Genomic DNA, 124570 nt, shown 5'->3' on the forward strand with positions numbered 1-124570 from the left:
CCGGATTGAATGAAGTGGTTTTAACTAAAATTAAATAGAAAGGACTTCGGGGATGGATTTAAAAATTACTCGTTCAGTTTCGGCTACATTAATGATTTTGATGATTCTCGACCTGAAATTGAAAGCAAAACCAAATATATCATATATCTAATACCTTTAATAGCTTTTATTTTTTGTGTAAATCCAAAATATTATATTATGAATTTGATTAGATTATGGATTATATGATGAAAATTATGGATAATATATTTAATTTTCTTATTTATGTGTCTGAAAATTTTAAAATAAAAAAAAGATTAATGGTTTTCGATTTTAATAAGATATAATATTATAATATAATATAATATAATAGTTGCCCAGATAGACAACCCAAGAGGGGGGGTGAATTGGGTTTTAAAATAATTTTACAATTAAAACTTTTGTAGATGACTAATTAATACTTTTGCAAGGTGATTAATTAGTTGCTATGTGCTGTGAGTGAAATGAGAATGAGAGAAAGAGAGACAAGCAATCACAAACACGATGTTTATAGTGGTTCGGAGCTAACTCTTGCTCCTACGTCCACTCCCCAAGTCTCACTTGGGAATTCACTATAACCCCTTGGATTACAGCCGGTTGTTTTCCAAGCTCACAACCAAACTTGTTGTTTTACGAGCTCACAACGAACTCGGTCGGTTTTCCCAGGCTCACCGACTAGAACCAACCCCGATTGTTTTCCCGGGATCACAATCGAACCTTTACACGTTGGTTTTACACTCGGCTCACCAACCAACCTCTACACCCTTGATTCAATCCCCCGATTGAATTAAGCAAAGACAATATGGAAAGAATAAGAAACAAACAGAAAAACTGAGCTTCTTAAAAAGCAGATTTGCTACAATATAAACTAGAGAGAAGTTAAGAGCCCTCAAACACTTTTGCGTTGGAGTAGAATAAGGCTTCTTGAACTTTGAGTCTCCTCTGGAACGTCTGATCGACTTGAATGCAGGAGGAGACTTCTTTCAATGCTGGGAAGAGGTTGTTGGATTGAGTTAATGGCGCTCTTCCTTCTTTTTCGTTGAAAGCAAGTTTGCAGAGAATAAATGCTTGATCTCTTTGAATGGAATGGTAGTTCTCTGCCTTGCTACAGTCCTCTGTGGCTATTTAAGCCATCCCCCACGGAAACTAGCCGTTAGACACCTTTTTCTGCCCGTTCTGCACACTCTGCACAACCTGACAATGTGTCTGTTGGGGTCGGAGTCGACTCGCGCGATCAGGAGTCGACTCGGCTGTAGCGGGAGTCGACTCATGCTTTTCTGGAGTCGACTCGGCAACTGTTCCGGATTTGAATTAAAGTAGCTTCTTCGACTGGGAGTCGACTCGTCTTGACCCGGAGTCGACTCGCCAACTTCTGGAGCTGACTTGGCATTTTCGGAGTCGGCTCCTCCCATGAAATCCGTAGATCAACTTTTCAATTTGGTCCGCTCGAGTCGACTCGACAGTCCTGGGAGTCGACTCGGCGCTCAGAACCCGAACTTCCGATCTTCTGTCTTTTGGCTCGTCCAGTCTTGGAGTCGACTCGAACTTTCTCGGAGTCGACTCGGCTCTCAGTTTCCGAAACTTAGTCTTCTGCCTTTTTGGTGTACCGCTGCCTTGGAGTCGACTCGAGCTGTCTGGGAGTCGACTCGGCTCTCAGAGACAACAAATTGATCTTCTGTCTTTTTGGGTCGCGCTGTCTTGGAGTCGACTCGCGTATTGCGGGAGTCGACTCGAATCTCAGAGTCCGAAAACGGTTCTCTGACTTTTGCCTTGTGTTCCACTGAGAGTCGACTCTCACTTTCTTTGGAGTCGACCTGCCAACCATCGGAGTCGACTCGCGTTCCATAGGAGTCGACTCGAATCTCAGGGTCGAAAAAACGCTCTCTGACTTTTCTGTCTGTAGCTTCTTGGAGTCGACTCATATTACTCCGGAGTCGACTCGGTAAGCATCGGAGTCGACTCGCGCACTTCAGGAGTCGACTCGCTGACAGGTTTTGAGTTGATGCTTTCTGTTCGTCTGTCTGTTCTCAGTCGGAGTCGACTCGTACTGGTCTGGAGTCGACTCGAGCCCGTGCCAGTGATTCTGATACGCTTGGAGTCGACTCGTAATATCCTGGAGTCGACTCAAGTCTCAGACTTTGGTTCAAACTGACTTCATACCTTATCCAAAATATCTTGAACCAAGTCTAGAAACACTTAGACACGATTTTCACTGAAACACTTAATTGAATTCATTAGTAAACATAAGATATACTCAAACGCTTTGAGCTCATCAAAATCAAATAGGGGTTTTAATCAATCACTCCACAATCTCCCCCTTTTTGATGATGACAAAACTTTGAGTATATGTAAAGTGAATTGCTTAATAAACAAGGAAATAAAATCCATAAATGAATTCAAATGTCTGGTTATTTGATTTATCCAATCTTGAAAGGTGTGAAACAATAAATTTTGGAGTTAAAGCTCCCCCTTTCATTTGGAATTATATAAGCCTTCATATCATGCAATCAATTGTTTGGCTTATATATATTTAATGATTTAGCTTTCTTAAAAATTCAGATTCTCCCCCTCAACATACGCATTTTACTTTGTTTTGATTCTCTGAATTTCCTTTTAATGCATTGAAGTTTTTGAACTGAAATTTTTGGTTTTTAGAGGGAAAATCTGTCAATTTGTTCTTGAGTAGGATTCGGCTAATCTCCGAATATCCCTTGAATAGATTCTGGAGATTACTCCATTAGGAGCCCCAACAGAGAGATAATGAGCCTCGAGGTACCAAATCCACTAAGAACAAATTATGTTTTAATTTTCATTTTGATTCCTTTTATGTTGATTCCATTTACATATCTATTAAGTATTTCTCCCCCTTTTTGTCATCGTATCAAAAAGGAGGTAAGCAGAACACACAATCAAACAGAGATGAATTGGCACAGAATTGCAGAAAATATGGCTACTCATTGTATTGATTTGTATGTAAATACATTTGAGAATACAATAAGTAAAGGAAAACAATACATATCCAAATACAAAACGATATCTAGGGCTTCCTCGAAGAGGATGTGGCTCCCCGAGGCATGCGCTCAGCGAGTGCTTGGACCGCATTGGTGACGTGCTCTAGCTGTCGGATGATGGCCGAGGTGGCCCTGCTATGCATCGTGTCGAGCTCGGTCACCGACTTCTGAAGTGTGTCCAGCTTGTCGATGAGCACATTCGCCAAGCGCTCGGCCCCCTGAGTAGTGGTGCTCATGTCCTTCCGGATGTCATCGCGCATCTTCCGAGTGATACCCGTGACCTCACTCATGCTGGAGAACTGAGCCTGGATCAAGCTCCGGATATTGTAGATCTCTTCCCGTACATGGGCCGTCATGTCAGTCACGGCAGTCAAGGAAGGGACCAACTCAGAAGATGTGGGTGCAGGAGTGGGAGCAGGCACTGAACCTCGGAGCTCCCGAAGTAGATCATCCCGCAGGTCTCTGACAATCTCCTGCCGCAACTCCAGGAGCTGCTCAGGAGCGATCCGGACCTCCATGGGTGGTGGAGCTGAGGAGGAGGGTCCGGCTGAGGTGGAGGGTACTGGAGTGGAAGGCTGAGTGGGATAATCAGAGTCTGGGTCAGGACTAGGAGAGTGTCTGGTGGTACGTGTGGAGGTAGAAGACTTCCTAACCCATGTCCCCTCAGGAATAGGGATCTCGGCCTCCCTAAAGATAAGGGTGAACAACATGCCGTAGGGTAAGGTGAGCCTAGGTCTATCTAGTGGCTCACATAGATACCTATACATCATCTTGGGAAAGTTGATTGGGGTGTCCTGGAGGATGTAGAACATGAGAGCTAGGTCTCTCTCAGATACAAAATCAAATCTCCCGGTCTTAGGGAACAAGGACCTAGACAGGATGCTCAGGAGGATCCGCACCTCAATTGAAAGTGAGCTAGCAGATACCTCGTCTAAGGGGGACTGAGGAGGATATCCTAGTATGGCCGTAAGGGCCTCAGTCCTATCCTCGGGGTGTGTGGGAGCCACCCCTACTTGTGGAAGGTGGAGGATGTGGGCAATGATATCCTCCGAAATGAACAAAGGGACACCGGCTACCGTGCCCTCTATACCCCCATCTCCCCGATGGACGGTACCGTAAAACTCTCTAACTAATCCAGGATAAGTGGGGAGATCTAATGTAAGAAAATACTCTAAGCCCTGGACACGCAATCTCTCACCTATGGTGAAGCCCTCCCGGGAGAGATAGTCGAAATCGACGTATCTCCCGGTGGAGACCGCCTTCCCAGCGCACGGCCTCGCGGGAACTGCCCTCGGCGGGGAACGAGCCGGAGGTTGTGACCTCGCGGGATCGTGCCGAGCCTTGGAGCGCCTCTCGGGACCGGCCTCGGGTTGGGACCTCTTCCGGACAACGGCTTTACGAGGCATAGTGACCTAGAATGGGAGGAAAAGCCCTAATGGACGGTGAAAAGGTCGACGGAAAAAGCTTGGGGACGACCGGAGACGACCTAGGAGTCGGCTCTAGGGCTTGTGAACAGTGGCGGCGGAGAATAGAAATGTTTTGAAAACGATGGAGCTAGGGTTAAAGAGTCGGATCCCGACTGCGAGTCGACTCCTCTGAGTCGCGAGTCGACTCGACCTCGAGTCGACTCCAAAGTATGCGCGAGTCAACTCTCCTTATGCGCCTATTGACCTTGAGTCGACTCCCGACTGTATGCGAGTCGACTCACCCTCTGCGGCCATTGATCTCGAGTCGACTCCCGTAAATGTCCGAGTCGACTCCCCCTTACGAGCCGACTCTGAAACTTACTCGAGTCGTCTCGAACTTTGGCACGCACCTAAAAATCATGCTATGTTCGTGCCGAATGAGGGAAAATCACTAAATTATGATCTGATTTGATGATCATTGAAAAGAAACTCTATTTTAACCACAATCTAATCATCAAAATCAATGAATCTAGTGGAAACTACCACTAGGATGGATCAATCACTCCTAATCCCCTCCTAAGCACACTAAATCTCTCTTCACTTAAGGGTTTTGTAAAAATGTCAGCTAATTGATCATCAGTACAAACAAATTGAAGTGTCACATCACCATTCAGTACATGATCTCTTATGAAGTGATGTCTTATCTCAATATGTTTAGTTCTTGAATGCTGAATTGGATTTTTAGTTAGATTAATGGCACTTGTATTATCACAATTAATGGGAATTTTGTCTTGTTTAATGCCATAATCTTCTAATTGTTGTTTGATCCACAAGATTTGAGCACAACAACTCCCGGCTGCAACATATTCAGCTTCAGCAGTAGATAAAGCAACCGAGTTTTGTTTCTTGCTAAACCATGAGATTAGGTTTTCTCCTAGAAATTGACAAGACCCGCTGGTACTTTTTCTATCAAGTTTACATCCAGCAAAGTCTGAATCTGTGTATCCTATTAATTTTAGGCTAGATTCTTTAGAATACCATAAACCTATATTCTTGGTTCCTATTAGGTATTTAAAGATTCTTTTGACTGCAATTAGATGAGATTCTTTAGGATTAGACTGATATCTTGCACACATGCAAACACTAAACATGATATCAGGTCTACTTGCAGTTAAATACAACAAAGATCCTATCATACCTCTATATAGCTTCTGATCTACAGATTTACCTGATTCATCTTGGTCTAATTTGCATGATGAGCTCATGGGGGTGCTGATTGATTTGTTTCCCTCCATATCAAACTTCTTGAGCATCTCCTTGATGTATTTGGCTTGACTGATGAAGATGTCTTCTTCAGATTGTTTGATTTGAAGTCCAAGGAAGTAATTCAGCTCTCCCATCATGCTCATTTCAAATTCACTCTGCATCAAATCAGCAAATTCTTCGCAGAGGCGATTGTTAGTAGCACCGAAAATAATATCATCAACATAAATCTGTACTAATAACATATCTTTGTTTTGCCTTTTCAGAAACAGTGTTGTATCTACATTACCCCTAGAGAACTCATGTTCTAATAGGAATTTGCTAAGTCTCTCATACCATGCTCTAGGTGCTTGTTTCAAACCATAAAGTGCTTTGTTCAATTTATAAACATGATTAGGGTATTGTTGATTTTCAAAACCAGGAGGTTGTTCTACATATACCTCCTCATTAATATACTCATTTAAAAATACACTTTTTACATCCATTTGAAATAATTTAAAGTCCTTAGAGCATGCAAAAGCTAGTAAAAGTCTAATTGCTTCAAGTCTAGCTACCGGAGCAAAGGTTTCATCAAAATCTATACCTTCTTCTTGATTATAACCCTTTGCTACTAGTCTAGCCTTATTCCTTATTACAATACCATTTTCATCAAGTTTATTTTTATAAATCCATTTGGTACCTATAATTGAATATTCAGTAGGTCTTTCAACTAGATTCCATACTTTGTTTCTAGTAAATTGGTTTAATTCTTCTTGCATTGCATTTATCCAATTTACATCTTTTTCAGCTTCTTCTATGTGTTTGGGCTCAAAATGTGAAACGAAAGCTAGATGATTGTTTAAGTTCCTAAGGGATGCTCTAGTCCTAATAGGTTGAGATGGATCATCTAGAATTAATTCCTTAGGATGCCCGTGAGCATACCTCCAAGCTTTAGTTAGCCCATGATCCACAATAGCCTCTTGGCTTGATGATGCACCTTCAATTAATTTTTGATTATCATCTTGTAATGTCATCTCATCTATCTTTTCTTCAAGAATTTCAGCATCATCATCAAAATTAACTCTCTTGCTAGAAGAGATGTCACTAGAATCATCAAATACAACATGTATAGATTCTTCTATAACTAAGGTTCTTTTATTAAAGACTCTATAGGCTTTGCTAGTTGTAGAGTACCCCAAGAATATAGCCTCATCAGATTTTGAGTCAAATTTTTCTAGATTATCTTTCCCATTATTATGAACAAAACACCTACATCCAAAGACATGAAAATAGTTTACCTTTGGTTTTCTGTTTTTCCAAAGTTCATAAGGTGTTTTCTTTATAATAGGTCTCAATAAAACTCTATTTAGTATATGACAGGAAGTATTAATGGCTTCTCCCCATAAGTACTTAGGGAGGTTACTTTCACATAATATAGTTCTAGCCATTTCCTCTAGAGTTCTATTTTTCCTCTCCACAACTCCATTTTGTTGTGGTGTCCTAGGTGCAGAAAAGTTGTGTGTTATCCCCTTTTTACTACAAAATTCTTCAAATAAATAATTTTCAAATTCGGTACCATGGTCACTTCTAATAGCTATTACTGAAGTATCCCTAGCATTGGTTACTTCTTTATGAAATTTCTTGAAAAACTGAAAAAGCTTGATCCTTATGAGTTAAGAACATGACCCAAGTGTATCTAGAATAATCATCTACAATAACTAGACCATATTTATTTCCACCTAGGCTTGTGGTTCTAGTTGGTCCGAATAGGTCCATGTGTAGTAGTTCTAGAGGTCTAGAAGTTGAGACACAATTTATAGATTTAAAGGAGTTCCTTGATTGTTTGCCAAATTGACATGCTTCACAAATTTTATTCTTTTCAAACTTTAATTTTGGCAAACCTATCACAGAATCTCTTTTAACTAGTTTGGATATTGTGTCCATGCTTGCATGACCTAACTTACGGTGCCATAACCAACTAGCATCATTGTCCTTAGTTTCATTAACAACTAAGCATGGGTTGTGTTTGGCAAGATCCTCAAGGTCTACAACATACACATTCCCACGTCTTATTCCTTTAAAAACTAAACTATTATCATTTGGGTTTGTTACGATGCATAGTGATGGTTTAAACATAACATCATAGCCTCTATCACATAATTGACTAATGCTTAATAAATTATGCTTAAGACCATTAACATATCGAACATTATCAATAAAAGTAGAAGGGATAATTTGTACTTTACCTATACCAATGATGTGACCTTGGTTGTTGTCTCCAAAAGTCACAGCACCTCCCTTCTTAGCTTCAAGGGTGAAGAATTGATCCTTGTCACCCGTCATGTGTCTTGAGCAGCCACTGTCCAAATACCAGCAATTTTTGTTGACCTTGGCTGCAAGACACTCCTACACAAGCAGATCATATAATCTTAGGTACCCAAGTTTTCTTGGGTCCTTCATGGTTAGTCATATTGGTTCCTTTTGGAACCCATACCCTTTTAATTTTTCTTTTAGTTTTTCCTTTCCTATAGTCACATATGTTTGCTTTATGTCCTACAGTTCCACAACAAAAGCAGGTTACTTTCTTAGTTTTGCTTTCTCCAGCTTTAACAAAGAAGTTACTAAGAAGTTTTTGCTTATTTTTAGGTTTATATCCTAAACCCGCTCTATTAAATACGGCTCGTTGACTATTAAGTATCATATTCAGTTTTTCTGAACTATATGTAAATTTTTCAACCAAAGGTTTGTACTTTTCAAGTTCTTTAGTTAGAGTTTGTTTTTCGGTTTTTAGAATGTTTAAATCTTTTATGACATTCTCGTTTAAGATTTGTTTATTGTTTTTAAGTTCTGAAATTTCCTTAGTTAGTTTTTCAATATCTTTACTCAAGGTATTAGTCTTTTGAGTTAAGAGTTGATTGCTTGTCTTAAGTTCTAAATTTTCTTTGGTGATAGAGTCCTTATCCTTAACTAATTTATCGTATTTATGTAAGTAAGATTGATTAGCTAGCTTTAGCTCTTTGTTCTTAAGGTTTATAGCCTTATATTCTATCATTAATTCATTAAATGCATCATACAATTCATCAAATGTAAAATCTAGATGCGTTTCGGACGTTACCTCATTTTCATTGGCCATGAAGCAGAAATTGGCCTTTTCTTCTTGTTCTTCATCCGATGATGAAGATGATGCGTCGGAGTCCGATAAGGTGGTGACAAGGGCTTTCTTCTTCTTGTACTTGCTGCTCTTCTTTAGTAAGGGACACTCAGCTCTGATGTGTCCCGGCTTTTTGCACTCATAGCAACCAATCCCCTCATTTTCCCTTTCCTTACCTTTATCCTTGCGATAGGAATTTGAGGGGCCTCTCCTTTGATGATAGGACTTCTTGTGGTTGATGAATTTTCTGAATTTGCGCACAAGAAGAGCCTCATCATCATCTCCCTCATGATCCTCTTCTTCACTGCTGCTACTGCAAGATAAGTCCTTGTTAGATGATGTAGACTTAAGAGCTATTACCTTTTTCTTATGGGAGGACTCTTCTTCGCTGTGCTGCTTCATTGTTAGCTCGTGAGTCATTAGGGATCCAAGGAGCTCTTCAAGTGAAAGTTTGTTCAAGTCCTTAGCTTCTTGGATTGCCGTCACCTTGGCTTCCCATGACCTTGGTAGACAGCGAAGAATTTTCCTGACAAGATCACTGTTAGTATAGTTTTTGCCAAGGCTTTTTAGGCCATTGACAATGTCAGTAAACCTAGTGAACATGCTAGTGATTGTCTCATTAGAATCCATCTTAAATAGTTCATACTTATGAACTAATATATTTATTTTGGATTCTTTGACTTGATTCGTGCCCTCATGGGTCACTTCAAGTCTGTCCCAAATCTCTTTTGCAGAATTGCAAGTAGAGACTCTATTGAATTCATTCCTATCTAATGCACAGTAAAGCACATTCATTGCTTTAGAATTGAGTTGTGCCTTTCTCATGTCATGTTCATCCCAATCCTTTTCTAGTTTGGGTACAGTGACCCCCTCTACATAGATGGATGGGATGTATGGTCCATTTGATACAATGGTCCACATCTCATAGTCTTGGGCTTGGATGAATATTCTCATCCTAGCCTTTCAATATGAGTAATCGGATCCATTAAAGAATGGGGGTCTTTGGGTGGACTGACCCTCAATGTGGGAAGATCCAAATGGGGTTGTCATTTCGATCTTTTACTCTTAGGGTAGAAGAGTTTAGGCTCTGATACCACTTGTTGCCCAGATAGACAACCCAAAAGGGGGGGTGAATTGGGTTTTTAAAATAATTTTACAATTAAAACTTTTGTAGATGACTAATTAATACTTTTGCAAGGTGATTAATTAGTTGCTATGTGCTGTGAGTGAAATGAGAATGAGAGAAAGAGAGACAAGCAATCACAAACACGATGTTTATAGTGGTTCGGAGCTAACCCTTGCTCCTACGTCCACTCCCCAAGTCTCACTTGGGAATTCACTATAACCCCTTGGATTACAGCCGGTTGTTTTCCAAGCTCACAACCAAACTTGTTGTTTTACGAGCTCACAACGAACTCGGTCGGTTTTCCCAGGCTCACCGACTAGAACCAACCCCGATTGTTTTTCCGGGATCACAATCAAACCCTTACACGTTGGTTTTACACTCGGCTCACCAACCAACCTCTACACCCTTGATTCAATCCCCCGATTGAATCAAGCAAAGACAATATGGAAAGAATAAGAAACAAACAGAAAAACTGAGCTTCTTAAAAAGCAGATTTGCTACAATATAAACTAGAGAGAAGTTAAGAGCCCTCAAACACTTTTGCGTTGGAGTAGAATAAGGCTTCTTGAACTTTGAGTCTCCTCTGGAACGTCTGATCGACTTGAATGCAGGAGGAGACTTCTTTCAATGCTGGGAAGAGGTTGTTGGATTGAGTTAATGGCGCTCTTCCTTCTTTTTCGTTGAAAGCAAGTTTGCAGAGAATAAATGCTTGATCTCTTTGAATGGAATGGTAGTTCTCTGCCTTGCTACAGTCCTCTGTGGCTATTTAAGCCATCCCCCACGAAAACTAGCCGTTAGACACCTTTTTCTGCCCGTTCTGCACACTCTGCACAACCTGACAATGTGTCCGTTGGGGTCGGAGTCGACTCGCGCGATCAGGAGTCGACTCGGCTGTAGCGGGAGTCGACTCATGCTTTTCTGGAGTCGACTCGGCAACTGTTCCGAATTTGAATTAAAGTAGCTTCTTCGACTGGGAGTCGACTCGTCTTGACCCGGAGTTGACTCGCCAACTTCTGGAGCTGACTTGGCATTTTCGGAGTCGGCTCCTCCCATGAAATCCGTAGATCAACTTTTCAATTTGGTCCGCTCGAGTCGACTCGACAGTCCTGGGAGTCGACTCGGCGCTCAGAGCCCGAACTCCCGATCTTCTGTCTTTTGGCTCGTCCAGTCTTGGAGTCGACTCGAACTTTCCCGGAGTCGACTCGGCTCTCAGTTTTCGAAACTTAGTCTTCTGCCTTTTTGGTGTACCGCTGCCTTGGAGTCGACTCGAGCTGTCTGGGAGTCGACTCGACTCTCAGAGACAACAAATTGATCTTCTGTCTTTTTGGGTCGCGCTGTCTTGGAGTCGACTCGCGTATTGCGGGAGTCGACTCGAATCTCAGAGTCCGAAAACGGTTCTCTGACTTTTGCCTTGTGTTCCACTAAGAGTCGACTCTCACTTTCTTTGGAGTCGACCTGCCAACCATCGGAGTCGACTCGCGTTCCACAGGAGTCGACTCGAATCTCAGGGTCGAAAAAACGCTCTCTGACTTTTCTGTCTGTAGCTTCTTGGAGTCGACTCATCTTACTCCGGAGTCGACTCGGTAAGCATCGGAGTCGACTCGCGCACTTCAGGAGTCGACTCGCTGACAGGTTTTGAGTTGATGCTTTCTGTTCGTCTGTCTGTTCTCAGTCGGAGTCGACTCGTACTGGTCTGAAGTCGACTCGAGCCCGTGCCAGTGATTCTGATACGCTTAGAGTCGACTCGTAATATCCTGGAGTCGACTCAAGTCTCAGACTTTGGTTCAAACTGACTTCATACCTTATCCAAAATATCTTGAACCAAATCTAGAAACACTTAGACACGATTTTCACTGAAACACTTAATTGAATTCATTAGTAAACATAAGATATACTCAAACGCTTTGAGCTCATCAAAATCAAATAGGGGTTTTAATCAATCACTCCACAATTATTATAATATAGTGCAATATAATATTGTATATGACACATTTAAATATTATTGTGATATTAAAATATTAAAATAATATTTTAAGGAAGTATTTTTGGTATAATAAAATAACAATAAAGAAATTACATAGTATTATATAGTAGAGTTTGATATAGTAGAATATTACATATTATTACATATTAAAATATTATTACATAGTATAATATTATAATAATGTAATATAAGGTGATATAATATTGTAATATAGTGTAATACAATATTGTATACTATAGCATAGCAATATAATATAATGTGATACAATATAATATAATATAGTAATGTACTATTATATAGTATAATATTATTATAACATACTATAATGTAATATAATATTATCTAGTATAGTTAATATATAATATGATAAAAATATGAAAAGTAAACTTCGCTCATTTGGTGGTAGACTCACTCTTATCAATTCAGTTCTCTTTACAATTCTGTTTCACTTCATGTCCTTGTTTAAATTACTAAGTTGGATGATTAAGAGGATTGACAAGTGTCGAAGAGCATTCCTTTGGAAAAATTAAGCATCTTCAAATGGTATCTTCCCCAAGGAAAATTGGAAAATAGTTTGTATAGAAAAAGAGGAAGGAGGTCTTGGGGTCACAGATTTGTCCCTTATGAATCAGTTCGTTCTGGCCACATAGGGCTGGAGCTATTACAAAAGAGTTAAGCCATCGAAGCTATTACAAAAGAGTTAAGCCATCGAAGCCTAAAAGAAGATGCTCAAGACTTCAGTGTGATGTGGTTAGTTCTCTATCCTGGAAATTGGGAATGGATATGGGCATCTATCCTGGAAAGATAGATGGCTTTGCGAAGCGCTCTGAAATTGCTCTTTCCTTCACCATACAGCTTGAATCTTAAAAAATCAGGAAGAGTTGTTCAATTTTTCAACTTGAGGATGAATAGATGGAAAATTTACTTGCCCCCTTCAGCCTCACAAAGTGCTCATGAAGATATCTTCCTCTTCCCTCTATTCCCAGTTATTCTTCCTATTCTTTCTATTCTCTATTCCCTTCTACTAAGATTCTGTTTTCCTTCCAATAATAACCTCCATTATATTGGAGGTCATTAAATAAATATCCTACTGCCAACCCATTATACTTCTCCATATCCTAAAGAATTTTCAAATGATATGTGGGGTAGTTGTTGGCCAGAGGCAGTAGATATCATATTGTTTAGGTTGTATTTGGACATAAGATATACACATAAATGAGTTTCGTATGGTCTTTTACCTGTTACTTTTTGTAGAAGTGGGAAGATGAATCCTAACCATTCACTTATTTAATTTATACTACTTTTGAACTTCAGATATACTATTGTCAAAAGATCAAATAAATGACATATATATATATATATATATATATATATATATAACAATTAATTATTTTATTCCGAATGCACAGTTGTGCTTGCCACTGATGGGGAGGTAAACTAATTCTTAATTTCTTTAATTTGGCATGTTTTCCCTGGCAAAACATTACTGTAATATAATGATGCATGATTATAATTTTTGGCCATGCAAATTCTTATTGAGCTTGGAGGCTAAGGTTTCTAAATGCACTAATTAATTTATCAATGAAGAATCAAAAAAAGGCTTTTGATGTCTTATGCTGCCATTTCTTACACCCAAACCAGCTAGGGTTCCATATTTTTGAACTTCACCGAAAAAGATTGGCTAGAAGGTATTATTTAGAAACTAAACATATGCTTGCACGATCCTCACATACTCCCCTCATTTAAGTCCTGACATCCTCGTCAAGCTAAGAGTTCAAATTCATTTAAATCTAATCACAAATACCATGATCGGCTGTGGCCAGCCCAATAAATCCGTGTTGCGGTGTCTTCGAGTCTACATATGTAATGAGCCAGATCTGTTCTGATATCTTTTATCGCAACTGAGGACCTTATCCAAAAACCTAGCCAAAAGATATTATTTGGTCTTCTTCATCCCAAAATCTATGCAGCGAATAACCGATATGGAACTAAACACATACCTCACAAGTATTTTTAAAATTTGATAAATAAAAGCAGAATAATTGAATAAAGAAATTTTTATATTTCTCCCGTAACAAATTCATGCAGCCTTAAGAAAAAAAAAGGTTGAGTTCGAGAGTCCGCTCAAGCGGATTCTTCCGCACCTGATTCAAACCGTGCCGGGAGCTCTTAACGCCCTGTAAGCAGGGGAAGTAGGAAGGCGGCGTAAATGCAAGCATGCGATCCATCTTGGATCCCTTGTCCGCCCTCTCCCTGTTCTGGAAGCCGGACTACTCTTCCCCGAAGGTAGGTTCTGCGTTTCAAACGCCTTCCCCGTTCTCCATATGCCCAACCACGTCTCCTTCCCTGTTTTTAATTTCAGCCTCCATGGCTGCCGATGGCTTGAGTTCTCCAAACTCGCGATTTTTAAAACCCTAGAAACCCTCAAACCCTTCTCCATCTCCAATGGCTCTTCCCACTTTCTCCCTCCTCTCATTATCCAAACCATCCTCCCCTCTTCTCTCCCTCGGGCGTCGAGCCTTCTTTTTCCCGTCAGCGCTTGGCGCCAATGGCGAAATCCACCAGGAATCCCATAAAGAGTCCTCCCGGGGTGGCGTTCTCCAGCTCCAAAATCCGATTTTGACCTCAGAGGTAGGATCTTTTCGAGATAATCCTGTGAAATTGCCTCCTGAAGAGGTGGTTGAAAAGGAGTCGATGTCATCCAGTGATAGTGGGCTTGTTAGTTTACCAAAATCCCGGGTTCAAATTCTAGAGCCCAAGTTCCGAATGACGTTTGCTGAGCTTATAGATGAGAGCGGAGTAGCACCAGTGTCGGTGTATGGAGATATGGAGGTTTTGGTCACTGGAATTCAGAATGACTCAAGGAAGGTGATACCAGGAAATGTCTTTGTTTGCTGTGCCGGCTACAAAACCGATGGGCACTGTTATGTTGCCGAGGCCATCGAAAGGGGAGCTGTTGCAGTGGTGGCTAGTAGAGAGCTTGGTATAAATGAAACATTAGCCTGCAAGGCTCTTTTAGTGATGGAGGATACTAATTCGGTGCTCCCTGTTCTTGCTGCAACCTTTTATGGGCATCCATCAAAGAGCTTGCTTGTGACTGGGATCACAGGAACGAATGGTAAGACCACAACGGCACACTTGATTCGGGCAGTCAGCGAGGCATTGGGGAAGAAGACGGGAATGCTGGGATCAGTGGGGTATTATGTTCATGGAAATTATCAGCTGGAAGCTCCCAACACAACTCCTAATGCAGTCATGGTCCAGGAACTGATGGCAGAGATGGCACGCAATCGGACTGAGGCAGTGGTCATGGAGGTTTCTTCTGTGGGGTTGTCAGTGGGGAGATGTGACGAGATAGATTTTGATATTGCGGTCTTCATGAATCTGACAAGAGACCACCTGGATTTCCATGGGACGGAGGAGGAGTATAGAAGTAGCAAGGCTAAGATGTTTGCAAGGATGGTCGACCCGAGATTTCACAGGAAAATTGTGAATATTGACGACCCAAATGCATCATTTTTTATTGCGCAGGGGAATCCAGATGTTCCTGTTGTGACATTTGCGATGGAGAATAAGGATGCTGATGTGTACCCTATGAAGATTACACTCTCATTGTTTAAGACACGGGTTGTGATCAACACACCAAAAGGAATGTTGGAAATTTCTTCAAGTTTGGTTGGGAGATATAACATATATAACATACTAGCTGCAGTGGCTGTTGGGATTGCAATGGATGCCCCATCAGGGAATATTGTTAGGGGCATTGAAGCAATGGATGGTGTCCCTGGTAGATTCGAGCTCATAAATGAAGGGCAAAACTTTGCACTAGTTGTAGATTATGCACATTCACCAGATTCTTTTTCTAGACTGTTGGATGCCGCAAGGGAACTAGGAGCACGGAGAATCATCACAGGTACACTATTTTCTGTGGTCTCTCTATTCCTTTCCTTTTCAGTTTTGTGCTTTTCTTGTCCTTTCTGTTGTGTGTGTGTGTGTGTTTTTTGTGCTACAATAGATGACTCATACACTATGGATGCATTCAAAAAAAATCAAACAATAATAAGTTTTGGAGTGCTCTAGGCAGCTCCCTCTCCCCAACCTAGAGAACTCTCCTAGAGTGATCGGCTACATACGAGGCCACCCAGTTTGTAGCTCCATTGGCCTCCCTGTAGATATGTCTGGCCTGGAAGGCAACGTCTCCACCCACCATGGCTCGAATATTCCGAAGTAACGGGTGGCAGTCACTCATGCCATCGGTGCTCCCTAGATCCAGTTGATCATCGTAGCCGAGTCACCCTCGAGCAAGATTGCACTGGCCTGTAGAACACGTCGGGCTTGACACAGACCAACCCAAGATGCTTTCAGTTCCACCTTAGGAACAGAAATGTCAAAAATCTAGCACCTACCAGCAACAACCATCCTAAAGTCCGGGTCTTTGGTCATGTCCTTTCTATCTTTGTAGTTTTCCCATATTGAATGAATTTTATGAGTAATTATCGCGGTTTTCTATGGCTAATACTGAAATAACAAATTTTTTTATGCTTTTGCTAGAAATTCTTTTGAACGAAGTATTCACTGGAAACAACAGATTTTGTTTCTATTTGTTTGATATGTGCATTTTTTTTTGTTAATAGTATATTTTTGATGTTGTATGTGTAAATGATATTAATTTTCTATTGCTAATTCAGGCTGTTAGTGGCAAAGATTTGTACATTATGTTGGTGACATCTTATATTATCTTTGTTCTCAAGTGTATCGACATAACTTATTGGAAGTTTGGACTTAAAAAGAAACTAGTGACAAACTATACTCCATGTGGCCAACCTGAACTAATAAGATATGGCTTGTTGTACATTCTTTTGATATGCTTTCGTTTTCATTATCCAATCCCAGAATTTTTTCAGTTATTAATGTGGGCTCACCATGTTTTTTGATGCACTCTATCCAGTATTTGGATGTGCTGGAGAAACTGACAAAGGGAAGAGACCAATTCTGACAAAACTTGCTTCAGAAAAAAGTGATGTAATTATTTTGACATCTGGCAATCCAAAGTCAGAAAACCAATGTATGTTTTTGAGGTGCCCTTTATATTACTTAAGAACTTCTTATGCTGTCCATTAATCTTATGTTATAGGAATAAAGAATTAGTTGATATTTTACTATTGAGTTATTGAATTCAATGCTGATATGAAATTAATGTGTTAATACATCACACAGTTAACATCTTTGATGACATGCTGGCTGGCATTGGGTTGACCTTGCAAGATTATTTGCAATATGATGAAAATTTTCTCTACCCTGTTCTTCCAAATGGATGTAGGCTTTTCCTTCATGATATTAGACGAGTAGCTATACGAGCTGCTGTAGCCATGGGAAAGGAAGGTGATATGATTGTACGTTCTTTTCGACCAACATTATTCTATCCTTAGATTCTATGTTCAAACATGATTAAGAACCATCTCTCTTTTGTTTCTATATTCAGGCAAGGATTTAACATGGGTGTTGACTTGAGTCAGTCACATGTATTAATTAACACACAAACATGTATACTGATATGAATTGAAAACCACATTTACAACTTGACAAACAAAATACATATGAGCAGTACTTTCATCAAGTCATGGCTTTGGATTTGACAGGAAATTCTCGTTTCCGTGCTTTTTATAAGCATGAGCATTTTTCAAAACACTAGGCACCTTTTACTTCCCTTTGATCATCTTTTAAGCAAATCTTTTTCCCTAAAATGTTATAGCATTTTTTTCTCTTCAATCTCTTGTGTGAACATTTAATTGTTTCGAGCATATTGCAATTTGCCCTAGACTAACATTTTTAATGTTTCAAAAAATTTGCTTTTGACATGAGAACTCTATTGCAGTTTGTCCTAGGCAGAGGTCATGAATCATATCAAATTGAAGGTGTGAAGAAAAGATACATTGATGATAGGGAAGAGTGTAGAGAAGCCTTGCAACATGTTGACGAGCTGCACAGGGCAAAATTAGATAAGCGAATTCCTATGGTGGTATGTGCCAAAATTACTGTTGAATGTTTGAGTTTTAGATGCAATTCCAATTGTGTATTTTCATTTTATATTTTTTTTGTGATTCCTTTAGTGTGATCTTGGAATCACTTTAAACTTGTTTACTTTATTTTAGAAGTGCAATATACTTGGACAAAATGCTGAACGTAGCTTGATAGGAGAGAAAAATTAGAATTGTAATATTGGTTCTCTGACCATAAGTAATTTAACATTCATTAAGACTACCCATGATTTGCTATACCGCCCCGAACTGCCTGTTTCCAGGTGTACCGAGCCATTCTAGGGGCTAACCAGCACGGTTCCGCCCCACGGTTTGAGACAGCAGCAAGGGAGGGAGAGAGGGAGAAGGAAAGAGAGAAAAAGAGGGAGAGAGAGGGAGAGGAAGGAAGGGAGGGAGGGAGAGGGAGAGGGAGAGGGCTTTCAAGCCTCCTCTCCTTTGGCATGGCATAATAGAGGCAAAGCCCCTGTTTCGAAGTGAAACAGGGGCTCCATCCTCTTTATTTAAGTGAAGTTGGGGAACAACTTTAAAAAATTTCAAAAAAAAGGGTGATGGAGCCCTGCTTCATTTTGAAATAGGGGTTACGCCCCTGTTACGCCATGTTGGAGTAGAGGGGGTTCGAAAGCCCTCTCTGTCTCCCTCTCTCGGCCTTTCTCTCTCCCTCACTTCTTCCCTCTTTCTCTCTCTCTCTCTCTCCCTCATTTCCTCTCTTTCTCTTTCTTTTCCTCTCTTTCATTGCGCCGCGGCTAGAGAGAGGGGGGCTCGAAAGCCCTTTCCCACTCTCTCTCTCTCAACCCTCCCTCCCTCCCTCCCTCCCTATTTCTCTCTTTTTTTCTCTTTTCTTCTCCCTGTCCCCTTCACTTTCTGGCTCTACTTTGTTGGTACACCGCGAGCCGGCATCTCACAGTGTACCAACCGTACCGTACCATACCGTTGGACAACCGGTACCTTACCATACCATACCGTACCATACCATACCATTGGACAATTGGTACCGGTTCTAGTACTAGTTCCGCTGACCTTGAGACTACCAATGTTATATTCTTATAGCATAATGCCCAAATTTATATTTATATTTTTCATTATTATTAAACAATAATCTAATGATAAATATTTAAAAATCTTGTAATGCAACTTTACATATGTACTTAGCTTGTTACTTGCAGTATTTGGAACATATTAACTAATCATTATAAATATAATAGTTGTTTTGAAATTATAGTTTAATAGTTGTGTATCATGCAAAAATTAAACAAACTTTTGGGATTCGTATAGATCATGGTCTGCAATACCAAACCATAACAATCCATACCAGGCACACCAACTTGTATCGATAAGGAACCAATACTCCCCCTTACCGAGTGTCGATACCAAGGGGCACTGATTGAGTATTGGTACAAGTATTGAAACCAGAATTATAAACCTTGATATAGATCACTTTTACCTGAATACATATCACGTTTGAATTTGTTTGGGTGGGTCATTTTGGTTTGCTTCAAATTTATGAAATATTGGAGGAAGAAATTGGGAAAATCCCAATTTGTTTTCTGAGTTTTCTCACATAGAAATCATTGAATCTTTTGTTTAACTGACGATCCATGGATTTAATGCAGAAAATATATATTTATGTTTATACAGCATATCATACTGTTTCAAGCAGAGTAAGAATACTATAAGTTCGTCCATTTTCAACTCTATGAATTTTGAATTACCCCTTATTCATTTTTATGTCTCGAATTATGCCAACCCAACTCCTCTTGGCTTCCAACATTCTTTGTAGAGTTTTCATGAGAATCAAGGGGTCTGGGGACCTACTCAAACAAAATACTGAACAGGCTTGAGTTTCTTTATTCAAATATCATATCAATCCATGCTGACCAAAAACAGTGGATTATTACAAACATGGTAATACATATTGCTGCCTCATGACATGGATTTTGTACCCTGTATAGTTTGTCAGCAACCACATTTTAGAATATGGGAGACTGTATGATACTGTTCCTTATTTGGAGCCTCTCTCATTTTATTAAGCAATTAATCTCTTGAGTTCCCCTATCCCATTACAAATCATCTTTTGTAATTGTTTGTTCTTCTGCCACCAAATGAAGCAATGTATAGAACTTATGCCATATTTTGTTTTGATCTTTGGTGCGATGTTCACTATAGTCTATCAATTTCATGATTTGCCTGATGAGGCTCTCATGTATTTTGTTTCACCAAGTCAACCCCTATTCGTAGTCAATTTGTTAAGAGCCTACAAGGCTGACAAATATGGCGTACCTGTATGGCATTAGAGGCTTTGAAGCCTGACCAAATGAAATTCCAGTTTTCTGAACTTTGAGAACTCATGCAAGTTACAGTGGCATTGGCATGGTTTTTTATCATTTATGTTTTGAGATTAAATGTCCTTTCAAATTTATTCATTGAAGGCCAGCCAAGTAAGTTTTTCGGCTGGTGTAGTATCAAACTTTCAATTTCTAATTTTCCATGTCTTAAAGCTCAAATTTACTATTTGATGATTCCAGCTTCAGAAAGAATAAATTTTGTAGCTATATCCAAGTGACATTTTGATATTATTAGCTTCATTGATGCATGGTCTTTAATCCACCAAGTAACTTGAGCAATGTATCTTAATTGTTGACCAGCCATTAACCATGTCAATTGCCAATAATTTCTGTCAGAAAGGTGCTGGAAATCCATCAAATGGTATTGAGATAATTAGTAGATACCACAAGGAGACCTTTCCTTGTGGTTGATTTATAGAACTACTTTTTAGAATAGAAAACAGAGAATTGATTTTTTGGGAGAAGATTCAATACCATTTCTATCGATCTGACTTTGAAGAGAGCAACTTTTGCATACTGTCACGAAGTCAGATCGAGTTGGAAGGAAGAGGATGAAGCGCTTCTGTCCGGAAGACCATTTTTTGGCTCTTGGCTTTGTTTGATTATGACCTAATGCTCAGGAAGAGGGCCCCAACTTTTTGAGTGGATGTTTGGTCTGGTAAACCAGAGTTAATTTTTGTAGCCCAAGTTAAGAGGGAACTTCATTATTGACAGCCACATTTCTGGTACCCTAACCATGCGTTTTTCTAGTTAGAGAGATGATGATAATAGTAGCTTGTTTATCAGAGTTAATTTGCAGAAATGCCATTTAAGGTAGAGGTGAACATAGTGGGTATTTGAGCATGCAGAGCTTTTTGTTTAGGAAAAGTTTTCTCTGGAGTTGACATCTATATAATCTGCTCATGTCTATTAATTTCTTAATATGACTACCTAAATGGATGCTTCCAAATCTATAATTATCTGTGTCAGGAAGGAGATGGAAAACTTTTGGTTTTAAATTTTGAGAAAAGTCTTGATTCCTTACCACTTTTGGTGTGTGACAAACTTTTCTGGGTTTGCAGTACAAGTTTTTAGACTATGGTAAACATGGCCACTTTTGGAGCATATGATGATGACGCATATAAAACTTTTGTTACAATCTGATGGACCATTTATGTGAGGATCCGTGCGGGCGTGTGTTTAGTCCAATATCGGTTATTCGCTGGGTAGATCTTGGGTACTTATACAGGATCAAGGAACCCAAATAATACCTTCCGGCTAGCCATTTTGGGTGAGGTCCTGGGTTGTTACAAATGGTATCAGAGCGGACCCGGCTTATAACCTATGTGGACTAGGGGACACTGCAGCACGGATCCATTGGGGCTGACCACGGGTCAATCGTGGTATTTGTAATTTGATTTGAATAGATATGAACCCTTAGCCTGACGAGGACGTCAGGACTTGAACGGGGGGAGTATGTGAGGATCCGTGCGGGCGTGTGTTTAGTCCCACATCGGTTATTCGCTGGGTAGATCTTGGGTACTTATACAGGATCAAGGAACCCAAATAATACCTTCCAGCTAGTCATTTTGGGTGAGGTCCTGGGTTGTTACAATTTAGGGGTAACCAAATCTTTGTCTAAAGGTAGAGAAGTTGTGATAATGTTGGCTTTATGGCTTTCCATGAGATGGCACTAGTGATATTGTATGCTTGGACATAATGAGAGGTTGTGCCATACCTTCATCTTCATTCCTATGAATCGTTCTCTCTCATATGCCTTCATCTTCATACCTTCTCTTATTTATTTTGAATCTGAATGGCACTTGTTTATTTTTTAGGAAGTAGAATTGTTACGTGACATATAGGATGCAGAAACAATAAACATCCTAACAATTAACCTTATCTCATAGCTGTGTTCTGAAACAGCAATAGAACAACACTAAGATTAAGTCATTTTAACTATGAACATCTTGTGTCCTAATAATTTTCTACTGAATATCTATTCTACTATGTCATGTGAACTCTGCTAATGTGTCCATGTGTGATGCATGTCTCATTGTCTGGATTTCCCATCTGCATTTTCCCGTTCCACATTTCCCTTCCTTAAATTTCTCCTATCTGGTCAAATCTGGAGCATTTGGTTATTAACCACAAGGTTGATGGTTCAAATCCTTCCTCCAGCATTATGATTTATTTAAATATATTTTATGTTTATTTTAAAAAAGCATGTGCATTTCATGTGTGACATTCACTGATAACTGATGTTTTTTGTAGAGCTACTTAGAATAACCATCTCTTTTGTTCTGCTAACCTGGAACAGGTTAATAGAGATTTACCAGTATCCTCTGGTGAGGTTGAATCTTGGCGCACGTTAGCAGGCCGAGTGAATGCTTGTTCTACATGATAATAGCAAGCTTTATGGACTGGAATACATTTGGCAAGTAGCTAAGTTCTTACCCTTGCAACTTTCCCCATGATTTAGAAGCAAGTATTGATATAATCAGATATACTTATCAAGATATGCATGAAGATATATTTTTCTCTTATGGAAAGACATTTTTGTGTATGAACCATGAGGCTGCATGACAAAGGATTTCCTTATCCTATGCTGACTGCCAGTGTTATGGCTTGACCAATTTTCTGGAAAATAAAGATTACGATGGAGCACTTTTCTGACAGTAGTCACAAACGCTTGCTAGATCTCTAATCATGCCATGATATAGACCCCTTGCTGACCATTGAAAAGATTGATGTCTTCATCAAACCTTGCAGTCATGAGCAAGCTTTTGTGATATTTGGAATTCTGATATATTTATCTTTTAATCTGGGCTCCTGGCTGCACCTCAAGCTAATTGCCTTTTTATAACTTTCATTTATTTTGCCATCTATATTACAACTCTCTGAAGTGGATCAAACACTTGTTTGGATCATAGTGCCATTGCAATATGGATAAGAGTAAGGGATTGAAACTATGATGACATGTGTCGAGACTTTATATTTACATCTATATTTGGACATGTATGCTGCGTTCCTGAAATTCTGGTGTTCCTGAAATACAATGTACTGCAACTTACAGATTATAATAAAACTTTCTTAAATTATTGCTACCATTCTGGTGTTCCTCATCTCTTAGAAATTCCAGCAGGAAATGGAGAAATTATATCCTGCACTGCATATATTATGTGGCCGTGCATGTAGATAATTACAGCCGCTCATTTATACAGGGGTGCATCAAGATGAATGCTTTATGAATGGGTTCTATAGGAATAAGAGGTTGTGATTAGCTGCATGGATAGCCACGTGGTGGATGCAGATGGGGTATAATTTCTCCAAGAAATGCTAGACTTGCACGGCTTGTATAGTTTCAATAGTTTTAAATGTCATCGGCTTAGCATCGGCAAATGCCCTGTGTCGTCACCCCTGCTCCCACCATCATCACGTACTGAGCCGCATAATTCTCTTTTCTAGGTTGCCTCCAACATCACCTTCATCTATGTTCAGTCCTGCAAAAAACACATTAGAACCTTTTCCCTCCAAGATTTACGTCTCTCTGCGAGAGCCTTAATTTTTTTCGGCAAGTGTAAACTACAGTACATTCTATGAGGAAATTTTTGAAGATCTTTGTACAATAATCAAGGTTGTCAGTCTCGAAGGTTTTCGAGTTGGTGTGTCTATTCTTGTCTATTTCTTCCAACAGATTTGGTAAATATATCTGCCAATTGGTGTTCGCTAGCAAATATAAAGTAGAAATTATCTTGGTTTGCACATTCTCAGGGTCATGGAGTACAGAATTCGAAGAAATGTGTAGCAGTATGGTTGTCCCACCTCATTTTAAAGGAACATCATGATCAAAGCGCATATCCTTAAGCTTTTAACCATACCAATGTACATGTTATGGATACTATTGCTTTATACTCTGCTTCGATAATTGAATGAGATACTACACTATTTTTTTACTCTTCCATGTAACTAAGTGGCCTCTAATCATAGTTCCATACCCGTTAGTAGAGTAATCTCTCTCTGGCAACTTTCTAATCAGCATCAGAATGCCTAACAACTAGCGGTGGCAATGTTTAACCTATTAAATTTGTTTCAACCTGTTGTAGATCAGGCTTGATTTACCTATTTAATAAAACAGTCGGATTCGGATATGAAATTTTGACTCGTTTAATAAACTGGTCAAATTTGGATCGGTAGATTTTTGACCTATCCTATATCCAGCCTAACTCATATCTTGTCCGAACCAATCTGATAGCCACCCCCACCAACAATCTTCAATTGATTATTCTGGTATAATAGAATACCTCTTCCAGGGATAAATTTAAATATCGTAATGTCATATTCACAACATTCATGTGAGATGTTCATAGAGCGTGCGTGAATTGGCTAGCAAGTCCAATTGTATAAGAGATGTTGGTCCTTGTTATTGTGAGATAACAACATGTCTTTCATGCATCCGATAACTTCAATGGGCTCTGCTCCCTTTAGATCTGGAGAAACTCAATAAGGGTCCAAATAAGCTTTGAAGCAAGGTCAGCAAGTACAAAACATATCGTCGAGGTCCTTAATGTCAAAAATGGCCTTCAACTATTTTATTACATTATTTACAGTATCTTGATCATCGCTTATAAGAATTATGTCATCTACGTATGCAAACATGATGGTAGTTCTGGTATCTTTCCTTGAGCCGGGCTTCTTAGAAAGCGAATACTGGATACTGCAAAAGTTAGTTTGTCAAACCAAGCTCTTAAGCATTGGATTTCAAGCCGGCAAACCGGGCCATACTCCCCTTTCTTTGCATGTCCAAGGGGTCTTCTTGAAGTTCCCCGTATAGGAAGGCATTCTTCACATACCCTTGCTTTGCAGCTGTGAGACCCTGAAACTGGGCTCGGTCCATTTGACCGGCCCTGTTTTAGGGCTTCTTCTCCTTCGCCTTTGAGGCCACCCGAAGAGGAGCCGCCACACCCAAGTCCCCTCCTGGTTGGGGGTTCTTCTTCCTTGGGCTGTCGGCCGAGAGAGAGGGAGAGAGAGAGAGTCGAGAAGCCATGGCACGGGTCTTCCTCTTTCTCCATTTCCGCCGAAAAGAAGCCGTTGGATCTTCGCCGGGGCTGAGGTAAGGGTTTCTACCCTTCATTTCTTTGATTATACCATTTGAAAAAAGAAGAAGAAGAAGAAGAAGAAGAAGAGAGAAGGAAAAGGAGGGGGAGGCACCCGTGGCAGTCGGCATTCCTTCGGCCACAGGCACCGCCGGCCCTCAGTGGCGGCCACCTTGAGGACCGAAGAGCACCCCCATCCCTTGTTCATCTTCTCTGTTCAGTGAAAACAGAGAAGGAATAGTGGAAGGAGAAAGAAAGAAGAAGAGAGGGAAGAAGGAGAAAGTGCAGGCTTTTTCTCTTCTCCCGTGCGCATACCTCCTCCGCAGGAAGAAGGAGAGAGCCGGCAGCATGACTTGACCTCTCCCGAGCTCGCCGACCTCCATTCGCAGGAGAAAGAAAAAGAAAGAAGAAAGAAAGGAGGGAAGGAAGAAAGAAGTCGGGAGAAGATTCTAGAGAAGAAGAGAAGAAAAGAAAAGAAAAGAAAAAGGAAAGAAAAGAAAAGAAAAAGAAAAGAAAAGAAAAGAAAGAAAAAGAAAAGAAAAAGGAAAGAAAAGAAAAGAAAAAGAAAAGAAAAGAAAAGAAATAAAAAGAAAAGAAATAAAGAAAGAATAAATAAATAAATAAATAAATAGAGGGAGAGGGTGGTTTACGGGTATGAACCCGAATCCGAACCCCAACCCGGGATGCTAGACACTTCTGCAGGGTCGGCTATGGAAGGATGTTAAGATTTAAGTTATATATATATATATATATATATATATATATATATATATATATATATATATATATATATATATATATATATATACATACATACATACATACATACATACATACATACATATATATACATACATATATATATACATACATACATACATACATATATATATATACATACATATATATATATATTGTGATGAATTTTAAAAAGAAAATATGATTTTTGTATATTAGGTTCTGCAAGGAATTTGTAAGATTAATTGGATTTGTTGTGGATCGCGTTCGATGTAAGTAATGAACTGCCTTCTCTAGACTCCTCATTTATATAATATTATTTTTGTATCGAATAAATTGTTAATGAATTTATATGTGAATTATGAATTTTACGAGATGATGATTTGAAGAAAAAAATAGATATGTGAATTAGAATAATATGTTTTGGACTATTGTTATATTTACTGTTCTTGCATCGTATATGCATAGTTAAATCGGATTATGATATATCTATTATGTTACAAAAGAATTTTGATGTGCATCAGATTTGGAGCTCTCAGCCTGACTATGTTCTGGACCCTGCCAATTGGGAATTATGCATTGGCAATTCTAGCCTCACCATAGGGTATAAGTGTGGTATTCTGGCTCGCTCCGCAGGGTATAAGTGTGGTATTCTGGCCCACTCCGCAGGGTATAAGTGTGGTTCTGTTTCTGGCCTAGCCACAGGGTATAAGTATGGTCATAGTTAAAGGCTGTCGAGATGAATGTGATTTATTTTGAATCAGATTTACGATTATGCATATGAATATTTGAAAGATACGGATTTCAATGAATTTGTGTTTGAAAAAAAATTGATTATGTCTTTATGCTGATTCATCATAATTTGTATTTTATATTTTATGTTATTATATGAATTATCTAGTTAAAGTATTTATTACTTACTGGGTTGTCTAGCTCATTATACGATTTCTTACTGTTTTTACAGATCCGAAGAATTAGCTCGATCCGGGGTTTTACAATATGGAAGAGCGAATAAAAGAATTATGGCACAAGTTATCTTAGATTAGGTTTTTTTTTAAATTGATGTTTTATCTTTATTGTTCCGCTGCATATTTAGAACTATGAGACTTTATAATTTGTGTCAGTCAATGGAATAAAATTGCATTTATTTCAGTTGAATTATTATAGTTACATTTTTTAGATTTGGTTAAGATGCCTTGCATGCTCGTGGGGAGAGTTTCCTACGGGTGTGCGGCGGTTGGCGCGGACCCCCGGCTCGTGATCTCGAGCCCACGTGACAGCAGCAATCGAAAGAAATACTCTGACGAAGTTCATCTTGGTTCACATAAGCAAAAGTCTCATCTTAGTCAATACCATATGCTTGTGTGAAACCCCTAACGGTGAGGTGTCCTTTCTAATGCTCTATTTTGTCCATTCAGATGATATTTTTTTTATAAACCTATCACTAATCAATGGGTTTTGGGCCTTCAGGTAGCAACTTAAATCCCAGGCGTGATCCTTCTCAAGGGCTTCTTACTTCTCTTACCTTTAGGGGTGGCAATTAGGTCTGGTCGGATCGGATATGGGTCGAGTTAGATACGAGTTAGGTCAAAAATTCGTTAACATGAATCCGACCTGTTAATTAAACAAGTACCTGACCCAACCTTATAACCTATTTATTAAATAGGTCAAGTCAAGTTAAATAGATTAAACAAGTTAAGTAGATTTTTAACAGATTAAATAGATTTAAATAAGTTAAAAAGTTTAGCGGATCGGGTTAAATAGGATAGAAATGGATTAAGTAGATTTTAAACAAGTTAAACATGTCTTAATTAGGTTAAATGGGTTGGATCATGACCTAATTTATTTATGAAATAGGTCAAAATGAGTTAAACGGGTCAAAGATCTAAACCTGAACCCGACCTATTAATAAACAGATTTAGAAAAGTCGATTTGTTTATGACTCAAATCTATTTATGTGAAATCTGACTTTGCTTAAAGTGGGTTGTCTACAGGTTGGGTGACAAATCAGGTCATAAATTGCCACCCTTACATTGCCTTTTGCCACTTGAATGGGTAACTATGTTTGCATAATAAGAAGGTTTGTTGTTGACATTAATTGATGCAACGAAATATTTGAACTTGTTAGCAAAAACATGATAGGAAACATAGTCTTTGATGGGATGAGAATTTTTTGGTGCAACTCGTTTCCCTTTTTGTGGACAATGAGTGGGGACCAAGTAATGGAGTTTTGGTATTGGGACTACCTAATGTTGAGATCATGTATGGAACTAGACTCCAAGGACATCCTTTGATGGGGAGGCAATTTTATGAGCTTTGACTTGGTTGATTCATTTCCATGCTCTCATGATCGAAGTTAAGGAATAGTGATCGAGGCATATGACCCTGTGGGTATGGCTCATCAATTTGGACAATAAAGATGAGTTGGATTTGGTAGGAAATACCTTGGTGTAAACCGGACACATCTTGGAACAATCAATTGGTTCCTCTTGAGGTTTATAGGATGAAGGGCACTATTTTGTTTCTCATCATAATATAGAGTATACTCTAGAAGTTTTATACTATGCAAAACATGAGTCTTCCTTTTCCTTAGTAGATAATATTTAATCCTAATAACATAGTAGAATAACCAAAAAAATATGCATTTAACAGATTTATGATCAAGCTTATCCCCATATTGTTCAAAAATATGAATATAACAATGTTCTTCTCCCAACCGGAAATTATGAATTAGGGTCGCGGCAACCGTCACATTCTCATAGAAAACTCTTTCCACAAGCATGGAAAGCCTCACAATATGATATCATAAAGCAAGCAACAGAATTTAACCAACATTCAAACTTTTATTTAAATAACTAGAACCAAAATATAATCTCACAAAAACCAACAATTTTAAAGGCTTACATTAAACTTTAATAAATCCTAATTTAAGATAAAGATATCAAAATTCTACCTCTACCACTCTCCTATAGAAAAATCTTGAGCCAGACTAGTTGTCTAAATCTGTAATAACACAAAGATAAGGAATAATGAGCTATACAACCCAATAAATAATGAACTAGGGCCAAACATATAAAGTTTCTCTCTCTTGACATGGGCCAGACATGCTGATTGATCTAAGTTAACCCATTCTATTGACAACCAAACCCAGACTCCTGATTACACTTGAACTGAGATTCTCTCTCTTCTCCATCCTTTCTCTCTCTTATTTCTCTCCCTAATGAACTTTCTCTTTAGAGATGTAGCATCTAAACATGGCACCTCTCTTTGTGATTCAGGATCAACCCTGGCGAAGAGCCCTAATCCACATTCGGTGGGTGGCATGCCAGCCCCACCTTGGTCTTTGTTAAACACTCTTAGATTTGATCATTCTCGATCTTTGTTGAACCATCTGTATCCTAGTTCGAGTATGATTCGATGAAATCACTTTGATTGGGCCAATCGGAATGCCAAGCACTTCTACTTGGTCAGCCCTATGAGGATGTTGAAATTTAAGATTTTTATTTTTTTAATAATTATGATGAAATTTTAATGAAAAATATATTTTGGAATATTAGGTTTGAGAAGGATTTTTGGGATTAATTAGATCTATTAGTTGAATTGCATTTGTAGGATAAGCAATGTAACACTTTTTTCTAGATCTATCAGCAAATTATAGATATTTTTTTAATTGAATTGTTCTTGATTTATGAAGTGAGGCATAGTGTTTTATTATTATATGCACCTCTTTCTAGAATATTGTATGATTCTTAATTGAACGTATTGATTTCGATATTTAATGTCGTATGAATTTATGCATCTTTAGATTAAGAAATTGAATATGAGAAAACTTTAAAATGGATTTGGACTCACAGCTAGACTCTGTATCGATACCCAGCCAGTGGAGGGTTTGTGAGGCCCAATAGTCCCACATCGGAAAGACTCGTTCTAGAGCCTGGGCATATGAGGCGGGTGTCGCCTAATCCTGCAGACGTGTTTTGGGTGGAAAACAAAACCGGGGAGGGGTGAAGGACGCTTGCGTGAAGCCCCAGAACCGGACAATATATGGCAGGGGAGCCCCGTGTCCCCCCCTCATGTGGCCCCCACGTGGGCACTAGGTGCCTCACGTGCCTCGCAGAGGCGGGGGCGTGACATTTGGTATCAGAGCCGAGGACGACTCTTTTCCGATGGTGGGAAGGGTGTGAGGCCCAATAGTCCCACATCGGAAAGACTCGTTCTAGAGCCTGGGCATATGAGGCGGGTGTCTCCTAATCCTGCAGACGCGTTTTGGGTGGAAAACAAAATCGGGGAGGGATGAAGGACGCTTGCGTGAAGCCCCAGAACCGAATAATATCTGGCAGGGGAGCTCCGTGTTCCCCCCTCATGTGGCCCCCACGTGGGCACTAGGTGCTTCACGTGCCTCGCAGAGGCGGGGGCGTGACATTTGCGGTGTGAGGCCCAATAGTCCCACATCGGAAAGACTCGTTCTAGAGCCTGGGCATATGAGGCGGGTGTCTTCTAATCCTACAGACGCGTTTTGGGTGGAAAACAAAATCGAGGAGGGGTGAAGGACGCTTGCGTGAAGCCCCAGAACCGGACAATATCTGGCAGGGGAGCCCCGTGTTCCCCCCTCATGTGGCCCCCACGTGGGTACTAGGTGCCTCACGTGCCTCGCAGAGGCGGGGGCGTGACATTTGGTATCAGAGCCGAGGACGACTCTTGTCCGATGGTGGGAAGGGTGTGAGGCCCAATAGTCCCACATCAGAAAGACTCGTTCTAGAGCCTGGGCATATGAGGCGGGTGTCTCCTAATCCTGCAGACGCGTTTTGGGTGGAAAACAAAACCGGGGAGGGGTGAAGGACGCTTGCGTGAAGCCCCAGAACCGGACAATATCTGGCAGGGGAGCCCCGTGTTCCTCCCTCATGTGGCCCCCATGTGGGCACTAGGTGCCTCACGTGCCTCGCAGAGGCGGGGGCATGACAGGGTTATTCGCTGGTATATCGACACTCTACCAAAAGGGTCTATTCGCTGGTGTATCAATACTCTACCAGTGGGGGTTATTTACTATATATCGACACCTTGCTGGTGGGAGTTATTCGTTGGTATGTTGACAACCTACTAGTGGAGGTTATTCGCTGATATATTGACACCCTGCTAGTTGGAGTGATTCGCAGGTACATCTATAACCTGCCAGTGGGGGTTATACGTTGGCAACACTCTACTAGTAGGGGTTATTTGTTGGTATATCAATATCCTGCTAGTGGAAGTTATACGTTGGCACATCGACACCATACTAATGGAGATTATATATTGTCATATCGATACCCTACCAGTAGAGATTATACGTTGGTACTTTCATGATCTCATATTCTGGCTCAACAACAGGGTATAAATGTGGTCATAGTTTATGGCTGTCGAGATGAACCTAATGATTTGAAAAATAATTGATTTATGAAACAAGATTTGAAATTGAAATGACAGGATAGCGTATCGATTTGGTTTTGAATCGACGTATTTTGCCGGCTTAATTTTAGTATATTACTATTATTTTATTGTTTGATTTATCTAACTAAAGTGTTCATTACTTATTAGATTGTCTAGCTCATTATATGATTTCTTACTGTTTTTACAGATCTGAAGAATTAACTTGACTCGGAGATTTATTATGTGAGAGTGATTTAAGACAAGATTTTAACATCCTTATTTAGACTTGATTTTGTTTTAGATTTGATGTAAGTTTTTAGAATATTATTGGTTTTGTAAGACTTTTAATTTTATGATTTAATTAGAATTTAAACATTATTATTTAAGTTATTTTCGTGGCCTATTTAGGATATTATGAAGAGATACCATGCAAGCTCATAGGAGGAGTTTTCTATGAGTACGTGGTGGTTGCCACAACCCCTGACTCGTGATCTTGGGGTAGAGGCATGACATATTCATTGATCGAGTTGCTTAGACGTGACCTAACCAGACCAACATCATCCGGCCAACCATTTTTCTTATCTTGTTATGTTAATACTATTAAAGTTATTGCAAAGGAATTAATCTTACTATTAATATCTTTAAATAGGTTTAGTAGGTTCACCTAGTAAAGTTTAAAAGTCTAAGATGGAAGAGGTAAGTAACTTTAATACTCCTTATTAGTTTTCAAATTTTCACTTATTTTTTAGTATTATAAAAATATGAAAATAGTATTAAATATTGATCATATAATATTTTTCTAAAATCAAGGATCAAGCATATGATATTATGAAACTCATGATTTATTACAAAATAATAGTTCTAAGATTATTTTACCGTTAAGTACTATTTATGAACTATGAACTTCATATTTATGAAATTTATATTTTATTATGAAAAGAATAATTTCATGATTATTCTACTGTTAAAGGTTTAATTATGGACTACAAACTCTTTATAGTCTTTTAGTGATTTATTTATGTATGATTTAAGACAATATGATATAAGAAAATTTGACTTAAGAAAATTTGACTTAAGAAAATTGTTTTAAGAAAGATATGAATATGGACTTCAGATAGCTATGTATGGCCCTCGCCAATGGGTTATAGTAGTTGGCATACGACCCTTGTTAGTAGGTTACAATAGCTTGGCATGCGATTCTTGCCAGCGGGTTGCAGTAGCTTGGCATACCATCCTTACTAGTGGGTTATAGTAGCTTGGCATACGGCCCCACCAGCGGGTTATAGTAGTAGGCATAATATTGATTACAACCCTATCACGGGTATATAGTGATCTTAGCACTTAGTCTGAGAGAATTATTATAAATTATGAAATGGTCAAATGATAAATAATTTATGATTTTATAAAATTAGCATGATTTATGATTTTGTTTATGCACTAAAAATCATATTTATATAAATTGCATGATTTATGCATATGCAATAGCATGATTGATTTATGATTATACTATTATTATGAAATATTTATTTTTCTAATAATAGTTATCTTATCTAAATTATTTATTGATGCATGTAAAAACTTATTCTTGATCCGGTAAGATAGTAAAATATTTACTTATTGAGCTGTATCACTCATATATCTCTATTTTTATTTTTTTTTCTCCAAACGAATAGGATCGATAGGAGAAAAGGGTAGTCCAGGCTTGGAATTTTCGCTAGCAAGCTTGACAATTTTGCAAAAAAATTTAGTATTTTAAATCGACTATGAATTTATAGTTAATGATTTTCTAAATATTGAGCTTTATGGGTTTGGTATTTATGTTTGGATTTAGATGCTCTGAACCAGTATTAATTGTATTTAATGGATAACAAAATTGGATTTTTATTTATTATATTTTGTTTGAGATAAATTTGAAAATTAAATGAAATGCTTGGCTTTGTGTTATCGTGGGTTCCTCTCAGTAGCATAGTTGTGTTATGTTCCAGATTTGGGGTGTGACATTTTATGTTATTGAAGCAATAAGTTTGATCATGGGTAGAAAATTAAGCTTAGGGTTATGATTCATAGGGTTAGGAATAAGATGTCTATTAGAGTTGGTTTAAATTGGAGTTGTGTGGCAGAAGCATGGTGAAATGTTAGATGGAAGACTAAGTACTTCCATTTGTTCAAGAATTAAGGTACATTAAGTTTTGAGGATGAAACTCTTTTAAGGGAGGAAGAACGTGAAGGCCTGGTCTGGGCTCGATCGACCTGACCTAAGGCTTGGCCCATGGAGTGGTCAAGCACGTGTTACGCGCGTGACAAGAATGGAAGACTCTTAGAGGAAGTCTTCTTCTCTTTAGGTGATTCCGACTAGGAGTCAAAGTTCTAGAGCCTCCAGGACCCTAGGACTTCACTATAAAAGGAGAGCCTCTCCTTGCAGAGCTCTCCATCTTGAGCAATCCTCCTCTTTCCCTCTCTTTCCTCCTTTTTTTGTTGAGTTTGTGGCTACTCGTCATTGTGCTTGCTAGAAATTGGGGCCACCAAACACCACCGAAGTGAAGGTAACACTTTGATCTTCTTCCCCTTTCCTTCTTCTTCTTCCTATGACCCAGAATCACGGCAGCTGGTCGAGAAATCAGCTAGAAATTGACCGAAAATTAGACCCTCTATTTTTTCTATATTATTGGCCAAAGTTTTTCTTCTATGCCAACTACTAGCATCACCATTTCTTGATGTCGAGGCCTTGGTTGAGTCGCCTGGCCTCCCTACCTTCATCTCTAGTCGAAGCCGAACCTCCGGCCTCCGACGAGTGGGTTGGGACCCGAGAATCACTGAGCCAAAAAACTCTCCTGTTCGACCCATTTTGGTTGATTTTTGTTGGCCGGCCATCGTCGCCGACTACCCTCCTCTGCCTCCGATTGCCATCTCACTGGACGACTATGGCAACCGCTGAAGTCCACCCCTGCTTGTTTCCTTTGTTCTACCAAAGAAAGAAAGAAGAAAAAAAAGAGAAAAAGGAGGAGGAGGAGGAGAGACAAAGCTCATCCCTCTCTTTCTCTCTCTTATTTTCTCTCTCTGCTTTCCCTCTCATCTCCTTATTTCTCTCTTTAAGAATACCCATGGATCCATAAATCGAGTCCTATCTCCCTATCCTATGGACCCGAGTTGACCCCTACAAAAGGTATTCATCTACCCTGGTGCCCGAGCAGGCTGTCAGACCGATCATCCCACCTTCTTAAGTGCGTATAAAATCCAGTATTGATGAACCCTATCAAATGGCCTCTGTTCTAGTCTAGTCCATGCTGTATGATTCATTGATCGAGTTGCTTAGACCTGACCTGACGGAGCCACTGTTATCCAACCAACTATTCTCTTTGTCTTGTTATTTCAATACTATTAAAGTTATCGAAAGGAAATTAATCTTACTCTTAATATCTTTAAATAGGTTTAGCGAGTTTGCTTAGTAAAGTTTGAAAATCTAAGACAGAAGTGGTAAGTAACCTTAACACTTCTTATTAGTTTATAAATTTCTACTTATTTTTTGGTATTATAAAAATACGAAAATAGTATTAAATGCTGATTTATAGTAGCTTGACATACGGCCCCGGCAGCAGGTTATAGTAGTTGGTATGATATTGATTACAACCTTATCACGAGTATAAGGTGACCTTAGCATTTAGTCTGAAAGAATTATTATAAATTATGAAATGGCAAAATGATAAATAATTTATGATTTTATAAAATTAGCACGATTTATGATTTTGTTTATGCACGAGGAATCATATTTATTCAAATTGCATGATTTATGCATATGTAAGAGCATGATTGATTTATAATTATACTGTTATTGAAAAAAAAATTTAATGGTAGTTATATTCTCTAAATGATTTATTGATGCATGTAAAAACTTATGTTTTATTCGGTAAGATAGTAAAAGGTTTACTTATTGAGCTATGTTGCTCATATCTCTCTATTTTTATTTTTTTCTCTTCAGGTTTGGAGTTTTCGCTAGCAAGTTTAATAATTTTGTAAAAGAATTTTAGTATTTTAAATTGACTATGAATTTATAGTTAATGAAATTCTGAATATTGAAGATTATGTATTTGGTATTTATGTTTGGATTTAGACGTTCAGTATTGGTTGCATTTAATGGATAATAAAATTAAATATTTATTTATTATATTTTGTTTGAAATGAATTTAGAAGTTAAATGAAATATTTGGTTTTGTGTTTTCGTAGGTTATACCTCTCGATAGCATGGTTATATTATATTCCAGATTTGTAGCGTGACACAAATAGCACAAAATTACTGTGCTAAGTGGAAAATTCATCACCATAGTAGAGCCAAGTCCATCATAAATGTTCGGAACTGTAAGAGAGTAGGTGCAGTTATATCTGCAGATGGTGTGTTTGTTGCCAGAAAAGCAGCAGTAAGTGGAAATTTGGGGAAATGTAGTAAAGATGATATCTTTTCAACTAATCCAAGTTAAATATAGTTCCTACTTCGACTACTTACCTTTCCTATTGTAGTACAAAAGAAAAATTCTGATGATAGATGAAGTTATATGTCTCGCAACTCTTCTGGAACAGAATTGTTGATGTTTGAAGTTATTTATAGATGATCCCTGCAGCAGTGATATTTTCTCTCTTTGTACAGGGTACCCTCCAAGCTCTTGGCGAAGACCATGCCGATGACTATTTATAGCCTAGCTTTCCTTCCAAATATCAACCAGCTGACTTCTAAATGCTTCCTCAGTGTGAAGAAAATTGTTCTCTTTGTTTTGAAAGATAAGAGTACGACACTCCGAATCACATTCTCCATTCTCCAAGTAGTCCTGTCTTGACCCCTCTCGGTCGGTGGGTGTGGAAGGGGATATTGTCGGAGTGAAATACCCACAGTACCTGCAGATAAAGAAGATTCTCAAATGCCCAGGAGTCCTTGGCACTAGGCTTAACAAACCACATAACCAATCCAACAAAAAATCCATCTGCAATCTATGAGTTATTCTCAACTTCCCCTGCAAAATTGTTGCTTTGTGTTGATCGTCGTGAAAATAAATTCATAACCGAATAATCACTTTGAAATCTTGGAGCACGACAATAGGATCTAAAATCAAGTCCAAAATAGAAATCTTACCATCCCTTCAGCTAAGATATTGCCACTGTGATTTCTGCAAGTCAGTCCCGTCCATATACCTCTATGTATATACAGTACATTTATCAAATTGCTAGCAGGGTATTCAAATCGTTTTATGTTAGCTCTCCACCCACTTTAGGATGATCTACTGCAACCTAAAACCCTGGAGGAATGACTGAAGGAAAGTTATCTTGAACAGTGGTAACCAAGATGCTCAAGATATGAGCCTTCAAAATAAAGCTGGAGCCGGACATGAGAATTTGCTTACAGCCCAAAGCATGGACTGCAGAAGAGGCTATAAGATCCTCCAGGGACAGTCAAACGTAACACGTCTCAGGAACCAGCAGGGATTCAAACCATTTACAATATTTGATGATCCACAAATATTTGGGATATCTAACTGTTTCCAAGAAAAAAAAATCACAAAGAAACTCATAGACCAATAGGAGCTTTGTATTTTCAGGGGAGGAAAGACTCGCTATCGTTTCAAGTTCCCACCAAAGATTCAAGGAAATCTCTGGAATTATTTTGATCAAAGATAATCCCTAGATGGTTGAATAACTGGAGTAAATTACACATTTTATCAACACTGCTTTAAATTAAAAAAAAAAAAGAATGTTGTCACAGAAGTCTCCTCATTCATTTAAACTAAAGGCGACACATGCAGAACCTAACTACCTTGAGTAACTTGAGTAAATCATTTGTCAATAATATGTTTTTTATCTGTTAATGATCATGCTATCACATGTTTTAACTAGAGAAGTAACAACTTTAAGTTTCCATGTTTAAACAAGCTAAACTTAAAAACGCAAAGGCAGACTTTTCATAGCAAATAAGCAGCAAGCCATAGGAAACAAACTTAAAACTTCAGGGCACAGATGCAACAATCACTTATTTCCAAACGTAAGCAAAAAGCACGATATTGAATTTTCTAGCTTTTATTACCATCTGATAATGTTAATTACCCATAAAAATTGCCCATGAAGGAGCGCAAAATAAAGTTTAAAAAAAAACACAAATTCTACAAATAGAGAGCCAGCCATTCTGCAGCGGTTGGAGGCAAGGACTCATCCAGCTCAGAGCTCGCACATGAACACTGGCACACCACTATGGTACATGATCCTTGACTCTAGATGGCATTTCAGCAAGCAACCAAAAAATTGTGCCAATGGCATTCTCTAGACTTCACAAACCAGATCCATCCATGTAAGAAATCATGTGAAGTCCATGGTGCCAAATTCATCCTGAAAATTTATCTCCTGTCCCACCCTGCATCACATGAATGAAATCTGCTGAGGCTTCAATAAATGCTGGGCTTATCATCCAGGAAAGCATAAATTGGTTGTTTGGCAAAAGAAAGGACTATAGATTGAGGTAGCAGCAAATTTTATGTATATGTCAAACTTTATATATCCATTTATGTCAAATTTTGCATTTTTTTTATATTTGAAGCTTCTAAAGAGGTTTGAATGCCTCCATGGCACACAAAAGCTGCATCATTGACTAAGGGAAGATTGATGTTAACAGGAAAATAAAAGATATGATATAAGTAGTACAATGTGATTAGTACATGAAGAGATAGAATGGCTTTCCACTGAGCAAGGATTTAAGACTAGAAAAGAATGTCTAAGACAATCCCAAATATAGCCTAATTCAATAGGTCATGTTACAAAATGAGATGTTGAGCATTAAATAATGCTAATTACAACTTTCCTCTGTAACCAACAGAATACATCACTCTTGCAGAAACAGGTCTCTTTATACAAACCAGAAAGATGGATGGTTGTGATGCCATCAATCAGGATCATGTGCAGTAGATTTGATAAATACACTCATTATGTATTCATTTATAGCCATTTATTGATGAATGGATGTGGGGAAGTGAATTTAGAAAAAGAAGCCTCATGTAATGGGATTTGCAGCTCAAGAAATGGGACTCACAAGCCCCATGGATGGAAGCTCAGATGAGTTTACATTATAATAATAGAGATAAAACAACAGTAATAAATCTAGTATTATCCCTAGCTGACTATAGGAAGAACTTTGCCCTGATTAAAGTTGTTGAATATGTATTGCAATCAAACCACAACTCACGAGCATTGACCAGCTTATTCAGTGGCTGTGTTATAAATCCATCTTCAGTCTTCATTCTTTTAAGGTTACCTCCACTTGTCAGCACAACCTTAAACAATCTTCTTCCAGAGCCTTCAGTATTTATGGTGAACTTCACATCCTGCATCTAGTTGTCACAGGTCTTTCCTCCTCCATCATAAACCTTCAAATGATAAAAAATTTTGAATCCATCCTTGCGGCCTCAGGTCTTCCAGTTCTCAAAAAGTTTCACTACTTACACCCACAATACTTGATCTTGAAAGAAGCTTAACAGATTCCAATAACAAGCATTTGCTAAAAAAAGAATGACTGTAACCCATAACTATATGTTGAATGAAAATAAATTATTTGAAAGTCATTGTAAATGAAGTCATATGGAGCAAGACTTGGGCGAAAAGATGCATGTAGTGTGTAACTAGTGCCCTTAGTATATTATAAATAATCTGACAAGGATATCATAAATGAAGTTGGGAGACAAAATTTAAACAACAATAACTATTGGGCCTAACTATAACAAGGTTAGACGGGAGCTGATAACAAGAAAAAACACTATTTGGACCCTTATGGGAAGTATTGCTTCGAGCTGATTCTAACAAAAGAGTGAAAGAGTTAAAAAAATATAATACATAATAAACAAAATATATAAACATCATGGTTTGCAATGGTAAGGTTGCTCTATTATCAAGGATCGCCGAACTGGTACCGGTCAGCCACCGGACCGGTACCGAACCAGCCAAAAAGATGCGCACTATCGAACTGGACTCGGTGCTGGTTCGCACCAAGTCCTCGCCGAATCGGACGGAACCGGTCCAGTTCCGTCCGGTTCCGGCCCCTACGGGGTCGGAGCTGTTTTCTGTGGCCGGTACGGGCCGGTTCAGTATTCCTTGTCCATTGTAACCTGGGCATCATAGGTTCGGAACATAGAAACAACCTCTCTATATACAAGGGTAAGGCTGGATATATCTAACTCTCCCCGTGATGTTTATACAAGGTCCCATGCTCTATATACAAGGGTAAAACTACATATATCTAACTCTTCCCAGACCCTGCAGGCGGCAGCCTCGTGCACCAAGATGCCCATTTTCTATAAACAGCATGGATCTAAGTTTTAAAAGTTTTTTCGTTGACATGTATAAAGTGAAGTCATTGTGTGAAAAGTTTGGCAACATGACTCATAGCACTCAAACCTTTGAGCATGTGACACTATACCGTGGAAAAACTTTCAAATCTAAACAATGAACCACCTCTAGTTGTTTAGAGGCAATGACAAAACTATTCAAATACATTGAGGAGACTAGAACTTCCTCAATGATCAAAATGTGCATATCATATCATTTCATTCAGTACATGAATTGATGAAAAAGAATTAGGGTGGTAGCATGAGTATTAATATCAGCAACTTGTCCAGTCCCCTTAGATGGGTTCATGAACAAATTTGTTTATGTGAGTTGGGAACCACGTGGGAAAAAAAATATTATGCAAAAGAAACTTGCCATAAATTCTCAAAGATGTTTTCTAGTCAGAAAGTCACCAAGGCAGGTCACTGTTTTAATTATATAATGTTTTTCTCCTGTATACAACAATCTTAAAGTCAAAAACAGCAAGCAGTACCCAACATACACTGGGGCCAGATTTTTACTTTTGAGCAACTCAGGCAGGTATGGGTAAATTAGAATGGTTTTGAAATGAACTCATTTTTCAAAGCAAAACAATTCTCCTCTAGTAAGAGGTGCTCATCTTTTATACGAAAGCTATGATCCCAATTCTCATGACATAGTCTAAGATAATGTAACCAATAAATAGATTGTGTAAAAAAATAGCTACAATTCCAATTTACTAATATAATGTGGGATGATGTAACCAAGAGTAACAAATAAGCAAAACAAATTTTAGCACATAATCTAAATAGGTTTTCTATCACAAATTTGAAAAAGAATGAAAGACTAAAGAATTATATAAGCAGAATAAATGTTACTGGATTTAACAAAGAACATGTGACAGAAAAATAAGCTAACAGAGGTCATAAAATATAGTTCACATTAGCTCCTCAAAGCACATAATTTGGTAAGTGAACCTAAAACAACAAACTAGAAGGTAATTCAAAGGCTGACTTATTACCAAAGGAAGACTACGAATATCAGAAAAAAATGAAAAATAAAAACCCATGCAATCTATAAGAAAAGAGAAAAATAAATGAAAAAAGAACTAGACCTGTGTATCCTCGAAGGGACCCATTCCCATTCACAAAATTTGGAACAGCCCTCCTTTCTTGGCTTAAAGATAAAATTTCTTGCATTCTCTCAGGCCAATCAGAGTTCAGCCTCCTAGCAAAGTCTTCCACTTCTCTGTATTAATCAAGATAAATGTCAAGTCATGTCAGCTAAATGAGCTAACTACCAAAGAATTATCAATGAGAAGTAGGTGAATGATGAAATATAACTGTTAAATAATAATAACAATAACAATGATCTATTTGAGGCTCAGTCATCCAGAGCTTAAGAAAACAAATTAGTTGTTCTGCTTCTAAATGACTATCTGGGTAACAGCTGCTAGCATACCCTATATAAAAGAAGAGTTTATTAAACCAAAAAATGGTTCAACGTTCCCTTTAGTGCATTTCGAGCCGCCTCTTCAAGATATGTTCCTTGACAAATTGCAACATCAAATAATATATATGAGTTGGTGTACACACTTTAAATTACACCTTTGGCAAAAGGTTTAATGATTCTAAAATCAATGTTGGGGTACACAAGTCAAAGATCCACATTTATAATCTACACTTTTATAAACACCTAGAAATTAAAAAAAATACATCTTTTGGAGATCTAACCTATGCATCTTATAGGTGCAAACTTAGATGGTTCCAATTCTACTCGTGTGCTAAATAACAAAATAGGTCATTTAAATTGGGAATCCAATTTATGGTTCGTGATCTAGACATGTCCAAACATGTAAGGATTGAAAACCAATAAGTTTTGATTCTTAGAACATAGCAAGACATGATCTCATATCATTAAAATTGTTCATTCTTGCGCCCACTTGATGCATAGGTTAGAGATCAACAAAAACATGTAATTTTTTTGGTTTCTATGCCTTTTTGGTGATCTAGATCATGGTCAACTTATGGATCTCCAATTTTGAGAGTCAATCATTGATTTTGAATCATTAAAACTTTTATCTAAGATACAGCATGAAGCGTAATAGTGTATAGTCCAACTCTCTCTTTCTCTCTCAAGTCTGTGTGCACATAACATATATATAATATAACTTTTCTAAGAGGGTGAACGACTCTCAATCTTTGTCAGAGAAAAGGAGAAATACCACTCAAGCCCAACAATCCTTCATTCTCTAAACTATTTTCTAGATTAGACCTTATTTAATGGGATGTGTGGAAGTTGTGCTATCCAAAGACGCTACATGAGCTCTCTACATGGGATACCTCTTGGAGTGGAATTTTCCCACACTGCCCCTCTGTTCGAGACACCTAATTCAACATCTATCGGATTGCTTGAAATAAGCAAGATGTACATTATGTCCCATATGAGAGATTCCAAACAGAACTCTCAAAATAATACCGAATTGCCTGAGTTTCCAACTGAGGTATGCTAAAGATGCATTAACAATCATTGTTACCTCCACACCTTTATATTTAATCATGAGTAGAAAGATTAATGTAATGGTTGCGAGCGCCGTGATTCCCGTTCGGTATGGTATGGCATATCTTGATCTATATTGTACACATGTATCGCACTCTTGAAGCTCAAGTATCATTTTCATAGCTGAACCTTCCTTGTCAAGCCAAATTGCAGTATATATTATACGGGTTCTCAAGTCCTGTGGTGATTGAATTTCTTACCTTCTATAACCTGATGTTTCAGAATGCCAGCAGTGGGCTTTCCAGATTGCAATGCATGCACGGACATAGATAACAAATAAACCAACATAAATGATCATCAAAAATGAATTATCCATTAGGGATGAAAATTTCACAAGATTCAGTTTAGTTTTCATACAACTTTCAATATGTTGTTTAAGTATTTTTTTTAAGAACCCATCATATGTTTCAGCCTCGGAATAATACTTCTCAAGGGTTACCCGACAATCTTAAGTACGTGATGCTTCCGAATAGCATTACATTGTACAAAGTGAAAAGTGCAACACTTCTTTAATAAACCGAATACAATATAGAGACATAAAGACAAAGTGAAAACTATATTCTTTTCTTGAATAAAATCAGGGAGTCTCACCAGCCCCATGCCTTGAACTGAATTGCATCTGATCAACAAGGATTCAAGTTGTCACACAACAAACAACTCACAAAGAGAAACTTCAAATCCAACGTCAATGAATCAACATCGAACCTGGTCCTTCTTTGTCAGCTTCTAAGAAGCCTTATGATGATCTGACAGTTAAAATACAAGCCCTTGACTAAAAGCAAACTAATGCTAGAGTTTCTGAATATAACAGAAACTTTGTTTACCCAGAAACACTACAAAAACAGAACTTCTCTAGCACCTCCGAGAGCCATCCACCAAGCAATGTCAGATAAGTCACAACTTATTCGTGATTCCACACAATTCCAGTGTTCAATACAGATTATGCCACAAAAAAATGCCTAGTTTCAGCAAACTTTTTCTGCAGATTTATCTCCTTCATTTGGTTCAAAGTTGAGAGTTCTAAAGGGACAATCAATGAATAAAATTTATGCAATTGGTCTTGTAAATAAAGTCATGATGAATTATTTTGGTAATGTTATCCATCTTCTACTGTTCACGGCACTCACGACTTCCACCTGCCTTGCACTTCAAAATTTTGTGGCACTCACTTCCATAGCCAGTCAGCTCATCCTAGAGCTCCATACCAGTCTCCTATCAGCTAAATTTTCAATTATGAAAAGAAAGGTGTCCCGGTGCTTGAGGCTCGAACACTGCGGGGTAGATTATGAAAAGAAAGGTCAAATGTATGCAGGCTTACCTCTGCATGCAAGTAGATTGTTTCCATGTTTCAAACTTTTGGAACAAATGGGAAAAAAATCAGAAATTCTTAAGGCTTTGTCTGATTACGTCTTGCACCAACAAAGTCAAACCACTGAGCAGCTTATTAATTAATATTTACTTTTATTAATTGATATTTCAAATTTAAATTTAAAATAATTTCAATTAAATTAACTGATTAACTGCCTTTATTAGGAACTGAACCAGCATCCTTGGAGTTAGCCGCCACCTGCTCAACCACCACAGCAGTTTTTTAGTTTCTGTTTCATATAGAATTATATTTCTATTTTATTTTGAAAATACACAATATGAACCCATGACACCAAGGTCACAATGGAACAAACTTAGTATTCTAAACTCAAATATTATTCCTACGATAGAAATAATTCCTTATAAATCATAGTATGCAATGTGAATGCATTAAATTTCCTACCTACTGGGAGTAAATATTATCTCTTTTCCTTCACCTGATCAACTTGTATAAAAGGAAAAATACATTAATTTTTCCATACTTTTATCTTAGTATGTGCCTTGTATGAGAAAGGGGATGCAACTGGAAATAATCAAACAGCACCAAACATCTAAAGATTTTCATAAATTGTGATAATCCTCAACTACTGCATTACCTTGTTGTGGCATTTCTCGGCCAATTCCCACTTTAACTGTCATATCATGTCTCATGAGATCCATGTTTAAGGGATTGACAATCCATAGTAAAGAAAACAGAATGTCACTTGCAATGCTCAAACCAACGATGGGTTCTGTCTTTAAATATCTTAGATGCATTATATTCAGCACTCACAATAGCTAATCTCCACCACTAAATTTGCTGTACATCTTCATATTCAGGGATCCCTTAACAATCCTGGCATCAGAAACTTCTTTTAAAAGAAATCTTAGAAGCTAGGACTGTATCATCTTTTTCCATCAATAGCATTGATCACAAGAAAGAAAAACCTATCTTCCATACATTACTCCTAACAGAAGACATAGAAGAAATGTCTATATCCTCTTCAAGACTTGTAGAAGGAATTTCGCAAGTAGAAGTCAAGAGTTATTAACAACAAATGAAGTGCATATCTACAAACAAAAAAATCTAAAAAATGAAAAATATATTGTCTTCGTAACTAGAATCCCTTGTTTCTGAGTAACCAAAGACTAATTCAAAATAAGAAACAAGTACTTCAAAAGATAGATATGCATGCTTATGAAAGGCATAAAGGATCAACAGAACCAAGTAAGCCCTACTAGCCTCATTTGATAAGAACAATGCCAAAAATTCACATGAATAGAAAAGGTAGATTTAAATGAAGTTAACTGGTTTGCACTAAGAATGCTCAAACAGAGAACAATCACCTGTCAAGCTCTTCCTTCATTGCAGGATCTAACTCATCATCAATATCAGCATCTTCAAAATCCCTTGGTGCAAATGCATCTTCAGCACTGTCTCGCATTTCTGAAATTTGACTTGGACTAGGGGAATAACTAACACCAGCTTCATTTCTTACCACAGAAAGAGTTGATACTTCCTACACACAAATGTATAGATAAAATATATTAACATATATCAAATACAGTTGAAATTACAAATGAGAAAAGCAGATACTATATTGGTAACCTTCTTGTGCGATTTATCAGACTCAGTTCTGGAGGAATCCTTTGGTTGCTCTTTTTTCCTCCTATTTTTCTTTTTATTCTTAGCAGCTTTAGCAGTCTTTGAGTCTGTTGAAAAGTAAATTGAACATGAACCAATCTCAAACAAGTGTAATTGCTGAGCAGAAAAAGTCGCATTTCAATGGCTGGCATTATTGATGAGCATGAATGCATCACTGATCGATTAAGTTTCAATAAACATCAAACGTTCAACAAGACCACCATAATGTGAACAAACAAATCTCATTTAATGAATTTAGTTACAGAAACCCTTAAGCTGTATTCAACACCATGCTCCAACAAGATGCCACTGACGAATATCAAAAAGTGTAGTTTCCATACCACAAAGACTGCAAATTGAAAAAAAAGTGTAAAACAACCAGTTGTCTAGGACATGTTGTGTTCAAGACTAAACCCTTAAACATCAACTCAATATGCAAACGTTCCATCATATATCACCAGAAAACCATCAACAAAAACGGGTGATTTTAGATTTTAGAACAAAAACTAGGACACCTGTATGATTTAGGTGCTTTCAAGTCCACTAAACTTAGAATTGAGTTAACTGGAGGGGCAAGGCCAGTGATTCCTTGATTTTCATAATATGTAATCCCAAATCATGCTTTCATCATTCTCAGTATACAAAAACCAAAGGATTGAAAGAAAACCCCCACAAATGACATCCAATTAGCCAAATAGTCAAGGTTTGGGATTAATTATAACACAGGTCAGTATATTCCAAGAGAAAATGCATACTTTATTGATTCCCTCAGAAGACCAGTTTTCTTGGTTTAACCTAAAAAGGCACAAAATGAAGTAAGATCATCTCATCCATAATACAATTCCAGAGTCTCAGGATTTTGTCTGAACCAAACTGCAGATCAGTTGTCTCAGCAGACAATAGAACAAAAGCTAAAATTTAGAAAAATTCCAATAAGAGGAAGGGGGAGAAAAGTTTATATGAAAAAAAATGAAGCAGCAGCAGCAAAATAGGTAAGAATAAAATGCAAAATAGACACACACCCAAGGTACGCGGTACCGACTGTACCGACGTACCGGTGGGCATCGGTACCGGTACGGTGCCGAACCAAACCGAGCCGAACCGGTACTGTACTGATGGGGCTAAAAACCAAAAAAAATTGGAGCCGGTATGGACTGATCGGTTCGGGGTACCGGTTCGGTACGGGCCGGTACCGACTCGGTATGGGTCGGTACCGGTCGGTACGGACCGGTACGCGTCGGTACGGACCGGTACGGTTCGGAACCGAAATATGTAGCTGTACCGTACCGGTAGGATCCGGTACCGGTATGTACCGGCCGGTACGGCAGACCATGCACACACCCATAGGGAAAATAAAAATTACCTACTCCGAGAAGAATACATGGTACACAAGTTAAAGAAAATTTCTTATAATAGTTCATAAGTTATATAAATCATAAACCTTGAATAAGTAGTCATAAATAAGGGAACAATACTTAGATGCGTACAAGATTATTGGGAAAAAACATAAGATTCCACATTTTAAATAGCCTGGTCAAATCACTTAAGGAGATCTTATCAGACACTGTCATATTGTTTTTGGCATTCAATACAAATTTGGATCCTCCTTCCTACTTACGTAAGTAATATATATATATATATATAGACACACACATACATGGACACACATAAAGACTATATTTCATATAAAAACATCTACACACATGCCCATCAACATACTGTGGATACATACAAATATCTAAGCAAGTTAGCATATCATATAACCCAAGGAAAATCCCCAAAACCAATGACCATTAGCTAGTTACTGTGGCCTGCCACTGCATTTACAATGCCAGAAACCCTCTCTTCACCAAAATCCTAATATGATAATAAATATATTTGATTATGTCATGTAGTTTCTTCTACATACGGGTTTTATACACATTAGTTCAAGGTTTAATCACTCAAGGGATCATAAACCTAACATCTAGATATATTAATCCAGAACTCTAAATCTTAGTCAGGTGTTCTTTCTGTTCTCACTTTACAAGTGTAAGGAGGCCCACTTGAAAGCAAACATGTCCTCAAAACAAAATGGCAGTAAAGAGTAATTGAATGAGACAGCAGAGAGGGAAAATATATCCATTAATGATGCATTTACTTGTTGCTGTGATATGGTGGTTATTGAGACCAATCCAGCCGGTGGATGGGCACCCATTACTTCATGACACATGGAGGTTAGCTGGGAGTTGTGCTTCATTCAGCGCCATCCACGTGTACTAAGAGGCGAATAGAGCAACAGACTGGGTGGCTTCTTTCATGGCTAAGCACTCCGGAGGTATTTTATGGCAGCATTATGTTAGTGCTCCCCTTCAGTTCTAGGCTATTATGTTTTCTGACTTTCTTGGATGTATTCATACTAGATGGTTATGACTCATCCATTTTACCCAACAAAAATGATGCATTTTGGCATATTAAGAAAAAAAATTGTCTAGCTTATATTTTAATAATATAATAAATATTCAAATTAAAATTGTAACATGTCTCTTATTAAGTAAGAGGAGAGTGAGGGGCAGGGAGAGAGAGAGGGGGGAAGAGAGAGAGAGAGAGAGTGAAGCCCAAACACAACTATTGTGCATCCTAAGTCTTAGTCTACCATATTAAAATTTCTAAAAATCTAGTGTGACATTTAGAAGTTTTGTTTTATTAAAAAGGATTTTTGCACAAAGCCCCTCAATCTAGCGCAAGGATTTAAGTGTTATATCGGTCCAGATAGATTAATACATAGCAGTGATGGACTGATGCTTAGCACACCCTTGATATGCTGCCATACCAACACAAGATATTTGGTGTCACCTTTGCTATGCTAACACTAACCAGATTACTCGCATCCAATTGGCACATGTACCTGTACCAAGATTTTAAGTTTTGCCCTACACAGATTAATGACACCATCAACACCATCCATGGTATGTCATGGCTAGATTAGCACTAATGATTAAAGTGGCAAGAAGATTGGTAGCAAGGAACTTCACCTTTAGTAAAAGTGTTGGCTACAAGAACCACACCCCCGACAATGGTGGTGCCAATAGCAAGGAGGAGCCCAACCCAGCAAAGGTGATGGCAAAGAAAATGACAACAAAGGTAGCAATAACAAACCCATCAAGTGCAGCAATGAGTAATGGGATCCCAACAATGGCAATGGTAGTGGCTTCGAGCAATGAGAACCGGGATCCCAATTATCTAGAAATTCCAAAGGGGCAAACTAGGATAAGTATGGGAAGAAATAAACAAGACCATATCAAGGATCGTTCTGCCGATACCGGTGTCACACCGTTGGGAGAGCGGAATGGAAACACCGAATTTTTTCTCGAGTTTTCCTCCTCCCGGCGTGCGGCACTTGACTGTTTTCCTGCAAAACAGCAAGTCAGCCTACCTTCTTCTTTTCTCGGGCCAGGATCACGCCCAAGACTCCTTGGCTTGGCGCTGCAATGCCTTACCAATTTCCTTCCAGCAACGCTCACACATACACACAAGAACTTGGGGAAAGAAGCTTCATTGATCTCATCAATGGAAATCCCTCACAAGCCGAGGGACATAGCCTTGCAATCAGCCTACTTCCAAAACCCCAATGCCACCCACACACAGTGGCTCGGCCAAAGCCCCTTTGGCCGAATGGATCACTCACATACAATGACCCAAATCCTCACAGCATTCACTCAGCCTTTTCCCCATGGAATCCCCTTTGAGCCCACACTCAAGAACTCCTCTCACGGTGGGGAATAGCCTCCAGACTTCAGCTCCAGAATGCCCTCTAATGAGCCTCCCGTTTTGGCTTCCCTGCAGCCTTTTTATACTCTGCCCAGGTGGCAGCCACAGTCCAAATGGCAGCCCATCATTGGCTGCTGTCCAACTGCCCTTGCCATGTTGGCAGCAACTGCCCAACTGCCCAGCCAATCAAGTGCTTGGCTGGCCAACTGTGCAACCACCTGATGAACCACCTTGCCACCTGGCCAATCGTCCCCAAGTGACATGGCGTCCCTGCTGGAGTCCTGCTGGCGCCCATGTGGCTGACAGCACATGTGCTGCTGTCGGCTGACCTGGCCAGCCACCGTCTGGCCTGTGGTCCGCGCGCGCGCCTACCCGCGCGCCGTGCCATCTGCGCGCGCCCGCTCGCGCGCCGTGTCCTCGCCCGCGCACCGCCGCGCGGCACTGCCAAGCGCCTGGACGTGCGCCCCAGGCTGCGCACCGTCCCGCTGAATGCGCATCTCCCGTGCGCAAAGCCCCGCGTACCCGCCTGAGCCATGCGAGGTCTTTGCCCAATGTGTGCCCATCGCGCACACTGTTTCATGGCTTGGTGCCGCCCCAAGCCAAGCCATGGCACTGCTGAATGCCTGTCCGTGTCGCGCGCCCACGCGCGCGTGGCTCTGTGATGCGCGCCGCCTGCGCGCTACCGCATCCGGCCGTCCTGGCCTGCTGGCCGTGCGCGCCGGCCTGCGCACGGCCGGACGCACGGGTTCATGCGCGCGCCGCCTGCGCGCGCATATCCCTGCGCACGGGTGTCCACCGGCCATGCGTCCTGCCGAGCTGCGCGCACGCCTGCACGCAGTCATCGCGCCCACTCGGCCGTGCGCCTCCTGCGCACGGTGCCCGGCCGCTCCCGCTGCCGCGCACGAAGCCCGGCCGCGCGCGCTGCTGCGCGCGGCTGCTGCGCGCGATGCCTGGCCGCGCGCGCTGCTGCGCGCGGCTGCTGCTGAAATGGCAGCGTCCCAGCTCGCCTCCGCTCATGGGCTAGGACCTGTCCATAGGGTGCGCGCCGCCTGCGCCCACCTCCGGCCTGACCCTGCTGCGCCTCCTGCGCATGGACAGCGCAGAGTCAGCCCACTGCGCGCACGCCCCGCGCGCGCCTAGGCCGAGGGGTGTGACAATCCTCCCCCGGCCGAAGATGTCGACGCCCTCGTCGACTCCCCCTGCAGATAAGAGAGGATCTGATCCTCAAACTGCCACAAATTCGCTGCTTGCTCCCAAGTAGCGTCCGCCACTTCCTCGCCTTCCCATTGAATCAAAAATTCATTGGTTCTCCCCACCTTGCGCTTCCCAAGTACTCTTTGAACTTTCTTAGAGTATACCTTGCTGACAGTGGGTGGTACCCTCCTTGGCACCGGTCTACTTGCGTCTCCTGATTCATAATAGGGGCGCAAGAAACTCACATGGAAGGTGGGAAAAATCTTCAGCCTTTCCGGCAACTTTAGCCGATATGCCACAGTCCCAACCCTTGCTAACACCTTGAAGGGTCCATCATACTTTGGCATCAGCCCCCGATGGAGCTTAATCTTCCCCATCTTCTTCCATAGTTGTGGTGTGATCTTTAGCAAAACAAGATCACCCACTTGGAACTCTAAAGCCCTCCTCTTGCGGTCTGCAAACTTCTTCATGCGGCTGATAGCCTTTGCAAGACTCTCCTTGGCCTCTTCAATGAGTTCCTCCTTGTTCCGAAGCAAACGGTGGGCAGCTGGGCAAGTGTCCCCATCTCCTTGGAGTGCCACCTCCAAAGGTGACATGGGCTGAAACCCCATGCTAAGCTCTGCGGGAGTCTTGCCGGTGGAAGAGGATCTATGGACATTGTAAGAGAATTGAGCCACCTCCAACAAGTCTACCCAATTTCGTTGGCTCGCTGTCACATAGTGTCGCAGAAATTCTTCAAGTAGCCCATTGATCCTTTCCGTTTGCCCATCAGTTTGCGGATGGTATGCTGTGGAAAACAGCAATTCCGAACCCATTAGCTTAAAAAGATGAGTCCAGAACTTACCAGTGAACCGTGGATCTCTGTCACAAACCACATCAGCTGGGACTCCAAAATACTTCACTATCCCACTGAAAAACAGGTCTGCAGCCTTCTCTGCTGGGCAAGGAAATGGTGCTGCCATGAAGACAGCATACTTAGAGAACCTGTCCACAATCACATACACCGAACGCATCCCCTTCACCTCCGGCAAACCAGTGATAAAATCCATGGAAAGGGATGTCCATGGCTTCTCCGGAATGGGCAGCGGCTGTAACAATCCTGCCACCTTTCTGCGTTCCACCTTGTCCATTTGGCAAATGTGACAAGTCTTGACATAGTGCTCAATGTCTTCCTCCATCTTTGGCCAATAATAGCTTCTAGACAACAAAGCCATCATACGCTCGGCCCCCGGATGACCTGCCCACTGTGGGTCATGACTCTCTTTCAGAAGGGACTGCCGAAGACCAGCTCCATTTGGTACAAACAGCCTCCTTCCTCGTGCATACAGCAATCCATCTTCAGTCCAAAATCTGCGCGTCACACCTTCCTGCACATCCTGCAGAATTCTTGCATACTCCTTATCATTAGCAGCAAAATCTTTAAGTTTAGCTAGGAAAGTGCTTTGGAAAGAAGTCAAGGCAGCAACATAGCCTTCAACAGTCTTCCTACTCAGCGCATCAGCCACCAGGTTCTGCTTGCCTGGTCGGTGTACCCAGTCAAAGGAAAATTCAGCCAAATATTCCTGCCATCTAGCTTGCTTTGGGGACAATTTCTTTTGGGTAGAGAAGTAGGTATTGGCCACATTATCAGTGACAACTCTGAAGTATGTACCCAGCAAGTAATGGCGCCATTTTTCCAAACAATGGAGGACTGCAGTCATTTCTTTTTCATGGACTGAATACCGCTGTTCAGTGGCATTGAGCTTTCTGCTTTCAAATGCAACAGGATGTCCATCCTGTGATAACACCCCCCCAATGGCAGTATTAGATGCATCAGTGTGCACCTCAAAAGGGTTATCAAAATCTGGCAGCTTGAGTACAGGTTCAGTTGCAATTGCAGTCTTCAAATCAGCGAATGCCTCACTGCATGCTGCCGTCCATTCCCATGACTTGTCCTTCTTCAAGAGATCAGTGAGGGGACTTACCATCCTTGAGTACCCTCTTATGAATCTCCTGTAGTAATTTGCTAGACCTAGAAAGGCCCGCAACTCACCAACTTTGGTAGGGATCGGCCAATCTTGAATTGCCTCCACCTTGTCCTTCTCCATATGGATCCGGCCATGGCTTATGAGATGACCCAAAAAGGATATCTCTTCTTGGCAAAATTGACACTTCTCTTTTTTGATATACAACTTGTTGGCTCTTAGGGATGAGAATACAAGTCTTAGATGTTCTAGATGTTCTTCAAGACTTTTACTAAAGATGACAATATCATCTAAGTAAACAACAACAAACTTGTCTAGAAAAGGGTAAAGAACATCATTCATAAGGTTGCAAAATGTAGCCGGAGCATTTGTAAGCCCGAAGGGCATGACCAAGAACTCAAATGAGCCATACCTCGTAATGCAAGTAGTCTTGGCCTCATCCCCTTCAGCAATCCTTACTTGCCAATAACCCGATCTCAAATCCAGCTTTGTAAAATATGATGCCCCTGCCAATCTGTCAAAGAGATCTGAAGCATTAGGTATAGGATATCGGTTCTTGACCGTTACCTTGTTAAGAGCCCTATAATCAATGCACATTCGAAGGGATCCGTCCTTCTTCCTTTGGAACAACACCGGCGCTCCAAAGGGTGCCTTAGAAGGTCGGATCAGCCCAGCCTCCAAGAGCTCATCCAGTTGCTTGCGTAACTCAGCCAGCTCCAAAGGTGCCATGCGATACGGTGCTTTTGCTGGCGGTATTGAGCCTGGCAGCAGCTCAATTTGATGGTCCACCGGTCTTCTAGGTGGGAGCTCTCTTGGCAAATCACTTGGCATAATGTCCAAGAAATCAGCCAACAGTTTCTGCACCGATTGAGGGATTTCTTGCTGCACCTCGGGCTGAACTTCCCTGACAGCAGCAAGGAAAGTGTTTTCCCCACACTTCAGTCCCTTGCTGGCCTGCTTAGCCGTTATCATCACCCCCTTGCCCTTAGGCTTAGGAGCACTTGCTTCAGTCTTCACAAAACAAGGGGACCTTTCATCTCCGATCAAGATGCCACCCAAGAAAGGCATAAGGCTCACCTTGGCAGCCACAAAGAACTCCATACCCAGTATCAAATCAAAATCATCAAGAAGTACTATCATGAGAGTACATTTACCTCTCCAAGAACCGAACTCAAGGGTAACATCAGCAACTCCATTCACTGGTGTGGCCCCGGAGTTGACAGCCTTGATCTTGCTTGGGCAATTGGACACCTTCAAACGCATGCGCTCAGCTTGGCGTTGTGACATAAAATTATTGGTTGCACCCGTGTCCAACATTGCCCGCACTCCTTCCTTGTTGATTCGTACCATGGTATACATCAGCCCTGTGTAGAGAGGAGGGACCTTTGGCTCTGCAGCCATTGCACTTACCATTTGCAAAGGATTGACACGAGTTGTGCCCCCTTCCTCCCCATCAGGTGCTGCTGCTTCTTGCACCGGCAGCACATTAAGAGTCTTCTTCTTTGGGCAATTTCGGGCTAAATGGGGTTCACCACATATGAAACACCCCCAAGAACTCTTGCCCTTCTCTTGCTGTTGCTTCTTGGACTGCAGAACAGCAGGTTTCTTTTTCTTAGGATCGCCATTGGCCTTCCTTTTCTTCTGCCATCCTCCCTTGGCCGGCTTGCCATCTGAAGGCTTGGACTTAGCCTTCTGTCCCGCACCCTGATTGCTGGTGCGGTAGTCCACCAGAGCTTCTGCTGCAGCCATTGCCGAGGGGATATCCCGGACCCCTTGGCGTCGAAGCTCCGTCTGCGCCCATGGCTGCAAGCCCGACAGAAAATTGAAGAGCTTGTCTTCCTCGGACATGTTCGTGATGTCAAGCATGAGGGAAGAAAACTCCTTGACATACTCACGAACAGCCCCTGTTTGGCGAAGCTTCTTGAGGTTTTCCCTTGCAACCCAAGAAGTGTTGCAGGGAAGAAACTGATCACGAAGGTCCTTCTTCAGGGCCTCCCACGACTCCACATGAGGTCGGCCAGCACTCATATCATCTGCCACCCGAGTCCTCCACCAGAGTTTTGCATCACCATGCAAGAACATGGTGGCCATACTCACCTGATCACCATCAGGCACCTTTGCAGCCTTGAAGTAATTCTCGAGATCCCAAAGGAAATTCTCCAATTCCTTAGCATTTCTTGTACCACCGAAGGGTTTGGGTTCTGGCACCTTAACCCTTCCTCCACGATCGGCATGGGAAGAAGACGCTGCTGGAGCGTTGAGCATGTAACGCTTCAGCAAACCTACCTCTTCCTCCAAGGCATGTATCCGGGCTGACATGCTCTCCACCAAACCAGCTTGCTCCGCCCTTTGGTGTTCAGACCGGACCTCCACATCTTGGACCAGATCTTGATGAGAAGCCTCCAATGTAGTCAGCCTCTCTTGGTGCTCAGTGGATATAGAAAGCAAATCAGGGAACTCATCTTCCCCTGGGTTACCCACAATCTCTTCCAGCCGGGTAACTCTGTCCGCCAACGTCATAGTGCTGGGAGCCCACCAAGATCACTTCAAGAACTCACCAAGAACAGCAAGAACGCTGCTCTGATACCTCCTGTCACACCGTTGGGAGAGCGGAATGGAAACACCGAATTTTTCTCGAGTTTTCCTCCTCCCGGCGTGCGGCACTTGACTGTTTTCCTGCAAAACAGCAAGTCAGCCTACCTTCTTCTTTTCTCGGGCCAGGATCACGCCCAAGACTCCTTGGCTTGGCGCTGCAATGCCTTACCAATTTCCTTCCAGCAACGCTCACACATACACACAGAAACTTGGGGAAAGAAGCTTCATTGATCTCATCAATGGAAATCCCTCACAAGCCGAGGGACATAGCCTTGCAATCAGCCTACTTCCAAAACCCCAATGCCACCCACACACAGTGGCTCGGCCAAAGCCCCTTTGGCCGAATGGATCACTCACATACAATGACCCAAATCCTCACAGCATGCACTCAGCCTTTTCCCCATGGAATTCCCTTTGAGCCCCCACTCAAGAGCTCCTCTCACGGTGGGAATTAGCCTTCAGACTTCAGCTCCTCTGAATAGCCAAGAATGCGCCTCTAATGAGCTTTCTGTTTTGACTTCCCTGCAGCCTTTTTATAGTCTGCCCAGGTGGCAGCTCACAGTCCAAATGGCAGCTCCCTATTGGCCGCTGTCCAACTGCCTTTGGCCATGCTGGCAGCAACTGCCCAACTGCCCAGCCAATCATGTGCTTGGCTGGCCAACTGTGCAACCACCTGATCAACCACCTTGCCACCTGGCCAACTGCCTCCAGGTGACGTGGCGGCCCTGCTGGAGTCCTGTTGGCGCCCATCTGGCTGACAGCACATGTGCTGCTGTCGGCTGACTTGGCCAGCCACCGCCTGGCCTGTGGTCCATGCGCGCGCGCCTACCCGCACGCCGTGCCATCTGCGCGCGCCCGCTCGCGCGCCATGCCATCGCCCGCGCACCATTGCGCGGCACTGCCGAGCGCCTGGCTGTGCGCCCAAGCTGCGCACAGCCCCTCTGAATGCGCATCTCCCGTGCGCAAAGCCCCGCGTACCCGCCTGAGCCGTGCGAGGTCTTTGCCTAGTGTGTGCCCATGGCACACACAGTTTCATGGCTTGGTACCGCCCCAAGCCAAGCCATGGCACTGCTGAATGCCTGTCCGTGTCGCGCGCCCACGCGCGCGTGGATCTGTGATGCGCGCCGCCTGCGCGCTCACCGCATCCGGCCCTCCTGGCCTGCTGGCCGTGCGCGCGCCTGCGCACGGCCGGACGCACGGGTTCATGCGCGCGCCGCCTGCGCGCGCATATCCCTGCGCACGGGTGTCCACCGGCCATGCGTCCTGCCGAGCTGCGCGCACGCCTGCACGCAGACATCGCGCCCGCTCGGCCGTGCGCCTCCTGCGCACGGTGCCCGGCCGCTCCCGCTGCCGCGCACGAAGCCCGGCCGCGCGCGCTGCTGCGCGCGGCTGCTGCTGAAATGGCAGCGTCCCAGCTCGGCTCAGCTCATGGGCTGAGGCTGTCCATAGGGTGTGCGCCGCCTGCGCCCACCTCAGGCCTGGCCCTGCTACGCCTCCTGCGCATGGACAGCGCAGAGCCAGCCTCCTTGCGCGCATGCCCCGCGCGCGCCTAGGTCGAGGGGTGTGACAACCGGGGCTTTGACCGATTGCCCAGCAACATGGTTCAATATAACCTTGTGCTGGGAGAAAAGTCGGGCCCATACCGACACAATAGAGAGGGTGGGGGAAAGGGAGAACGAGGGAGAGGAAAAGAGGGAGAGGGAGGGGAGCGAGGGAGAGGGAGAGGAAAAGAGGGAGAGGGAGGGAGAAGACTGGTTGAGGCCATCGGAACGTGTCACAACACGTCAGAGAGGGCGAGGGAGAGGGAGAATAGGAGAGAGGAAAAGAGGGAGAGAGGGAGAGGGGAGAGGGACAGGGAGGAAGGGAGAGAGGAGAGTGGGGACGACCGGTGAACGGGTGCAGAGGGCCAGAGAGCCACACAGAGGGATGAAGAAGGGGTTTTGCCTCTGATTTCCTTCCACCTTCAGCAAAGGGGTTGCTGACTTTACTTAAAATTTTCAAAATTAAAAACGAGCCTCCTTCATGATCCCTGTTTCGAACGAAATAGAAGAACCAGATGCAAAGCCCCTCCTCCGCCCATTCGTGGAGCTCCGCGGCCCTCCGTTAGCCTCCACTGGCCGTCTGCCACCCTCCCTCCCCCTCTCCCTTTTCTTCTCTTTCCTTCTCCCTCTTCCCCTCCTTTGTCGGTTTCTCAATTTCATTATCGGAGCCATCCCGATCTGCCACCGATACGGCTCAGTACGCCCCAAACCAGACAGTTCAGGACGGTTCTGCCTTCCTTGGAAGAGATACAATTGTTGTTGGTAAAGGCGCCTACTACAATATATAAAACAGGGATAATTTTGTCTATTAATTTTCAGAGATTACTCTTGATCAGAATATTTGATAAGTCTTTCATTATCGCTAAGGAAAACTTGACTTGAGCTCTAGGGTAAGGGTGGCTTTGACCTACAAGTATGTAAAAGAGGGTTCTTTATATGCAATTAATATTAGAAGGAAGTATTTGTGTCTAAACGCCATTATAAAAAATTGCATCCCTTAAGATGTATCCCTCACTAAATATTCTCTTAAAAATGATTGTCTATGTCAAAGTTTCCCTTCTTGTTCTAACATTTACATATTTTTTGTACATAATTATAATTTTTAATTAGTATTTTTTTAATTAGAATTCCAATAAACACAAGCTGTAGATCCAAGTTGACACTAGACCTTGCTAAAAGGTTTTCATATTTATAGCAAAAGCAACTTAACATGAAGTATTAGCCAAAAAGGGAATATATCACTTAAAGGACCTCCTTAGCAGCATAGCTATAAAATAAAGAATTAGTGATAGCAAGAGATGCAAGTATCCACTTTAACCCTTGCTATAAGAGAGACATTTGAGATTAGGCAAAATGAACAAAGTGTCAAAGCATGTAACTTAAATCTTTAGCAATTTATCAGATAAATTCTATTCATCACACTCAACTGTTTTACTTCCATTTTTTATTTGTTCCAAGGCAATAATAGTCAAGAGAAAAAACTCTTAAAGTAAACTAGGGAAATGGATCCAGTCATCTGAGGAGAAAAAAGGCAAAAGCACTCTCGCATGCCAACTTTTTTCCATCCACTGGCAAGGCCATTGATTAAGGAAAGAGAGTGATGCTGCAATGAGCATAAAGAGCTTGTAGATCTTCAGAAGAATTATCAAGACCGAACTAGAACAATAAGAAGACAATTTTGAAGAAAAGAAGAGGCATTACAAAATTCACTACAATATATTCAGTTGCATAAAACTCAACTTTTAAAACAATTTGTTCATAACCCTTTCCTTAGATATTTATACATGTACCAAGTGATACTAATCCTAGTTAACTTCTAATGCGAGACCTTATATCTAACTTAATGACTCCTATAATGAAAAAAATATAAAAAAAGAAACAAATTCTTCATTGAATTATAGAGATAGCTTCCAAGTCATTTTTGACCATAAGTGACCAAAATCCATGAAAATAGTATCAATCATAAAACTCAAAGAGATCTTCAAGACGAGTCCAAGATCTTGGAAATGTGACATTTGTGCGAGATTCCAAGTCATTTTTGACCCTAAGTAACCAAAATCCATGAAAGTAGTATCAATCATAAAACTCAAAGAGATCTTCAAGATGAGTCCAAGCTCTTGGAAATATGACATTTGTCCGAGAATTTATGCCTTCAAGAAGCTTTCATGCACATTGCATTAGACTTCCACTCTTTGGTCCAACAGACCTCTAGATCCACAACTCATGCAACATCAGAAAGAGAGAAAGGGGGGATATGGTGAGAGAGGAAACCCACTACTCTCTATCATACATGACAATAGAAAAATAATAATTGACATTTTTGCCACCATTCTTTTAGTCCATATCACCCATAGAATCAGTTGAAGATGGAACCACCAAAGAATGTCTTCCATAGAACACAAAAAGAATATTATTCATCAGCCAAGGGGAATAGACATGGTTCTTAAGATCGCCCATCACAATACCATAAGCTAAAAAAGTAGTTTCCAAATGTGGCTCCAAAAGGATATAGGCCCCATTTGGGGAAGCTTTTGGAGGGCCAAAAAGCACTTTCTAGCCCTCCAAAAGTATTTTTGGATGAAAAAGAGTGCTTTGTAAAAATTTTGGGAAGTCATTTTAGCTTTTCTAGAAAGCTGTTCATCCAAGGAGTGCTTGGTAAAAAATTTGGAAAGCTATTTTAGCTTTTCCAGAAAGCTGAAAATAGCTTTTTGGAAGAAGCTCCATTTTGGAGCTTTCCAAAAACGTTATTTTCAGCTGTCGAAAAGCTATTTTTTTGACCAAAATATCCCTATTTAAAAGCCCATTTTTTCCCAAAATCCTCCATCCTACTGCCTCTTCCTCTCTCACCCTTCCCACTCTCTCTCCTTATCAACGCTGCCGGCTGTCTCTCTCTTTTTTTTTGTGAACTCACGGCTGCCCACGGTGGCAGCCACCACGTCGGCCACCACCCGTGGCCGGCGACCCCTCCGCAGGTCGTCACAACGCCACCTGTGGCGTACGGCCGGCCCGTGGAGCAGCCGGGCTCGGCCGTGAGGTGGTCGAGCCCCCGCCAGCCGCGGAACCACGATGTCCCAACCGCAGGACCGAGGCGAGCTGCAGCGAAGCCCCCATGGCGGCCGACCGTGGGGTGCTCTTTTGGGCAGCGATGTGCGCCCGTAGTGGAGCTGTGGGGTGGCGATGTCCGCCGCCTGCGGTGGTGACAGGCGAGTTGCCTCGGCTCCTGCCGAGATTGCTACTGGCCAGCCGCGGCCGCCGCCGGCCATGGCCCAACCCCTCCCACGGTCGCCGCGGCCGGCGCCGCCAGCCTCGCGGGAGAAGAAAGGAAAAGAAGGGAAGAGAGGAAGGAAGGAGAAGACGAGAAGAAAAAGAAAAAGAAAAAGAAAAAAAAAGAAGAAAAGGAAAGAAAAAGAAAAAAAGGAAAGGAAAAAAAGAAAAGAAAAGAAAAAGAAAAGAAAAGAAATAAATAAATAAATAAGGAGAAGAAGAGAAGAAAAAAGAAAAGAAAAAGAAAAGGAAAGAAAAAGAAGAAAAGGAAAAAAAAGAGAAGAAAAAAAAGAAAAGGAAAGAAAAAGAAAAATAAATAAATAAATAAATAAATGCATAAATAAATATGTATATAAATGAACGAATAAATAAATAAGATAATAAATAAATATATTTCAATGAAATAAAATAATAAATAAATAAATAAAAATATCAATAATTATTTAACCAATTTTATCACCTAGCTAGAAAATTTGTTAGAGAGATAAATGGTCATCAGAAGGGTGAAAAATAAATATACACTAATAATTATAATATTTTATACATTTATTATTGTATTATACTATAAATATAATATTATATTATATTATATCATAATACATTGATAATGTTATGTTAAATAATTTAATATTATATTAAATTGTTATCCTATAGTATACAATGTTATAGTACTATATTATAATAATATTATATTACATTAATATTATAATATATCATATATTTATATATTAATACATATTATATTTTATTATGCTCTGTTGTATAATACTAGTAACGTCCTTTATGGTCATTTTGTCATACAAAAATACTTTTTCAGTTTGTTTACCAAACACATATTAAAGTGCTGTGGCACTTTAAAAATGTAGTTACCAAACAGCAAACATTTTTTTATAAAAGCTCTACTTCCGATAACTCTACTTCCAAAAGCTCTACTGCCAATAGCTCCCCCAAATAGGGCCATAGTAGATTAAGATGTAATCCAAGATCCTAATGGCTTGATAACATAGAATGTATATTCAATTCATATAATGTCCCAACGTACCCAACTTTCATATGCCTGCATGAGCAAAAGTCATCAACGACAACCTTCTCGATGTAAATCTGAATACACGTAGACATCATATAATCAAAGACTATAAAATCAAGTATAATACTAGGAATTTCCTAAAAGCAGTATACAATCAAGATACAAATATGAAAAATGCAACTTGTGGGCACCACAGTTATTATTTCTTTCACATGCATATCTATTAACGCATGTGACCGCTTGTCACATGGCTTTCTAGGTACAAAAATTAATAAGTTCGGTAATTCAAAGAATCAAATTCAGCTGTAAGGTTTTTCTCTTTTTTTTTTCCCCGTTCTTTTGGAATAAGATGGTTTCCAACCATGGTAAGAAAGGTTTTGATCGCTCATACATTACAGTGAATCATGATTAGTTACATTTTGAGAAAGGGTGAAGATACCATACATGTTTCTTACAATCCAAGTGACTTACATGTACTGGGAGATCCTTTGACTTGTTCTCAGCAACAGTAAATGATTATGAAGAAAAAGCTTTTCTTGGCAGATACTACAGTCCTTTTGTCAACTTTCTCCAATATCTCTAGTTTCTCCTTCTCGTCTTCAATAGATACAGTTTGCATTTTACTTTTTAACCACAGGCTGAGCTGGTGAAAAGTTAATGCATGATTCCTCATATTGCTTGGCTAACACACCCTTGCTCATGAATTAGGTGTGATATAAAAGGTTGCAACTTAGGAGCGCACTATAAAATGTCAAACTTTGATGAGGCATACTTCGATCAATTAAGGTTACCCACTCTGGAAAAGGTTGTGGATTAAGTATGCTATCACACTTTGATAAAGTAAGACACATTTTCATTTATACAAGTCACATAATTCATATCTTTAATACCAAGAGTTACAAGACTTTCATTTAATAAATCCCTAAAAAGAATTAGGTGCTACATTAGTAACAAGATGAGATTTGCTATCAAAAGTGCACTAAGCGGTGGTTTAGTTATATGGAAACCTATAAGAATAGATGATCATAAAAATTAATTTTATGAAGACTTAAAACATGAGAGTCCCTGTGTAACAACATAGGACTTCATGCAAAAAGGCTATCCAGAAGATGGTATTTGGATTTCTTAGCCCTACACAAGTACCCAAGATCTACCCAATGCATAGCCAGTGTGGGATTAAGCACATGCCCGCATGGGTCTTCACATCCTCCCCCATTTAAGCCCGAGTATCATTGCTAGACTAAAGATCCAAATCCATTCAAATCAAATCACAAACACCATAATAAGCTCATGGTTAATGCAAATGAGCTCATGTTGCGATATCTCCTAGACCACAGAGGCCATAGGCCGGATCCGCTCTGATGTTATTTGTAACAACACAGAACCTTACCTAAAAATGCTAACTAGAAGGAATTCATTGAATTCCTTGGCCCTGTATAAGTACTCAAGATCTATCCAATGCATAGCCGAAGTGGGACAAAACACATGCTCGCAGGGTCCTCAAACTCTATTTCTTATAGAAGTCATTTTTTAGGTTCTACAAAATGCCGGTTTCCGAAACAAGTTCTATAGAAAGCAATCATGTTCATAAAACCCACCTATTCTAGGTTTTATGTAAACACTTTTTCATAAAACCTAACAGAAAAACAACCCCTAAAGGCTAAAAGTGCATATCCATACTAAGAACATTAAAGGGGAGACCAGCTACCCTCAAAAGATCATACATGCTGCTTTCTCCGATTGCGCCATGTGTCAAGCTGCTATAACCATTGGATGTGAGAGTCCAGGGCTCCCAGTGCAACATGTCAGCTGGCCAGCTAGACCCTTGTCAACATTTGGACGAGCCACACGACCCTCATTTTCCTTTTGCGTTGTGTCCATGGCATGACAGAGAGGGAGGGGGCGGAGGTAAACATCTCCTTCATAGTCCGTAGATTGCCATTCTTCCCTCGTTCCGGACCCTCTTTTTTTCTCTTTGCATGGTGTCCACAACATGTGAGAAGGGAAGGGAGGGGGGAAGAGGTCGACACTCCACCATGCCCCAAGTACGCCTCTCACCACGCTCTCCCCTTCTGCCACACATGGAGGACGGTACCTCCACCATGCCCGCATGCCTCTTCTTTACTTAGTCCTTTGCCCCTCCTCTCAATGTCAGGCCAAACGTGGCGGACATGGCCGCAAACCCATCGACATGGTAAGGCATGGGGGAAGTGTGCACAGATGGCCGCCTCCCTCCTTTATTTCTCCTCTTCCTCCCTCTCTCTCTCCTTCTCGCTCTCCCTCTCCCTTTATCTCTCTCCCACTCCCAATGGTCAGCATAACATCACCACCACCAAACCCCTATTCTCTCCCTCTCTGCTTGCTCAAAAAAAAAGGGGAGAGGAGGCGAAGGCCAACAAGGAAATACTCCGCCATGCCCCCCCTCTCTCCCACTCCCTATGGTTGGCCGAATTCCACCACCACCAAACCCCTACTTTCTCCCTCTCTTTTAAAAAGAAAAGAGAAAAGCTAAGATAAGGAAGGGGGAGAGAGACTCAATGGGAATGGATACCTGGGACCCTGCCAATGCCCCCATTGGACCACCACCAACCTTCCTGTCCGATCTCAGCCATTTGTAACCTTGACCATGGGCACGAAGGGAGGTGGAGCAGTGGCAACCATGTCAAGGGGCAAATAGGGGGACAGGGCCAAAGTTGAGGGCATTGAACAAACTGTATGCAATCAAACTTGGGGTTGAGAGGGGCGATAGAGGGAGGCGGGGTTTGAAAGGGAAGAGGATGATGTGGAGATGGGCAGTGGACTTGGCAGAGGAGCAGTGACAACCAATTTAGGGGAGGCAAAACCCTAGGAAGCGGGGTGTGAGAAGGGATAAGAGAGAGAGGATGGAGGGGCACTTCCCTCACACAAGCTTTTAAGGGTTGGGATTTCGGGGCTGTCTCGCGTACTTCCCACGTGAGTGGGACACATGGCAGTATTTGGATGAGGGAGAGAGGGGGGAGCAGATCACACATATTTGGATGGATCCGATCCATCCCATGAACAGGTTGGGTCTCATTTTGTTTTCCCCTTGCTCCTTGAAGCCTCCATTTTTCTCTTTAAAAAAGGTGGAACGACTAATGCACTTGGGCAAACATCATGCACTAGGCACATGAGAAGCTGAACCCTGTCCCACAAACTCATGAGAAAGTTCAACCAAGATTTGATCTGATATGATATCATTCTTTTTGCCAAACATCACGCTATCTGCTGGCTACTTTGTCATGATTTGATATGATTTTTTTTTTTTGCAAAAAAAATGGAGTGGAGTAAAACTATTTATTCTTTGCAGGTAACTCTGCTGTTTTATCTCAATTTCTTAAGGTTGAAGCACATCCATTTTACAAGGTATTCACTGAATTTGACTTTTTATTTCTATACTGATAAACAGAAATTTATATAATTACCTTTTTTGTTTTTGTTCTGTTAAAATTTATTTTATTGTGTTATTTGTTATGCAATGCTTATCTGCTTCTGTGTTCTTTGATGCCGTTACGTGGACTTTGAATATGTTGTGTTGACAATCAGATTTTGCTTAGATTGATGAAAATTGAATGGTAGATTAACAGAAATTAGCCAGCATTTTTCATTAAAAAAAAAGAGAAAGTAATCAGAATTTTACTAGATACGATAGTAGGTGATGATAAAATAGAAAGGAGGTTATGTTTGTAGAAAGAAAGTAAATTCTCATTCTAAAGAGTGATAGCATGAGTTACTAGACACCATCTACATCCAGATATAATAGCAGCTTTTTCATAAAATGATCGTCTCAAACAAATTTATCAGTATTTTGTACAATGTCTAATGTTCAATACAACTTATAGTTTTGATTATCTTTATCTTCCTGCTTTTTGTCCCTGTTATTCAATATGATCCCGCTGCGTAGCACGGGTCATTTGGCTAGTTTTCATGAAAGTCTAAAAATAAAGGAACTTAAATGATGAATGAAGATAACAAGACCTAGACCAATATGATATTTTATGTTTACATATCAACAGAAAATTTCCAAAAAAATGTCATTTTTGTTCTCCTTATAACCACTTTGTTCCAAAAAAGCGAACATGATGCACAAAGAATGACAACTCAATTCAAGAGGAAATAATAAACCATATTGCGAAGCAGTTTTTAATGATAACTTAACCTATATTCTAGAAGGTTGCCATTCTGAATAATCAAGTTAAGGGATCATCCAAATGTTTCGACTGTTTAAGACTTAACGTCATTATGGACATGCAAAGATGAAAAACCTGGATACAACAGCTAGATGAAAATAAACAGCTGAAATCTTCTCAACTCGTTAGAAAGATTTGATTATGCCCTTGCAGCTAAAACAGGCTTCAACAAAATGCAGAAAAGATAACTGCTGGCACTAGCACACCAAAGTCATAAATTTTCAAAGGGCAAAATAAATTAATGACAATTACCTCCATCTCCATTTATAAAAGATAATATTTCATCAACTGAACGCTCATCTTTTCGTTGTTCTTCAGTTTCTCCATCCTGAAAAAAGTGTTAGTACACCTTCAGAAACCAAAGCTTAGGGGCAACAAAGAATGAGACACAGTAAATTTGCAATAATAAATAAAATAGTTAGATGTCTAGACCTCATAGCTCATACACTGGATTCTAATTCCAGAGAAAGTAGCAGATGGTTGTAACAAAATAGCCACCAAACTATGATAGTGTGACTACCTTTTGTTTCTGACGCTCTTCCAGTTCTTTTCTTTTTTTAGCATATAGTCGATTTAGTAGCCTGATCCGTGGATCATCATTAGCATTCTTCAATGGCTCTAACTTCTCTTCCTAAAATAGCCAAGAGAGGAATGAGATGATTGTGAGAAGTCACCAGAAAAAACAAAAAGAAAAAAGAAAAAAATGAAAAAGGGGATTTTAATGCAACAAAACCTCAGTGAGGTCATCTGGCAAATGAAAAGTCTCACGAATTTCTTCCGGTGTTTTTCCTTCTATCATGCGGGCAAGCGCTCGACTACTGAGATCTACCAAAGGCTTTAGCTGCAGGCTGTCAGCTGCAGAAGTCAACTCACATAATCGTTTGGTATCTATCCTGATGAATTTCTCATCAAAAGATTTCCGCTCCTACACATGACAAATAAAAATTATAACATAAGTGATTGTATTCAAATAAACACAATTTTCAGTGTCCTTTTACATTAAAAGGTCTTGCAGCAGGATAATAGCTACAATAGCAGATAGGTGTTATCATCATACTAGCAAACTAGCAAGTCATACATAAATAGTAGTAGAACTGACCACAGATTACTCAAACTTGTCAGGGATTATGGTAACAAAAACCACAAATATATCAAGCTTTATCAAAAGAAAAGAATGTAATATCAATAAGACAAGCATTGAACTTTATCATACCTTGTTAGAGCGGCCTGGAACTTGATGAAACCGACAATAATCGAGAATTAAGCTAAGTATGGCTGGATTAACTCGTTGCGGTAAAGAAATAGCATAATTCTTAGAAGATCCCATGCCCGTCTGAAGAATTTCTCGACATATCATGGGGCAGAACATAGCAACCTCCTCTTCAACTTGTTGGATTGATCCATCAGTGCATTGAAGCCAAATATAGGACTTCATAGCCTGTTAGAGTATAATGAAATTGTACCATTCAAGAACTATACTAGTGGGTCTCACAGGTACACTGAAGCTGGAAATGTCAATGGATAGTGAAAATGGAACACTTTAAAAAAGTTACAGAATGCGGCAACAGTTTTCCTGGAATGGCTATGGATATAAAACAAAATGCAAAAAAAAGGGCATACAGAGAATAGACAAGAAATTATCTTCTATTAAATTTGAAAAGAAAGCCCATAGGCAGTGAGATCCAGGTGGAAGGCTCCACCAGTAAACAATCATTATAGCATATATACAGTCACAGAAAATGGGCAATTTGCAATACACATGAAGGTTTGAGTTAATGTACGAAAGATCATAGCAAAATCTGACAAACCTCTGGTTTGATAATTGCCATCTCACTTTCTGACATCTGATAGTAGCCCCTGATTATGTAAGGTAAACAGGAATAAAAAATATGTAGAGAAAAATTACAAGATTGCCACTCCAAACCTGTGGTTTCTGTACTGGAAAATAAATAACAATGTTCCCAAGCACAAAGACTTCCGATTATATAATAGATATTGACCGTTAACAGAAACAACACCAAATGATAGACATTTTAAGAACATGTTTGTCCTTGTTTCCTCTTGGGATAGCCACTTTAAGCATCAGTCACTCATAGGCATCGCTTCAAGGAGATGATCATAATATGAATGGTGACCTACCAAAAGAAAGAGAAAAAATAAGAAAGCTGATAAAGGATCTTGCTTATACAACATAACAACAATATGTGCCAACAACAAAAGTGCGCAAACAGAAAAGATCCTATTGCACTACAACAAGCTCTAGCATCAGATTAGAGGCTCTTTGCATGGGTTTATTCCCTAATTACTGAGAATTATATTTATTCCAAATGAACTTCTTGACCCGACTCCTCTATTTCTTAAACTAGTAATATCATTTATAATTCAAAAATCTGAATCAGATTGTTTACCAGTTCTATTCCCAAGGAATACACAAGTTACAGAATATAAAGTAAAAGCTAATCTTACTATTAATGAAGAAAAATTGAAGGCGGGAATCAACTTATCAAGTAAAACCTCATTTTTTCAATTGATCTTTTAACCATTGCAAATATACAAATTCAACATGGCATATTCCTCGACAGAGATGCAAATCCACTGCCCATTTGGCAAAAAGGCACTCGCATCAGCCAAATATAAAATAATAAGAACTGATGAGCAAATAAGAAATTTCCTGATGAAAATGTAATGCATAAAGATAAAATTGTAGTTGAGAAAATGCTAAATAAGCAGATTAAACAATTGGAGAAACAAAAAGCCTGACACGAGCATCTAAACATACACCACATCCTTTAAGTCGAACTAATTAACAAATTCAACTAAGTAATAGAACAATCAAAAGAAAGACAGATCACAGAAGAGCATGTTCTCTGAAACCCGAAATCCAAAGGCAGAATATGTACAATCAGGAAAAGGTGCTATACCAATATCTGCATCTACGAACATTATTAGAAACAGGGAACTATAAGCTAATTGATTGAATGAAACCATAAGAATCAAAAACCCATCTTCCAAGAAGCAAGAATTTTCCACCATAACCATCTAACCTCACTCTACTTCAGCAAGAAATTTGTCATAAATCATTTAATCAGATAATTATTTTGAGGAAAAAATCAAGCATGAGATAAATATAAGCTTTCACAGGCTGTACAATAAAAGCCCTATTTCAAATTTCAAACCTTAAGAACATATATCAACGTTCAGATAAATTAGAGCCCGTTTGGTATTGCTTCTGTTTTCTGTTTTTGTTTTCAAAAAGCCAAGAAAAAACTGTACTAGATTGAACAACATGTACAGTGAAACTCTTTTGTTTTTTCAAAATTGTTTGTAAAATCTTTAGAGCTTATGGTATCAGCGACTTATTGCCTTTGAAAAGGAGTGAAAATAAAAGCAAGGGTTAGAAGAAGTTTTCTCCAAATGCTATCTTCCACACTAATCTCCATGTGATATTTCACTAATTTGTTGAGAAACGAAAACACGAAAACAATAATGATGTCAAACAGGCAGTAATCCGTTTCAGCGTCAAGACAAAATGCATGACTGCCTAAAACGAGTTTTACCCAAAAAGAAAAAAAATAGAAACGACCAAAATATCAAACAGAAAAATAAAATGCATTTCCAAATTAAAATACATTTAAATGTAATATAGAGCTATAGCTTTATAAAACGCTACAATATGCCCAGACAAGAAATCTGACCAAAGCACCTAAAATCCAAATTATTCTCAATATTAACCAACAAACCCATCCAATCATGCAGCGAAATAAATGAAAGGAAGTTGTAATCCATAAATAGGAGCTAAAGAAAAAATCTTGACGAAGCCAGTAGTATCGCCCACCGAAAACCCAATGAAACGAGTTACTCGGCACCAACATTTAAAAGAAACTGCATGCAATAATAGACTAGGAACACAAAAACAAAAAAAACAAAAAACAAAAAAACCTTAACCAAATACCCAGAAAAATCCCAACTTTACCACAAAACCCAAGACCTCACCCAATCCCTGCGTCCCAACCCAGAAGCCCCCGCAAAAAACCCTCCAAAAAGACTGAATCTTTCAGCACTTTACCCGCCAAAAGAAACGTCAAAACCCAGCAAATCATTAAATCCACGCCACCTCGCGGATCAAAATCCCAAAACCGCACGATTCCCAGCACCATTTCATCAAAACCGCCATACAAACAGAAAAGGTAGAACAAGATTCAACATTCCACTACCTGGTACAACATGCCTCGGGTTGCACTATAGGGTTCGCAGCGTCCGGAATGCAGAAACAATCTAGGACAACCCGAGAGAGAGGACGAAGGGGAGCGCGGGATGGGGAATCTTAGGGTTTTGAAGGGTTTCCTTTTGGGGTCCGTCCCTTGCTCGATTTGGGGGACCGGGGGCGGGGGGAGCTGCTTTGCGAGCCTGGGAGAGCGAGGGAGGGAGAGAGAGGAGGAGGGGGGAGGGGGGGCCCGGCGCGGCCCGTTGGCGTTTTTCACCCTCGCTGGGGCCCTCCGACCCGCATGCGGTAAGGATTTGGCGATTGCAGTCCCCCATGAGGCCGAATGGGGGCTTCCAAAGGACAGGTGTGGTGTTGCCATATGTAACTCCTCGTGTGTTCTTTCGATGGAAGGAACCAAGAATACAGCCCTTCTTTGCAGTGCCGCGCGGCGCCGGTTCCGAATTAATTTAGCGGCAAACTACTGGAACAATACCCATGAAATAGAAATGGCCCATGTTATTGTCATATTTAATTAAGAATTTTTTTTTTATAAATATTTTTCTAAATATCAAATTTTATATAAATACTTTTTCAAAATTATTATTTACACGTATACCCTCGTAAAACACTTATTTTACTATTCTAACTTTTTCTATTCTTGTTTTTGTATATGTATCCACGTAATAAAAAAATTAATAGTCTCAAATTAAAATGACTAAAATATTCTTAATGGATAAACGTGCAAAAAAATATATTTATAAGACGATCGCGATGGCAGACAAAAAAATAATTTTAAAATTCTATTTTATTTTTAATTAAAATAAATATAGTTTTTATTAACGGTGTTAGAAGAACCGTTATATAGGCATTTGTGCAAACATAGTTTTTTATGAGGGTACAGAAATAAATATAAATTTTAAGAATGTATTCGTGTAAATTTAAATTTTTAGAAGGATATTCATGCAAAAAAAAAATTATTTAAAGACTACCGCTATCTTATTTGCCGAGTTCGAGTATCCTTTTTTCAATGAACTTAAAGTTTGTTTATCTATATTTTTGTTTGTGGTTTTTTTCGAGTACAACACAGATGTTTTCTGTATAGACCGGTAAAATAATGTGTTCAATTGTAAAGATTTCTTGCTCTTATCTTTTCTCCAAAAGAAGTGGGGGCAAAAAAATTGCTGCAATATAAAAAGGCTAATAATCCATGTATATTACTCTACTTCAAGAGACGCCATTTTTATTGAAGTTTCCTCTCTAAAAAGCTCGACAAAGGTCCGGCATTCGAGCTTTGAGGTAAATTGGCTATGGGTACTTCACCTTCATAAAAAAAATTTGTCATCTTGAAGCTCACTGGACTAAAGTTTTGTAATCCAAATGTGACTTGAAAGATATAGGTAATGTTGAGAATTTTCTCAACAACAGAAGAAAGAGTGAATTAGTCGGATCTTATATCCGTTGCGAGATTAATTACCAAAATACTAATTAATTATTGAGCCAATTTACCAGACACCACAAAGGTTGCAGTACATGTTTCATCCTCAAACATTGTGTTTAATGTATACCTTTAAAGAGATTGATAAATAATTGTATGCTAAATTTAACGCAATGAAAGATATTTTTCTCAGGAACAAAGGGGAAAAGGAAAGAGATACTATAGTTTTACCAGGCACCAAAGGTTGATCGTTTTACGGCATTGGCTGCATCAGAATTTTTTTTCATAAATTTTCACTGCAGACCTGCAATTATAGCAGGCTTTGTACCACCAATCGTGGGAGGTTTCAATTGCTTTCAAATTTGCTTTGCAGATAAATTTTTCCCCTCAAAAAATGATCACAAATTCGTAATTATCATATGAAAGCATTATTACAAAACAATATCCAAATAAAACTGTTGATATGTTTTAAATTAAATATTATTTCGTATTTAAGTGGACACCAAATTTTGTGCAAGCTAGAAGAAGGAAACATACATTGATACCTGAAAATTCGTAGGATCCAATTTTAGTAAATCTTCAATTGTTCTTTTGTTGGTAGTTGCTCTGTTCTGGGGATCGAGAGTAGTTCCTTCCTCTTATATCGTAAATATAACTTGAGCAGCTAGAATTTCCAACCCTATGTTAATTTACGAATATATTTGGCATACAATACGAAAAATTAATGTCCATTAAATACAACAAACAGAAATTTGGAATGGGAACCTATTTCTGTACTCCGTAATTTCCGGTACTTGTAAAATTATGTAATATCTTGATGATGTGGAGGAGGTGGATAAGTAGATTTTTTTTGAATGCAAAGGAAAATATAAGTGAAAAATTAATGTGCCTAATTTTTACGAATAGAAAGTTTTCTAAATAGGATCGAAGAAAATTATCTCTATATATTTTTACAATCATACCGATCAATATAATTATAAATGAGCCTTCTCTCTCTCCAATGACGATGCTGCTAAATTCTTTAGTAATTTTTTTTTCGAAAAGTGACAGACAATCTAGGCATCATGTAGGTTAATCAAAATAATAATATGCACTTCAAAATATCATGATCTTGCAGGTTAGAAGAAAGGTGTGAAAAAAAAGTAGAATAAAGCATCAAAACAACAAAATGAAGTTAATGAACTTTACTTTAACTTCGTTATTTCAAAATTTCTTTGGGAACCAGCTTTTCACTAACGTATATGTAGTCAAGAGGGTCCATAGCTACAAATGCCCAATAACATCTGCATAAGAAAAAGGCAAACTTTATATGAGCATACACTATGCATGTTCGTGGAAAAATGACAAATATTATTTTTGGAATATTTGGCCGCTATAGCTTCTTGGTAGGATTTCATCAAAATCAAGAAAATTAAATTTACGAAGTGGTATAGTGATTCACCATCTATTTGCTGTACAATTGTCCATCTATTAATGTAGATCATGTATTGATGGATGGTGGCTTTCATTTTTTTTTTCTTAGAGCAACATTGAATTTTTCAAAATATTATACATTTTCTTCATCAAGAAGGGTCTTAACTTGAGCAGCATCTTCTTTCCTTATCGATGCTTGAATTATAATTCCTTGTATATTGAAGAGTTGCATAATCAGTATAATCAAACGATTGTTACAAATGAAAGACTTGTAATGAAATAAGTAGAGCTTGTGATAACCTCTTCATCCACAAAGATGCGACCGACACTAATCAGCTGATTCTCCATATTCGGATTTGTTAAATCCCATATCCTTAAAATTCTTACTTTAATTTTTCAATTACATTTTTTAGCTGTTAAAGCCAATAGCAAGCTATACTCCAACTCTGTTGCAAACATGTTACTATAAATAATAGCATTCAATTTTTATACATACTAATCGATTGTTTAAATAGCTATGGGTAGTAAATAATTGAGTAAATTACAAAAACCCCTTAAAATTTATATTTATTATACTTACACCCTATAGCTTATAAAACCTACACTTACACCTAGTTAAATTAATGGTGTTAATAAATTCATATACTTCATATGAAAAATCAAAATTGCTCCTGAGTGATGAATAGATTATAAAAAACTCTTGAAATTAGAGGTAAATTATACTTACATCCAATAGTTTGAAAAACCTATGTTTGTCCCCTTGAGATTTATTTTTATCCAACACTTTAACCTATAACTTAACAAAATCTAGCTAAATCGTTAACTTAAATAGGACCTAAATGCCACATTTAAAAAAAATTCAAAAATGACCAAATTAGTTTTAAGTGATATGACATCTATCTAAGAAGGAGAACAACTATGAAGTACCATAGGTCTGGAGCTTGATATTGATGAATCGTCAGAAAAGAGCTATATGCCAAAAAAAAAGTAATCTATATCTCTCAGACAAATAGATGTATCTAAAATCTTCTACTGCAGAAAACTAGTATTAAGAGTTTTGTCGCTTGAGCCAGCCTGTTCATGGTCTAAGCCAGTCCATAGAATCGTAACTGATGCACCCTCCAAAAATAAGAATTCTCATATACATGCTGATTTGGATTCTTTTGATGATAGGCTGCTAGAGCCATCATAATTCTATATATAGACATAAAAATCCGCATCCATAACAATAATGTTAAGAAATCATGTCTAAGGTATTGGACAAGTAAAACTCAGAATCAGCAAATGATACACTACCATTCTTGATCTCTGTGATGTGGTGGGCGGAGAAGCAAGAACAAAACCTAATAAAAAAGGACGCCCGCTACCAAATGCTGGTCAAAAATTAAGGATGTCCATCGCCAGATACTAGTTGGAAATTAAGCTTGTTGTCAATCGCTTGTTGGAAAGAGACGCTCATGATGCAGTGGTGAAGCGGAAAAAAAATTCTAGCCACTTTATCTTGTAGAGAAAAAGACTCGTAAAGATGGAAGACTTTGAAGTAGGGGTGAAAGTGGATTGAATAATATCCGCCTGAATCTGTTTTTATATCCGAAACTATCCGAATATGGATAAAAATTTGAGCATCTGACTAATATCCATATCTGTATCCATATCCATAAAAAAAAATAGATACAGATATAGATAGACAATTATCCAACTTGAATCCGAATATTTGATTCCATTTGTAATCTTATTTAATTTTATATAGCACTCATGAACTTTTAATAAAAATAAATGACCATATTAATTTGATTTATTATCTACTTCATAATATCTTTGATTTTGTGGTTATAAAGTTCTGTATTTATATCCATACTTTCGGTATCCAATTTGTATTTGTATCCGTTCAAAATAAATATATATATAAATTTTTGCATCAGACTGATATCCATATTCATATCTATATCCGCCAAATAAAATAAATATGAATATGGATATACTAGTATCTGATCCATATCTGATCTGATTTCAGCCCTACTTCGAAGAGATTAGAGAGTCAAAAAAGTGAAAGAGGTGCATTATTTTTTATATAAATAATTTTGACTTTTTATAATAGATAAATAGTTTTACTAGTGCTATCAATTTAACTGGGTGTAATTATAGGTTTTATAAAATATTATGTGTAAGTGTAAACCTTAAAAAGATTTTTGTAAGGTTATTTTGGTCATTTTGAAAAAAATTTTCTGACGTGGCACTTAGGTCTCATTACAAGCTAATGGTTTGACTAATATTCTATGGGTTAAAGTATTAGATTAAAAAAAAATTCAGGCGAGTAAGCGTAGGTTTTTCATACTATTAGGTGTAAATATAATTTACTCCTAATCTCAAAGAGGTTTTGTAATTTACTCTAAATAATTAATGCATAGCTTATTAATGTGAAAAAATGCTTGAAAGTAGATTGGAAAAAACTTCTTTGTAAATAATATTTTTTGCATAATCTAGGAATGTGGTTGATTTGCTTTTGATTAAAATTTTGAGATCCTAATGCAAAATCACTCTCAAAACAGCAATGACCAATTGCCCATGAGAAAACATAGGTCTAAGCAAGTATAATCCAACATGTGTCAAAGTTTGGCCTTGGCTTTTATTAATTATCATTGCATGGCAAAGTCGCACCAGAAATTGTCTTCTTTTAAAAATAAAAGGCCATTTTGTCTGGTTGACCTGTCAAGCAATGCGTGGAATGTAGACTTTAACACCAACATAATTACCGATGGTTATCTTTGTTTCAATTACTTTCATAGTAAGCTGAGTAACTATCTATCTGGTACCACTGCAAAGTCCTGCATTTTGTTCAATATTCTGCAACAGCGTTATGAGAGCACCAATTTTTAACTGCAGTTCATGATAAGGAATGCCGTTAAATTTTAAAGAGCTTAAAACTTTAATAGGATAAAGTATATCTTCAGAACCAACATTGGTTGTTGTTTACAAATTGTATCTGAGCTTAGATTTACCCTCTCTTCTCTTGGAGGCAAAGAAAGAAGATACGAATTTATTTTATCGACCATTTTGTTTGTCAGTGTGATAATAGCTCGCTCCTTTAAATATGTTGGGTTGTTAAAGTTTTCTTCAATTTTTTTATAAATTGCCAAAGTAATATCCTGGACATAATTCTTTTTAGATTTTATAAGTAAGACATCTAGAATTTTAATCCAATTTGCTTCCTCCTCTCTTTCCAAAATAATAACAGGTTCTTTTCCATTATCATGTCCAAAATCCATTTACCAAAGCCAATTATAGAATTTTTTGATTTATCATTTATATCGTTATTCAATAATCTCATATTTTTTCAATATAAAAATTTTACAGTGCTTTCAGAAATATGATGGACTAATTGATGCATCAATTGTGTCTTTCCTGCCCCCACCAACAATGACTGAAAGAATTTAACAAAAATCTCCTCCAAGAAGTATAGTTTTTCCACCAAATGGTTTCTTAATCTTTTTCGAGCCGGTTGTTTTTAAAATATCTCCCAAGGATTTACCGAGAGCTTTAAAATAACTTCTATGATTCAACAGAATATTAAACTTGCACATTCAATCAATTTTGCAAGATGGGCTCCCCTTTTTATTTCGCATGTAGAGTATTCATCCATGTGACTTAGTATTTTAAATCTTGAATGTGTTGTTCGTGCTCTAGGCAATAAGAAGGATGCAATTTTCGAGAAAGCAACAGTTAGAACAATCTTTCCTTTGGAATGAATTTTGGAAATAATTGTTTGCCAAAGAGAGGCTTTGCCGGTTCCCCCATGACCATAAACAAATATTATCCACCATTATGATTATTCACTGCATTCAAAACTTCACCATAAACAATTCTTTGTTCATCATTTAAACCTTCGCATAGTTTTGAGTGCTCTTTTTGCAATTCACAGATGTCTTAATCCAACTCTTATCCTAATAATTAGTTATTTATTTTCTCAGCAACTGTTTTGTTAGGCATTGGTAGATTGTATTCAGAGAAAGAACTGCAGTTTCAATTGAGTAATTTTTTTAATTCAAGGAGGATATGATTTTTTAACTATGATTCGGAACTTGTAGATTAGGAATCTCCAAAATATTTCTTAATCTAGAAATAATATCATCTGCAAATATTTTTCAATTTTTCAATAATTTAATCGGATTATCTACTTCACAGTATATAATCGAGTACATGAATAGCTTCATGTTATTTCCTGTCATCACCTAATAAACTAAGTGCATTACATGCATATTGGAATGCAGGGTGAAGATCATCATTCACAGTCATGATCTAGTTGTAATTTGTTGATCCTTTTACCATTTTTAAAAGCTTCCTCAAACAATATAATTTACTAGAACTGGGATGACCATAAACAACTCTACCGATTCTTTTTTTGTTTATTTATAGTCAAAAAAATTTTATCTTTAGGATTCCACACCCTTTTATTAGCAAATTCTGAATAACTTAGGTCAATGTTTCTTCAAAAAATTGATTAGTTTGCATTCATTCAGTTCTAAATCTTGATAAAAAAAGATCAGATACTAATTTTGCCTTTGGATATTCTGCCCTATTTTGTTTGGCTCTGAGTATGAAATCTCATTCTCTTTGTGCATGAGTGGGGTTCCAGTGTGTACTGATGTTTACCAGTATATCTTTCTGCCGCAATGAGTCGGGTACTAGTATATCTTTCTGCGTCGGAATTTGGCTTGTTCCCCAGAAGAATCAGTTTATGTGGTTCCCCTGAAGCTTGTCAATCAGTGGTGTTCAGTTCTGTACGTGTTGGGATGTGACGTTCAACTAGTTGTTTATAACCTAGAGTCTTAAGAAGCGAAAAAAAAAAAAAAAACTCTTATTTAATTAAAATTTTTAAAGTAGAAAGATGGAAAGTTGTATTCCCATAAAAATATTATTTCTACATTTTATGGAAAAGTCTTTTCCATAAGAAACATTAAAAAATTACTTTTCCATGAGCCGGAAATAACTTAATTTTTATTTTTTCATAAAAACCTTTTAGCATTAAAGAGGCATTAAAAATCTAATTTTTATTCAGATTATAATAGAAATTATACATAACTTTTCTAGAAAGACGGATGATCAATCAAACATAAGGACTCTAGAAATCTATCACTTTTTCATGGTTAACCAAGCATGCCAAAAATACTTTTCCAAGCATGCTCTTTCTATGAATTTGCTTCTCAGAAATCATATTTCTAGAAGAAAAAATGCTTCCCGCTAACCAAATGAGCCATATTATCTGGATTGAGGGTGCATTAGATTTTTGGTTTCATTCTAACATCCAAAATAGAATAGGAGAGACAGGAAGAAAAAAAATTAAGAAGAGGAGAAAGGAAAAAGTTATTGGAATTCTCGATATAAATATAGAACACATAAATGCTTTTGTTTACTCATTGAATTAATAAAGAAAATATCCTATATTATCCCGAAAAAATGCTTAATCTTTTTTGTGACGTATGATAAGAATTACCCAATTGTTAGGAAAAGATATGCTAGTCGCAAGACATTGAAGGAAGCACCTTGAAATATATCATTGCCCTTTACTGGCAATGATCACTACAGCAGGGGCTATTGTAATCCAAAGCCTTGTCTTAGCTTATTCAGAGGTGAAGCCTGCATAATTCCAACCTAAAGTCAACCTTTTTGGGTTCCTGATATATCCATCTACATCTATCTTAATATGTAATACCAAATACCAATGAGCCTTATCCCATCTATCTAATAACTTCCTTATTGATCAATTTATGATCCATTAGTGCTTCTTAATGTTTTATAAGATGTTTTAAACCTGATGGCAACCTTTGAATTTGTTGGGAAATTCATGCGAGGCAACTAAGAGAAAGAGAGAAGCTTGCCATGACACACTGAAAACAAGTTCATTGGTAGAAAATTCACTTTATGTGGGTCCACTTATTCTTGTTTGTTCTTGAACAAAACAATTTTTTTCCTTTTGTGTTATAGTGGATTATAGATCAGGTAACTTTTTTCCTGGGGCAGCATTGAATAAGCTTTATGAATCTCTCCACCATCTCAAGTAGGTAGATGGATTAGCGTATCACCTAATAAGTATTTATTTTGTCTAGCAAATAGGGCTAGTAGTGAACAAGTAATATTTTATTTTTATGTTGACTTTGATCATTAGTATACTTAACTCATGCGTTTTTTTTTTTTTGTATCGGCGACTCGCACACAACGGGTGTGAGTGTTGCCCAAGTAGCCAGAAAATAAAAGAAACTGCAAGGATGATGGGATAGAGACATGGTCCTTTTAGATAAAGTCTTCGGAATGATGAGCCGCATAGAATGTCATCCAATCAGCTGCACTATTGGTTTCTCTATAAACATGAGTAGCCTAATGGGAGGCGTATTCATCTAAAAAATGATGGATATTGTGGAGCAGTTGCATCCCCCGTCAGCCCTATTGAGACCGTTGATCCCTAAGTATGTGTCTACTAACACTGCTACCATCTCAAACTTTGTACGTAACTATAATAGCCCGTTATTTTGGGCTAATGGGCCATTAGCGTTTGGCTGTAACAGAGCAACGATCGACCGATCGTGGGAGGAGAGTTGGAGATTAATCTCCAACCTCCCCGATCGTGCCGAGTTCTGTGGTGAGAGATTGTATGATTGTATCCCGGGCGGGGGCGTTTGGGTGCAGAGGGTCCGTGAGGCGGCCACGGCCAAAGGAGAAGAAGGAGACGAGGTGGAGGTGTTGGCTGCGCCGGCGGAGGAGGGATCGGAGGCGTCCGGGAGGAGGAGAGGGCTTGATCCCCGCCGCATCGCTGCCCAGTCCCTCGGATCCGGCGCCCACGACCGGTAGCCGCCCTCCTCCGTTTCCCCAGGCTCTCCGGCAGCGGGCAGGAGGCGAAGGCGTTGGCTGCCGCGGCGGCTATCTTGGCGGGGATCTCATCACCACCTATCAAATGGGTTCCGGGTGGCGCCGGTCGGAGTGGCTTCCACTGATGTGGATGATGACGATGAGGAGGAAGGGGAAGATGATGAAGTGGTCGAGGTGCATGATGTCGGGGACAGTGATGATGATGCTGTGGAGTCTTCGGGTGTCAAGGGAGAGGCCTCTTCGGTCGAGGCATCGAGGACGACTACATCGTCTAGGGACGAGGCCTCCCGTCTCCATCAGCCATGCCAACGATCCGGAGGTGACAGAGTGGGTGGAGCAGGATAAGCCTGGGGTTTACATCACCATCCAAGAGTTGGCCGATGGGACCCGAGAGCTTCATCGGGTTCGATTCAGCCGAGAAAGGTTTGGGGAGGTGCACGCCAAGCTGTGGTGGGAGGTGAACAGAGAGAAGATACAGGCTGAGTAAGAAATCGAGTAAGAAAAGCCCATCAAAGTCATTCGAAACATCATCCAAGGCCTCAGGGTAGAATCGGAAGAGCATTGTTGTTGCCAGAGAGATGCTAGCCTGCATCGCTTGTTTGAAGCACGAGCTCGAAGATGGCGCTGAAGACACCGTGTGTGCTGGGATCCTAAGTACCAAAGGCGCCGCCCCCAATGGAGAGGTGGTGGATGCGGGCTTGGCGGCGGGCAAGGCATCCAGGAACGGATGCAAGAGGTCTAATGGAAGGCCATGAAGCAGAGGCTGTTCGTTGTGGCTAATAGGCTGCCGGTGTCAGCAGTCAGACATGGCGAGGACTCGTGGTCACTGGAGATCAGTGCTGGTGGGCTCATCAGTGCTCTTCTTGGCACGAAGGATGTTGATGCTAAATGGATTGTGATAGAGGTAAGGATTTCTGTACCTAGATTACTATTATATATTTATATACGTGTTATTGATTTGCACTACTGAATTTGCATTGTGTGATTTACATTGATAGATTTCATTTGGCATGTGATCGCATATTTTATATTTTCAGTACGAATATACTTGCATGATAGTATATGTGTCAGATATGGAAAACATGAATATGTGAATAATATTATCTTGAATTTGAGAGAAATGCATTGTGCAAGTGAAAATTGATTTGACAAGTGTAACTTGTAAATCAGACGAATAAGATATGATTTGGACTAGCTTCGTCATGGGATAGCCTCCATGAGCTTATGCATTGGATAGCCTTCACGAGTTTATGTACGGAATAGCCTCTACGAGTTTATGCGCGGGATAACCTCTACGGCTTATGCGTGGGATAGTTTCCATGGGCTTACACGTGGGATAGCATTTATAGGCTTATGCATGGGATAGCCTGCACGAGCTTATGCGTGGGATAGTGTCTATGGGCTTATGCGTGGGATTTTGCCAGTCTTGGACTGGGTCATGAACTTAGTTAATCCAAAGCCCAAAAAATCTTGCTATGAAATCCGAAAATCAAGTTAATGAGAAATAGATGACATGACACATGAAACTATTGTTGAACAATTGGTTAAATTTAGGATATATATATATATGCTTCTTTGATAAGATGATAATGAGGGTGTTTATGTGCATGTTAATTGTATGAGCTTTCCAAGTATTGATATGATATTCATTTTATGTGGCATTGTTCATTTGATCATTTTCCTATTACTTATGGTGTAGTATCTTGGGATTATTATGTTGTTGATTATAATTGTATTTTACTTCATTACTATCCTACCAGAGGTGATGGCATGTTAGTTCATGGGAAATTGATCCAGTATTCTAGTGTATGTCATTTTTTGCGTTATGTACTATCTGCAGTTATGATTATGCATATAACAATGATCAGTGCCTTAAAACTTTATAGTAAGTTGCATACTTGCATATGATGCATAATTTTGCAGTTTGAAAGCAATTTTGAATTGTTATCTCATGTATTAATATGTTTTAATAGATCAATCATATGTTCTATAATTGTTGTCTATAAAGTTATTTATTATCGTGCATATTTCCTACTATTACCTTCAATTTCTTGGGCTAGCAGATAAAATTTTCTTGACCTATGCATATTAGTCGGTAATGCCTTCATCACTTAATGCTACATAATGGAACTTTTTTCTCTCATTTTGCAGGCCATTTTCTTCTAACACATCTTTTGGTGGAGAACATGAAAAAAACATCTCGTAATAGCGATGTTGAAGGAAGGATTGTTCTTGTTTCATCAGAGGCACACAATGTTACTTATCAGGAAGGAATTTGTTTAAATAAGATAAATGATGAGTCAGGGTAAACTTTCTTACGGCTAGGACTTCGCATTACTTTGGAAGTGTGGCATTGAACACTTCTTGCCTAGTTAATTATCTGCTTCGTAAGATGATGTCAGTTCATTTTTTTAATTAATTTTCTGTTCTCAAATTTGATTTATGTATAGCTAGACTACTTCTTTAATTATGCAATATTTATATGTTTTATATGTTGATATATCTATTTTACAGGTACAACAGTTATCTTGCTTATGGGCAGTCAAAACTTGTTAATATTTTGCATGCTAATGAGCTTTCCAGACATTTCAAGGTATCCTCATTTCTCTTGTATATGGAAATAAACTGATTATGCATTAAAGCTAGCTAATTTAGTCTGTATAGTATTCACCAGAATCTTTCCTTTTGAATTTTGCTCAACAACATAATTATCACTGACCATCTTAGGTATTATGTCTGTCTTAGATCTTTTAGGAATATGAGTTTGTGACAAGATCATTTATTTCTGAACTATATTAGAGCTCATTATTTAATTAAAAATTGTTATAGCTTTTACTTTCTTTAAGCTGTCATAACCTGAGAAGGAAAACCTACTTGACATTATACCAAATAGTTTATCACTCTTAAGTGAACGAAAGACATAATTTTGTAGCAAATAGTAAAGCCACTCCAATATCTTTAGATACAAATCAAGGTCTGTTGGATTGGTATCGGAGCTCGTACTGGCCGGTAGTTTAGTACGGTATTTGTACGTATTGTACCAAGTTGGGGTGTATCGAACCATGGAGAGGGAGAAGGTGAGGGAGGAAGAGAGAGAGGAGGGAGGGAGGGAGAGGCGAGGGAGAGATGAGTTTATAGAGAAGGGGGGTAGGGAGAAGGAGAGGAAGATAGAGTGAGTGAGGGAGGAAGGGAGAGCGAAAGGAAGGGCTTGCGGAGAGGGGGAATGGGAGAAGGAGGGAGAGAGAGAGGAGGGAGGGAGGGAGAGGGGGAAGAGAGAGAGGGGAGAAACTTACCTCCAGGGCAACGACATTGGTTGTGGTCCCGGTATTGAAGAGGGGGGAGAGAGAGTGAGCGTTCGAGCAAAGAGAGAGAGCAGGCGAGAGAACCCTTTTGAAGGCTCTCAAAGGTTCGAACCATCAAAGGGGGGATGGTGAGGGGTTTTATAAATCGAACTGATCCGATAACCCTAATCGTCCGAATTTGGTGTTGTTTTGGTTCGGTACAGGCCGAACCACCAAGCTTGGGTCGGTTTAGAGTATGTTGATTCACATCTTACTATAAATATTCTTTAAAGAAAAATAATCATTGTCAAGTCATTTTCACTAGGTAATATCATTTATGGACAAATAGCACAATGGTCCTTGTCATGGAGAAATAATTATCAGTCAGCTTTTCTTGAATCTAGAGTTGAACAAGGCATGAGATTTGTTGAACCATGCACTAAGAGGTTACTTGAGATCATATATAGACTTCAATCCACAAACTTATCCTCCTTTAGTGGGGGAAAATCCAAGAGGAGGATTCATGTAGACTTCTAAACATAAGTCAACATTTAGAAACACATTCTTGATATCCAACTAAAACAATATCTCACATTGACTACATGAGAACATCCTACCAGGGACAACCAATTGACAGATGGCCTAAAGGTTCACCTTGATCAGTACTTCTCTTTTGGAGTTTGGCATGACCAATGATGTGATGCCTCAAAATAATTTATCCCATATTTGAGTGCTGTCCTTCACCACAAGTCATTCCTTGTATCCCTTAATTCGTCAACCAACAATATGGTTAAATTTATTTCACCATTAGTCGTTCCTTTTATCTCTCAATTCATCAATCAACAACATAGTTAATTTTATATAACCAAAAACATATTATTTTATATGTTTTCCTTTAGGTAAGGCATCTAATTCCTTTTTTTTTTGAACTCAAATTTATTAAAGCAGCCTTTTCAGAAACAAGAATTCCTTAATGAACTTTTTTATGAATGTATGTAAGTGGGATAGCAAAAGAAAATGACTTATAAGCATGAGAGAGACTCAAAAGAAATAAACTAAGGCCCCGTTTGGCAGAGCTGTTGGCAGTAAAGCTTTCGGAAGTAGAGCTTTTATAAAAAGCTATTTGCTGTTTGGTAATTACATTTCTAAAGTGATGTGAGACTTTAATATGTGTTTGGTAAACAAACTGCGAAAGTATTTTTGGTATGACAAAATGACCATAAAGAACATTGCATAGTATTATACAACAGAGCATAATAAAATATAGTATATATTAATAAATAAATATATAATATAGTATAATATTACTGTAACGTAATATAATATTATTATAATATATTAATATAATATTGTATACTATAGCATAATAATATAATATAATTTGATGTTATATAATATAATATATCAATGTATTATGATATAATGTAATATAATATTATATTTATAGTATAATACAATAATAAAGGTATAAAATATTATAATTATTATCATTATATATTAATATTGTCATTTTTTGTAATTATTATATTTTATCATGGGTATTTTGGTCCAAAAAGAAAAAAATTTATAACTCAAAACAGCTTTTCGATAGGGCCTAAAAGTGCTTTTCCGGAAAAGCTTCAAAATGGAACTTCTCCCAAAAAGCTGTTTTAGCTGTCTGGCAAAGCTAAAATAGCTTTCCGATTTTTTTTACCAAACACCCCTATTCAATTTAAAAGTGCTTTTGGAGGGTCAGAAAGTGCTTTTTGGCCTCTCCAAAAGTTCTGCCAAACATGGCCTAACTAGTGGATGAAAATACAAGTGTTTTCCTTGCTTCCTAATTGCAATGGACAACTTATGATTTGATACATACATGGAAGAATAAATAGATCTAGAGTTCAATTTCTCATTGATCAAATAAGGTTAGATACAAAATAAGCACAGCCGGGAAATGATGGAAATAAGATTCATATGGTCAAAGTTCCTCTAGTGGACTTCTACCATCTAGCATTGAAGAGGAACAACCTGTTGGTAAATAACTAACAATCAGAACATCTAAGAAATTTCTTCCAAAAGGAAGAGCACTAAATACCTCTAGAAGATGTTCATTTTTCTATGCAGGTAATCTATTTCACTAATGTTAACAGCACAAAATGTTTATAATAGATAGACTGTGCAACCAAACAGAACCTCAACAACCATATACTTAAGTCAGATATAAGAGTCAAAATGTTAATGTTAAACGGGTTCTAAAATACTTAAGATGGCAAAAACTTCATTACATCTTTGCATGAGATATATGTAGGTCACTCATGACAAATCATCAATTAATGCTTGTAAAAGATGAGCTCTTCCTATGGAAGAGGTTTGTCTTGTGCACCTGAAGTTATAGAAAATAAGCTCAGCAATAAGATCATGCAAATGGTCATAGAGCAATCTGGGCAATATTTAAGATGAAGTTCGGGTGCAAGAGACCATTATGCTAAGCTATTCTATTGTGTCACTAGCAATACGGGGTGAGTAGGATTGTAGGATAGACTTTTGAGGCTCCCACAATGCATTCTTCAAGTCAAGCAAGTTCTTAACAAGATCATAAAGATCCCATGGTGCATCCACTTTAGGTTTTCTCCTACAAATATAAGGAAATTTAGTGCTGTAAATAGTGGTGGTCGATGGATGAAAAATGGAAAACAAAGGTCCCCATGATTGTTGCTTGCTAGTCTGAATCAATTATCAATCATTTATTTGAGATTGATGTTTCTTCAAGCTGAGAATGCCCAGATCATTTTCTGTGTATATTGTGGAAGGTATTAGAGAGAAAGGAGAGGTCTTGAATCAACTTAAATGCAATAACAGTATTTTTGATTGTTTAGTGCTAGATTATAAATTTGTGTGGATATGTATTGTAATTTGCTCCACATACTTCAATGCTAAAAATATAGAAGTCGGCCAGATCTTTATAAAAATCTTTGATATAGTGACTTTTACTGTGGCCTGATGCACACCATTTACTATTTTAGATCCTTGGTGCTTTCGAAGGAAAAGGGTTTTTCTACAATGCACCAATATTTGATATTATGTTTAAAGAAAAGAAAAGCAAGGAATTTTGGATATCTTAAAAATCAGAAAGATAAGAAGTTAAAAACTATAGAGCTCCATCCATTGAAGTTGAGAAAAATCTATCAGAAGAAACAAAGAAATATAAAGCTGATGAGATAGTGAAATTTACCCGTAGATACATTATGGCATATAGTTTCATTGTTGAATGCAAAAATGTTTTAGATGAATGATGCTAGATCAAGCTTTGAAATTCAGACGAAGAGTTTTGGAGAAGATAAATGGGTGGCAGAAGATTACAATTACTTTTCTGATTATGTACGGAAGGATAAGATGGTTTCAGAACACTGAAATATTTACAAAAGATTCAGACGGATTCTTCTGTTGAACTACTTCCAATCCTCAGCATCATATGGAGTTGCCCACAAAGTTGCTGACATCATTTTTATCCCGATGCTTGTGGTTTGATCTGAAGTATGCACTTTATGTTGATTGCATATCAACCAGCATACTGCTCTTGGAAGTTTGTCAACTTGTACAGTGACAGAAATTCTTGGGCATAAGACTCATCTGCAATGCTTTATTTTATGTGAACGAAAGTATGAAACAAAATATTTGTGGACAGATTGTATAATATTCAAAGGAATCAAATTTAACAATGTTGAGTTGCACTGAACAGAGAGAAGAATCTTGTAGTCTTGCCTCACCTATGAATTACATTTGCAAAACGCATACATATTAATAGATTTCTTCATCAAGCTGTAAAGAGTGCTTAGCTTTAGTTTTTGATGTTAAATAGATGCCCTTTAGTTTTTTTAAAGACAATTGTAAAACCTTTGACTGTTAAGCTCCTAGGGTTAAGCAGCCGGTTCTTGTTTCCAAAGTTTATGCAAGGGGGCACTCATGTCGATCCACTATGGAAGTGGCATGTCAAAATTTACATTGGGTGAGATGTGTGACAAGAATACATCCGTGAAGCATTATTTGCATTTGGAAATAAACTCATGGGAAATGAATGAGTCTGCAAAAAGGTAGACTCTCATTTCTTAAGGCAGATGGTGAAAAGTCCATGTAGTTTTTTTTTTTTTTTTGTAATTAAGGTTGTTGTGTTTATCAGCTAACCAATGTTTTCTTTTATTTGTGAGAGCAATATCATGATATTGCCCTAATGTGTTCACAGTTATGCTGAATCTAACATGTAAATCATAGAACATTCATAAATCATATAATATTCATATGAACTTCCAAATTTTAATGATTCATTACATGGTCCGGTGTGAAATATAAATGAAATATAAGTCCGTTTGGAGCACTGACTTAACATTTCTTAGCTGAGTAGCGGGAAGTTTAATGTCCGTTTATCCATGTACCTGCTTTGAGCATTTGAGAAACAATCTATAAATTACATTCATGTATCTGTGACTTTGCTTTGCACGGGAAGAAGAGGTGAAGATAACTGCTAATTTGCTTCATCCAGGAATTAATTTAACTAATCTGTTCGGGTAACAAGGTTTTGTCAATCGTATGCTTCATTAATGCAAATAAATAAAAGAGAGATTTTTTTATTTTTCAGTTGTTTCTTTGATTTTAGGAGGTAAATACATAAGCTCCTTGTTACAATATATTTTGTACGTATGCCAATGTATGAATGGGGAGGGAGGGAGGGAGGGAGGGGAGGAGTGAGAGACACACACAGAGAAAGAGACTACTATATTTTTGGTAGGATCAAGGCCCTCAGTCCAATTTATGTAAAATAAAAAATGGATATTTTAAATCGAGGATCCACATCATTGATCATGATCTAAAATGTCTAAAATACCTAAATATCAAAACTCAGGTGTTTTGGAGGAGGTATCTTATGCATCAAGGGGTCAAAAATTCAACCAGTTTCATGACATGTTGGGTGAAAGCCCCATCTAGCTTCATCTAAGCATGATATGACGATTTGATATAATTTAATGCTTTCTAAGCATCTAACCTTGTCACACCCCCGACTCCAGAATCACAATTCGAGGGCATGACAACCACCACATACTCACAAGGGTTGGCCCTATAAGTATGTAAGGCATTCTACTTCTCAATGAATCAATATAACCTGAAATCATATAATTCAATTGCAGATGGTAGTGATTATCGGAACAACTAAACTATTAAACTGAAATATCACATAAAATCATACACATTATAGCCCAAGTCATATTTAGAGATCTATTTCCAAAATTTACAACTCAAACTTTAAGTATCTAAGTATTTATACATAACTCCAAGCCACATTTTAATATACACCACTAATCAAAACCAAGTATACTAACTAGGAAGACGACCTTGCCTCTATTTACGTTTCCACAAAAGTTGGTAACGACATAGTTTTGGCACCTGGATCTGAAAAATATAGGTAAAGATTATGAGCTTCATTACTCAGTAAGTAAAAAGTTCACTTTATAAAATTGGATTAAGTCATATCAAGTAATGTAGCTCATTTAAATTATACAAAACATGATACCTCTGAACAAGTAGAATTTATAACCTTTTCTTTGAATAATATCCACATATTAAAACAATGCATTTCATCCTTTCAATAATATCAATATAATGAATCGATACAGTATATCAGAGTCAAATAAATATCCAGTCCTATAATCATACTCATATTGATATACTTAAATCTTGGGTATCTAGTTTCTAATTCATCTTAGCTCTATAGCCTAGATTACGACCAGATACATCCCTTGTGGCATGGGTCACACGACCATACTTAATCTCTATTGGTAAGAGTCCTTAATCGGAGTAGTGATCATAAAGCCACACTTAACCCCCGCGGCTTAGATCATGTGGCCACATTTAACCCTTGTGGCGTAGATCATGCGGCCACACTTAAACCCTGTAACATAGGTATGGTATGACGTACCGTACCGAACTGAACGGTACCGGTCGTATCGGCATACCGTACTAAACCGGTACAGGTGGCAACCGACAATCGGTACGCCAAAAAAATTACATATTGTACCGTACCGACACTATACTAATGTGGCACTGGTACGGGGTTCGGTACCGAGACAGCGAATCTTGAACATAGGTATTATATAGTCATGTCCGGGTCCATACGTAGTCAAGCCGAGAGTCAGGTGATATACACATATATATAATTCTTCCTTTTTTTAGTACTATTTTCCAGGTTTACAATTGAACATGCGAGAATTCCAATTTTACATGCTTGATCCTATTATGGTGATTCAATCATGCAATTACTTATTAGAATTGCAATGATAAATCAAATTTCACATAATTATGAAATTTCATATGCAATTTATTTTGGGAATCATGATAACAATTGCGTAATTAATCTTTAATAATCACTATAAAGTATAGATGTTACTTACCTCGCATATACTAGGTAGGTAACTAGATCACTTTATAGGGTTCCTCAGGATCTAATAATCCAAAAACTACATATATCGAATCAATGCCAGACTAATATTTTAAAATAATTTCTAAAAATTTCTCCAAAATTCTGAAAATTCTAATTTCTAAACTAATAATTGTTATAACAAGGGAATGACTATTCTAATACCTGACCCACAAAACTTACCCTGTTGTACACTATAGTGCGATAGGAGGCGGCACCATGTGGGCCGTTACATACGAACCCACACATGCACACACCCACATAGGGAAAAATCAGGAGACAATGAAAAAAGAAAAGAGAAAAGGCCGTGGAAAAGAGGGCACAACCTCTCTATCTAACAATATACACATACACCCACACCCACACACAAAGGAGAAGAGAGGGAGAGAGAGAGAGGGAGACAATGAGGGAGGAGAGGGTGGAGGGGACTTGAGCACAAGAAGGGAAGAGACGTGTGTGTGAGAGAGAAGAATGGCAGAGGCTTTCTTGGCGTGGGACATCTTATGAACAAGAAAGAGGAGAGCGGGGCTAGAGACATTGGGGTGGTGGAGGTGGGAGAAGGAAAGAAGGAGGTGGGTGGTAAAAGGAAGCAATGGAGGGCGATGGAAGGGAGATAAGACATGTGGGCGGGGAGAAAAAAAGGGGAACAAGAGCACTCTTGTTTCCACAGGGTGTGACCCCTTGTCTCTTGAAGAGAAAGGGGGGTGCATGGCCCCCTTTCTATTGCCCAAATAAACAAAGGCACCACCTTATAGGCGGGCATTGATGATGGCTAGGCTTGGGCCTTGGGCATAGGTATCACAAACCCTATCAAATTTTGGTTTTGCACATGTTTTAAAATATTCAGGTCATGATCAATGCTGTGAATTCTCAATAAATATGCACTATCATACTTTTAAAAACACTAACGCTGTTGACACCATCCATTTTTTCTTTGCTTGACGCACATGTAAAATACCTCCCAAATAAAATGCTTTTTTTCTACTCATCCATGTGTTTGTACATCATGAGTAGAGTTTTGTATCTCCAATTAGATGGCATATAATTTGTTGTTGATATGATTTAGTCTTTAATCCTACCGGCAGGATTCCAGTTCAACTCATATACAATTACATGTACGTATAATACATACATGATGCACACATATAGATTATATGCATGTACATAGTGAGAGAAAGATGTCTACATTTCATAGTATAATCTAAATACACTCCAAAAGTGTCTATTTTGCATTTAAAGAAATAAAAGAATCATTTGAAGGAGATGGATATTAGGGCATCCTCTTAAAATGTGAGAATTCAGCTTTTCATTCTTGAACAATCTTACTAAGATACCTTAACATCACGACAAGTTCCCACATTGTCGAGAACTTTTTGACGGCTAAAAGTTTCAAAGGACTCCCCGTTGAATACCCTATAAAAACAATTCTTTTAAGAGCTTAGAATCTAATTTAATCAGCTGTAAAGTAACTTTGACCTTTAGTACAAGTAAAAATTATATTCCATTATATCATAAGCGTTATCCATGCCAAGCTCGAAAGTGACTTTGCCACTTTTCTATATTGAGCAACCTTTCACAAATGCACCTTTTTTCGTGAAGCTGACTTGAGATTATACTCTTTTGAAGCTTGCAGGCTATTATTTTATAAATAATTCTAGGCATAACTCCGCTATCTAAGGATCAGAATTAGTTGCCATGCAGTTGCCAACCATGGGAGTCATGGTAGGACCCATGTATGTCTTTTAGAAAGAAATATTTCTGGGTGACCAATCTTTTGGAGATCTTGATATGGCTCTGCTTAACTTCATTCAGCTTATAAACCAAAATTTAGAATTGGCATATGACTTCATCGAATGTTGTGACATCATTAAAAGTTCTCTTTCTCCCTTTCCATTTGGGTAATTTGGCACATATCACCAACTGCAAAAAGATTAGTAATGTTCTTTATGATCCTAGGTGCGCAATAAAATCTCAAATGTATCCAATAAGAATTCCTAGGTCAACTGCCTTTCATTGGATGTGACAACTGACAACCTAAGGCTAACTGGTGAAAAGACAAGTACAAGAAATGAAAAAATTAATTTCTTTTTATTGTTACCCTCATCTTTTTCTCTATTTTATCCATTGAGAGAAGCGGGTAGAGGGATGAAATGGTAATGTGATGTCATGCGGTACTGATACAAGGCCTATCAGACTCTAAACCCTACATGTAGGGGATATAGGGCCACAAAGCCTGCTTTTTGTTTGCCTGATGACTATGTTTCAGGAGCTGTCATTTCCTCCCACTTTTCCATGTGTTCACTTCATGGATATACCTTTTCTCGTTCTGATAGGACCAGAATATGTGAGCAACCATTCTCATATTCTCATGATGAGCAATCTTATTCTTTCTCATTGTTTGGTGGCCTAAACAGTAAAATGAATGTAATACCACTGTAATCAGAACTTAGAAAATTAGTATCAGTGTCTCTCTTATCAGGCAGTATTTCAGTCAGTATCTTTTACTATTGTATGAAGAAAATTTAAAGTGCAGCTCTCGATGCAAATATATCGCATATTGATTGGCTGCACAGATTAGGGAATGGCTGTATTGTAGGCGTCGTCTAAAACATAATAATAATAGTAGCAGCAGCATCAGTAGTAGTAATAATAATAATAATATTAACAATAGTAACAATAATGGTGAAAATAATAAAATAAAAATACTAAGGTTTACTACGTTGTCCACAAAGTAATGTTGAGTACAAGTGGCATCACGTGTAAGACTTGTGACAGCCAAGGTCAGTGACAATCCTTGCATAAGAGGTGGTTGATCTTCTGGATTACAAACTCTAGATGCGTTATATATATATATATATATGATTTGTATAACCTATTTGAGTACATGTTTATGTTTTCTTGTCAGTAATTTGCTTATTTCTGTATTGCAGGCCTTACTGGTGCTTTTTGAAAGTTAATGATGAAAAATGTGCAGCAGGTAAGTTTCAATACTTCTTCTTCCAATTAGAGTATAATACTACGAGAAGTAAGGAGCCAGTGTCATTTATTAAATTGAAGTTACCTTCGACTTTCTGTTAATTTATCACTATTGCCCAAAAGCTGCATTAACGAGTCACAAACGACTCAAGATAATGAGTCAAGAATGACTCAAGTAACAACTGGCAATGAGCCTAAGAGAAGAAAAGATCATAAATGATTAGTATAAGAAAAATTGGCCTGGACAGGGATTTGAACCCATGAGCTTTGGCTCTAATATTAATTTAATTTGCCACTGGACCTCAAAAGCTTAAGTTGTTAGGAAAGAAGTAAACAATGTATATTAAGCCGTAACATATTCTACAGTTATTTATGTGCATACACTGCACAGTATTTGCAGTCTGCCCATGCAAAGTTTGCACATTGGAGATACTTCATTTTGGATGCAGCCATGGCATCTTTTGCTTATCTAGTTCATACATGATTTACTGATAAGGCTACTGCAACATACATCATAACCTAAAACACACACATTTGAAAACATAATCCTCTCATCCTAGTAATCTTTTTTTTCCCAGTATGACAAAAAATGCTTTAACAATGTCCAAAATTGATAGATTGTTCAGCAGTTACAAGGGCTTAATCTCTGCAATGAGTTAAGTCTACCTACCTGCCAGCTGCTCTCAAAGTTTTAAGGCAGGCTTCTTTTGCCACAAGTTGCTTTGTCCAAGAACGAGACACCATTTAATGGATGGTCATGTTCTCGAAGGCTAGTAATCTTTTTTTCCCAGTATAACAATAAATGCTTTAACAATGTCCAAAAGTGATTGATTGTTCACCAGTTGCGAGGGCTTAATCTCTGTAATGAGTTAAGTCTACCTACCTGCCAGCTGCTCCCAAAGTTAAGGCAGGCTTCTTTTGCCACAAGTTGCTTTGTCCAAGAATGTGACACCATTTAATGGATGGTCATGTCAGTTTGAAGGCTGGCCCTGGATGGTCAATATTCCATGCTTTCTGTGGTCCATATAGCCAAATCCGGATCGGACGCGATAAGTTTTCAGCTGAGGAAATCCAATATTGGGTTTTTTAAACCAGAAAATAGATGGCTGAGAAATCTTGTCTTGTACTTAATCAGTGCAATTAAGGTGGTCTTCTTTATAGTTGCCAGATTAATGTATTGTAGCGTGACAAAAGTTTTCATGATCACTGCCAAAATATTTACAAAGGCAAAGAGTGTTTTCTGATGATTTTAAAGCATGACATTTCATCTATTTCAACTGATTATTAACTGCTTAGCTACGTCATTCATGAAAAAAGAATAGGAAATCAAGATGTAATGGTTTTTCAAATTGTCGATATTACCTCTTCCTTTCTCTACAGGGGCCTGCAACAACATGCTATGTGGCACTACATCCTCAAGTTAATGGAGTGACAGGACAGTATTTCAGTAATAGTAATTTAGCGACACCTAGCTCCAAAGCTTCCGACAAACAACTGGCCAAGAAATTATGGGATTTCAGCTTGAATTCAATTGCTTATTGCTATATCGTCGACTTGCTTTATCTCATTCTTTAATGCTCACCTTTTACTGTAAAACCTCTGAATTAATTGTACTCCACCTCTGCATGTGCATTGCACATTCTTTTTTTAAAGAAGAAAGAGCATTTTGATGAATTGCTGTGATTCCATCAATGAAGATTGTTTATAGCAAATTTGATAAATTACTTCTGTTTTAGTTTGAATACTATTTTATGGGTATATTTTTCTAAAGGAGTAGACTATTATAATGATATTGTCTTTGTCCCATGGGACAAGCCTTGGCCTCACACATAGTCCTCAAAAGGAATTTGTCTTATGATGCTAGAGAATTTTCTGTACTCAGTACTCACCATAAGTAATAGAAAAACAATGCCATTGTTTTTCTCATAACATAAATAGCATGCCTTAGAAATACCGAAAGAGGAGCGGTGCATACCCATAAATATCTCTTGATCAGGCTATATGCAACTGATTCTGTTATTGTAGGTCTCTGCAGCAGAAAATGATGCAACTAATAGGAGGGAGAGGAAGAAAAGAACCATATGTCCATAATTCTCCTTGTATAGAACATGAATAATTATAATGGGTTACTAGCTTACTCCAATGTAAACATCTTTTTGGTAGATTTCCTAAGTTCCTTCCACAACTATTACCTTAACAAAATTCACTACCATATAGGGAAATATAATCTTATAATTGATTTATAATCTTTAAAGGTGTCATTAAATGATAATTATGTTTATTAAATCGAATCTTTCATCTCATAGATCCCCAGTATTGAATCGAAGGTCAAGATCAGCTATTACTGTGTCATGCCTCGAGCCCGGAGCGCAACAGACACTGTACAAGATCAGCTATTACTCTGTCATGCCTCGAACCTGGAGCGCAACAGACACTGTACACTTGTACGGCGGACCGTACAGGTATGCAAAGCTATAAATCATATCAAAGCAATGATAAATTTTTAAAATTTATTTTTTAATCAATAATTTACTCAAAACAATCTCCCAAAGTTTTTTTTTTTGGTACAGCGGGGACTCACACACGTGTATGGGTATAGCCAAGCAATCTCCTAAAGTTTCAAAATAACATATGACGACATAAATTAATTACTCTAACTAGTCTATCTAAAATGCTAATAACTGAAAGAAATCTTCAGAAATCTAGCGTATTTCCCAAGTCCCGTGCAATCACGTATCTGAATCTGAAAAATAGAGAAAACATGATGATGAGCTACACTAGCCCAGTAAGCAATATAATACCCCAAATATGGGGTCAAACATGCCAGATATTTAGTTAAAATACGAAATAATGATTGAAAAATAAAGCACAAAAAATATATTTTTCTTTTCAAAATTTATTATTATTTTCACAAAAACTCTCATATTAGAATTCCAACATTAATAGGATATGACCACGTAACCTAGTGACATAGATTGTACAAAGTGCCCAATCCACTATTATTAACCATCGGTGGCAACGATGTCCAAATCAACTATTATTAACCACCGGTGGTAATGATGTCCAAATCCACTATTTTAATCACCGGTAGCGCGGTGTCGAAATCAGTTTCCCACAAATACAAGTCGACATGGCCAGCGAATAATCTCTATTGGCAGGGCCAAAATAGATCATAGCCATACTGCGAATACATATATATACACAAAATAGATTTTTCATAATTTACCCAATCACATTTTTCAGATTTCATAATATAACATAAATACAAAATGATATTAATATACCTGGCCCGATTAACTAAGTATAAAAATATACATCAAAATTTAATCAACTAAAAATTATTTTACCAAATAATTTTGAAAACACAGTTTGAAGTATTAGGTTACTTACTTCTTTTCACTTTAAATCCCACTTCAGGCAAACATGTTAGATACACTTATTTAATATCATTAAAATATTATTAATTTAAACATAATTTCAGAAGTCAGAATTAAATACTATAGTCGTATGCCCCCAGATCAGTTCAGCCCGAGCAAGGAGGGTTCAACGCGTCATAGGTGAGATCGAAAGTGGCCAAATATAGCTGGAGCTGAAGTAATGGCCGGTCTACCACACAAGTACTGGGGCAGTTCGGAATTTTCAAACTGGGTCAACTTGGATCCAAGCTAAAAAAAGGACATGGCTTACACTAGGATCTCCAAGCTTGTCCAGAGAGAGAAAAAAGAGGAAAGAGAATCTCTGGTCGAGTTTGGATTTGGTCTGATCATGGTCTTGGGGTTGGTCCTAATAGTTCAGATTGACCATCAGAGGAATGGTCTAGATCTAGTCAGAACGTGGGCTTGCTTAGAGAGAGAAAGAGATACACAATCTAAGGTTAATTGAGCTTTTGGGCTTGATCTACTTAGTTAAATCCAATCAGAAGCTTGGCCTATTCAGTCCGATTTGACCAAAATCGAAAAAGAGATATTTGACCTAGGTCGAGCAGGATCAACTAATAGGCTTTCAGAGAAATTTTTGCATTTAATTGGACATATAGTTTAGTTTCACTTATAAGGTAAGTAATGCAACACTTTTTTTCTAAATTTATGTGTAATTTATAAAATATTTTCTATATGGAATTATTCACGATTTATAAAAGTGATCATAGTATTTTTAATTATTAAAAATGCCCTTGTCCAAAATTTTAAACGACTCATGATTGAAAGTATTGATCTTGATATGGATGATGCCTTATTGATTTTGATGTCACATATTTTTATGAATATATGTTTAAGAAAAAGATTTTTGATTCGAGACAGACTTAGACTCATAGCCAATATATATTTTGATACCCTGCAAGTAAGGATTATATGCTGGCACTTTGACACTCTGATAGTAGGGGTTGTATGTTAGCATTTCGATATCCTGCTAGCGAGGGTGGTACGTTGGTACTTTGATATTTTGCTAGTGAGAGTCATACATTGGTACTTTGATACCCTGCAATTGGAGGTACGCGGTAGCACTTTGATGAGGTCATAGTTCATAGCTGTTGAGATGAACCGGATATTTTCAAAGTAATTGATTTATCAATGAAATTTGAATTTTGAAATAATTGGATAGTATTTAGATTTGGTTTTGAATTGATGTACTTTAGATGCTTATTTTCAGCATATTATTAATTATTTTATTGTTGGACTTATTTTGTTAAAATATTCATTGCTTACTGGGTTGTCTAGCTTATTATTCTATATTTTATTATTTTAACAAAATTAAAGAACTAGCTTGACTTCGGGATTCGTTATGGGAGAGCTACTAAAGATAGAATTTTGACATCTTTTAGTTTATGTTAGGATTTTGTTAAAGTTTGATGCAAGCCTTTAGAATATTGTTGCTTTTGTGTGACACTTAATTTTGAGTTAGTTATTTAAATTAAATTTTGAATGTTAATTATTTAAATTTATTCCACTGCTTGTTTATGATATCATGTTGAGATGCCTTGCATGCTTGTGAGAGAGTTTCCTATGAGCGGTTGCCGCAACCCCTGGCTCGTGATCTCGAGTTGGGAGCGTGACAATTAATATGATATTAGAACATAAGTGAATAAACTATAAGTCATAAAATCAGACATAAGATGAGTATAGATGGGTATATATTGTGGACATTGGGACATTAGTTTATGATGATTGTGATATAAATTATCTTAATAAATTTATAATTAACTAATAAGCCTATTTAGGATTTGCTGCTACGTGATGGAGGCATTAGTTTAGGATGGTTGCAATATAAATTATCTTAATAAATTTATGATTAATTGATAAGCTTATTTAGGTTTGCTGCTATCTGATAGATATAGGTTAAGATGTCTGCATATTGGATAAAAAGGACGATTAGAAATTCTGCCGTAGAGGCATCAAACTAGCAGGTTGGTGGTAGTTTCCAGCAAGTTGGTGGCAGTTTCCTGCAAGTTGGTGGCACTTCTCAATAGGAAAGAGTTATTGATCCAACTTGAAACCATACAGAGCAACCAGAACCTAATATGGCCTAATTAATGCAGACATTAGATGGATTGATGCAACTGCAGCAGCAATTACAATAGCAACAATGGCAAATGCAACAACACATGCAAATATAGCCACTAAAAGTACGTGGGGAGCAGCAGAAGCAGCAATGTAACATTGTAGAATTTAAGAAGATGGCTCCACCAGCTTTCAAGGGGACTACATAACCTTTGGAAGTTAAAAATTGGCTTATGGAAATAAAGAAAGCATTCACCTTTCAAAGATGCGTTGGGGATGAAAAGATTTGTTATGCATCATACATGTTGCAGGGTGAGGCATTCAATTGATGATAGATGCTGGATTATAAATATGAACAAGATAGGGAACAACTTACATCTTTTTTTAAGGAGGAGAATATAACACTCAACCCGATTAGCTGGCCTGGTCCATTTGACCAGCCTAGATGAAAGGATTCAACCCAAGAAAAGACAAGAAGAGAGAGAGAGAGAGGGGAAGAGAGAAGGGCTTCTCTCCTCTCCTCCGTTCCTCTCCCTTCTCTTCTTCTCTTTTTCTCTCTCTTTCCTACTTTCTCTCTTCTATTTCTCTCTCTTCTTTCTCTCTCTTATTTCTCTCTCTACTTGGACTTTCTTCTACTCTCTCTAGGGTTGTTGGATCTGGTAAGAACTCCTCATGATTTTGGATCAACCCTAGTGAAGGGATCTTGATCCATGGCCGTCGAGCGGCATACTAGCCCCACCTTAGCCCTTGGCGGTTACTATTAGATTTAGTCAATTTTGAATTCTCCTAAACCATTTGCACCCTAGTTTAACCATGATAAGATAAAATTCACCTTGATCGGATTGATCAAGGAGTCGGACAATCCAGCTTGGTTAACCTTGTGAGAATGTTGAATTTAGAATTTTTAATATAATCCTGATGAAATTTTGATGGGTATATAATTTTTAAATATCAAGTTCTGAGAGAAATTTTTGGAATTAATTGGATCTATAGCTTGATTTTGCTTATAAGGTAAGTAATGCAACTCCTTTTTTCTAGATTTATTAGTATTTTATAAAATATTATATGTATGGAATTATTCATGATTTATGAAATTGATGCATACTACATTTAGTTATCAAATATACCCTTGTCCAAAATTTTAAATGACTCATGATTGAAAGTATTGATCTCGATACAGATAGTGCCTGAGTTTTGATTCGAGACAGATTTGGACTCATAGCTAGACTATGTTTTAATTTCCTGCCAATAAGTGTTATATACTTGCACTTTGATACCTTGTTAGTGGGGGTTGTAAGTGGTATGCTAATACTATGGTCGTAAGAGTTATGTGGTGGCACTTCAATACCCTGCTATTGAGAGTTATGTCATGGCACTTAGATATGGTCATAGTTCATGGCTGTCGAGATGAACTTGATGTTTTAAAATTTTATTTTAAAACGATTAGATAGTATTTTAAAATTTTGAAATTGATTTATGAATAAAATTTTGAAATGACTAGATAGTATTTAGATTTGATTTTGAATTGATGTACTATGTATGCTTATTTTCAGCATATTATTAATTATTTTATTGCTTGATCTATCTAGCTTAAGTGTTTCTTGCTTACTGATTTGTCTAGCTTATTATTATATATTCTTCTATTTTAATAGATTTGAAGAACTAGCTTGATCTAGAGATTTGTTATAAGAGAGCGACTAGAGACAGAATTTTGATATCTTTGGTTTAGATTAAGATTTTGTTAAAGTTTGATGCAAAACTTTTAAAATATTGCTAGTTTCGCATAACAATTAATTTTGATTTAATTATTTTAATTAAAGTTTGAATGTTAATTATTTAAATTTATTCTGCTATTTGTTTATGATATTATGTTGAGATGCCTTGCATGCTCGTGGGGAGAGTTTTTTTATGAGTATACAGCCGTTGCTGCGATCTCTGGCTCATGATCTTGGATTGGGGGTGCAACAAGTAAAGACTATCCTTTTTCCAGCATAGGTTCTAAAGTATCTCTATTCTTCGCTGGTGTTTATTTCCAATAATATATATGCCATTGCTTTAGTGATTGACAGGTGCTAGAACAGTGATATGGACAGAGTTGGGGATAACAGGCAATGCCTTTCCACTAATGTGAATTTTTGTAGGCACATTTTGGTCCTAGAAAGTCACTTTTGAAACCTCCAAGCCCACCGTGTTTAGTTTGAAATTCGAACATATTGTTCCTTGCAAAAAAGAAGAAGAAAGGAATATGAACATTATCTTATAAACGAGAACATCGTCTTAGCATAGTATGATACCTACACTAATGAATGTTTCTTATTATGTTTAAGGTAAAACAAAGAAAAGTCAATTTGGATACCTACCACTAATGAATGGAAAGAAGTTATGAGTTAATTTCATTATATTGCACCAACACCATAAAGGACTGGATGCTGACCTTCATTACATACTTGGCCTCCTCGGTAACTCTTTTCATAACAATACTTTTGTTAATAACAATTAACAAAAATATGAAGGCAAAAAAATTAGAAACATGATGCAGAATAAAACAACATGGACTAAAAATTTACCCTCCCTTCTATAACCTTTTTTTTTTTATATATATATATCGCAACCATTATATTTAAGCAATAAGGCGCAGAGAGATGAGATCAAAATATATCGTTTCAAGAAAGAAGTAGAGGAAGCACAAAGATAGATTTTACCAACGATAGATCCTGTGCTAGCGAAGATTTTTTTATTGCTATAATTCATTAGAGGTGTGTTGGGTTCATGGCCGGAATTTGAATCGAATCGAAGTAGATTGAAATAGGAATCAAAGTTGGAATTGGAAAATTAATTAAATAGAGAGAGATTTTTAAAAAATCAATTAAACAGAGGTCTACTTTTGGAAAATTATTTTTAAAGTAAACCTAATGTAATGGAATTTGGATATTGAGAGAATAGCCAGGATTGGATTTTGTGGGGATTGGAGCATCCATAGAATGGAAATGGAAATAGGACTCCCCCCAAATTTCCAACCAAATGGTTGGAGTGGGAGTAATTTATTCATATTTCCAATTTAAGAGCCCAACTATTCCCAACCAATTTTATCCAAGAAAAAATGAACAAAATTAGACAGTGCAGGACAAAAAAGAATACAGAGCAAGAGCTCCCATTACTCCTTTTTTATGATATTTCCTTGTCCAAGCAATTACATAATATGAAAGTTTGCGACAAACTTGAAGGACAGTGGACTAGCTGTTGCCAAACACCCTGACATCAATATTTATGCGCCGAAGAAGCTTATGAGGATCTTGTTTAGATGGACATGACAATTATAAAGGGACCCACACAATTGAAGATTGAGGAAATGGGATATGGAAAATAGTTTCCATGTTGAGATGAGAACTATGCGAGGCAAAATGGATCGTCCTATTTCGGCATAAAGTCTCCCAATTTTGGCCAAGGAGACCTCGGCCCCGCCGAGAGCCAGGCAGACCTCGGCCTCGCCAAAGGCCGAGCCAACTTCCACCAGAGGTCACAACCGACCTCGTCAAGCACATGTCGTGGTCTCCAAGCCTGCTTGACCTCACCCGCAGTCGAACCTGCGCGCACATCCACGCCTGCACACATGGACGAATATCCCAACCTGGCCAGCCCCTTGCTTGCTGGCCACGCCATAACGCATCAACCAATGGCCATGCCCTGTCACACCCATCAAGGATCATACCCTGCCACACCTGCCAAGGGTCATATCCTGCCGCACCCGCCGACATGCCATGCCCTGTCACACCCATCAAGGGTCATACCTGCCATGCCTGTCAAGGGTTATATCCTGCTGCACCCACCGACACGCCATCTCCAGTTATTGGCCAACTGATCGCATCTCAGCCCAAAATTTTAGGTAACAACCGCTACCCTCACCCTATCAAAAAGGGGTAGGGAAAGACCCTCGATAAGCTTTTACAGGCATTCTTAAGCTTCTACAAGCTATTTTGAGCTAAAAGAGGCCATCAAAGGCACTCAGAAAGATCATCTCCACAAAAGGCCTGACTAACTTAGCCATCGGAGGGCCTTCGCCGGAATCTCCGGCCAAGGCTTTGTGCAGGCATCCCAGAGTGCAGGGAGGTGGCCATCTTGCTCCTTTTCGGACGGCATTTTCTCGAAGGTACCCCGGACCACCGGAGGCAGCCCTCTTTCTCCATCCCTGGCTGACGTCTCCTCGGCTCCCTTCCGGCGTGGTTGCCCTTAGGCTAAATTTCAACCACAACATCTGGCGCTAGAGAAAGGGCTTGAGTCGTGATTATGAGATTAAGAAATCGAGGAGCTCCTAATGCATTGAGGCACCAGGTACCAACTTCCGGCAACTCGTTTTAAAGCCCACTACTTGCGGCACTGACGGACCAAGTTTCTTAGGTCCCGCTAGAGTAGTACAGTCTGCTCGTCTAGCAGGTCCAGACAATCACTGCGGCCGTTCAAGGCCTACAGCAGGCGGAAGCCCAGCTTGCATCTCCTCCTCGCAGGTGCGGGTCCATAAGATGGCGCTTGCGGTGTGATTCCCCAGGCAAGCAGGGCACGAGAGTCCACGAAAGAGAGCATCGCCACTACCAAAGCTCCCAGAGGCTCGAACCTGAACATGGGAACAACCATCGGAGGCAGGTCCACCCCAAGCTGAGCTCAACCTGAAAAAAGAAGAGGCTCCTGGATAGCCTCGGATCTTACATCTTGATGGCTCATCAACCTCGGGAGACAGCGGCATATGCCTTGCCCATGCCAGCCCAGAAGTAATTTGCGGGAGCCACCAAATCTGTAATGATGCCCCGGAGCCGAGCTTGGGGCACTCTGCAGTGTCGACCGCAAGCCCAAGAGCTCCCTCACCTGCACGTATAATGACGTTCTGGTCCGATCTTCGGGGCGCCCTACCGAGTTGACCGTGAGCCCAAGGGCTCCCTCGACCATAGGAAAAGACATTCCGGCTAGATGATAGGGCGCCCTGCAGTGTCGACCGCGAGCCCAAGAGCTTCCTCGATCGCAGGTATAAGGACGTCCCGATTCGAGCTCCAGGGCATCCTGTAGTGTCGACAGCAAGCCCAAGAGCTCCATCGACCGTAGGTAAAATGACGTTCGGTTCGAGCTCTGGGGCGCCCTGCCGATTCGATCGCGAGCCCAAGAGCTCCCTCAACCTCAAGTATAATGATGTCCTGGTCCGAGCTCCGGAGTGTCCTGCTGAGTTGACCGCGAGCCCAAGGGCTCCCTCGACCGCAAGAAAAGACATCCCGGCCAGAGGATGGGGCGTCCTGCAGTGTCGACCGCGAGCCTAAGAGCTCCCTCGACCGCATATATAATAACATCCCTGTTCGAGCTCCAGGGCACCCTGCTGAGTCGACTACGAGCCCAAGGGCTCCCTCAACCGCAGGAAAAGACGTCCCGGCCAGAAGGCGGGGTGCCCTGTAGTGTTGATCACGAGCCCAAGGGCTCCGTCGACCATAGAAAAAGATGTCCCGGCTAGAGGGCGAGGCGCCGTACAGTGTCGACTGTGATCCCAAAAGCTCCCTCGACCGTAGGTATAATGACGTCCCGGTCCGAGCTCTGGGGCACCTTGCCGAGGTGACCGCGAGCCCAAGAGCTCCCTAGACCATAGGTATAATGACATTCTGGTCTAAGCTTCGGGGCGCCCTGCCGAGTCCCTCAACCATAGGAAAAGACGTCCTGGCCAGAGGGCGGGAAGCCCTGTAGTGTTGACCGTGAGCCCAAGGGCTCCCTCGACTGCAGGTATATATGACGACGGAATCTACAATGACGCCCTGAGCCCAAGCTCGGGGTGCCCTGCAGTGTTGACTGCGAGCCCAAGGGCTTCCTCGACCATGCTCGGGGTGCCCTGCAGTGTCGACCACGAGCCTAAGGGCTTCCTCGACCGCAGGTATCTACGATGATGGAATCTACAATGATGCCTCAGGCCCGAGCTCGGAGTGCCCTGCAGTGTCGACCGCGAGCCCAAGGGCTCCCTCAACCGTAGGTATCTACGATGACAGAATCTACAATGACGCCCTGAGCCCGAGCTCAAGGTGCCCTGTAGTGTCGACCGCGAGCCAAAAATGCTCCTCCAACCTTAGAAAAAACTTAAGGGCATCTCGACCTTGGTTCACTTGCCCAAGTTAAAGCCTAAAAAGATCTACAAGGTCAAAAGGCACCAAAATTCACAACGACCTTGTACCAAAAAAATACTCTGGTAAACTACGGTGAAAGTTAAATGAGGTTCGAGCTCAAAGGCCTGAAGCAGATCTGATGTCCGACCTCGACACCTAAAGCGCGCCAGTGGATGAGCTCGAAGGCAATGAGCTCTTCACCAATTTTGTAAGACTATTCTAGGTTTAAGTTGGAAACAAATGCCAAGCGCAAAAATCCAACACAAGACGTGAAGCAAGACGAGCTCAAACACTGAGAGAAAAAGTGTACTTAGAGAAAAAGTATGCTTTATTGATGTTAAAAGGCCGAAGGCCGAGTACAAAAGATATCAACCTTGAGGCCGGATTGAATTCAAAAGAGGTCGATTATAAAAAGGCCTAAATGGCCGACCTCACAAGTATAAAAAAAAAAGCGAGAGAAGAAAGAAAAAAGAAAATAAAGGGCAAAGCTCAAACAGCTGGGGCGGCATCTGTCTTGACCTCGGCAGCGGCTTCAGCTCTAGCCTCAGCGACATCACCATCCACTACATCGGCGACGGGCTCGTGGGCCTCAGCGAGCTCGCTCACTTCAGGAGCGACCGCTACCTCGGCGGCCCTAGACAGAAATAGATGGAGATTGTTGAAGTCGACCTCGGGGCAAAGTTGCTGTGCCTGATCTTGGCAGTTCTCAAAGCTTCGGATTAAGCCATCAGTCGCCCCCTCCGCTAGTTTGTCCAGATACTCCTCGGACTGGCGGTAGCTTTGGATCGCCTCCCGAATCCGCTCCTCGGCCAACTTCTCAAGCTGCTCGGCCTTCAGCCTCAAAATTCCGGCTCGTGCTTGATCGGTTATTTCAATTTCAAAAATAAACCACGCAATAGCACGTATCCTGTAGGATAGTGATTACGGGTGTCGGTCCACAGGGATTGGAGACAAGTTATTTTTTCTAATTAAATAATTACTTCAAAGGGGATAAGCTAGAGTAAATGATAAAAACTAAGAATTAATATGGGTGTAGTAGTATGAATTATCTATGGAGAGAGGTGTTTTAGGGCTAGATTCCACCGATAGATTTATATCCGTGACGCTTTCAATGATTGAGTTGTATGTAAGACTTGATTGCTTCCGACTACAAGCCAAAGCAATCATTAAAAATTATGATTAATTCGCAGCATGAATCATCTAAGTCTAGCACAAACCATCTACTCTAACGATAAGCATGACCTGTCTAACCTAGCATGATGCATCTGATCATTAAATCATTAAACATGAAATCGATGTCACATGAATATCTCCTCCAAACCACAGGTGTTGGATTCGATGAAATAGATCAATCTATGTAAAATATTTTATGCAAGATAAATGATTCACATAAATTGGATAAATCATAAGATCAATTGATAAATTCTTCATCATGCAACCATCTTACAATACAAACTCAAATCAATAAAAATGAAACGAATACTCCTCTATGGCTTCATCAAACCCCTAAACCGAGGCTTAGCTGCTCATGGTGCTCGTCATCTCCATTGGTATGCTGAAGAACTCCTTTGCCATCCGCCTCAAACCCTCTCTTGGTTTTTTATTCTCTTTTCCTTCTTTTTTTTATTTCTTTCTCTTCACCGAAACAGAGCAAGCTCTGTTCTAGAACCGAGCTCTCCCCCCTCCCTCCTTCACCGAACGCCTCAGCCCCCTCCTTTTATAGCCGTCCGGCGCACGCGGAGAGAGGGAAGAAGGGATCACGGTGGCTGATTTCGGGGCGTGGTGCCGGGATGCAGATCGCGGGAGAGGAGGAAGAGGAGCCGCGGGATCTGGTCGGTGATGGCGGAGAGAGGTGCCGACTGATGAAGTGGCGGAGGATCTGGTCGCTCCGGATGCGCCACGGGCGGAAGACGGGGTGACGATGCTGGGATTTCGACGCGGCTGGGTCGCTGATCTTGGAGGAGAAGACGCCGCACGCAGTTGATGGCGGAGGACTCGGGGACGACGACGACGTTGGGGCGTTCGGCAGGGACGAGCTCCTTTGATCGCACGGAGGAGGATTGCATCGCGGGAGAGGAGGAAGAGGCGCCGCAGGATCTGGTCGGTGATGGCGGAGAGAGGTGGCCGACTGCGGGAGGAAGAAGATAAACAGTGGATTCCCATTTTTTTATTTATTATGTATTATTTATTTTTTTCTCTAACACTGTTCACATGAACAGTGTTTTCACGAACACTGTTCATATGAACAGTATTTTCGGCATTTTTTTGGTTTTTTTATTTTGGATTAATTGTATTTTAATTTATTCTTGAATTAACATGCAAATTGGCTATAAGCCTAATAAGGATTCAAATAGAAATTCACAAAAACAATTTGAAAATAATCCATCTTCAGTTGGCATGAAATGTCTGTCCTAATCTAAGATGGTAGCACACCGCATCTTCATTAAGCATGGACTATCTTATATTTACTTAGTGATCATGAAGAATAATTGCATAAACGTCATACTTAAAATCATAGAAATTAAATATGAGATGAAATAGAATATTCATTAAGAACAAAATAAAGTTTATACAACTTCAAGAATAGAAATCAAAGATACAAAACCCTTGGCTCATTGTTAGGGCTGTATCCAGCCCTAGTCAAGAGATCAAGCTTCCATGCAGTGGTGGACAGCAGCAGCAGTGCAAAAGACTCCCATCATAACTGCCTTCTTTCTGTGAGAAGTTCTTCCCACAATACCCAAAGTACTCTCCCTCCTTGGCTTCTGTGGGATTCGGCCTGAGAAAGCTTGGGTGAGAAAGCTGCTCCTCTCCTTCACGTCCTGACTCCTTTTTATAGGCTGCCTACCTCCCTCTCTCCTCCCCTATTCTGAGTGAGAAGATAAGAACACAGGATGCACGTGGGATATCTTGGAGATTTGCTGGGATTGGAGCTTATCCGGGAGAAGATCTTTGGATTCAATCTGGAACCGTAGCTCTGTTTCGCTGATGGGAGCTTTGGATGAACTTTGTTCCGCTGGGAGGATAATGCGGAAGGATGGAGCTAATACATTTCTTCAACGCAGAGGGGACGCGGATGGCTGAAAGTGAGCTGAGCTGGAACCAATCCTATAGAAATTCTGGGGAGTGATCTATTCTGAAAGAGGAGCTGATGCCGTTTGGGAATGATCCGGAAGACTTTTGAGTTGGATCTGTGGGTGAGTAGCTGGGAGAATGGAATCGGATCCATGCGGACGTGGACGTGATCTGGAAGAAGGTGATGCTGCTTCAATCGTGGAGGGCTCTGTTGATGGATAGGGAGATCACTTGCGGTTGGTTGGGGTTAATCCGGAATGCTGAGTAGAGGAAAATCCATCGTGGGTGGAAGCTGATTGCAAACGAGATTGGCTGCAGGATGCTTGGATTGGTTTGAGTCAATCTGGCATGCCGGGATGCATGGGAGAAATTCGGAAGAAGAGAACCATGGACGTGGGATGAAGATGGAGTTAATCCGGAATGGGAGGGATTCTGGATTTGGCTGGGTTTGAATGTTTGATTTCCTTCGGCTGGGAAGAATCCTTCGGCTGGGAACAGGGGATGATGCAGTTGGGATGATGTTCACGGTTGGGAGGAGATGGGATGCTGGGATTCTATTCGTGAACGGGAGGAATCCGGAACAAGAGGAAGGTTGGATTCTGCTGGGAGTTTGGTTGGATTTGTGAACGAGATAGATCACGAACAGGATGAGAGCTGGTTTAGGAAAGTTGCTCGATCTGATCCTGGCATTGGGGGAGATCTCACAGACGGCTGGAACACATGGATGAAGCGGACGAATGAGGGACCGTTGAGAGCGAGCTCTGTTTTGAGGTGGGGATGGATTACGTGGAAGAAGCTCACGGCTAGGGGACTCGTGGACACGGCTGGCATGCTGATCCTTGGAGCTCGGATGGTAGGGATTTGCTAGGGGATTATACGTGGACAATTACGAATGGGAGGGAGTTTGGGACTTATCCATGGATGGTGAAGTTAATTCGGAACATTGGGAGGAAACGCGGAGTTCTTTGGACGGGCTCTGTTTGTTGGACACAGGGGATCCCATGCGAATGTGGAGCAAGGGAGATGATTCGTAGATGAGGAAGAGAACGAGGATGATGTGGATTGTTCGGTTTGAAGATTTGGATTTAATTTGGCTGGGCTGGGAAGATGGTACTTGAATTGTTTGAAATAGGGGAATTAATCCTATTCGGCTGGGAAGAGGCCAACAACTAGAATTTTCTAAGATCTGTGCGACTATAAATGATATACTTTGAGATCTGAGAAACAAATGATTGAAGAGATTCTATTGTTTTTGAGGTTAAAATAGGAGAATTGGAACATGTGGAAAGAGAGTTGGAACGTGGAAGAAAATTAGGTGATCTTGTGAAGAGTCAATAATTAATAGGAAGCACTGGGTTTTGGAGGAGAGCCCTTGGAGTCGACTCCGGAGGATGTGGAATTGTGAAATGATGCAGTGTAGGTTTAGGCTTTATCTAATTGAGCTTGACTCGACCTGCATACATTAGGCTCAATCAATAATCAAAATCGAATTAAAATGCATTGATGAAGGTGAACATATTTTCTCATATTTAAACTTAAAATATATATAAAAATACTAATAAATGCTATGTAAAATAGATTTATTTATACATTATTTAGCACTTATCATACTCCCAAACCTACATTTTGCTAGTCCTCGAGCAAAATAGAAAAAAAAATTAACTCATTTTCGCAGGAATCGCGATTGCATTTACTGTATGTAATAAGGCTTTGAATCCCTAGGTGGCCCTAGTGGACGAGTTTGATCTCGTGAGGGTTTCCAGCGCTGTGGAGTGATTGATTTGATCCCCTAATTTATTTTGATGAATCCAAAATACTTGAGCATATTTTTTGTTATTCTAATGAATTCAATATAGTATTTCAGGTAAATCTTTATTAAATTCTGTCTAAGTGCCTTGAGCTTTGGTTCAGAGTCTTTTGGTTAAGTAATGAACTCAGTCTGAACCAAAGTCTGCATCACGAGTCGACTCCTGAACTCTACGAGTCGACTCCGGCACGCTTGCAAGTTTCTGAAACAAGATCGAGTCGACTCTGAGACTCTGTGAGTCGACTCCGATTGAGAACAGACAGAAAGACAGAACGTTGGATTTCGATCCTGAGAGTGAGTCGACTCCAAAAGGTTGCGAGTTGACTCCGGTGCTTGGCGAGTCGACTCCAGATGGTTCCGAGTCGACTCCAGAAGAAGACAGTGAAAACGACAGAGAGTTGATTTTTGAAGGCCTGATATCAAGTCGTCTCCACTGGATCTAGAGTCGACTCCCAAGTTAATTGAGTCGACTCTAGCAAGGCCCGAGTCGACTCCGAGGCAGATCAGTTCAAAAAGACAGAGAATCAATTTTTCGATCTCTGAGAGCGAGACGTCTTCCGAAGATCTCGAGTCGCCTCTCAAGTCAGCCGAGTCGACTCCGAGCTAACCCAAGTCGACTCGAGGAAGAAAATCAGAAAATGGGTTCTTTGGATTCCTGAGAACGAGCCAACTCCTAAATGTCCGAGTCATCTTCAACTGTTGACGAGTCGACTCCAGTTTGATCCGAGCCGACTCCAGGACAAGGCATGCACTTTAATTCAAATTTGGAACAGTGGCCGAGTCATCTCCAGTATAGCGCGAGTCGACTCCAGTAGCAGCCGAGTCGACTCCAGATCGGGCGAGTCGACTTCGATCCCAACGGATACATTGTCAGATTGTGCAGATGGGTCAGAATGGCTCCAAATCATTTTCTAACGGTTATTTTTCAAAGGGGATCACTTAAATAGCCAGAGTGAACAGTAGTAGATAACAAGAGAGTCATTCCACTTGAGCATTAAAGTTTTTCAACCACCAAAAGCATCCGAAGAGTGAATTCAAGCAAAAAGAAGGGAGAAGTGCATTCAACCAAAAATCAAAAAGCTTCCTTCGCATTCAAAGCTCTACCGATTGTTCCTCATCCTCTGGCTCACTCAAGAGGAGACTCAAAAATCGAGAAGTCCCCACATCAACAACTCAAATCTGCTTGAGGGCTTCTAACTCCTCTTTGTTTATATTGCCCTAAATCTGCTTTTTAGAAGCCATATTGTTGTAAACTTAAACTCTTGCTTTACTTCTTGGTTCAGTCAAGGGATTGAATCAAGGCTAGTTAGGTTTGTTGTTGAGCCAAGTTTAAAACCAACGGTGTAAGGTTGTGGTTGGTGAATCGGAAAAAACCAACTGGGTTTGATTGTAACCTCGGAAAAATAATCGTTTAGTTCTAGTCGGTGAGCCTATCAAAACCGATGGAGTTTGTTGTGATCTCGTGAAAACAACAAGTTTGGTTGTGAGCTTGAAAAACAACCGATTGTAATCCTACGGATTATAGTGAACTCCCAAGTGCGGCTTGGGGAGTGGACATAGGAGCAAGTGTTGGCTCCGAACCACTATAAACCTCTCTGTGTTTGTATTGGCCTTTGTCTTTTTCTCTTTCTTCATTCATTGCATCTAGTGATTTAACTAATCTACTTGCAATATATTTAGTTAATCACTCACTTTATTTTTAATTGGTCAATAATTAATTAAAACCCAATTCACCCCCCCTCTTGGGTTGTTCCTTGGGCAACAAGTGGTATCAGAGTAGGTGCTCTTATATTGATTGATGTTCCAATCTTCAAAAGGAGTAAAAGATTTAGATGGCAACCCCTTTTGAATCTTTCCTTAGTGAGGGGCAATCTACCAATAGGTCTCCATTGTTCAATGGAGCTAACTATACCTATTGGAAGGCTAGAATGAGGATATTCATTTAAGCCCAAGATTATGATATTGGGATCATCATAATTAATGGACTACATATTCCTTCTATCTATATTGATAACATTGCTATATCCAAGCTTGAAAAAGATTGAGATGATAACGATAGAAGGAAGGCACAACTAAATGCCAAAGCAATGAATGTGCTTTATTGTGCCTTGGACCCTAATGAATTCAATAGGATCTCCACCTGTAATTCTGCCAAAAAAATATGACATAGTTTTGAGGTTACCCACGAGGGTACAAATCAAGTCAAAGAGTCTAAAATTAACATGCTAGTTCGTAAGTATAAACTATTTAAGATGGAGTCTAATGAAATTATTACTTGCATGTTCACCAGATTTACTGATATTGTCAATGACCTAAAAAGCTTTGGTAAAAGTTATTCTAACGGTGACCTTGTTAGGAAGGTTCTTCGCTCGTTACCTAGGTCATGGGAAGCCAAGGTCACGGTAATCCAAGAAGCAAAAGACTTAAACACGCTGCCACTCGAGGAGCTCTTTGGATCGCTAATGACGCATGAGCTCACAATGAAACAGCACAGCGAGGAAGAATCCTCCCATAAGAAAAAGGTAATAGCCCTCAAGACTATCTCCTCTAACAAAGATTCCTCTTGCAGCAGCAGTAGTGAGGAAGAAGACAATGAGGAAGATGAAGAAGAGGCTCTCCTTGTGCGAAAATTCAGAAGATTCATCAATAGGAAGAAGCCTTTCCACAAGAAGAGATTTCCTTCGAGTTCCTTCCATAAGAATAAAGGTAAAGAAAGAAAAAGTGAGGAAATCGGATGCTACGAATGCAAGAAGCCGGGTCATTTTAGAGCCGACTGCCCCTTGCTTAAGAAGGTCAACAAGCACAAGAAGAAGAAAACTCTTTTCACTATCTGGACTGACTCCGATGAGTCATCATCATCGGAAGAGGAATAAGAGGAGAAGGCCAATTTCTGCTTTATGGCCGACGAAAATGAGGTAATGTCTGAAACTCATTTAGATTTCACTTTTGAAGAGTTGTATGATGCTTTTAATGAGCTAATGGATGAATATAGGATAATAACTTTTAAAAACAAAGAACTGAAGCTATCTAATCAATCTTATATTCATAAAACTGAAATCTTAATTAAAGATAAAGAAAGATTAACTAAGAAAATTTCTGAACTTAAAAATAGTAATCAGACTTTAAAAGATAATTCAACTAATAATGTTAAATCATTGAATGAAGAAAACTTGAAATTAACTAAAGAAGTTGAAAAATACAAATCTATAGTTGAAAAATTTATCCATAGTTCAGAAAAACCTCAAATAATATTAAATAATCAAAGAGCTGTGTTTAACAAAGCCGGTTTATGGTACAAACCAAAGAATAAGCAAAAATTACTCAAAAACTTCTTTGTAAAAGCTGGAGAAAGCAAACTCAAAAATATAACTTGTTTTTGCTGTGGTAGAGGTAGGACATAAAGTTAATGTATGTAACTACAGAAAAAAAGAAACTAAAATAAAATTAAAAAGAGTTTGGCTTCCAAAAGGAACCACATTAACTAATCATGAAGGACCCAAGAGATCTTGGGTACCTAAGGTTGTTTGATTTCCTTGTGTATAGAAGTGTCTTGCGGCCAAGCTCAACAAACGCAATTGGTACTTTGATAGTGGCTGTTCAAGATATATGGCGAATGACAAGGAACAATTCTTCACCCTAGAAGTAAAGAAAGGAGGTGTGGTGACCTTTGGAGATAATGCCCAAGGTCACATTGTAGGTATCGGTAAAATTCAGATCTCACCCTCCTCTTTCATTGATAATGTATTGTTAGTAAATGGACTTAAGCATAATCTACTTAGTATTAGCCAATTATGTGATAGAGGATATGATGTTGCATTTAAATCATCCATTTGCATAGTAACCAATCCAATTGACAATAGCATAGTTTTCAAAAGACTGAGACGTGGCAATGTTTATATAGTAGATCTTGATGATCTTGCTAAAAATAGCCATTGCTTAGTAGTGAATGATGCTAAGGTCAATGAGGCAAGTTGGTTATGGCATCGTAGATTAGGTAATGCAAGCATGGATACATTGTCTAAATTAATTAAAAAAGATTCTGTGATTGGTTTGCCAAAGCTGAAATTTGTGAAAGATAAAATTTGTAGAGCATGTCAATTTGGCAAATAATCTCAAAGTTCTTTCAAGTCTATAAACCGTGTTTCTACAACTAGACCTCTTGAGCTACTTCACATGGATCTCTTTGGACCAACTAGGACCACAAGTCTTGGTGGAAAGAAGTATAGTCTTGTGATAATAGATGATTTCTCTAGATTCACATGGGTCATGTTTTTAGCTCATAAAGATGAAGCATTTTCATTGTTTAGAAAATTCCATAAGGAAGTAACTAATATAAAAAATACTTCAGTTATAGCTATTAGGAGTGATCATAGAACAGAATTTTCATTGTTTATAGCTATTAGAAAATTCTTTTTTTTGAAAAATTTTGTAGTAAAAAGGGCATAACTCATAATTTTTCTGCATCTAGGACTCCACAACAAAATGGAGTGGTAGAAAGAAAGAATAGAACTCTAAAAGAAATGGCTAGGACCAAGTTGTGTGAAAGTGATCTTCCAAAGTACTTTTGGGCTGAAGCTATTAATACATCATGTTATATTCTAAATAGACTTTTGTTGAGACCAATTATAAAGAAAACTCCTTATGAACTTTGGATCGATAGAAAATCCAAAGTAAACTACTTTCCGATGAAGGTATCTTTTTGGGATACTCTACATCAAGTAGGGCATATAAAGTCTTCGACAAAAGAACTCTTGTTGTTGAAGAATCTATTCATATTATTTTTGATGAGACTAATGATGCTTCCACTAGCAAAGAAGTCGCTTTTTGATGATGATGCAGGGATACTTGAAGAAAAGATGGATGACATGACCTTGCAAGAGGATGAACCAAATCAAATTGAAGAGACTTAAGGATGATAGTGTTATTTTTGATGATTAAGACAACCATTGAGAAAATATCTAATTAAGTACTATAAGTTAACATCATTACTGAGTTCGACACTCTCGATACATTAGAAGAATGAGATCAAGATGCCTTTCAATGATTAATAATGAGATAAAATTTGTAATAGAAAAGGGATAGAGAATTCTAAATTCTAATTCAGCAAAGTTTCAAGTGAAATGTACTCTTAAGGACAAAATAGTAATTCTCATCGTTAAGAGTATGTAGCACTACCATGGCATACATTTCAAAAATTGCTTGAATATATTTTATTGATTGTATGGATGAGTCTAACCTTAAGATGCAGCAAAGTATGGAATGAGTCGACCCCAACATAGGTGGAGTCGACCCTGGCACATCATGGAACCATCAGGCACACCTCTGCGAAAATGGCATGGATGAACAGTAGTGGAGTCGACCCTAAGTATGCTTGAGTCGACCCCAGGAACAGAGCCGATCCCAAAGAACCTTGAGTCGACCCTAGCTTCAAGCCTCAAGAAAACAAGTCTCTGAAATTTACTGAGAGGGCCGACCCCAACTTTCCTTGAGCCGACCCCAGATGGAGCCGACCCCAAGAATGCTTGAGTCGACCCCAATGGAGTCGACCCCAAGTGGACATGAGTCGACCCCAAGGCTATGTCGTCCAAAACTGTTGTCTCTGGAATTCCTGAGAGGGTCGACCCCAATGGAACTTAAGTCGACCCCACTGTAGCTTGAGTCGACCCTAGTGAAAAACAGCTGAAATACAAGGTTCTGTGATTCCTGAGAGGGCCGACCCCGCTGTAGCAGGAGTCGACCCTAGTAAAAATTGGGTCGACCCCAGTGGAAGTTGAGTCGACCCCAAGTATGATGAACAGTGGTTTGAGTCGATCCCAGAAAGTTTGGGTCGACCCCAGCACGGGCAGAAGCATAATGGCTAGTTCTGCAGAAGTACTTTTTGACCTTCCAACGGCTAGTAACAGATAGTTTTTCAAATCTAACCAATGGGGACTAACCTAAACATGTGGAAAAGTATTTATAATGACACTATTCATCAGAACAAGTTATCCTTTGCATGAAAATCAAAGTTTACTCAAGAAAGATAAAGCCCTAGTATTCTTCATCGAGGTGCTTCATTAAGAGTCAAAAGGACGTGGTTGAGCAGATCAAAAGAGGTATTAAGAGCTCCACCAACCCTTGAAGAGTGAAGCATTCCTTGACAAAGAAGAGAAGAGCCTTATCAAAGCGATAACTATATTCTAACTCTTCTTTGTAACTTATAATTATTATATCTGCTCATCTAGGAGTTTAATCTTCTTCTTCTTAACAATCTTGTAAAGGTTTGTTGGGTGAGCCTCATAAAACCCAATGGTGTAGGTCTTGTTGGTGAAACCCGTATAAGCATACCAACGGTGGAAGGTTTGTTGGTTGAGCCAGTAAAACCAACCAGTAAGGTTTTTGGTGATCCCGCGAACAACCAAGGGTAAAGGTTTTGGGATCGGGTGAGCCCGAAAAATAATCCAACCGTAATCCGCAGGATTATAGTGAATTCCCCAAGGGATCGCATTTGGGGAGTGGTGTAAGGTGCATAGGAAGCATCCGAACCACTATACTTACTTGTTTTTGTATTGGCTTATTGTTTCTAACTTCACTATTTGCACGTTAATCTATATTAAAACTAAATTACTCACGCATCAATTAACATAAATTAAGGAATCAAAAATTCAAGGAAACCAATTCACCCCCCCTCTGTGGCTGTCACCCTTGGGCAAACAAGTGGTATCAGAGCAAGGTGTCTTATAATATCTTTGTGATCTTACGATCAAGAGTCAAAGATCATAACAACCCAAGTAGGATGTTCTATTAGCGAGGACAATCCACAAATAGACCATCCTTGTTTAATAGCACTAATTATACTTATTGAAAAGCTAGAATGAGGATACTCATTCAAGCACTAGACTATGACATGTGGAACATCGTAACTAGGGGCCACACACACCCACAGTTAGTATAGAGGGCACAATCATTCCTAAGCCTGAAATGGATTGGAATGAGAAGTGATAGAGACTTGCACAATTAAATGCTAAAGCAATTAATGTACTTTACTGCTCACTAGATATAAGTGAATTTAATAGAATATCTGCATGCATCTCTGCGAAAGAAATTTGGGATAAACTAGAGGTCACCACATGAAGAAACTAATCAAGTCAAAGAGTCAAAAATAAATATATTAGTACATAAGTATGAATTATTTAAAATGGAATCCACTGAGTCCATAACTGAAAATATTCACTTGATTCACTGAAATCATAAATGGACTAAAGAGTTTGAAAAAGTCTTATGCTAACTTTGAACTAGTGCGAAAAATTCTCAGGTCTCTACCAAGAGTTTGGGAGGCCAAAGTAACTGCAATTCAAGAAGGCAAAGGATCTCAATACATTGCAATTGGAAAGAACTTCTAAGATCACTCGATGGACCTATGAGCTGCCATGAAACAAAACTCAGAAGAGGAGGTTAAGAAAAGGAAGACCCATTGCCTTGAAGTCTACAACTCTAAAGCAGGAAACTGAATCAGAGGAGTCCGATGATGAGGAGGAATATGATGAAGAAGGAATAACAATGCTTGCAAGAAAATTTAAAAAATTCATGAAAGGTAAAAAAAATTCTATAAAAGAAAACCTTTCGTAAGAGGTAGCTCAAAGCCAGGAAAAGAAAAAAGAAAAAGAAAAGAAAAAAGAAGTGCCAATATGCAATGAGTGTAGCAAGCCCGGGTACTTTAAGATAGATTGCCCGGAATTGAAATGGATGGCAAGAAAAACTTAAAAAGAGGAACCTTATGGCTGAATGGAGTGAAAGTGAAGAGTCAAGTTTGGAAGAGGAAGATCAACAAGAGACGGTCCAAATCTGCTACATGGCCAATGACGATGAGGAGTATTTTACAGCTAATAAGAGGATAAACCGATGGTATCTAGATAGCGGCTGTTCAAGACATATGACAAGTGACATAGAACAATTCGTCACCTTGGAATCTAAGAAGGGTTGGAATGGTAAACTATGGAGATACAGGGAAAAGAACTTATCATTGGAAAGGGTAAAATCTATATCACTCCATCCACATTTATAGAAAATATTTTATTAGTTAATGGTCTGAAACATAACTTGCTTAGCATAAGTCAATTTTGTGATAAAGGTCTTAAAGTCACATTTGAAGCTTCAGTATGCGTAATTACAAATCTAAAAGATAATAGCATTGTACTTATGGGACATAGGCATGGAAATATTTATATGGTAGATCTTCATGATTTAGGCAAGAAAAAATGGATTATGCTTAATTACTAATGAAGAAAGGAAAAGTGAAACAAGTTAGCTTTGGCACCGTAGACTAGGATATGCTAGTATGGACTTAATATCAAAACTAGTCAAGAAAGATCTGATAAAAGATGTGCCAAAATTAATCTTTGAAAAAGACAAAATCTGTGGACCATGCTCATTGGAAAAGCAAACAAAATCATCCTTCAAATCAAAGAATATAGTATCAACCACTAGGCCCTTTGAACTCATACACATGGATCTATTTGGGCCTACTAGAAACTGCAAGTCTAGAAGGAAAAAAGTATGGGACTAGTCATAGTAGATGATTTCTCAAGATATACATGGGTTTCATTTCTTGCACATAAGAGTGAAGCATTTTCAGCATTCTTGAAATATTATAAAATATCATAACTGAAAAAAGCTCACCTTAATTGCAATTCGAAGTGATCATGGAACTGAATTTGAAAATCAATACTTTGAAGAATTTTGTAATGAGAATGGTATCTTCCATCAATTTTCAACACCTAGAACGCCTCAACAAAATGGGATTGTTGAAAAAAAAATAGAACCTTGGCAGAGATGGCATGCACGATGTTGTATAAGTCAAATATTCCAAAGTACTTTTGGGCTGAAGTTGTAAGTACTGCTTACCATATTTTAAATCGTATTTTAATACGACCTATAACCAAGAAAACTTCCTATGAACTTTGGAAGAATAGGAAGCCAACTGCTAAATATCTTAGAGTATTTGGATGTAGATGTTTCATTTTAAACAATGGCAAGGAGGATCTAAGTAAATTTGATGCCAAGTCAGATGAAGGTATCTTTTTAGGATACTCTACATCTAGTAGGGCATACAGAGTATTCAACAAAAGAACTCTTATAGTTGAAGAGTCAATTCATATCATTTTTGATGAGTCTGATAGTGAGTCTCCTAGAAGAGAAATACTTCTGATGATGATGTAGGAATTCTTGAGTTCGAAAAATTGAATCTTAATGACGTACCAAATCAAGAAAAGAAAGATGATCATGTACCACCACACTCTCAAGACTTGCAAAAGGGATGGAGGTATGCCACATGGACATCCTAAAGATTTAATCATTGGTGATCCATCTCAAGGGGTAAAACTCGATCATCTCTTAGAAATATAAATGACTATCTTGCTTTTGTTTCACAAATAGAACTTAAGAATTATGAAGAAGCTGAAAAAGACGTAAATTGGAATAAATGCTATGCAAGAAGAATTAAATCAATTCCAAAGAACAATGTATGGACATTAACTGAGAGACCAAAGCATAATTCTGTAATTGGAACAAAATGGATCTTTAGAAATAAATTAGATGAAAATGGGGTAGTTATAAGAAGTAAAGCTAGACCTGTAGCTAAGGGATACAATCAAGAAGAAGGGATAGATTTTGAGAAATATTTGCTCCCGTAGCCAGATTAGAAGCTATTAGATTACTTCTAGCTTTTGCATGCTTCATGAATTTCAAATTATATCAAATGGGTGTAAAAAGTGCCTGCTTAAATGGTTATATAGAGGAAGAAGTATATGTAGAGCAACCTCCTGGTTTTGAGAATCATGAATTGCCAAATCATGTGTTTAGATTACATAAAGCATTATATGGATTGAAATAAACACCTAGGGCTTGGTATGATCGATTAAGCAAATTTCTGCTAAATAATGATTTCAGTACAGAAAATGTAAATAAAATACTTTTTCTCAAAAAAAAAAGACAAAAATTTGCTAGTAGTATAAATATATGTAGATGACATAATCTTTGGTGCAACTAATGATGATCTTTGCAAAGAGTTTGCTAAATTAATTGCAAGAAGAATTCGAGATGAGATGATGGAGAACTAAATTTCTTTCTTGGATTACAAATCAAGCAAACTAAGGAAGGCATCTTTATTCATCAAACTAAGTACACAAAGGAAATACTAAAGAAGTTTGGGAATAAAAATCACAAGGGGATAGACACTCCTATGAACCCCACTAATAAACTAGACAAAGATGAAAAAGGAAAAAGTATAGATATGATGCTCTATAGAGGATTAATTGGATCTTTGCTTTACCTAACTGGTCAGTAGGCCAGACATAGTATTTAGTGTAGGAATATGTGCTAGATACCAATCAAATCCTAAGGAATCATATTTAAGTGTTGTCAAAAGAATCCTTATATTTGAGAGGAACCACAAATATAGGATTATGATACTCTAGAGATTTCTGTATTGATTTGCTTGCATATTCTGATGCAGATTTTGCTGGATGCAAATTAGATAGGAAGAGCACCAGTGGAACATGTCAATTCTTAGGAAATAATTTAGTATCATGGTTTAGCAAAAATAGAATTTAGTAGCATTGTCAATAGCTGAGGCCGAGTATATAGCTGCCGGAAGTTGCTGTGCTCAAGTACTATGGCTCAAGCAACAACTAGAGGACTATGAAATTAAATTAGACAACATTCGCATAAAGTGTTGATAACACTAGTGCCATTAACCTTACCAAAAATCCGGTTCAGCACTCTAAAGCCAAGCACATTGAAATAAGGTATCATTTCATTAGAGATCATGTGCAAAATGGGAACATATGTATTGAGCATGTATGTACCGAGAAATAATTAGTTGACATATTCACAAAATCTTTAAGTGAAGATAGATTTTGCATCCTTAGGAGGAAATTAGGCATATGTGATTCCCTTTGATTGAGAGAAAATAGGAAGGAACAAGTTGCCTTATGATACTCCTCTCTTATTTTGAAAATCCCATGAAACATGAGTAAAATTATTTCATTTCTAGATTCCTTACTAACATATCAATGTCCCACAAAGATTTGGCAAGGATCGAAAGAAAGAATTAATTTTTTTTTTTGGCTGAACTAGGGCCGACCCCAGCCAGAATGGGGTCGACCCCACGTTGAGTCGACCCTAGCAGAAACTGGGGTCGACCCAACGACGGGACCCCACTTTTAAAGGAGACCCGGTGAGCTATTTTAGGGCACTGTTTCATCTTATCCTCTTCCTAAAATTCTATTTTTCACTTTCCAATCTCTTCAAATTATCTCCAAACAGTAGAAGGATTGCTTCCCCCAAACCATTGGATCAAGAACCTAAAGAAAGCATTTGGTTGAAAATGGAACTCAAGCGAGCCGTTGCTAAGAGATCCGGGAAGAGTTCACGGCCCAACCCTTGTAGATAGACATGCTAGAGATTCTTCTACAGTGCCCCCACAAGGTGAGACACGTGTAGAGGCTCCTCCACCTCCTTCCCCTTCAGTTCAACTTGCTAAATATACAGGAAGATCGGTAACCACGGGAGAAGGATCCACTCCGAATTTTGGATCAAGAAGAGTTCCGTTTGGGGGATTGGATCCGAAGGCAAGGATGGGAGTATCTTTGCTCCCTAGACTTGGTGACCTATCCGGGCTTAGTTCGTGAGTTCTATACCTTCCTAAAAGTTGGAATGGGAGGGCTTGTGTCTGAGGTCCGAGGAGTAAGGGTTAGGGTCTCGGAAGAAAGTTTGAGTGAGTTGCTTCATCTTCCCTGCGAAGGTGCAACTCCAGAAAGACCGAAAAGCAAGTTGAGAGCTCTATAGTTGATCTTTGAGAGAGATGATTTTGACTACTCGAAAATGTGATAGCTAGCTCTCTATCAGCTGAGATGAGGTTGTTGCACAACTTCATAGATCGGATTTTGTTTCCGAAGAGTGTGAGATTTGATTACATATCTGAGCGAGATTTGATTCATTATGGAGCACGTCATTCAGGGCATATCCCTGAACCTCCCAGCTATGATGATCAGGCAGATGAGAGAGGCTATATGCAAATCGAGAGTTTTTCTGCCCTATGGTATGATACTCACCTTGGCCTTCCGACAGCATGACATATCTGTGGAGGAGAGATCTCCAGGCATCTATTATTCACTGACACTTACACTGCACGGTCCCTAGTTCGCATGGGTTATGGAAGGTGAACGGGCAGTGGGTGCATGCTGGAGCAGGGATACATGCATAGGAGGGTGATGCACCAGAGGTTGGAGACCCCATCCCTGAGACTGAGGTACCTGAGGATCATCCTATGGCACCTTCAGAGGCTGGACCTTCGTTATCCGTACCTACGGGATGTACAGAGGAGTTTTGGGAGTAGGATGACTGAGCTTGTGTCAGCTCAGATGAGGACTCTCTCTGACGGATTGACGAGTAGGATGGACATTATGACTGCTGAGATTAGAGACCTCAGAGAGCAGGTGGGAGCATTACAGAGAGAAGAGAGAGGCTCATGGTCCATCTTGCCCCGAGCAGCTGAGTCGGAGGTTTCGGCACAGAGTCATCCAGCTTAGCGAGGTCCACGCCAGACTCAGTCCCATCAGGCTCGACCTCCCCTCGCCACTTATGTTAGAAGGATGAGGACTAGATCACAGCCATTAGATACCCCCTAGGCTGATGTTAGCATTATAATTAGTGCTTAGGATTTATCTAGTTCTCATATGTATTTTGCTTTGTTGATGTACTTTGCACTTTGATTGAAGAACATTGTACTTTTGGCTTTAATGTATTACAATGTCCATTTTGATCAATGGAATTTGAATTTTTATTCTTTTACTGTTTCTACTCATCTATTGCTATACACTTGTTTGATGATAAGAAAAAGGAGGAGAAGTAAGAAAAGAAAGAAGTTGCAATATAAAGGGACAAATAAGTTTGAAAATTATAGTAAGGGACAATATTCACTTAAGGGGAGCAACATGTAACAATGCAAATTTTTAAAAATAAGAAAGTCTAAATTTTTAATCAAAATTTCTGAATTTGGCACGTACCTCTCATGCCTCGATACATAACCTGAAACTCTTGCTTTATCTTAAATTTTTGAAGTTTCATCTTTAACCAAATACAAAATAAAGGGAAAAAAATCAAAAGTTCTAATTGGCAATATTTGGATGAAAGAGGGGAAGACTTCACTTTCAAATTTGAAAAGCTGAAATTCAGCAACTTGAGCTCTTCTAAAACAAATTTTCTAATTTTAAGATAAGTATCAATCTGCTCATACTCAATATTTTGTAATCATCAAAAAGGGGAAGATTGAGGATGATAGTGTTATTTTGATGATTAACACAACCATTGAGAAAATATCTAATTAAGTACTACAAGTTAACATGATACATCATTACTGAGTTCGACACTCTCGATACATTAGAAGAATGAGATCAAGATGCCTTTTAATGATTAATAATGAGATAAAATTTGTAATAGAAAAGGAATAGAGAATTCTAAATTCTAATTCAGCAAAGTTTCAAGTGAAATGTACTCTTAAGGGCAAAATAGTAATTCTCATTATTAAGAGTATGTAGCACTACTATGGCATACATTCAAAATTGCTTGAAATATATTTCATTGATTGTATGGATGAGTCTAACCTTAAGATGCCAGCAAAGTATGGAATGAGTCGACCCCAACATAGGTGGAGTCGACCCTGGCACATCATGGAACCATCAGGCACACCTCTAAAAAAATGGCATGGATGAACAGTAGTGGAGTCGACCCCAAGTATGCTTGAGTCGACCCCAGGAACGGAGCCGACCCCAAAGAACCTTGAGTCGACCCCAGCTTCAAGCCTCAAGAAAACAAGTCTCTGGAATTTACTGAGAGGGCCGACCCCAACTTTCCTTGAGCCAACCCCAGGAATGTTTGAGTCGACCCCAATGGAGTCGACCCCAAGTGGACATGAGTCGACCCCAAGGCTATGTCGTTCAAAACTGTGTCTCTGGAATCCCTGAGAGGGTCGACCCCAATGGAACTTGAGTCGACCCTACTATAGCTTGAGTCAATCACAAAAAGAGTTGAGTCGACCCTCGTAAAAAACAGCTAAAATATAAGGTTTTGTGATTCTTGAGAGGGCCGACCTCGCTGTAGCAGGAGTCGACCCTAGTGAAAGTTGGGTCGACCCCAGTGGAAGTTGAGTCGACCCCAAGTATGATGAACAGTGGTTTGAGTCAACCTCAGAAAAGTTTGGGTCGACCCCAGCACGGGCAGAAGCATAATGGCTAGTTCTGCAGAAGTACTTTTTGACCTTCCAACGGCTAGTAATGGATAGTTTTTCAAATCTAACCAATGGGGAGTAACCTAAACATGTGGGAAAGTATTTATAATGACACTATTCATCAGAACAAGTTATCCTTTGTATGAAAATCAAAGTTTACTCAAGAAAGACAAAGCCCTAGTATTCCTCATCGAGGTGCTTCATTCAAGAGTCAAAAGGAAGTGGTTGAGCAGATCAAAAGAGGCAATAAAGCTCCACCAACCCTTGAAGAGTGAAGCATTCCTTGACAAAGAAGAGAAGAGATTTATCAGAGCGATAACTATATTCTAACTCTTTTTTGTAACTTATAATTGTTATATCTGCTCATCTAGGAGTTTCAATCTTCTTCTTCTTCTTAACAATCTTGTAAGGTTTGTTGGTGAGCCCGTAAAACCAACCGTGTAGGTTTGTTGGTGAACCCGTAAAACCAACGGTGAAGGTTTGTTGGTGAGCCCGTAAAACCAACATAGGGTTTTGGTGATCCCGAAAATCCAAGTGTAAAAATTTTTGGATTGTGAGCCCGAAAAACAATCCAACTGTAATCCGCGGGATTATAGTGAATTCTCAAGGGGTCGCTTGGGGAGTGCACTTAAGATTTGATGTCAGAAGAAGAGCCTTGAATGCGAAGGAAAGACTTCTAGGAATGTATTGAATGCGTTTCTTCCTTCTTTTTCTTGTCTTTTCTCTCAATAGACTCTTGGTAGCTGGAAAACACTTAATGCACAGTTGGAGTAACTCTCCTTTTTATTTACTACTGTTTACTCTGGCTATTTAAATAGTCCCACTTGAAAAATAGCCGTTAGACACTGATTTGTGGCCGTTCTGCACAGTCTGCACTTTTTGACAATGTATCCGTTGGGATCGGAGTCGACTCGCTCGATCTGGAGTCGACTCGGCTGTTGCTGGAGTCGACTCATGCTTTACTGGAGATGACTCACCTACTGTTCAGGATTTGAATTAAAGTGCTGTCCTGTCCTGGAGTCGACTCGGGCCAAACCTGGAGTCGACTCGCCATGATCTGGAGATGACTTGGCATTTTGGAGACGACTCGTTCTCAGGATTCCAGAGATCTATTTTTCTGCATTTCTCTCTCGAGTCGACTTGGATCATCTTGGAGTCGACTCGGCTCTTAGAGACCGAAAAACTGATCCTCTGTCTTTCAAGTTGAACTGCCTTGGAGTCGACTCGCACTTTATTGGGGTCGACTCCGCATTCTCGGAGTCGATTTGTTCACAGAGTCACTTTGCTTGGTTTTCTGTCTTTCAGTCTGCTTTCCTTTGAGAGTCGACTCTGGCATATTTAGGAGTCGACTCGCCAAACGTTGGAGTCGACTCGCATCCTTTTGGAATCGACTCGATAACAGGGTCTAGAAAACACTTCTCTGTCTTTCTATCTGTTACTCCTTGGAGTCGACTCGGAACCTTTGGGAGTCGACTCGGCAAGCATCGGAGTCGACTCGAAATCTTCGGAGTCGACTCGGTGACAGGGTCTGAAATTCATCTTTCCGTCCTTCTGTCTGTTCTCAGTCGGAGTCGACTCGTAGTGTACCGGAGTCGACTCGAGCTTGTGCCAGAGCCTCTAAAACACTTAGAGTCGACTTGCAATCTTCCGGAGTCGACTCGAGCTTCAGACTTTGGCTTAATAGAGTTCAACACTTAGCCAAATGACTTTGAACAAAAACTCGATGCTCTTAAAGATAAATTCACATATATTTGCCTGAAACACTAGATTGAATTCATTAGTATAACATAAAATATACTCAAATGCTTTGAGCTCATCAAAATCAAATAGGGGTATAATCAATCACTCCACAGATTCGTTGCCTTGTATGCGTGTACGGTCTGCCGTGCAGGCATCCGGCATATGCCATGCTCCAGGCTCGGGGCATAACAAAATCTGAATCGAAATTGGAGTAGATTGAAATAGGAATCGAAGTCGGAATCGGAAAATCAATTAAATAGAGAGATATTTTTAAAAAATCAATTAAACAGAGGGGTACTATTGGAAAATTATTTTTTAAACTAAATCTAATGTAATGAAATTTGAATATTGAGAGGAAAGGAGAGATTAAATTTTGGGGAGATTGGAGCGTTAAATGAAAATAGGACTCCCCCAAAATTCCTAACTAAACATTTGGAGTGGGAGTAGCTCATTTATATTTTTAATTTTAGAGCCCAACTACTTCCAACCAACTA

At 39.2% G+C, this 124570-nt stretch overlaps 3 protein-coding genes across 13 annotated transcripts; 2 read left to right on the forward strand and 1 right to left on the reverse strand.

Annotated features, from left to right (window-relative positions):
• Positions 1 to 14067: 14067 nt before the first annotated feature.
• On the forward strand, positions 14068 to 27289 carry LOC103695983 (UDP-N-acetylmuramoyl-L-alanyl-D-glutamate--2,6-diaminopimelate ligase MurE homolog, chloroplastic-like). Of its 5 annotated transcripts, XR_005511993.1 has the most exons (7): positions 14068 to 15851; positions 16887 to 17003; positions 17156 to 17331; positions 17814 to 17957; positions 22618 to 25410; positions 26351 to 26403; positions 27096 to 27289. XR_005511993.1 is itself a non-coding variant. In XM_008777448.3 (5 exons), exons 1-5 carry the CDS (start codon positions 14384 to 14386, stop codon positions 22699 to 22701), a joined length of 1989 nt encoding a protein of 662 aa, XP_008775670.2. In that variant the 5' UTR covers positions 14068 to 14383; the 3' UTR covers positions 22702 to 25805. The 5 variants fall into 5 exon arrangements, 1 of the variants encoding a protein (XP_008775670.2); XR_005511994.1 differs by lacking the exon at positions 26351 to 26403; XR_005511992.1 differs by lacking the exon at positions 26351 to 26403 and having other exon boundaries at positions 26656 to 27283.
• Positions 27290 to 35836: 8547 nt separating this feature from the next.
• On the reverse strand, positions 35837 to 69511 carry LOC103695979 (SKP1-like protein 21). Of its 4 annotated transcripts, none has more exons than XM_026800731.2 (11): positions 69171 to 69511; positions 66957 to 67091; positions 66765 to 66813; positions 66170 to 66394; positions 65690 to 65881; positions 65477 to 65587; positions 65209 to 65284; positions 45378 to 45481; positions 45116 to 45288; positions 40977 to 41110; positions 35837 to 36418 (listed from the first exon to the last, which is right to left on the reverse strand). In XM_026800731.2, the coding sequence occupies exons 3-11, from the start codon at positions 66798 to 66800 to the stop codon at positions 36216 to 36218; spliced, it is 1254 nt and encodes a 417-aa protein (XP_026656532.1). In that variant the 5' UTR covers positions 66801 to 66813; positions 66957 to 67091; positions 69171 to 69511; the 3' UTR covers positions 35837 to 36215. The 4 variants fall into 4 exon arrangements, 3 of the variants coding, with proteins under 3 accessions (XP_026656532.1, XP_026656531.1, XP_026656533.1); XM_026800730.2 differs by having other exon boundaries at positions 66765 to 66800; positions 66881 to 67091; XR_003383238.2 differs by lacking the exon at positions 35837 to 36418 and adding exons at positions 37811 to 37922; positions 38748 to 38928 and having other exon boundaries at positions 66765 to 67091; positions 69171 to 69500.
• A 9025-nt stretch (positions 69512 to 78536) lies between these two features.
• On the forward strand, positions 78537 to 93315 carry LOC103695981 (short-chain dehydrogenase TIC 32, chloroplastic-like). Of its 4 annotated transcripts, none has more exons than XR_005511998.1 (5): positions 78537 to 79773; positions 81021 to 81266; positions 81393 to 81462; positions 91523 to 91569; positions 92949 to 93315. XR_005511998.1 is itself a non-coding variant. In XM_039126800.1 (5 exons), exons 1-4 carry the CDS (start codon positions 79758 to 79760, stop codon positions 91547 to 91549), a joined length of 276 nt encoding a protein of 91 aa, XP_038982728.1. In that variant the 5' UTR covers positions 78539 to 79757; the 3' UTR covers positions 91550 to 91569; positions 92949 to 93315. The 4 variants fall into 4 exon arrangements, 1 of the variants encoding a protein (XP_038982728.1); XR_005511997.1 differs by having other exon boundaries at positions 78538 to 79773; positions 81021 to 81256; positions 81384 to 81462; XM_039126800.1 differs by having other exon boundaries at positions 78539 to 79773; positions 81021 to 81174; positions 81384 to 81462.
• The last annotated feature ends 31255 nt before the right edge of the window (positions 93316 to 124570 follow it).

The sequence above is a fragment of the Phoenix dactylifera genome, chromosome 5, assembly GCF_009389715.1.
Source record: "Phoenix dactylifera cultivar Barhee BC4 chromosome 5, palm_55x_up_171113_PBpolish2nd_filt_p, whole genome shotgun sequence".
In the NCBI taxonomy this organism is placed as follows: Eukaryota; Viridiplantae; Streptophyta; class Magnoliopsida; order Arecales; family Arecaceae; genus Phoenix; species Phoenix dactylifera.

What these genes read in the sequence shown, in the direction of transcription:
- LOC103695983 (XM_008777448.3), top strand. Translation starts at nt 14,384, where the DNA reads ATGGCTCTTCCCACTTTCTCCCTCCTCTCATTATCCAAACCATCCTCC. An exon ending in GAAAGGAAGGTGATATGATT is followed by an intron (nt 17,332 to 17,813) that starts GTACGTTCTTTT and finishes ACTCTATTGCAG; the next exon opens with TTTGTCCTAGGCAGAGGTCA. An exon ending in ATAAGCGAATTCCTATGGTG is followed by an intron (nt 17,958 to 22,617) that starts GTATGTGCCAAA and finishes AACCTGGAACAG; the next exon opens with GTTAATAGAGATTTACCAGT.
- LOC103695979 (XM_026800731.2), bottom strand. Translation starts at nt 66,800, where the DNA reads ATGTCAGAAAGTGAGATGGCAATTATCAAACCAGAG. An exon ending in TTCCAGGCCGCTCTAACAAG is followed by an intron (nt 65,882 to 66,169) that starts GTATGATAAAGT and finishes TGTCATGTGTAG; the next exon opens with GAGCGGAAATCTTTTGATGA. An exon ending in ATGAAGGAAGAGCTTGACAG is followed by an intron (nt 41,111 to 45,115) that starts GTGATTGTTCTC and finishes TGATTAATACAG; the next exon opens with AGAAGTGGAAGACTTTGCTA.
- LOC103695981 (XM_039126800.1), top strand. An exon ending in AAGATAAATGATGAGTCAGG is followed by an intron (nt 81,175 to 81,383) that starts GTAAACTTTCTT and finishes TCTATTTTACAG; the next exon opens with GTACAACAGTTATCTTGCTT. An exon ending in AGCTTTCCAGACATTTCAAG is followed by an intron (nt 81,463 to 91,522) that starts GTATCCTCATTT and finishes TCTGTATTGCAG; the next exon opens with GCCTTACTGGTGCTTTTTGA.